This window comes from Choloepus didactylus, chromosome 22 (assembly GCF_015220235.1).
Source record: "Choloepus didactylus isolate mChoDid1 chromosome 22, mChoDid1.pri, whole genome shotgun sequence".
NCBI classification, from domain to species: Eukaryota; Metazoa; Chordata; class Mammalia; order Pilosa; family Megalonychidae; genus Choloepus; species Choloepus didactylus.
Window position 1 is genome coordinate 36,267,223 of NC_051328.1, and position 132,256 is coordinate 36,399,478.

At 39.5% G+C, this 132,256-nt stretch overlaps 4 protein-coding genes across 14 annotated transcripts; 2 read left to right on the forward strand and 2 right to left on the reverse strand.

Annotated features, from left to right (window-relative positions):
* Positions 1 to 10,565: 10,565 nt before the first annotated feature.
* CMC2 (C-X9-C motif containing 2) lies at positions 10,566 to 42,175 on the reverse strand. 3 transcript variants are annotated; one of them, XM_037816407.1, is made up of 6 exons: positions 42,030 to 42,175; positions 41,523 to 41,589; positions 38,335 to 38,431; positions 31,997 to 32,109; positions 17,773 to 17,844; positions 10,566 to 10,945 (listed from the first exon to the last, which is right to left on the reverse strand). In XM_037816407.1, the coding sequence occupies exons 3-6, from the start codon at positions 38,426 to 38,428 to the stop codon at positions 10,859 to 10,861; spliced, it is 366 nt and encodes a 121-aa protein (XP_037672335.1). In that variant the 5' UTR covers positions 38,429 to 38,431; positions 41,523 to 41,589; positions 42,030 to 42,175; the 3' UTR covers positions 10,566 to 10,858. The 3 variants fall into 3 exon arrangements, with proteins under 3 accessions (XP_037672335.1, XP_037672337.1, XP_037672336.1); XM_037816409.1 differs by lacking the exon at positions 38,335 to 38,431; XM_037816408.1 differs by lacking the exons at positions 38,335 to 38,431; positions 41,523 to 41,589.
* Positions 42,176 to 42,309: 134 nt separating this feature from the next.
* Positions 42,310 to 74,001, forward strand: CENPN (centromere protein N). 2 transcript variants are annotated; one of them, XM_037816030.1, is made up of 11 exons: positions 42,310 to 42,561; positions 46,640 to 46,820; positions 53,799 to 53,844; positions 59,398 to 59,457; positions 59,613 to 59,689; positions 66,755 to 66,931; positions 68,520 to 68,621; positions 69,917 to 69,980; positions 70,783 to 70,895; positions 72,907 to 73,033; positions 73,272 to 74,001. In XM_037816030.1, exons 2-11 carry the CDS (start codon positions 46,650 to 46,652, stop codon positions 73,352 to 73,354), a joined length of 1,020 nt encoding a protein of 339 aa, XP_037671958.1. In that variant the 5' UTR covers positions 42,310 to 42,561; positions 46,640 to 46,649; the 3' UTR covers positions 73,355 to 74,001. The 2 variants fall into 2 exon arrangements, with proteins under 2 accessions (XP_037671958.1, XP_037671959.1); XM_037816031.1 differs by lacking the exon at positions 42,310 to 42,561 and adding an exon at positions 43,189 to 43,344.
* A 2,641-nt stretch (positions 74,002 to 76,642) lies between these two features.
* ATMIN (ATM interactor) lies at positions 76,643 to 91,499 on the forward strand. 3 transcript variants are annotated; one of them, XM_037816002.1, is made up of 4 exons: positions 76,643 to 77,003; positions 86,027 to 86,152; positions 86,916 to 87,115; positions 87,780 to 91,499. In XM_037816002.1, exons 1-4 carry the CDS (start codon positions 76,668 to 76,670, stop codon positions 89,590 to 89,592), a joined length of 2,475 nt encoding a protein of 824 aa, XP_037671930.1. In that variant the 5' UTR covers positions 76,643 to 76,667; the 3' UTR covers positions 89,593 to 91,499. The 3 variants fall into 3 exon arrangements, with proteins under 3 accessions (XP_037671930.1, XP_037671931.1, XP_037671932.1); XM_037816003.1 differs by lacking the exon at positions 76,643 to 77,003 and having other exon boundaries at positions 86,030 to 86,152; positions 86,897 to 87,115; XM_037816004.1 differs by lacking the exons at positions 76,643 to 77,003; positions 86,027 to 86,152 and adding an exon at positions 86,667 to 86,807.
* On the reverse strand, positions 81,867 to 119,204 carry C22H16orf46 (chromosome 22 C16orf46 homolog). 6 transcript variants are annotated; one of them, XM_037816007.1, is made up of 5 exons: positions 119,050 to 119,204; positions 109,945 to 110,013; positions 103,333 to 103,580; positions 98,798 to 99,769; positions 81,867 to 82,371 (listed from the first exon to the last, which is right to left on the reverse strand). In XM_037816007.1, exons 3-5 carry the CDS (start codon positions 103,540 to 103,542, stop codon positions 82,348 to 82,350), a joined length of 1,206 nt encoding a protein of 401 aa, XP_037671935.1. In that variant the 5' UTR covers positions 103,543 to 103,580; positions 109,945 to 110,013; positions 119,050 to 119,204; the 3' UTR covers positions 81,867 to 82,347. The 6 variants fall into 6 exon arrangements, with proteins under 6 accessions (XP_037671935.1, XP_037671934.1, XP_037671936.1 ...); XM_037816006.1 differs by lacking the exon at positions 81,867 to 82,371 and adding an exon at positions 92,243 to 93,398; XM_037816008.1 differs by lacking the exon at positions 81,867 to 82,371 and having other exon boundaries at positions 98,584 to 99,769; positions 103,333 to 103,399.
* Between the last annotated feature and the right edge of the window lie 13,052 nt (positions 119,205 to 132,256).

Genomic DNA, 132,256 nt, shown 5'->3' on the forward strand with positions numbered 1-132,256 from the left:
TTGGGAGCATAGGTTATCAGGGGAAGGCTTATGGTATAGGATCCTAGTTAGTAAGCTCTTACAGCAGCACATCCATTCACGAGTTGTAACGGTTATCTAAATTCTGAGATGCTGAGCTGGTCAGTCCCTGGAACTTCAGGTATCTATGTGAAAACTGAGACCCAGAGGCAGAGCTCCATAGCTCTCAATATCAGTATTACCTCTTACAGCAAATGTTTTAAAAAGCTGAAAAAGAGATCAGACTTCAATTAGAGATACGAATTAAACGGGTTTGGTTGGGAATAAGGTAAATCAATCTGAAGTTTAAAGGATGATATTGACTGTGTTTTAAAAATTCAATTTCTGTGTGAGGCCAAAGGAAGAGATGTTTATTTGGTGCAAAATTTATATTTTCTGTAGCACACTAAATAATTTAACTTGTATGGTCAACTTATTGAAACACCATAATTATACGGAACCTTGAATGGATGATAGATCTGGTTGTTTTGAACAGGTTAGCGTGAAGCTCTGATACATGCCAGAATAATTTGAGTAGAGAATAAAAAGTATTTGCAAAGCACCCTTGAGGGACTGGAGAAAAATGTAGAAATATTAAATTTCCCCACCTGTGGAATTCCTGATATTCTTGCAAGAATTGGGGACTACTGTTTAGTGGACTGAGCCCTTGATCTTGGGGCTTACCCTTAGGATGCTTGTTACTACAAAGGGGAGGTAAGCCTACTTATAATTGTGCCTAAGACTCACCCCCAGAGAACCTCTCTTGTAGCTCAAATGTGTCCTCTTTCTCTAAGCCAACTCGGCAGGTAAACTCATTGCCCTCCCCCCTATGTGGGATATGACTCCCAGGAGTATAAATCGCCCTGGCACCATGGGATATGACTCCTGGGGATGAGCCAGAACCAAGCATCATGGGATTGAGAAAGCCTTCTTGACCAAAGCAGGGAAGAGAAATGAAAGCAAATAAAGTTTCAGTGGCTGAGAGATTACAAATTGAGTTGAGTGGTCATCATGGAATTTATTCTTATGAATTATATAGATAACCCTTTTTACTTTTTAGTATACTAGAAAAGCTAGAAGGAAATACCTGAAACTGTTGAATTGCAACCCAGTAGCCTTGATTCTTGAAGATGATCATATAACTTACACAGTGTGATCGTGTGATTGTGAAAACTTTGTGGCTCACACTCCCAGATGAGTAGAAAAATGAGGACAAAAAGTAAATGAATATTGGGGGGAGAAGTGGTATAGGATGTTTTGGGTGTTCTTTTTTACTTTTTATTCCTATTTTTATATTCATTTTTTTTGAGTAATGAAAATGTTCAGAAGATTGTTTGTGGTAATGAATGCACAGCTGTATGGCGATACTGTGAAAAATTGATTGTGAACTTCGGATGATTGTATGGTATGTGAATATATCTCAATAAAATTGCATTTACAGAAAAAAAGTAATGGAGGGGGTGGTGGTTTAGGGTTCCTTTTTTTGTCTTTACTTCTTTTCTGGAGTAATGAAAATGTTCTAAAAATTGAAAAAAAATTAATTGTGGTGAGGGATGTACAGCTGTATGATGGTACCATGGGCAATTGATTGTACACTCTGGATCTTTGGATAATTGTATGGTATGTGAACAATCTCAATAAAAAATAATAAAAAAAAAAAACTGATGCTCCAGGGTTCCCTTCCACTGCTAGGAGTGGAATCAAAACTGAGCAGGTTAGGGACAACAGAGGCAAGGAAAAGAGAAGGTCCAGAAAAAAGTCAGAGGAGAACAAAGCCAAGAGTCCCAGAAAAGAAGCTGCTATATTTTTTAGTTCCACCCAAAAGCAATAGAAGAGGGAGCTCTGTAAAGTTAAAAAATTTACCTGAATCAAGGCTACAAGTTCAGAAACTACAAAAAGCACAGACAAACTGTTAACAACATGCAAGAACCCAGGGAATACTGTTCCCATGAGAACTTCCTGAGGAATCTGCTGGAGAACAAACTTCAGACAACAGAAATGACTAGAGATACTGACATAAGACTATTGGTGAGCATTCTATACAAACTCACTTATAGTTTATATAATGAAGGGAGAGTGTAGTATGTAATGGCAGAAAGGTATTTATTACAGGGTATTAAATAACTTACATAATTATTGGAAGTGATGAAGAAACTGCAGGAACAATTCCCAAAGCAGTTCCTGACACAACCAGGAAGCTGTCTGGAAAAAAAAGAAAAATAAAAAGAAAGAGAGAGAAAACCGCAGCTATAGTTGCAGGCCTTATAACTCCCACCATTTCTACTATGATCTAAATCAGCAAAATGGATGCCTCAAATCCTGCCTCCTCCCCTGCTTAAGTCGATTCCAAATTTAAATCTCACTGATTTATGGATACTAAATCATATCTGGAAGCCTAGCTGTAAGAGAATCTGTAAACATGTAATTTTTAATTTCCTATCTTCAGCAGCACAGGGAGATTTACTGGAAGGAAGTCTATTCACAATATCTGTCCCCCAAAAAACTACCTTAATAAGATACAAGATACCCTCCAAACACCTATCACAGACGTGTACTTAACAGTGAAATGCTGGGATTCCTTTCAAGGTCAGTAACAAGAGAAGTCTGATGCTTCTCTGAAATGTTGTACTGGATGCCCTAACCAAGTGCGATTACAAAAAATAGATTAAAAAGATAAAAAAGGAAGGATAAGCATTGGAGAGGAAGAAGCAATACTGTTACTATTCACAGATGGTATAGTTTTCTACAGAGAAAAATCTAAGAGAATATATAGACTACTAGAATTAAGAAAGTTCAGCCAGCTTTCTGAATATAAAGACCAACAAACAAAAATCAATAGCATTCTTATTTACCGGTTATAAGAAATTAGAACATATAGTTTTTAGACATCACTTCAGAATAAATCTAGCCAAAGATCCAGACACAAATGTCTACTAGGAGACATTTGTAAGAATGCTCATCGAAGCACCATTTATAATAGCAAAAATTGAACAGCTAAATAACCTTCACCAGAAAAATGCATAAACAGTGGCTCAGTCATACAGTGGAATACTATATAGTTGTTAAAATGAATGAACAAAGCTTAATGAATCAATGTATTCTGTGGAAAAGTAAGCTTCAGAAGGCTATGTATACCATGTTGCCTTCTAAGCAAAATGTTTACACATGCAAAATAATAAATCATTTATGGATACTGACATATAAGTATAAAATCATGCATGGGAATGAAGTACATCAAAGTCAGGGTAGTAGTTACCTCTGACGAAGGAGGTGAACAAGATAGGGGTGACATACACAGGAGGCTTTACCCATATTTGGAATTTTTTTTTTGAAAATATGAAACAAATATGGCAAGATATTATTAACAAAGCTAGACAGTAGGTGTGGGTCAGAAGAGACACCTAAAGAGATGTCAACCCACTGCAATACAGATATTGGGGTCGCCAAGAGAAGCCAGACTCACACAGGCTCTCATGGAAAGATGTATTACTCACACAGAGAAGAGACGGAGCAAAGTCGACTTCACTGGTGGGCATTGGTTCTCCATAGCCAGCAATCTCAATCTGTGGCCGTGGCAGGGAGATATCCTATGCCCAGCACCCCTCTCATGTGTCTGTTTCATGGTGGAAGATCCCCACTCCCTCCCCACCAGGGACAGACATACCACCGGTCTGTGAGCTGGATGCCATAAAACATGCCCACCAGATCAAGAGTGTCTCCAGTGAATATTTACATGTGCTCGGGACAGCAGGGGAAGGAATGTTCTGGCAGCCCCCTGATGTATTAGGGCAGTGTGTTTTATCCTGCCAGGCAGACATACCTGGTCCCAAGCACAGGATGGATTAGGGGTCCCAGGGAAAGGGAGACAGCCATGCTAGGACTGTCCTCTACCACAGTGGGTATCTCCTTCAGTGGGAGAGGCAGGCATAACTTTGGATTCAGGCAGGATTTGGGCATACATAGATCCCTGGCTATAACATCACTTAAAGGGTCCCAATTTTGATCTCAAGGTATAGTGGAAAGGCAGCTCACTTGGGACTTGACAGAGATCAATAACATAACTTATTTGGTTCAGCCTGAGCTCACTCTTTGGGAAACTCTCTGTACCTCAAGCTAGAAACTCTATGGAGAGTAACCTGATCTTAAACTCCTTTTATGAAAGATCAGAAAAAGCTCAACTTTCTATCCTCTTAAGTAAAATTGTGTAGTGCTTCTTGCAATAGAACACTAATAAATTTGTTGTGACCAAAGCACCAAGGTTCACCGCGTTTTCTTGGGAAAACCTTGGCCTGAGCTCTTCAACTTCAAGAAATGGTCCTTTATGACCCAAAAGCACTGGAAGCCCACAGCAAGTGAAGTAAATCATTTACTTTGCTCTGCAGCTTGCATCCTAGTATCTTCCCATTGCCCTCAGAAGGAGACAAACTCCTTAACAGGACATAACTGGTCCTTCCTGACATGAATCCTCATCTCCCAGGTTTACCTCACCTACATGGACACCCGCTGCCTATTGTTGCTTTTCCTAAAAATGCTATTTGGATCTGGGAGGTTCTGTAAACTCAGTATTAGTGCTAGCCATGTTCTGTACATTTTACACACTAGCAAGAACACAATGTTGGGCCTTTCAATCACTGGAACAAAATCCTTTAAATCGACAGTTGCAGAATTGTGGAGTGTTTTTTACATTGATCTTTTGCTAATGCAATTAGCAATGTTTTGCATGTATGACTTAAAACCTTGAATCATTAAAAAAAAGTTCCCTCACTCCCACCACATTCACCCCAACTTCAGCTCTTTGTATAAGCTGTTTTACTGCCTGGAAGGCTCTCCCACACTTCCCTGACCCACTCATCTTTCAGGTCTCAGCTTAAAATTTTCATTCCTCACAGGACATTCCCTGACCACCCCTCCTCACCCGTCAGAGTGCTTACCCCACTTCATTTGAACTGCTACTTGATTTGCCTGTTTTCTTGCTGATGAACGGTCATCTGCAGAGGGCAGACTAGATCCATCTTCTTTATCATGCCACCAGTGCCTAGCATAGTGCTAGGTGCACTGTGGGGCCTAAATAAAAGCAGAAACCACTGGGACCACCATTCCCTCCCCATCCCAACCTCTCTCCAGCCTCAGCCTTTTATAGCAAGTGGCAATTAAAAAAAAAAAAAAGACTTATAAATCCTCAGGAACAATGTGTGCTTGCTTGGGAGAAGAGAAAATTGAGATCTCACTCTGATCTACAGTGGACTCCACAGTCCACAAATAGGCAAGACTGGAGATGTGACCTAAACCAGAAGTTGGTGTGACAACAGAAAGAAAAGCAGCCACTGGGACTGGCTTACTCTATGACAAGGCAGTGTACAGGGAGCCAGAGGAAAAGCCCAGGGTGGTATGAGTTTCTAGGGACCTGTAGCAACTGGGTTCCTTCTGCTCCATACCAAATCCCTCACCTCTGGACACCCCACCCCACACATGGGACCCTGCCCAACTGGGACCACCCCAAGAGGTTTAGTACATTCTACCAAAGTACAGAGGGAAGTGTTTCCAATACTACAATTTGGATGCATTTATTAAAAATAAACTATTGATTGGGTCCTTACTTTGTACAGTTAATTTGCTGAGAGCTTTATGTACATTACCTCAATCAATCCTCACAGTAACCTTATGTCATAAATACTGATTTTAATCCCCCATTTTACAGATTTGAAATTTAAGGATTAAAGATTTTTGACTAAACTTGGTTTGAATTGACTATATGCCATTCTTCACCCAGCAGCCAGAGCTTTATAAAATGTAAATAATAAGAACCTATCCTGCTTTGAAAATTTCTATTCCCTATGTCTTCCCATTACCCTAAAAATAAAATCCATGTTCCCTGTAGAGGCTTCCAAGCCCACCATGACCTGACCCTCACCCACCTTTCTCCCGTAGTCTCATTTTTCCTTTCCTCTTGCTCACTGTGCTCCAGCAGTTTTTTGTTTTGTTTTGTTTTTCTCAAACTCCCTTCCTCCTTAGGGCTTTTGTATGTCTGCCTTCTGCCTGGGACACTCTTTGCTCTAAGTTTTGCATAGCTGGTTGGCTCCTGACATTCAGACCTCAACTAAATTCCATTTCCTTTCCAAACCTTCCCTTTCTACATAGTATTGCCTCACCCCTGCCATTCCCTATTACATTTTCTTCATAGCACTTGGTCATTCTGAAATTATTTCATTTGTTACTTGTCTTTCTCTCCACACTAGACTATAAGTCTCATGAAAGCAGGAACTGTTAACATCTGTACCTTCAGTGTTGAAAAAGTTGAGTAAGTGTGCAGCAAAAATGTATGGATTAGATGAAAGGGTATTGATAATTATTGAAAGTTGGAAAAAGACAAAATTGTGGGGATAGGAAGTCAACTGGAGTAGAGGGATGAGGGAGATAAGGTTGGAAAGGTAAACAAACTCATATTGCCAGGGCCTTGAGTGTGTACTTATGTCAGAGATGAGGAACAGCTGGAACATTCAAAAGGTAAGACTTTAAAAGCAGTGTGTGGAGACGGAACGGGTGTTTCTCTGGCAGCACTGTGAGGACTGAGTGGAGGGAGGCCAGACTAGAGACAGAGGGCGGTACTGGGCAGGCCTTGGCGACTTTAGATTTAACCTCGATACTCTTGCGGGGTATGATCCACTCATTAGTAAAGGTGGCTCTCTACAGCCATGAGTGAGAGATGTGAGGACAGGAAGCTGAAACCTTGATGGGATGGTACGTTAAAGAAACACGCAAAACAGAAAACAGACTGAATTGTCCTCAGTCACAGAATATTTTATTGCAAAATAAAATAAAATAAAATTAGCCTCTACTGATTATTTAGTGTTTAGGCCTGACGTTTTAAGGATTCAAAGGTAAACACCACAGTAAACTAGTCCAATAACTTCATTTAAAAAACTGAAGTCCAGAGAGGCTGAGCACCCTGTCAGAAGTCAGACAGCCGGGTAACATCTTACAAAATAGCTTGTGCTGATTTTTGAAGGTCCACAGTCTCTGAGTTGGCTACCAGAGTGATGTGACTGTGGGGAAGGCGGCTGAGGGCCAGAGGCATCTGAGCTGCTGAACTCTGCTCCTGGGGCTCAAATCCAACCATCACAGCAGAGGCAGGTCTCACTTCCTTTCTAAATCCACTTGGGTTATGGTTATTTGCTCTTCTGCAAAGTGACACATCCCAGTGGTTCTGAACTACAGCTGCTCTGTCACAGAAGTCACAATAGTCTTGCTTTAGTATACACCTCAGGTTACAGGTTTTTTCAACTGACAACACACTGAAGGTGGAAAAGGTGCCTATCAGTGGGCAGTCAATTGCCTTGATGATCTTTCATGGCTCCGCCACATGGCAATGGTGTGCAGCGGTGGGCTGGAGTCATCTGGTACCGGTTCAGAAGCATCTACTGTACACATCTTTTCCAAACTCCATCTTCTGTGACACCAAGTTGATTGTGTGAAATCAGCCAGGGCAGGAGTATTTACATCACGGAAAATGACAAATGCTACATATCACAGCCCCCTTTCCCCCAAAAGCCAGTTATTAAATATTAACAGGCATATCACTAGTTATGGTGACTGTGTCTGTGTGTCTGAGATTTTGGCCCTCAGAGAGCAGAAACAGAACCTATGCTCTAAATTCTTTGTAGAAGGAACAGCAGTGCATCCTGTACAAATAGTATTCACTGCTCTCTATGAAAGGAATATTTCACATTTTCTATAGTGCTTCAAGTTTTCAGAGTATCTGATTTTTCTGGAAATCATTGTCAGTGTAGGCCCTGAATCTCATCTATTTTTACATCCCCAAAGACTTCACTCTCTATAAATTAATCCCTCCTTCTTTTCTGGCATTCTTTTCAGCATATACCCAATCTGAAGTATCACCCACTGTGCTGGTTTGAATCTATTATGTACTCCAGAAAAGCCATATTCTTTTACTCCAATCTTGTGGGGGCAGACCTGTTGTGGGTGGGACCTTTTGATTCGGTTGCTTCCATGGAGATGTGACCCACCCAATTCAAGGTGGGTCTTAATCCTTTACTAGAGTTCTTGAAGGGAGCTCATGGAGAGAGAGAGAGCTCAGAGAAGCTAAAATATGTAATCCAGAGTTTTCCCCCAGGAGAAGCTAAGATAGAAGTCCCAAGACATTCTGGAGAAAGCCACAGAAACCAGAAGCTAAACCTGGGAGAGGACCAACAGACTCCGGCATGTGCCTTCCCATGTGACAGAGGAACCCCAGGTGCCATCAGCCTTTCTTCAGAGAAGGTATCGTCCTATTGATGCCTTAAGTGGGACATTTTCACGGCCTTAGAACTGTAAATTTGTGTACTAATAAACCCCCATTGTAAAAGCCAATCCATTTCTGATATACTGCATTCTGGCAGCTTTAGCAAACCAAAACACCCACATTTTTCTTTTGATGTGTATGAAGACCCTCTCCTGACCTTCAGAGCCAAGTTTTTTCAAATTTGCTTATACCCTCCATCTCCACATCAGCTTCTACTCACTCCTTACCACACCACTAAAGTGGATCTAAGGTCACAGTTGGCAGAGGAACCAAATCAACTGGCACTTCAATCCTTACTCTGATCCAATGACACTCCCTCTTCTGTAACCCCCTTGGCAATCTGTGACACCATTCTCCATGATTTGCCTGCTTCTTCTCCCATTTATTGGGTTCCTCCTCCTGTCCTTAAATATATTTATGTTAAACACATAGAAGACACCCCCCAAATGTCAATTTAAGATACTTTCGGGGAGTCAAGTATTACCAGGGTGTAAACAAGGATATCAACCTTTGGACTTACACGTTGTTTCAATGTTCCATAAAAATGTACAAATGTATTACTTACATAATTAAAAGAAAAATTAAGTGATCCCCTAAGTATCATTTTTTTCTTTAAAACAACCCCCCCCACACACATACAAAATCACAACCCTCATAGTCTACTACGGACATTGGCCCAAAGGTCCTTAACTGCCCCTGGCAGCTGACATCTCCCAGTACTGACTTAGTCCATGCAACTCCAACAAGCTCCAGATCTGAACACCCAGCAGCCTTTCAGCCACCTCCACCAAAATCTCCCACACACACCTCAAATTCATAACATCACCCCACTCCAACCCTGTACTCCCATCCTCTAGAGACAGAGCACCATCAGCATATAGGCACAAACCAAACACTGAACACATACCTGACTTTTCCTTAAACCCTAACCCTGGTCAGTCATGTTGCTTCTATGTCCAGTTTCCCTCAAGTCTAGTCTCTCCTCTTGATCTCCAAAGGCACTTCTTTCATCCAGGCCCTCACTTCTCACCTAAGTTGTAGCAAAAATCTAATTGCTCTCCCTGAGTCTAATCTCTCTTCCCCTCCAACTTATCCCCCAAACTATAACCATAAAAATCTTACTAAAATAAAAACTGAAACCAAGCACTCTTCCAATTAACCCTCCATTCCCAAATTCTAATCAAAATATTAAAATCTGCAACCAGTCATCCCAGCATTTAAGATAAAATTCCATCAGAATTCAAAGCCATTTGTGATCTTCCTCCACCATCAGTTCCCTTATTCCAGTCATCCTAAATGATCCGAAGTTCCCCAGAATATATCCTGTTTTCATTCAGTGTATCAAAGGTTACTTTTTCTAAACAGCTTTCTTGGAATGGCTCCTTCTCCCTGAAGGCTGGGCATGGATGCCCCTTCTGTTTTCTTTCCATGACACCAACCTAACCATGGCATTTACCACCCTACTATAAGATAGTCAACTGGTCAGTTTACTACACACTTCCAAAGGCAAAATGCCTCATTTCTGTACCTGTGCTATCTGACGTTCAGGGAGACTGAATAAATAAATAATACAATCTCAGTCTTGGCCTCAGAATAAATCTGCTTCTTTCCCCATCCCTTCACAGAATGTCTATTATCCTCTGTAACCACCTTGCTAGGTGACTGTCTAGCCTCTTGAACACCTCCTGTGATGGGGAAATTATTTATTAAACACCAGCACTAACAAGCCCTCATGCTAGGCATTATACACAAAATTCCACTGGATGGAGCTCCCAATCTATTCCTTGACACCTTATCGGACAAGAAGACCAAGCCCCTGCTGTGGTGGGAAGTTGCTGATTCCAAATTAGCACAGGTCTCAGAAACAACCAGCAGATGGAATGTGTGCTAGAAATGAGTTTGAGAAGATGAGCCCTTACCCAGGCAGAAAAGAGACAAGCTGGCCTACGTTTAATATTCCAGAGTTAACTGACACTGATGTGAGCATATTCAACCAAACGGGGAAGAAAAGTCTGTTAAAATTAAAATCTCAAGCAAAGATAAATTTTATCAATGTTGATAAAAAATATTTAACCCTTTAAAAAATAGCTCTTTAAAAAAAAAAAAAATCTGAACATTTTCCCATGGTTAACATGGATGTGATTTCCTCACAACTCCTTTTGCCCTAGCATTTGCCTTCAATTGTTAAGCTTCAGAATCATCACGTTGTTGAAACGGGATGCCTAATGGTACCCCAATTCCAGAAGAGTCTAGGAGAAAGGAAGAAATATGATTAAAAAATATTATTTTATTAAGGGAGATAAGTTATTTAGAGGTGAACTGGCTGAAAGCAAAGGGAAGGAACATGTTAGAAGTCGGGTCTGTTAGCAGGAGAAATACTATTACAACCAAAGGCTCCTCCCAACAAGTATTCAGATTCCAGGATCCCCTTACTATTCCGTGGTTCGAAAATGGGTCAGATTTTCTAGTCATAGAGCCATGGAGACCTAACAGGATTCTTTTGGCTATCAACCAAGAGTCTTTAGGTCTTCTCTCAGTCAAGGCATCCAAGGAAAACGTAATTTACTTTTCAGATTCCTCTGGAGGATTAAAAAGTCTCTTCTGCATCGCATTGCCAAGCTCCCTGCTCTTGGTTCTCTTTGCCACGTACTGGAAAATAAAAGGGAGAAGAGGGGGAGAGAAGAGACAGCAGATTATGTCACTATTTACATGTTAAGTTAAACATTGAGAAATATTTGCAAAACAAAATGTTTTTACTGCCAAAGTTCAGACTTTTTCTATTTCAAATGAATCTGAGATTAGAAACAGTGACCTTAGAGGATAAGTATCATAATTTCATTTAATACACAATAGCAACTATGTCCTAACAGGTGCCTAAATACTTTCTGAATTAATTTCTTCCTAAAATATGAATTCAATGAATATTCAGCATGAACTAGTTTTGTTTCTGTTGCCCAGCTCACAATCTAGCAATCTAACCTCTGCTGAACACTTCTAGTTAGAGGGGCTCACTACTTTTAGAGGAAATCTGTTTTATTATTGGGCAGTTTTACCTGTTCCAAAGTTCATGTTGTCTTCCTGTAAATTCTCCAATTGCCTTCTATTTCTTCTGGCTTGCTACAGTCTTCCAAATATCTGATTATAGCTAACCCACTCAATACCTAGGCTTATTCTTCAGGCTGAACATCCCCAGTTTCTACAACTGTCCCAAAGAAAATGGCTTCTGCCTTCTAATATCTTATGTATAAAATGCCTTTTATTTTAGAAAACACTTTGATAAAAATTATCACAACCAGAATTAAATATAGTGCTCCAGACATAGTCTGACAAATGTGGACTACCATAAGCCTACAAGTTCTTGTGACTTAAGACACATTAAATTTCTACAAATATTACCAAATAGAACAATTGGCTCTTAGTAAACATATTATCCTATAGGCACTTATGGTCAACTGAACTTCTTGGCGGTTTTCTAATCATGAACAATCATCAAACTTGATTCTCCAAAATCCTGTTTCTGTCATCAATTAGATCTAAATGCAGTTATCACCTTGGAGCTTAGCCCTTAGAAAAAGTACTCAGACTTTCCCAAAAAACAAAAACAAAGGGGTGACGGCGGCATAGAGAGGAGTGGAAGCTAAGTAGTCCCCCTGGAACAACTACAAAAAAACAGAAACAACTAGTAAATAATCCAGAATAACTGCGGGGGGACAAATGAGACCATCCACTCATCATACACCAACCTGAATTGGGAGGAATGCCTGAGAACACAGCATAAAAGTGAGACCCCCTCCCCCATAGCCCAAGCTGCAAAGCCTCGTGGTGCCAGAGAGAAGCTCTCTCCCATCAAGCGAATATAGCTCAGCTGAGCTCCAACTGGGGTTTTAAGCAGCGAGTGTGAACTGCTCACTACAGGTACGCATCCCCAAAAAACAGACAGAGGCTTTGGGTGACAACTGACCTGGGAGAGCCGGAGGGTCGCCTTGGACTGGGTCTGAAGGGGACTATCTGTTTCTTTTTTGGCTTAGTGGAGAAAGCCCCAGTCATTTTCAGTTTCCAGGGCTGTGACTCAGAGAAGGGTGGAGATAGCACAAGCAGAGAGACCACTGAAATGCTAATAACCTCCACCTGAGGGGTCTGTCTTCTCTAGGAGGAAAGGGGTGGGGCCCTTTCCATTCAGAACCAGACCCCAGGGCCTGGGGGAACACAGCCATACCTCCTCACACCAGTCAAGAATCATAGGCTAACAAGCGTCACCTGCTGGGCAGAAAAGCACAGTGACCCGAGGCATCAAAGGGTGGAGCAATTTTCTAAGACACACCTGCAGGGAAACCAGATACTGAATATTTCTTCCCTCTGGGACCTGAGCCTGTTTTGCTCTGGGAAAACCTGATTTGGATAACCAAGGAAACCATGCCTAGACAACAGAAAATTACAACCTACACTAAGAAAAACAAAGTTTATGGCCCAGTCAAAGGAAAAAACGTACACTTCAACTGAGATACAGGAATTTAAACAACTAATGCTAAATCAATTCAAAAAGTTTAGAGAAGATATTGCAAAAGAGATAGAGGCTGTAAAGGAAGCACTGGGCATGTATACGGCAGAAATCAAAAGTTCAAAAAAACAACTAGTAGAATCTATGGAAATGAAAGGCACAACACAAGAGATGAAAGACACAATGGAAACATACAATAGCAGATCTCAAGAGGCAGAAGAAAACACTCAGGAACTGGAGAACAAAACACCTGAAAGCCTACAGGCAAAGGAGCAGATGGAGAAAAGAATGAAAAAATATGAGCAACGTCTCCGGGAACTCAAGGATGAAACAAAGTACAATAATGTACGTATCATTGGTGTCCCAGAAGGAGAAGAGAAGGGAAAGGGGGCAGAAGCAATAATAGAGGAAATAATTAATGAAAATTTCCCATCTCTTATGAAAGACATAAAATTACAGATCCAAGAAGCACAGCATACTCCAAACAGAAGAGATATGAATAGGCCTACGCCAAGACACTTAATAATCAGATTATCAAATGTCAAAGACAAAGAGAGAATCCTGAAAGCAGCAAGAGAAAAGCGATCCATTACATACAAAGGAAGCTTAATAAGACTATGTGTGGATCTCTCAGCAGAAACCATGGAGGCAAGGAAGTGGTGTGATATATTTAAGATACTGAAAGAGAAAAACTGCCAACCAAGAATCCTGTATCCAGCAAAGCTGTCCTTCAAATATGAGGGAGAGCTCAAAATATTTTCTGACAAACAGACAATGAGAGACTTTGTGAACAAGACACCTGTCCTACAGGAAATACTAAAGGGAGCACTACAGGGTGATAGAAGACAGGAGTGCATGGTTTGGAACACAGTTTTGGGAGATGGTAGCACAACAATGTAAGTACACTGAACAAAGGTAACTATGAATACGGTTGAGAGAGGAAGGTGGGGAGCATGTGAGACACCACAAGAAAGGAGGAAAGATAACGACTGGGACTGCGTAACTTGGTGAAATCTAGAGTATTCAACAACTGTGATAAAATGTACAAATATGTTCTTTCACGAGGGAGAACGAGCAAATGTCAACCTTGCAAGGTGTTAAAAATGGGGAGGCATTGGGGGAGGGATGCAATCAGCATAAAGTAGAGACTGTAACTAATAGAATCATTGTATTATGCTTCCTTTAATGTAACAAAGGTGATATACCAAGGTGAATGCAGATAAGAGGGGGGGATAGGGGAGGCATGTTAGACACTTGACATTGGTGGTATTGTCTGATTCTTTATTCTACTTTGATTTAAGGTTCTTTTTCCTTTTGCTGCTTCCTAGCTGTCATTTTTTTTTCCTCTTTCTTTTGCCTCTCTACCTTCTTTGACTCTCCCTCCTGCCTTGTGGAAGAAATGTAGATGCTCTTATATAGATAGTGGTGAAGGTGGTGAACACATAAATGTATGACCATGCAGAAAACCATCGATTATTTACTTGGGATGGAATGTATGGTGAGTGAACAAAACCATATTAAAAAAAAATGGGTTGATGACAAAACCTCAAGGGCAATATACTGAGTGAAATAAGCCAGACACATTAGGACAATTATTGCAGGGTCTCACTGATAGGAACTAATTATAATATGTAAACTCATAGACATGAAATATAAGGTACCAAGATACAGGACGAGGCTTAAGAATGGGGAGTGGTTGCTTAGTATGAGCAGAATGTTCAATTAGGATGAACTTAAATGTTTGGAAATGAACAGGGGTGTTGGTAGCAAGATGTGAGAATAACTAACAGCGCCGAATGGTGTGTGAATGAAGTGGGAAGGGGAAGCTCAGAGTCACATATGTCACCAGAAGGAAAGCTGGAGGTCAAAAGATGGGAATGTATAAAACTGAATCCTATGGTGGGCAATGTCCATGATCAACTGTACAAATACTAGAAATCACTTCCATGAACCAGAACAAATGTATGACAATACAATTAGAAGTTAATAATAGAGGGGCATATAGGGAAGAACTATATACCTATTACAAACTATATACTACAGTTAGTAGTATTTCAACATTTTTTCATAAACAGTAACAAATGTACTATATCAATACTACGAGTCAACAATTGAGGGGGGTTGGTTAGGGATAGGGGAGGATTAGAGTTTCCTTTTCTTTTTTTCTTTTTTCATCTTTCACTTTATTTCTTGTCTGAAGTAATGAAAAGTTTCTAAAAATTGAACAAAAATTAAGTGTGATGGATGCACAGCTGTATGAGGGTACCCAGGGGCAAGTGATTGTACACTTTGGATCTTTGGATAATTGTATGGTATCTGAACAATCTCAATAAAAATGAAAACAAAAACAAAAACAAAAACAAATCAAAACAAAAACAAAAACAAAAAAGGCCCACAGTGTTATTAACCTATGTTTCAAACAGAAAAACTTGGATATAAATATTTATATATATATATATTTGTAACACATACACCAATACAGACATATTTTGAAGATGAATGAAGGGTCTGGTCCCCGGACAAATGGGAAAAAAAGTAAAACTCAAAAAAAACTTGAGTATATTGGAATAGTCAGACATCAAAATCTTTTAGGAGCCAGAGATATATGGTCAAAGAGGCCACAGATATGAAAAATCAGTGACAGAACTAATGAAGGACTTGATCTAATTTCCACCTACCCTTTCTTCCCCGTGACAAAATAATTGTGGAAATTCATGACTGAGTTACTTTATTCTTCTGGGCCAGCATCATCAAATATAAAGAGTTGGGCTACATAATCATCAATCAGTTTTCTAGGTCTAAAGTTCTGACTCTAGAATCCTAAGATATTTTCTCCTGAATGGTAATTTTCAAACTTTTCTTCTCCCTCATAAAGGGCCACTCCTAATTACAGACAAAGCAATAGATCCTTCAATCGAAATCATTCCTTTCATCAGCCAGACATTATCTTTTAAGATTGTATTACTTTAAAAACAGTCTTATTTTCAAAAACTACTATTCTAGAAAATGGAGAGATATCCCCTGTGGGGAAAATGTTTGGTACATATCCTTAATTACATATACGGGACTGCCCCCCAACAATCAGATTGGGAAATAAGTCTTCAAAAGGTAATACTTTGTAGCAGGCCAGTTATAGGGCAAATTAAAATATAGTCTATATTGAAATGCATGTTAAGATATCTCCACAGGGTAGTTGAGATTACCGCTGAAAAAAAGGCAGGGGATGGGGGGGGTGAATATGAGGTTATTTACAAAACTCCATCAAACAATGTAGATAGAATGGGAGGTCAATTAACCAAAAACAAAGCGAAACAAAACAGAAAAGCAATTAAGAAGAACAAAAGGGGATGCTGCAAAAGGAATAATATTACTTCCATAAAAATAATAAAAGCAGTAACATAGCAGCAAAAAGAGGCTGAGAAAGAATTGGTCAGACCTTTTTCCTAGCTAAAAGCTTCAAGGAATGAAGTAAAAACACTCAAATGACACATGAAGGAAATGGTAGGGGGAGGGCATTAGAAGCAATAAATGGTAAACTAGAAAACATTAAAATCAGAGAGGAAATAAATGAGTACAGGTTCAGAAAATTAGAGGATAAAAGAACAGATGGAAAAACATCTATAAATTAGGTAATGAAGCAACAACAACAAACAACAACACAAAGGACTTAGAAAATAAGTCAAAGAGAAAATGCGAAATTTATATAACAAACTTTGACAGAGTAAGAAAACATCACAACATTCCACCAAATAGTCACCAACAGAGCCGAGAACCACCTGGGAAGAAGATTGCATTTGAAGATCTAACTCACCAAACCAATAGCAAAATTATTGAACTATAAGTAAAAAAAAAAAAGGGGGGGGGGAGATCTAAACATAGGCAAAAGCTGTCTTATACAAGTGATTGCATGTGAAAAATAAACATTCATACTGAATAAAATAGTATGGGTTTATTTTTCCATAAGTTTATTAAAACAGGGACACAATCCTAAGTTTAGTTTCCATATAAAGTAGCCCTTACAAAAAAAAGGAAAAAGTGTTTTCAAAAATAATTTTCAAACACTTATACATGTACACATATGTGCACAAAATGAAAGTTATGGCCCTTAACTGAGAATTCCAGAAAGTGCTTCAACCAGTAAAGACAGGTAGCACACTGAAAACGGGATTTCAGGAAGCAAAAATAAAAAGCCCTAGAGTGAAAAATACATAAAATGAAGAAAGACAGATGCTCGATAGCGTCAAATACTGTACCTAATACCTTTCAATATGAGGCTAATAAGGGGGAAAACAACAACAACAGTTCAAAAACAGAAAATGAGGCTAGGAAGGTTGATTCTTAGCAGTTACATATTTAAAAGGGTTCTTGAAACTCTAACGTACAAAATAAAAATGGAATGAAATTTCTTTTCAAAGGTTTAAGATGTACTCTGCTTGGTTAGCAGTACTTGGAGAAAGACAATGGTCTAGGAATGTTTAGCCATTTGTCCACCTCCTAAAACTGGGTTTAGATGATAATTTTCCCATACAAGTAAAAATAGATCCCTGGGGCTTGTACCTGCCATAATTACAAAGAAATTCAAAATTTTAAAGTTGGAAAGAGTCTAAGTTTAACCTCCTCATTTTACATAAAAGGAAATTACAGCCCGCAGAGTTTTAGTTAGTGCCCATAGCTAATAGTTGGTTGACAACAGTATTTCTGCTGAAAAGATTCAATTTCCCAAACCTTAAAACTCGTCTAGATGAATTGCAAGTTGTTTACATCTGTGTGCATGGCCAAAAAACACCAATGCTCTAAAACTATCACCGAAGAGGTTGACATTTCTCCACCTGGTTTTAGGGGGGATCATACATATAAAGTCAATCTTCTCTGTTATATTAAAATTTGGAAAAAATGTAATGATGACAGCAATATATAATATTGTTCAAAAATATTGTCCTATTGTTCAACCATTTCCATTCTTTGACATTTTTCTTACCTCATTCTTTAAGCATTTTCTCATCTCCCGATCAAGATCATTGCAATGACCAAAAAATTTCAGAATGTTGTGCTAAAAGGAAGAAAAGGGGTAAAATATTTCATCCTATAGCAATCTAAGGTCTCCGCCACATGGAATTTAAACACTTATTCCTACAGAGATGGGTTTAATGTGTTACCATATTAAGAAGCAAATAATAGTTAAATCTCATGTATAAAATTTACAAATAAACAGGCTTACCCTGGTCCTTCCTACAAAGGAAGAAAATAAATGAAAATAAAAGCTCTTTGGGGTCTTCAATAATTTTTAAGAGTGTAAAGGAATCATGAGACCCAAAAATGTAAGAACAACTGCCATAAAGTAGAAAACGTTTTGTTAGTGGAAATACATGCTGCTTCTGGAGTTCAGAGAGACTACACCTAGAGAATCAAGGGCAGGAAAGGAGAAAAGGGAGAGTAAACAACAAATTAAGCTAGTAAAACTGAGTATGAATAAAACCTGGTGTAGCAAACAGGAAGTGGAGATAGTGAGGAGAGTTCTAAGTTAAACAAAGGAAAAAGTTAAGTGCAAAGTCTTAGGAGAGAGAAATATCAAGCTCCAGAAACTAAAATGGTTCACTATAACTGCAGAAAAGAATATGCAGGGATGGGGTAGGGGGACTGGTGAAGCTAAAGAGAAGTCCTTGAAATACAAGTTAAGAAATTTAGATTTTATTCTACAGGTAAAGAAATCACTGAAAAGGAATAATAAACTGATTTTGGAAAGATCAATCTAGATAAAGTGTGGAAAGTAGCTCAGGAGAGAGGAAAAGACTAGTCAGTAGACCAGTCAGAAGCCAGTTACAGAGGTCCCAGTAAGAAAATGTTAGAATGGACTATGTTGGTGGCACTAGGAAAGGAGAACAATGATTCAAGAGATATTCAGCAGCAAATGGGCTGTACTTGGTGAGTGCTGAGATGTGGGAGGTGAGGGAGATGGAGGGATTAAGGATGACTGATTTCTGGCTCAGACAAATAAATATTCACTAAGGAGAAGGTTTTAAAAAGAGTTAAGATAAATTTATGTCTGCACGTTATATTTATCTGTGAAACAGTTAAATCCAGTATACAGATAAACAGATCTGGCTCTCAGGGAAGAAATATGAGCCAGAGGTAGAGATTTGAGAGCTACTGAAACCATGGGAATAAACAGATCTTCCCAGTAAATAGGTGTAAGGCCTAGAGCAGAGAAAGGGGAAGTAGGCTAAGGAGACTGGCCAAACTGGCCAAGGAGACTGGAGGTAGCCAAAGAAATATAGAAAAACCAGGGGAGAGAAAGGTATGGTAGGTAGAAGTCTGTGGAAGAGAGTGTTTTAGAAAGGACTCAAATGTTGCCTAGGAGACAAGTGAGGAAATAACTGAAAATGCCCCCCCCAAATTTAACAGTGCAGTCATTAGTGACCTTGGCAGTTTCAGGACCCAGTTGAGGGAGGCGGGCAAAGAGAAAGAGAAGAGAAAGTGAATAATCCTGCAAATCTTTGAATAGTTAGCTCTGAAAGGGAAGCCAGACATAGGATGCCAGAAGTCTGGGTTTATGGAACGGGATTTTATGTTTTCATTTTCTCAAGATGGAAAGATGCAGGCATTTTTAAATGTTAATAGGAAGAAAACAAAAGAGGGAAAATCTGAAGAAAGATAAAACTATGCTGGATAAACCCAAGTGTTAAAGAGCTTATATCTCTGGGTGGTAGAACAAAAGTTAATTTTTATTTTCTTTGCACTATCCCAGGTTTTTAACACTGTCTAAAATGACATGTACTACTTACGTTTTTCTTTTATAAATTAGAAAAAATATGTTAAGGACTTCCAGGAAACTTTGAGGAAAACAGCTGTTCTAAATTCTTTATTTTAACTGTAGATTTATCTTGCTGACAAATGTAGGCAAAATAGGTCAGTAGATCAGAAGCAGCTAGTAGATACTGAGAGCCATGGAAGTTACATTTGACTGCAGAAAACACGGAAGAACTATAAAACACAGAAAGACTGATAAAAGCACAGCAAGTTAGGGCCATATGGAGATAAAACAGCCATGCATACTTCATGAGGGTTAGAGAGCACTGCGGCATTCCAGCAGAAAAAGGCATTCAGAATGACGGCTTAATCGACAAAAAGAGACTGAAAGACAGAATTACACAAAGTAGAAGGTGGTTTAGGTAGTTTCATCCATTTGTTTTATTGACTAAAAAACTAAGATCTTGAGTATATATGTACTTAGTATGCTTAGAGAATGCTGGAAAATAGGTAGAAAGGTTGAGCTTTATCAAAATACAATTTCACAAGAGTACATATGGCATGTTTCCATTTATATCAAGTACAAAACCAGGCAAAACTAATCTGTTGTGAGGAGTTATAATAGTGGTTGATTGCCCTTGGCAGGGATCATAACTGGCATCCTGGTGATGTGGTTGCTTGACCAGAGAAGCTGCTTAAATGGGTATGTGAGGTTTGTGAGAGCTCACTGAGCTTTACATTTATAATATGAACACTTATCCATATATGTATCCTACTCCAATAAAATCTTTAAAAAGAAAATCAAAGGCCATATCCTCTGTGCAAATTTTTAATTAACGTTTTTATAATTTTAACACTTAAAAAGCACAAGTGTTTGGAAGATCATTTAGGTAAAATATTTCCTGTTGATACAAGATAAATGAGATGCCAATGAACAATTTTCTGACGTGATACATTAGAAACACTTTTTAAAAACTTCTGGCAATTTCAGACTTACAGAAGAGTTGCAACAATAACACAACAAATTCCCATATATTCTTCACCCAGATTTCCCAAATGTTAACATTTTACCACATTTGCTTTATCATTCTTCTGTTCACATATATACATACTTCCCCCCTCAATTTATTAAGTTGCACACATGAAACCTCTTTACCTCTACACAAGTGTGTTTCCTAAAAAAGCAATACCTTAACCACAGTACAATTATCAACATCAGGAACTTAACATTAATACCATACTAGTATCTAATTTACAGACCTTATTCAAATTTCACAAATTGACCTAATATTGTACTTCATGCAAAGGGGAAATAAGCTGCCTTTTTTCCTGGTCCAGGATCACACATCGCATTTAGTTGTCATATCTTTTTAGTTTCCTTTGATTTAAAACAATTAATCAATCTCATTGTCTTTCATTACCTTGACATTTTTAAATATGGGCCAATTATTTTATAGAATGCTCTTCATTTGGATTCTCACAAGTAGATTCAGGTTATACATTTTTGGCAGGAATACCAAAGAATTGATGTTGTGTTCTTCTCTCATGTAACTATTCTGTTACTCCTCAAACTTTCACCCACGGGTTTCTGGATATGTTGATGATTTTTGACTGAATCAGTTACTAAGATGGTTGCCAAATAGTGCTTTTCTAATTCTATCATTCCTTTTATATTTATTAGTTGGCATTCTAATATAAGGAAAACTTCCCTTTTTCATCCATTTATTATGTTTTGTTATTTATATGAATTTATGTACAATTGGTTATACTATATTTTCTATATAATTTTTGGCCAGTGAGAGTCCCTGCAAAGCTGGTTCCTTCCTTTTAACAGTCCCTGTTATTCTTTGGTAACTTCCTTACTTTCTGGTACAAGATGCTGCTGGTTCAAATTGTTCTTTCCAAGTCCTAGACCTAAATCACCCATTTCCCCAAGGATTCCTGTTTCCTTTTAGTGGAGACTGGTATTTAGAAACTGAAATCTGGGACTGCATATGCTCACTGCATCTGGAATACACACTCATGCATGTACCTGTATCTATTCTATGCCTAATATACATTAAAAGCCTTGAAGTTTACACTGCCACCAATTCCAGTTCAACAACAAAGAACTTATTCCAGCCTTTTCTCTTTCCATATTTATAACAGTGAGAAACTGGTCTCTTATGTACTTACTCTACTTACTCACTTACTCCTGGAATACAAAGAAGCCACTTTCAGAATTGCTAATCCACACCAATGCAACAACCAAAGTTATTGGCAAGACTTCTTTTTCTATTTAACCTGTGTTCAAGTTACTTGGGCTAGTTCCCTCCCCCGCCTTTAGTGTTATATGACTCATCTGAAATACAGCAAGTTAAGTTCATCTGGTTTCGTTTGTATTTCATTTGAGTTCTCTCTCCATCCCTGCTTACTTTTTTGAGCATATGAAAGATTAATAAGGTACCAAAAGCAAGGACTATACAAAAGATATAATCAAAGAAGTGTCACTCTTCCATTTCTCTACCCTGCTCCCACCCACTACTTGAAGGTAATGAATATTATTTCTGATTTATCTTGTGTTTCTTTTTGCACAAATGAGCAGATACATGTACAATTTAATTAGCCCCTCCCCTCCACTGCCCTTTTTATAGAAATGGTAGGATAATGCTGACACGCTTTGACTTTGATATTTTCACTTTATCCTGGAAGTCATTCCATGTCAGTTAGTAGATATCCTTTTCTCTTTTTTTAAATAGCTATACATAGGAGCAAACTGAAAGAGCTCCCAATGGCCAATGTGAGCAATAAAATAAAGAAGTATTATTGGACTATAAACCCAAAGTGTAAAATAAGTCCATACTAAGGTAAACAAATAAATGGGGAAGAAACAAATCCCCCGTGCAGAAGAATTTCAAATAATTTATGTAGATACCTCACTTCAAGGAGGGAGAGCAGCTAAGCCTTCTTATAACTATGCCTAAGAGTAACCCCCAGAGAACCTCTTTTGTTACTCAGACGTGGCCTTTTCCAGCCAACTCTGCAAATAAACTCACTACCCTCCCTTCTACATGGGACATCACTCCCAGGGGTGTAAGTCTCCCTGGCAACGTGGGACATGACTCTGAGGGAAGAGACTGGCCCTGGCATCAAGGGATTGAGAAAATCTTCTTAGACCAAAAGGGGAAAAGAAACGTAACAAAATAAAGTTTCAGAGGCTAAGAGATTTCAAATAGAGTTGAGAAGTCTTCCTGGAGGTTATTCTTATGCATTATACAGATATTCCTTTTTAGTTTCCAGTGTATTAGAATAGCTAGAAGGTAATACCTGAATTTGCTGAACTATAATCCAGTAAACTTGATTTTTAATGATGACTGTTTAACTATACAGGTTTGATCATAGGACCGTATGATTGTGAAAACCTTGTGACTGACACACTCTTCATGCATTGTATGGCAGATGAGTAATAAAATAAAGACAAAAAATATATAAATAATAGCAGGGGAAAAGGGGTATGGGATGTTTTGGGTGTTCTTTTTTACTTTTATTTTTTTCTTTATTTTGGAGTAATAAAAATATTCTAAAATTGATTGTGGCAATAAATGCACAACTATACGATGATACTGTGAGCCACTGATTATACACTTCGGATGGATTATATGATGTATGAATATATCTCAATAAAACTGCATTTTAAAAAAGGGAGAAAGAGCATAATTCCCGACTCCTTAAGTGTGGACTGTGTGTAGTGACTTTTTCCAAAGGGTTCATTATGAAAAGGAGGAAAAAGATAAACTTTATAATGGAGGAATCTGACAAACACTACCACAACCAGGTGATCAAGGTCAACAGCAACAGTGATAAGTTATGCTGATGTATGCACCCTTGATAGGCTGTGATGAAAATGGCACTTTACCCCTATAATCTTCCTCCCCAGTCTAACCATTAGAAAAACATTAGACAAATTCCAATATAGGGGAATTCTAAAAAATACCTGATCAGCATGCCTCAAAACTGTCCCAGTCAACAGAAACAAGCAGAGTCTGAGAAACTATCATAGCCAAGAGGAATCTAAAGAGACATGACAACTAAATACAATGTGGTATTCTAGATGGGATCCTGAAACAGCAAAAGGACATTAGGTAAAGACCGAACGTGAATAAATCTGATTAAAGTATGGACTATAGTTAATGGTAATGTTGTAGTGTTCCTTCTTTAATTGTAACTAATGTACAATTATATATAAGAACTCTCTACACTATCTTCTCAATTTTTCTGCAAATCTAAAACTATTCTAAAATATAAAAATTTTTAAAAAGACAGTGATGTACAGTACTCAATTCTCCATTTCAACCATTCTCCTATGCATGAGCATTTAAGTTGTTTCCAATATTTTGCATTTGTAAACAATGGTGCAATGAATAACTTTAAGCTTATGAATTTCATGTTGTTGGATGTATACTTTTAAGATAAACTCCTAGAAGTGGGACTTCTGGGTCAAAAAGTAAGCACACATGCATTTTTATTAGACTGTCAAACACCCTCCATAAAGGCTGTGTCAATTGGCAGTTCAACCAGAAATGTGAATGTTCCTTCTCCCACATCCTTACCAACAGAATGTATTGTCATGCTGTTTAATTTCTGCCAACCGAGAAATAAGAAATGGCATCTCTGTGTAGTTTTAATTTGCTTTTTTCTAACTATGATTGAGATTAAACATCTTTTCATATCTTTTATCTTTTCTGTGACTTTTCTGTTCATGTTTTTGCTGATTTTTCTATAGGATTTTTGGCCTCTTTCCCCCCTCAATTTTTAAGAGTCCTGCATATATTAGGGTTATTATCCCATTACCTCATTATATGTTACCAATACTGTCTCTGAGCTTGTGATTGACCTTTTGACCTTGCATCTGTTTTTTTGTTTGTTTGTTTTTAAACATAGTCAAATTTATCAACCTTTTATGTTATTGTCATTGTAATGCTGAAACCTAGTTAGGCATATGTGGGTTATAAAGGAATTTATCCATGTCTTCTTAGTATGTATATGGTTTCGTTTTTGACAGATCTCTGAGCCATTAGAAATTGATTAATATGTATGGTCTAAGGTATAGATCTAATTTTGTATTTTTCCTAATGGCTATATAATTGTCCTAGGGCCATTTATTTAAAAATCCTTCTTAAAAATTTCTGCTTCCGGCCATGAAAGAAAAATTGACAAAGAACCAGCTCTTCCACTGCAAACAACTAAAAAAGTAGACAAAATATATGAAACACTATTTTCAAACATTGGGACAACAGTCCTATGTTCACCCCAGCTTTCTACCTACAGGGAATTTCAAAACCATGGACCAGGGAAATGTAACCCAAGAAGAGAAAGACGGTTTCACTGAGTTGGAGAGGCAGATATCAGCATCTGAGGAGGTTGATACAGCTGGAATTTGTGAGATAAGAGTAGAGAGGAGAAAGATAGGCAGTGAAAGAACTCCAGAAATCTACACAGGGGTTGCCTTCAGTCACTGACTTAGTATTCATCTGCATGTATGTGGGCTGAAACTTCACAAAGCCAGGCAAAGAACAGTAACAGCAGGTATTCACTGAAAAATTCAGAGCTCACACAGGACTGGGAGTCAATGTGTAGAGATCTCAATGATCACTCAAGTCAATCAGTGGAAACCAAAAAACCATGTTTTAGTAGTTGGGCTAAACTAATCCTCTAGGATTTTAGACTACTCCAGACATGCCATAATACTTTTACAATGCCCTAAAGAGGATTATTTCCATAAATAACTGAACTGCCAATACAAAAGATAACAAAATCTAAATCATTAATAAAGTCCAGCATCAAGTCAAAAACTACTAAACAAGCTCTATTTGCAAAACCAACAAGTTGACTCTAAAATTAAAATGGAAATAAAAATGACTTAAAATATCCAAAACAATTTTGGAAAAGGACAAAGATGGAAGAGTTGCACTATTTGATTTTAAGACTTACTACAAGGCTACAATAATCAAGATAGTGTGGTACTAGTGTTCAGGAAAGGACCAAAATCAATGGAATGGACTAGAGAGTCCAGAAACAGACCCACTCACATGTCAATTGATTTTTGACAAAGGGCCAAGAAATTCAGTGAAGAAAGGACAGTCGTCTCAAAAAAATGATGCTCGAACAACTGGACACCCACAGGGACAGAAAATGAACCTTGACCCAACCTCATACCATACACAAAACTTTATGTGAAATGAATCAGAGACCTAAATGTAAAAGCTAAAACTATAAAACTTCTAGAAGCAAACAGGAGAAAATCTTTGCGACCAAGGAATACACAAAGGACACAAAAATATACAAACCATGAAAGAAAAAAAGATTAATGAATTATACTCCATCAAGCTGCTCTTTGTTACAATCTTAAGAAAAAGGATGCCAAAGACCGGGAGAAAATATCCACAATACATATTTATTAGACAAAGGACCTGTATACATAATGAAATAAAAAATTCTTACAACTCAATAATCAGAAAACGAACAACCCAATTTTAAAATATAGGCAAATGGCCTATAAGTACATGAAAAGCTCAAAATCATTAACCATCAGGAAAATACAATTTAAAACCACAAAGAGATACTACTACACACCCATAGAATGACTGAAGTTAAAAAGACTTACAATATCAAGTGTTGGTAAGGATGGGTAGCTGGTGGTAGTATAAAATATTACAGAATGGAAAAGTTTGGCAGTTTCTTATAAAGTGAAACATACATTTACCATATGACCCAGTCATTTTATTTCTAGGTATTTACCCAACAGAAATAAAAGGATGTCCATACAAGGTCTTGCACATGAATGTTCATAGCAGCTTTACTCAAAATTGCAAGCAACCTAAATGGCCATTAATAGAAGAAAACAGAAAAATAATAATCACACACATACACACACACTGATATATCCATACAATAGAATACGACTCAAATAAAAAAGAATGAACTGACATATACAATAGCATGTATGAACCTCAAAAACTTATGCTGAACAAGGTGTACAACACAGATTTCATTTATAAGAAATGTTAAAATAGACAAAACTAATCTATAATGACAAAAAGTAGTTCAATGGTTAAATGGAGCCAGAGTAGAAGGTTGGGGATGACTGCAATGGAGCACAAAATAACTTTTTCATATAATGGGTATGTTTTATATTTTGAATGTGATGGTGGCTATGTGAGTGCTTACATTTATCAAAACTCATCAAACTGTACAATTAAAACAGATGCATTTTCAGGTTATCAGAAGATAGAAAGAGGACACATATGGAGCAATTAATGCTTAAGGAGTACAGAATATTCAATAAGGTTAATTGCAAAGGTTAAGAATTAGATAGCACAATACTCTAAGTGTAATTAACAAAACTTATTGTATATTTGAAAAAGGAAGGCTAGAGTTGTGTACATCACCAGAAGGAAAGCTAGAGGATAAAAACTCGGACTGTATACATAGAAAAACCTAGAGTGGACAATGATGGTGGTTAATTGTACAAATATAAGAAAATTTTTACGTGAATGAGAACAAATATGTCACTACTACAAAGTGTGAAAAATGGGATGATGTTCAGGTTTGCTAATGCTGACATTATGCAAAATACCAGATACGGATTGTCTTTTATAAAGGGGATTTATTAGGTTACAAATTTACAGTTCTATGGCCATAAAAGTATCCAAACTAAGGCATCAACAAGAGGATACCTTTGCCAATGGCATGTGGAACACCTCTGTTAGCTGGGAAGGCACACGGCTGGTATCTGCTGATCCTTTGCTCCTGGGTTCTGATTTCAAAATGGCTTTCTCCCAGGACATTTCTCTCTAAGTGTCTAGGGGTGTTCTCTTAGTTCCTCCCAGGCAAACTCTGGGCTAGCATCTCCAAATGTCTCCAAACATCTATCTTCTTTCAACGGCCATCTCCAAAATGTCTCTCTCAGCTTCTCTTGGTGAGTTTTTTCCCATCTGTTCTCTGTGTGAGCTCTCTTTAAAGGGCTCCAGTGATCTAATTAAGATCCACCCTGAATGGGTGGGGTCCACAACTCCATGGAAATATTTTAATCAAATGCTTCCACCCTAATCAACAGACTAATCAGTCTGCCCGCACAAGACTGCATTAAATAATATGGCTTTTGGGGGAACATCATATATTCAATCCAGCACAGATGATATATGGGAAAAATGCAATTAATGCAAAATAAGGTCTATAGTTAACAATAACACTGTAATTTTTTCATTAATTGTAACAAAGGCAATATACCAAAGCTAAATGTAACTAAGAGGGGGATAAAAGGGAGGGGTATATGGGATTATTTTTTCCTTCATTCTCTTCAGAAGAAATGGGGATGTTCTCATATAGATTGTGGTGGTAAAGGCATAACTATGTGATTATACCAGAAGCCACTGATTATACACTTAGGATTGATTGTATGGTGTGAATAAAACTGCTCAAAAAAAAAAAAATAAATAGAAAACTACAAGTGCTGGAGGAGATGTGGAGAAAGAGGTATACCTATTCACTGTTGGTAGGGAGGTACAATTGTGTAGCCTCTCTGGAGGGCAATGTGGCAGCTCCTCAGGAAGCTAAGTATAGAACTGCCCTGTTATCTAGAAATCACGTTACTAGGTATGTACTCAGAGGAACTGAAGGCAGGGATATGAATAGACATTTGTACACCTATATATATGGCAACATTATTCACAACTGCCAATGGATGGAGGTGCCAAGGGTCCAGGGACTGATGAGCAGAAGGGAAGACTGTGGTGTATATATGCAATGGAATATTGTGTGGCTGCAGAAAGGAATGAAGTTGTGATGCATGAAACGAGTGAATGAACCTTCAGGACATTGTTGAGTGAAATAAGCCAGAAACAAAAGATATTGTATGGTCTCACTAATATGAATTAACTCTAATGAGCAAACTCTTAAAGTTGGGCAGGGATTGGGCAACTGATGCTTAAGGAGCACAGAATGCTCAATAAAGTTGATTGTAAAGGTTCAAAAATGGATAGCACAGTACTATTGTGAGGATAGCACAATATTCTAAGTGTAATTAACAAAGCTGAGTGTGAGTATAGTTGAAAGAGGAAGGCTAGAGTCGTGTATGTCAGCAGAAGGAAAGCTAGTGGATAAAAACTGGGACTGGATAACTAAGCAAAACCTAAAATAGACAATGATGGTGGCTAACTGTATAAATATAAGAAAACTAGAACAAACGTATGTCACTATTACAAGTTGTTGATAATAGAGTGGTACATGGTAAAAAAAAATACAATGGAAACTAAGGTCTATAGTTAACAGTAACATTGTAATATTCTTGTATTAATGGTAACAAAGGCACTATACCAAAGCTAAATGTCAATAATAGGGGGACATAAAGGGCATCAGACTTTTTCTCTGGAAGAAATGAGAATGTTCTCGTGTTAAATGTAGTGGTGAATACAGAACTACGTGATTATACTAAGACCCATTGATTGTACACTTAAGATGGATTGTATGGTGCGTGAATAAAACTGTTAAAAAAAAACCATATTGAAGCTGGTATAAGAACCAGTTAAAAAAATTTGAAAATTTGATATTATCTGTAGAATATATGTTTTAACATACCCTGTCAGGGGATATTAAAAACCTATGCATTGTGAGGTGTTGGACTTCCTCACCTGGATTGTTGCTGATGTTCTCACAAACATCGGGGACTGAAGGCTTGATGTACTGGGCCCTCTGTCTTGGGGCTGGCCCCTATGAAGCATACTGCTGCAAGGAGAAGCTAAACCCGCTTATAATTGTGCCTAAGAGTCTCCCCTTGAGTGCCTCTTTGTTGCTCAGTCATGGCCCTCTCTCTCTAACTAAGCCACCTTGGCGGGTGATCTCGCTGCCCTCCCCACTACGTGGGACCTGACTCCCAGGGATGTAAATCTCCCTGGCAACACAGGATATGACTCCTGGGGATGAATCTGGACCCTGCATTGTGGGATTGAGAACATCTTCTTGACCAAAAGGGAGATGCGAAATGAAACGAAATAAAGTTTCAGTGGCTGAGAGATTTCAAATGGAGTCAAGAGGTCTCTCTGGTGGACATTCTTACGCACTATATAGATAACATTTTTTAGGTTTTAATGTATTGGAATAGCTAGAAGTAAATACCTGAAACTACCAAACTCCAACCCAGTAGCCTTGACTCTTGAAGACGATTGTATAACAATACAGCTTACAAGAGGTGACGGTGTGATTGTGAAAACCCTGTGGATCGCACTCTCTTTAGCCAGTGTACGGATGGATGAGTAGAAAAATGGGGACAAAAACTAAATGAAAAATAGGGTGGGATGGGGGGGTGGTGATTTGGGTGTTCTTTTTTTTTATTTTTATTTTTTATTCTGATTCTGATTCTTTCTGATGTAAGGAAAATGTTCAAAAACAGATTGGGGTGATGAATGCACAACTATAAGATGGTACTGGGAACAGCTGATTGTACACCATGGATGACAGTATGGTATCTGAATATATCTCAATAAAACTGAAGTTAAAAAAAAAAACAAAAAAAACCTATGCATTGTAAATATAGTATACAGGAAAATTCACATCTCTACACATCGGGTTTGTAAAGTTAGTCTCAGGTGTTTATACATTTGCAGAATTTTTATTTGTTATCCTTAATTATATGGTTAATGAGTTTTAATTTTATGTTATACTGCTTATTACCACAAGAAGCCACAGAAAGTATTTGCATCAACGGTATCCAAGACCTTACCAACTTTCATTTGAAGAACTCATCAGTGTTGCCACAAATTGAAAAAGTCTGGAAGAAATAATCTCTACCCTGCCCAGATAGCTCCTTTGCCTGCCTAGCTGCAGGAAAGAACTTAAAAACTTCCTCTGAATGCTCACAGAAGAAATCTTTATGTCAACTATAGTCTTTTTTTTTTCCTTATTGACAACTCTTAGTTAAGAGCATACACTTTGGGAATAATCAAAAGTAATAAGAGGGGAAAAAAAAAGGGTTCATTTTAATGTATGTGAATTAAACCTCAATAAAGTTAATTTTTTTAAAAGTCCATCTTTAGTTCCAGTGAGTTGAAATGCCACCTTTATTGTAAGAAATCATTTTGAAAGGGGGAAAATGTCAAATTTGACTCCAATTTAAAAACGGACCAAAAGGCAATATGCAAATATAATCATGTAACAATACTTACTTAAAAGGATTGAAAATCTCTGCCTTAATTTAATTGGCCTATGAAATAAATATGAAGAGCCAATACCCTTATTTATGTCTAGAATTATGAAAAATATGACACACATCTAAAGGGTTGCAGTGGCAAAAATCCTCAAACACTAAACTGTAATGTTATTCCAGACAGTCTCCTTCTCCTCACTGTGCTTTTTTCTGCAGCAGAGCCTCTCTACTTTTGCTTCTGCCTGTAACTGACCATAAATGAAACTGATATAAAGTCAATGCAAGTAATCTGTTCCTATTCTTAAAAAAGTAAACATTTTACATCTTTCCTTTTAAAAATCCAAAGTTGTGTTTTACTTATGTAGTGTGATTCATTTTCAGTTGTGTCAGTAAGTGGGGGGAATGTGAGAATAGTTCCAAATTTTTTACCTAAATGTATGGTGAATATAGTTTGCATAAAGTATATTAACATCAACAACATTTTTTGATCCAGTAAAAATATCTGACTTCACTGATCATAATTATTACTTACTACCTTACTTTTGGTCTTTAAACTTTATTCATTTAAATGATGCTTGCTATTATTATAAATTTGATGTTTGTAGTTTATGAATATCATGAGAAAAATAAATGCATCATGCGAACTTAAAGAAAAATACAAAAGTGTCTTAAAACAACTCTGTCATGCATCAAAATACATGAAAAAAGCACTAGATAGTCTACATCTATAAAGCTATCAGCCTGGTTTAATACATTTCAAGCATGGACTTCTTTTCTATTTTGGCTTTAACCATGGAATTTTTTTCTATTCCACTAACAATTAAGTAAAGCTGTCAAAGTAAGCCAAATATAAATTAGATCTTGTTAACATCTAATTTTAAAATGTTTCAATTTCCTTTAAACAAAGAATGGTAGCCATCAAGAAGCAGAAAATCCTACAATAATTTCATTATGTTCAGAAGAGTCAGAATTGAACACTGTTTTAGCCCCCTATAATTAGTAAGAGGAAAGCATTTTATAGTAAGAACATGGATTCCAAATATAACATACAATTTTAAGGAGTTCCCTTACAAACTGTCATGCTTGAGTTTTACTACTCAACAAAGAAGGTAGTTTCTGAAAAAAATCACAAATATCAACTGCTAATCTTTAATAAGTTCTCAAATCCATATTGACTAACACATTATCATTCCTTCCATTAATGGAGATAACATTGTATATTAGTGTTGTACCTAAGTTTCATCTTTGCTTTATGGTCATTTTTTTGAACTCTTACATTTTTGTGACATTCCTTTAGCAAGTTAATCAAGATGTTGCATTCTTCAGTGTGCAAGTGTGGAGATAAGTCGGGATGCATCTTTAGAAGGTGATGAATCACAGCAGAACAACCTGTGGATACAAGAGTGTCTTAAATATACATAAATATATTTGTTAATGTGACCTAAAACTATTTTCAGTAAGAACCTGCTGTGACTTTTATCAGACAAGAATGTTGACCATTAATTAGCTGTGTGACCTCAGGCAAGATATTAAACTTGAGCTTCAGCCTCCTTATCCAATGATTTAACAAATTCAGCAAGCTATCAGGCATGTTTAGAGAAACTGCAAGTTCAGAAATAGAAGAGAAGGAATCCTCAAGAACCCAACCCTGGAAGTAAGTGCTCAAACGGAAAAAGCTTACCTATGTTAGCACACCTAACTTCAAATATATTCTCCACATTCCTGAAGATCATTACAACTCACTTCATTCAGAGGAAATTCTACCAATTAAAGGGAATTGGCTTATTGATCCTTTTAATAATGTATATTCATCTGAGAGAACATAAAGGGCCATTAGTCAGTCTCACATTAGTGTGACTTTAGACTGTTTTCTTTGTAACATGTAGCTGAGAAAGCCTAAACTAAACAATGAAGTGAAACAAGAAGCGAAAAATTTCTTCTGAAAGTTTAAATGGACATTTGCAAACTGGTGTTCATGGAGGCAGCAATCATGATTTGCCATGGGTGGAGGTGACCTAAGGGTATGTAGACTGAGGAACAGAATGGTGAACTGTGGTGTATGCATACAATGGAATATTGAGCAACTACGAGAAGGAGTGAAGCTGTGAGACACACAACGAGGTGAATGGATCCTGTACACAGCATTTGAGTGAAGTATGCCAGAAATAAAGGCAGGCACTATAATGCATCACCAATATGGACTAACTACAACAAAGTGTAAACTCAGAATTGAATCTTAGAATATAGCCTAACGTGGACTTGATTATTATAATGGTCCCTAGATTGTAAGCTCTTACAGAAGTCAACTCTATTCCTGAATTGTAATGCCTATCTCTAAACTCTGAGATGCTGATCCCTTAGTGTATGACCTGATTGGTCTCTGGGACAATGCGTATCTCCAAGACACCTGAAACTCGGAGCTAGAGCTCAGCAGATACGAATGTCAGTATTAGTGCATACAGCAACTGTTTAAAAAAAGCTGAAAAAGAGCCCAGACTTCAATTAGTGATATGAATGAAGCAGATCTGGTTAAGACTAGGGCAAACTGGGCCAAAGGGTAAAGGTCGAAACTGACTGTGTTTTAAAACTTCAACTTCCATGTGAGACCAAGGGAAGAAATGTCTATTTGGTGCAGGATCTATATTTTCTAAACAGTATAACTCTACAGTTGGTTTGTTCAAACACCACGATTGCATGGAGCTTTGAATAGGAAGTGAGATATGGTGGGTTAGTATAGGTTAGAGTGAAATAGTGACACATCCCAAAGTAATTTGGGCAGAGAATAAAAAAACATTTACAGCTCTCCCCCCACCGAGGAGCTGGGGGAAGGTACAGAAGTGTTGGACTTCCTCACCTGGACTGGTGTTGATGTTGTCACAAACATTGGGACTGGCGGTTGATCTGTCGAGCCCTCGATCATGGGACTTGCCCTTGTGGGGCTCATTACTGCAAAGGAGAGGCTAAACTTGCATATAATTGTGCCTAAGAGTCTCCCCCTGAGTACCTCTTTGTTGCTCAGATGTGGCCCTCTCTCTCTCACTGAGCCACCTCGGCAGGTGAACTCACTGCCCTCCCCACTAAGTGGGACCCGACTCCCAGGAGTGTATATCTCCCTGGAAATGCAGGATATGACTCCCGGGGAAGAATCTGGACCCAGCATCATGGGATTGAGAATATCTTCTTGACCAAAAGGGGGATGGAAAATGAGACGAAATACTTTCAGTGGCTGAGAGATTCCAAGTGGAGTCAAGAGGTCACTCTGGTGGACATTCTTATGCACTATATAAATAACACCTCTTAGGTTTTAATGTATTGGAAAAGCTAGAAGTAAATACCTGAAACTACCAAACTCCAACCCAGTAGTCTGGACTCCTGTAGATTACAAGGGGTAACGGTGTGATTGTGAAGGCCTTGTGGATCACACTCCCTTTGTCTAGTGTGTGGATGAATGGGTAGAAAAGTGGGGACAAAAACTAAATGACAACAAATGGGATGGGATGGGGGGGATGATTTGGGTGTTCTTTTTTCACTTTTATTTTTTATTCTTGTTCTGGTTCTTTCTGATGTAAGGAAAATGTTCAGAGATAGATTATGGTGATGAACGCATAACTATGTTATCATACTGTGGACAGTGGACTGTAAGATTGTATGGTGTGTGAATGTATTTCAATAAAGCTGAATTTAATAAAAAAAACAAAACAAAACAAAAAAAACCTAAATGACAAATAGGGTGGAATGGGAGGATAATCTGGGTGTTCTTTTTTTTACTTTTATTTTTTTATTCTTATTCTGATTCTTTCTGATGTAAGGAAAATGTTCAGAAATAGACTGTGGTGATGAATGCATAACTATATGATCATACTGTGAACAGTTGATTGTATACCATGGATGATTGTATGGTATGTGAATATATTTCAGTAAAACTGAATTAAAAAAAAAAAAAATTTCTTCTGAAAGTTTAAATTAAGCAGCTAACTCCATAAAGCAAAATTATTACACTGAAAACAGAAACCCTGAAATTAAGTTTAATTGGTTCATTCACAAAAGTAGAAAATTAGCAGCCAAGGTCAAATGAAACGTTTGCTATAATTATGCAGCACTATTCACCTATTATTTTTTTCTTTACCTAGTCTTTTAATTCACAAAAGATTATCAAAAGAAAGAACTAACTAATTGCTTTAATCTTTTAGAAGTTCCAAGAAAGAAAACATGGGAGAAAATCCTGACTCAAGTTGGGCAAAGAGTTCTTAGCTATAATATCAAAAGCACAGTCCAAAAAAGAAAAGTTGACAAAAAATGCATAAAAACTCATCAAAATGTAAAACCTTTGCACTTCAAAAACACCATTAAATTGCTAAATGGATACAGATGAGTTGATGAAAAAGTTTTGGAAATAGTAATGATGGTTGCACAACACTGTAAATACAATTAATGCCACTGAATTGTACACTTAAAAATAGTTAAAATGGCAAATTTTAGGTTACATACATTTTACCAAAATAAATTATTTTAAAAGTTAAATAAATGAAAAGACAAGTCACAGACTGAAGAAAAATCTGCAAATTATGTGATAAAAGACTTGTATCCAAAATATAAAAGAATACTTACAAAGCAATAGGACAAATGACCCAACTTTTAGAAACAGGCAAAAAAAAAAAAAAGGCCAAGGATTTGAATAGATGTCTCAGCAAAGATGATGTAGGAATGGTTAATTAGTTACATGAAAAAATGCTCAACACCATTAGATGTGAGGAAAATGCAAATTAAAACCACACCCACCAGAATAGCTATAATCAAAAAGTCAAACAATACCAAGTGTTGGTTAGGATGTGGAGAAAATGGACCTCACACATTGCTATTGGGAATGCAAAACACTACAGACTCTTTAGAAAACAATTTGACATTTTTAAAAAGGTTAAACATAAGCCCATAATTGCATTCCTAGCAATCTACTCAAGACAAACGAAATCATATGTCTGGACAAAGACATGTATGTTCCCAGCAGCATTATTCATAACAGCCCCAAACAGGAAACAACCTAATGTCCAAGCAAGTAAATGGGTAAACAAAATTAGTGTTTATCAGTTAAACAGAATCATCCAGTTATCTCGGACTCTACCACCTTACTTCTTTATGTTCCTTAACCCTGTGTCTGAGAGTAAGTACTAAAACAATCTCCAACATGGATGAACCTCAAAAGCTAAATCAAAGAGACCAGATAAAGAGTGCATACTATGATTCCATTATGAAATGTCTAGAAAAAAGGGCAAATTTATAAAAATGAAAAGCAGATTGCCTAAGGCTGAGGGTGAGAGTGGGGATTAAGTTATAAAGAGGCACAAAGGACCCTTTTTGGTGATAGAAATGTTTTATAACTGGGATGTGGTAATGGCTGTACAACTATATAAATTTACTATATTCACTTACAATGGTGAATTTTATGGTATGTAAATCAAACCTCAAGAAAGCTGTTAAAAAGTTGCTAGAAATTCAAACTGTCCATCCACCTCCTATTCCCAACAAATAAAATCCTAAAAATGACAAACATATAATTCCAGAGGTTATAGTATCACTACTTTTCAGATTTCAACTTATAAAAATACCAGGCCACTGTTCCATTCAGTAACTACTCAACAAATGCATGTGCACACATACACACACGCACAACTGCCAAAGATGGCAAATCAGGCCATTGTACCCAGCTAAGTATACGAATACTTGAAATGGAAACTGGAAATGCTGCCATTTTTGTTTGCCTGCCACCAATTACAAAGTCTTTAATGATAATTTATTTGCCTCTGAAAAACAAAGTTTCATACAGCTCAGAAATTAAAGGCATCTAATATTGTACCAATGTTACACACCTCTATGCATGCAAAGTATTAGTTATCTGGTTTCTGCCTCATTAAATTATTCTGAAGGAAAACGTACACTGTTTTAGTCACCTAAAAAATGTCTTTAACATTTAATCTTACAAATGTATTTGACAAACTATTTTTGCACATTTCTATTAGCCAGACCTCGAGTTTATGTTTTTACAGTTCAGAAACAAGTTTATGATGTATTAAAATGATCTCTTTAATTGGCAAAGTAAATACTTGAGAAGACACATACTTTGGCTGCTGAAATACACATATATATGTATACTGTATATAAGTACAAAGACATATTATGATATATATTTTCCCTAATCCATAACAAAAGTCTACTTCAAATATGTAGGCTCAATCAGGGTTCCAACCCTAGCTGAGCTCTTTTGACTCTGTCAAAGAATACGATGGTTTACTTGTTTCCTTTTCCTATTCTTCTTGGTGTAAGCTTTTACCTAAATCTCTAAACACCTTATCCCTTATCTAATAAATTCCTTACTTTACCCATCATTCCCCTCTTCCCTCCCCCATATCTTTTTGGCTAGATATTTTCTTCTTCCCCTTTCCCTCTACCCACACTTTGACCTGTACTTCCTTCCACCCATCTTGTGTCATCTGGCTATGACTAACTGTTGGTACACACATAGATGTACAGCTGTACTCTTGGGTGTAATATACAAAGCATGGCAATAAAACAATGGCACTGTTCTCTCAGAACACATTTAAATGAGTGCTGACATCTTCCAGTAATCAACTTTAAAAAGCCTATTCTAATGACACTATCATAACTCGAAGTATCTGTTATGAACTGAAGAAAAGCTAAATATAAAGTCTAAATATATATTACATATTCTTATTTTTAAGATTTCTTTAAAGCCATAAAAAATGTTTATATTATTAGTTTAGAAAATTATTTGTTGAACACTTATCATTTGCTAGGCACAAGTCTTATAATCCTTCCAACACCTCTGTGAGGTAGGTACACTTTTAAACTAGCCTGAACCGCTAGAAACTGCCTTTCTATAGATCAAAAATGCAATACCCATATTTTGCATAGGGAAACTAAGCTCTGGTTCCAGTAAGTGGCAGAGCTTCTACCCAACATCTTACCATTACAGAGTTTTCCCATGTTCAAAATAGAAAAGACCAGCCTTCACAGCTGTTTGTGAGTGAAATAAATTCAGAAAAAAAGAAAACATTTCCCAAAGAGCCCTAGTTGGCTACAAGTTCAATAGGTGCTAATTCTGGGGCCTAGGTTCCAGAGAAATCAATGTAGTATTATGTTGTATTTCTAGAAATAGAGGGTCTACCTAGATCAAGATAACGAACAATTCCATTGTTCTCATCACTGATCAGGCACATCCAGAATATCGACCATTTGAATATTCCTGGGGGCAGTGCTCAGGATGGAGATGGTTTTAAGAGGAAACCACTGATGAAGTTGGGAATATTTACCACCTAAGAGAGGTCTACAATAGATAAAAATACAGAAAAGAAATAGCCTGGTTAAAGATTTGAAGGGAGAAGACAAGTGGGTTTAAAGGCAAAAGGACTCAGCTATTTACAAGTTATATCACTTTGGTTACTTAATCTGAGACTGAAGTCTCCTATTCTGTAAAATGGAATTGGCTCTTGACCTATCTCTCACATTTGTCATAGGGTTTAAATAACATACATCAGAATTTCTGAAAAAGTAAATAGTGTGACACATGTCACTTGATGAGAGACAATGAACTGAATTTACTCTGTGATGTTTCCAAAGACAGGACTGGAAACCGAAGGGTAGAAGTTACAGTCATCTTCATGGAGCTGTCCAACAATGAAACAGGCTGCTGCATTACCTGTCACAATGTGCCAAAAAGAGATAGGCTTAAGGATGTCATAGAGGATATTCTTGCATTGCATTCTTAAATTTCTTCCTAAATCTAAGTATACAATTAAATGACTTTAAGCCATTTCCAAAATAAAATTCTCACCCAAAGAATAAACACTTGGAGAGGCTAGGCCTCCCTATGGTTGTGCCTAAGAGCCTCCTCCCGAATGCCTCTTTGTTGCTCAGATGTGGCCCTGTCTCTCTAGCTAAGCCAACTTGAAAGGTGAAATCACTGCCCTCCCCCCTACATGGGATCAGACACCCAGGGGAGTGAATCTCCCTGGCAACGTGGAATACGACTCCCGGGGAGGAATGTAGACCTGGCATCGTGGGTCGGAGAACATCTTCTTGACCAAAAGGGGGATGTGAAAGGAAATGAAATAAGCTTCAGTGGCAGAGAGATTCCAAAAGGAGCCGAGAGGTCACTCTGGTGGGCACTCTTACGCACACTTTAGACAACCCTTTTTAGGTTCTAAAGAATTGGGGTAGCTGGTGGTGGATACCTGAAACTATCAAACTACAACCCAGAACCCATGAATCTCGAAGACAGTTGTATAAAAATGTAGCTTATGAGGGGTGACAATGGGATTGGGAAAGCCATAAGGACCACACTCCACTTTGTCTAGTTTAGGGATGGATGAGTAGAAAAATAGGGGAAGGAAACAGACAGACAAAGGTACCCAGTGTTCTTTTTTACTTCAATTGCTCTTTTTCACTCTAATTATTATTCTTGTTATTTTTGTGTGTGTGCTAATGAAGGTGTCAGGGATTGATTTGGGTGATGAATGTACCACTATGTAATGGTACTGTAAACAATCGAAAGTACGATTTGTTTTGTATGACTGCGTGGTATGTGAATATATCTCAATAAAATGAAGATTAAAAAAAAAAAAAAGAACAAATACACCTGTAAAAGAAATGCCACTTTGATATGAGACTAGAAACTATTTTTGTTTTGTGGCTTTCTACATTTCCATCATTATTATTACTATTAACATTCTGCTTGGTCGATAGGACATGTTTGGTAATTGTTCAGTTGGGGAACAAGCCCCTAGGTGAGATATTTGTACTACAACCAGGTTTATTTAATGATTGTGGAAATGTTCCTGTAAATATGTATGGGGATATCTCTGTTCTTAAGAGAAATACTACAAGAATAATTAAAGAAACTGACATATTTTATACATAAAAAAAAAAAAAGAATAAACACTTGCTACCACTAAGAATCCTTAAAACAGTTTCAAAAGGGTAGTGCCAAAGAAATTACAAACAAAAGTGAAGAGAACACCAAACAAAAGTGAAGCAAACACTTATTTGCTATCAAGACCTATGCCTGGATGTTTGAAGTGAGAGAGAGATAAATTCCATTTAAACTGCTATTATTTAAACACAGTACTTCAGTACCACCTTTACACTGCATTTTGAAAACATTAGAAGGGTAAATTTGTCAAAATTACAACACCTCTCTCCCTGATAGTCCCCACTCACTTTCTCAAGGATGTACACTCATTTCAATGACTCCAAAACAGTCCACTGAAACACTTAAAAAATTTTCAGCTGTGACAATTAATTAATGACAATTAATGTTCTGATATCTAACAGGTTGCCTCAAAGCAATTTCAAGTTTTACTCTGGTAGGCTGGGAGGGTAGAAGTAGAGGGGTACTCTTACTGAAGATACAAAAATTATAGTCTTATTTTATTCAAGACTTCACTTTACTCTAAGATTCAGGTAAAATTTTCCTAATGAGTATTCTAGGATAGACAGCAGATTTCAACCACTAGGGGGCATAATTTTAGAAAATAAAGAAAGCAAGAATAAGAAATACATTAACTCTAGTAAAGAAAAAGGGTAAGCATTCTGATGTCACAGTTGAGCAGATGTATAATCAAAAGGGGGAAAACACTGGTACAAAGAGTTAAAAAAAAAGGGGGGGGCGTGTATTTTAAGGCCATTTGGTTTTTCTTTAAAAAGGTTTTGCTATTGTGTGGCTGCACCAGAAAGAACTTTCCACTAAAGGTGCAATTTCTAATGTTATTTTTAAACAAGCAAAAAACAAGGCCAGTAAGATATACCTTGTTCAAAGTCTGAAGAATCTGCTCCCCAGGGAAAACTGTAAACTAATGCTTAATGCTATTTAAAACATATTTTTTAAAAGCCTACATTTCAGAAAGCATCGCTATTAAATTACTATTGTCCAGTCTTTTCAAACTATGAAATGTTATTAGAGGTAGCAGGCATAGCAGGAGTCTACCTACCCTACCCACTTTTACTTATCACAGCCTCAAAGTGACCAAATGTAAACAGATGCTTCTGAGTAAGTGATTAGTGCTACAGACCATGCCACATCAGTGAGAGCAACCCAACCCCAACGTTGCCCAGAGGGACCTCAGAGACTCTAAATTCCACCAAATAAGTCTCAAGGAGTGGAACCCTGTGGTATCTTTCCAAGAACATTTATCCGCAGTTACTAGATACAGAGTACTCTGCCAAGTCATATGAATTTCAAAGAAAAAAATTAGTCCCTATATCTCAAAGGAGTAGTGAAGGAGTATTCTTGTAAATGCACAGTAAATTCCCAATGTTTGCTGAATGTTGAATTTATGATTAAAAGAAATTGAGAATTGGTACAGCTTACAATTGGTACACAGTAAAATAAGAATAGAGATATGGCCAATTTTAAATCCACTAAATAAGTAAAAAATCCTGAATTTACATGAAAGGAGATATAAAGGATGTCACAACAGAATTCCTTTGCCAGTGTAAGCTTCTTTTATCCATTTAAAGTGAAAGTTTCCAAAACTTCTATTTGCTTAAGACTCTTCATAGAACACCTATTGTGAAAATACAAGCACAATAATCTTGAAACCCAATAAAGGGGTTTTCAATGTCTACTTTTCTTGAAAAGTGTACTGTTGGAAAAGTTACTGGCTGTCACGTAGCAAAATGGATTAGTGACAACTGTCACTGCACTGAGAGAAGGTACCCATTTTCTACATGCAAATTCTAAATTCCTAAATAACGGTAATTGGCAACAATATGATTTACTGGGCGCTCACCGTGTCAAACAGTGTGAAGGGCTTCGTTCTCACAGCCGATGAGAAGGGTTATCGGCTTCACCTTATTCTAAAATTGAAGTAAAATTTTCCTAATGAACATTGTAGGAATACCGAGGCGGGGCGGGGGTGGGGGGCGCCCAAGGTCACACAGCCAGGGAGTCGCGGGGCAGAACCCAACCGCGAGTGAGAGGTCTGGCTCGGAAGCCTGCTCTAGACCACCTGTGGGCAGCCACCCTCGCAGAATCCCTAGGCTCGCCCCCCAAAGCCAGGCGCAGTGGCTCGGGGTGAAACGCACCTTCCCCCGCGACCCCAGAGGCCGGTCTCCCCGGCCCGAACTCGGCAGGGCGGGCGGGAAGTCCGAGCAGAAGGAGACACGGCGGGGCGCGCGCGAGCAGGGGACATGAGGAGGGACAAGTGGGGTACCCTGTGGCCTCCCGGGCGCCCACAGCCAGGGCAAGGCCAAGGAAAAGGCCGCTCCTCAGAAAGGCCTGGATTCCTGAAACTCACCCGACTCGCGGCCACACTGGGAGGGCTGAAGCGCTATTCACTCGCGAAGACTCCGGACTCCAAGGCCAGCTGTCCTGGCAACCCAGCGCCAGGTCCGCTTCTCGCCGGGGGACGACTCGCGCGCCCTCCACAGCCAGCCGGGACGGCCCCGCCCTCTCCTGCGCGGCCACTCCGGCGCATGCGCCACCCCACCCCGGACCGGCCCATTTTCGGGTGCTGAGGGGGATCAAGGAAGCGAGTCCACGGAGGCACGGCAGTGCCAAAACCACAAAGCGAACCAGAAAACCAAATTTTGTGACTACGATTAAGCTCACCTACACTATCTTCTCTCCTAAGAAGAGTGGCGCCGGGGATCGGCGCGTTTCGCTCCTTTCGTTACCCTCCCCGCCGTCCCCTGTACGGAGGGTACAGTCTAAAGTTTGAGCACCGGTGGGCGGAGCTCTGGAGGCAGCGGGAACTGCCATTGGTGGCTTTGAAAGCGCAGCGAGCGGCAACAGCTGCTGAGGTGTGAGGCGGCTGGAGATGTGGGCCGGTAAGAGAGCCCCTGGCGGCTGGGATCGGGCCGCGGAGGGTGGTGGGAGCCTCAAGGAAGCAGGTCCCAGGCTTTAGGGGCGTCTTTTTCTTGACTACCGCAGGCTCCAACAGTACGGGGTGGGCTCTTGGTTTCGGGCTGGGAGTGGGGGACTACAGAGGAGGGTAAGTTGCGAGAGGACGGTACCGCCCGGCCGTGACGTCACATCCGCCCGGGGCGGGGCCTCTCCTGGGGCGCGAGTTAGCGTTAGAGCCGTCCTGAGTTGTCACGTGGGCGGCTGCCCACCCTCCTTACCTTCTTAGGTTCCTTTGCTTAGAATTGGGAGTTTTGTTTTGATTTTTGGTTTGCCTTGGCCTCCGTCCTTTTTCGCCCATGCTGCCTCTCGAATTACCCTCATGCTCCTTTGGCAGCTCTTCAGCGGTGTTGGGACTAACGCAACATTATTTAAAAGGGGTCTCTTATCCCGCGTTCATTCCGTGCATGGATATTGAGCCTCATCTACATACTAGGCACAGTGCTAAGCGCTAAGTAAAAAATAAAAAAGATATTCATCGGGAGTCAGAAAAGTCTTTTCAGGATTTTCCTACTTTATTGGTGAGATTGAGTGGGCTCTTTCTCCCAGAACTCTTTAGAATGGCGTTCTGCAAACTTTATTCAGTTTTAAGAATCATCTGAAAAAATGCAAAATCTCAAGGCCGACTGCTCCACCCCCTCAATTTAAGTTGATGGAGCCCGGAATCTTCATTTTAAGCAACTCCCTTTACCCCTGAAGTGTTCTCAATGGTATGTTGATTTGATACTGCACTGGCTGTTGAACTCTAATCCTTCCCAGGTTGCTTATCTCCTCCGGCATATTGCTTAGGGATATTATCTAGTCATTCATTCCACAAGTATTGATCAAGTACATATTAGACGGTAGATTGACTAGAATACTGTTCTCGATTTTTGGGCTATAGCTGTAAAATAAAACTAACATAAAACTCTCCTACCCTTGTAGAGCTCAATAAAATATTGTAGAGACAATAAAAAAAAAAAGATAATTACTTTAACAAAAGTAAGAAGTGGACAGTGGGGAAATAACTTGAGATTGGGTGGTCAGAAAAAGCCTCTCTGAGATCTAAGCTGAGATCTGAATTACAAGAAGAAGCCACCCATATGAATAATTTTAGGCAGGAATAACAACAGGTATGCTCATTCTTTGCTGGAGGGATCATTTTGCATTAAAGAAACTAAAAGTCACTGTAGCTGGAGCTCAGAAAGCCAAGGATAGAACAGTAGGTGATGGGGAGGGAGGCAAGGACCAGACCAAGGCAGGACCTTGAAGACCATGGTAAGGAATTTAGTCTTGACCTTAAGGCAGGATGGGCCTGTGTCCAGAAAAGGAAGCAAATCAGATTCCTTTTTCATGATCCTGATTCTGTTCCCATTTTTTATTTCAGTTGTGTTTCTCTTTCTAAATGATTCCTAATCATTCCTCTTTATCTTTGTTTTACCTGTCATCTTCAGTATCTTTTAAAAACAGTCAACTACCTGTATCTTCCCAGAAGTAGGCAGTTATGATAAATTATATGCAGTATTCAAAAAATATTTAAGGTAGATATAAGTCACAGCCATGATTCTTATAGGAGAATACTCCTCTGTGTGTCATTGTAAATCTTAGGGTTTTAGTGAAAGCAGGTAGAATTGACAGACTTATACCAATATCTATGTGCCTGGAAGATAGGCTGTTACGGGAAATTAAAGTTTGTAGACATCCAGCTTAATCTTTGTTTAGAAATCATGCTTGCTTTTTATGTTATATATTTTTAAATGTACCCAATTGAGGTAGCAGAGTTTGAGCTCAGTGGTCACACATGATGCACAGCTTCTGTCCTGAGGAAAATAATAAAAGGGCTCAGAATCCCCCTTCCCTGTGCATCATCTTTAATACAGCTGCTAGATATGCTAATGAAGATTATTTTCCTTGCCTGTTATGGGGTGAGTCACAACAGATTTGGGGCTCAAGATCTTTTGGACAGTTGAAGAATCTCACCTCCAGGCATGGGGCAGGAAAAGTGCAGGTAATGGCTCTATGTTATTGGTGACTCTTTAAAGAATCAAGAGACTACAGTCCTCTTTTATCTCCAGCTCTTGCTGTGTCGTCTGGACCCATAAATCCAGCTGTTTATTCAGTAGCTCCACTTGAGTCTAATGGTTTTCTTAAAATTTACAGGTTTCAGATAGAATTCTTGTGCTTTCCTCTGCCCCACCCATGTTCTTCTCCATCTCAGGTAACAGCAACTCCATCCTTTGAGTTGCTTGGAAAAAAACCTGGTATCGTCTTTGATTCTTTTCTTTCATTCACACTCCACATATAATCCATCAGGAAATCCTGTGGGCTCTCTCTCAAAAATATATCTAAATGGTGGTGGATGGTAGCACAATATTGTGAACGTAATTAATAACACTGAATTGTATATTTGAAAGTGGTTAAAATAGGAAATTTTATGTTGTACACATGTTACCACAATAAAAATTAAAACAAAACAAAACCCACCCACCCATAGACCTGTACAATGCAAAAAGTAATCCCTAATGAAATAAGCTTCAGTGACAGAGAGATTCCAAAAGGAGCCGAGAGGTCACTCTGGTGGGCACTCTTACGCACACTTTAGACAACCCTTTTTAGGTTCTAAAGAATTGGGATAGCTGGTGGTGGATACCTGAAACTATCAAACTACAACCCAGAACCCATGAATCTCGAAGACAATTGTATAAAAATGTAGCTTATGAGGGGTGACAATGGGATTGGGAAAGCCATAAGGACCACACTCCACTTTGTCTAGTTTATGGATGGATGAGTAGAAAAATAGGGGAAGGAAACAAACAAACAAACAGACAAAGGTACCCAGTGTTCTTTTTTACTTCAATTGCTCTTTTTCACTTTAATTATTATTCTTGTTATTTTTGTGTGTGTGCTAATGAAGGTGTCAGGGATTGATTTAAGTGATGAATGTACAACTATGTAATGGTACTGTGAACAATCGAAAGTACGATTTGTTTTGTATGACTGCGTGGTATGTGAATATATCTCAATAAAATGAAGAGTTTAAAAAAAAAAAAAAAGTAACCCTCTAAAATATAAAGTATTTTATATAAATCCAGAATCTGTCCACTTTCCCACTCCTCCGTCTTGGCCCAACATCATCTCTTACCTGCATTGTCGCAGCAGCCTCCTAATTGGTCTCCTGCTTTCACCCTAGTCTCTGGACTACATTCTCAGCACAGTAGCCAGATTGATCCTGGTAGAAAACTTAAATGAGAACATAGCCTGCCTCTGCTCAACACCTTCCAGCGGCCCCATTTCTGTGAAAGCACAAGCCATAAACCTAACAGTGGCCCACAATGCCCTCCATGGTCTCTGATCTCCACTCCTCACTGTTCTCGAAGGCCCCAGGCAGTGTTGCCTGGAAAGCTCTTCCACCAAATAGCCACGTGGTTTGCACCCTGTCCTCCAAAGATTAGCTCAAATGTCACCTTCTCTAGTTCTGCTCTGCTCACCCCCCACCTCTGCCTCACTTCCAGTCTGCCTAACACCACTCCATTTTTTCCACTGCACTCACCACTTTTCTTCCTCTCCCCCCATTAAATGGATGCTCCATATTTGCAGGAATTTTTCTCTGTTGTGTTCGTGGATGTATCAATCCCCAGTGCCTAGAAAAGTGTCTGGCACACACAGGTGCTCAGTACTTTGTTAGAGGAATCAGTGAATGAATGAATGAATGAATGAATATTTATATATCATTGCCATCAAAGGATCAAAAATTTCTAGTCAGGAAACTATTTTTTTAAATGGCTTTAACTTACAAAGAATGTTTATAAATCAATTTTGAAAAATCTATCACATTTAAATATACAGGTTAAGGAGAAAATAATTAAGTCCTTATATTGAAACCATTTGCCGTGTGACTGTAAAAAGGTAAAAATGTGGGTGTTCGACCTACAAGTTAAAATCCCAGCTAAAAATATGGTGCTGGAAAATTAACAATTAAGTTAAACTTTTGTATTTGGTTAATACTTTGTGCTGTTGTTGTTACAGTGCCAAAGAGATGGATGAGACTGTTGCCGAGTTTATCAAGAGGACCATCTTGAAAATCCCCATGACTGAAATGATGACAATCCTAAAAGCCTGGGATTTTTTGTCTGAAAATCAACTGCAGACCATAAACTTCCGACAGAGAAAGGAGCCTCTTGTTCAGGACTTGATTCTGCTTTGTGAGGTAACAGGATTCAAAGTGATTAACCTTGAACAGCATACTACCCCTCTGTTCTTTTTCTTTCTTCCTTTCCTTAATCCAAAAGGGATTTAAGGCAGCTCCTAACTGTGAGGCAGTGAAGGCTATGTACTGCTGTAGTGGAGAGGAAGCTATTTTTTAAATGGCTTTAACTTACAAACAATGTTTATAAATCAATAAAGAAAAAAGTGAATACAATGAAAGGGGGTAAAAAAACAGACAATGCAAGTTCAATAATGAGCAGTACTTTTTTTTAACCTATCAGATTGTCATAGACGAAAAGAAAATGATACTCAGATGTGTTGGCAAAGTTAGGAATAGATGCTCTCTTCCACATGTTTTTATTTATTTATTTGCTTTTTGGTAGAACATAATTTCAGACTCTGAGAAGTTGCACTTATTAGTACAAAGAATTCCAGTATACCCTTTCTTCATTCACATTTAAATATGTGTGTGTGTATATATACATACTTTTCTACCCACTAATTTCACTTCTGGAAATTTATACTAAGAAAATACTAGAAAATAAAGAGGCATATATAAATAATATAACTTATGAATATTCATATAGCATTTGCCTATATATATAGGTATAGCTGTAGTGTTGTTTAAAAGGCAAAAAATTCTAAATAACTGTAAGTAGGAGACTGGATAAATAATAATACATCCACCTAACAGTATCCTTCAGCCACTGAAAAGAATAAACTAGAGCTTTGTTTACAACATGAAAAGAAACTATATAATATGCATACAAGTAAATGTATATGTCTGGAGCAGTTCTCAACTGGGACAATTTTGTCCCCCAGGGGACATTTGGCCATGTCTGGAGATGTTTTTGTTGTTAAAACTGGGGGAGAATAAGCCAGACCCAAAAAGACAAACATTGTATGATCTCATATGAAATACCCAGAAGAAGCAAATATTCAAGGGACAGATAGTGGATTATAGGTTACAAAAAAAAAAAAAAAAATTGGGGGGAGGTGGGTATTAATTAATGGGTACAGAGTTTGTCTTTGAGGTAATGAAAAAATTGGGGTAATGGATATTGGTTGATAATGCTACAATATTGTGAATGTAATTAATACACCTGAATTGTACACTTGAACATGGTTAAAATGGGAAATTCTGAGCTGTACATATGTTACTGCAATAAAAAGTTAAGGAAAAAAAAAGTACTGTATGTGTGTGGCTACATCCTAATCCTCCCCCCCGCCTCCAAAATGAAAAAATAAATTGGGGAAGGGATGCTACTGGCATCTAATGGGTTGGTGCTAGGGATGCTGCTAAACATCCTACAATGCACAGGACAACTGCCACCACAAAGAAGTACCCAACCCCAAATGTCAATAATGCCAAGGCTGAGACTCCCTGACAGAGGGAATCTGGAAGGAGCCATACCAGACTGCTAACTGTGCTTGGCTTAGGGAGCATGACAGTGGGGAAGAGAAGAATTTTCACGTTATACTGTACACACTTCTGTATCTTAATTTTAAAAACACTCTTTACTAAGTATAAATTTTTTAAAGAAAAGTATACAGATATGTATTCTTGCAAACTGAACACACCCATGAAACCAACACCAAGATGTAGAACTAGGGTACCATTAGCATCACTTGCTATGTCTAGCCCTTCATCCCTGTGGATACTAAGTACCCTGACTTCTAACAGCCTGAATTAGTTTTGCCTGCTTTTATACCTTATGTAAATTGCATCCTACCTCATGTACTCTTTTGTGTCAGCTTCTTTCATTCAACTTTACCTTTGTGAGATTTGACAACATTTTGCCTGTAGTTGGACGTTGTTCGTTCTCATTGCTGAATTCCATCATGTGAATATACAATGCATTTATCCATTCTAATGTTGGTGGCCATTTTAGTAGTTTCAAGTGTTTAGCTATTACAAATAATGTTACTTTGAACCTTATGTTCAGTAACTTTTGATGGCTAGCTATGCTTCTATCTGTTGGTGTATACTAAGAGTGGAATTGCTAGTTTGTAGGGTGTGCCTATGTTCAGCTTTGGTAGGTAACAGCAAAGAATTTTCTAAAAGGGTTTTGCCAGTTTACACTCATCAGCAGTGTGGAATGGAAAGCTGGATCAAAGGGTATGAATATATTCAGCTTTAGTAGATAACACCAAACAGTTTTCACAAGTATTGGTACCACTTTGTACCCCCACCAGCAGTGTATAAAGTTCAGCTCCACATCCTTGTCATAGTTGGTATTTTTCATCTTTCTCTTTTTAGCCCTCTGGTAGGGATGTAGAGGTTTCTTATTGTAGTTTTAATTTGCATTTCCCTGATGACTAATGAAGAGCCTTTTCACACATGTATTACTCATTTGGATATTCTCTGAAATCTGTTTAATCTTTTGCCCATTTTTCTATTGGTTTATCTTTTTCTGAGTGAGTTGTCTGAGTTCTTCATAGATTCTGAATAAGTGAGATAAACGTATAGTGAATATTTTCTCCCAATCTGTGTTTGTTTCTTAACTCTCCTAATGGTATCTTTTCATGAACAGAGGTGTATATGAATTTTTTATATTACATTTATTATAATTCAACATTTTCTTTTAAAATATGGCACATTAAACAAGTATTTTTCTCCACACTCTGCCAAAGCCCAATAAAATGGCAAGGAATTTTCAAAACATAGAAATTTTCAAAGACCAGAGGGAAAAGGAGATCGCAGCAGATAAGAGATGTCAACAAAATTTAGGAACCTGGAAAGCAGATAAACCTATGGTAACTGAATGAGTAGAGCAGAGAAAGTAGATACCTATCTGTTGTCAATTCTACACACTTCCAGAAAAGTGAAGAGAAGGGAATACTTGGCAACTCATTCTATGAGGCCAGCAGTCCCCAGACACCAAAACCAGAGAAAGATAATACAAAAACAAACAAACCAACCTACGAATCAGTATTGCTTATGAAGATTGATGTATAATTTCTCACCAAAATTCAGCAAATTAAATCCAACAATATATTAACAGAATAATACATCATAACCAAGTGGAGTTCATCTGAGGAATGTAGGGTTGGTAGGACAGTTGAAAAACCCATCAATATAATTCCCCAAATTAACAAATTTTGAAAAGTGTATATGATCATTACTATAGACCCAGAAAAAAGATTTGATGAAATCCAACATCCCCATTCTTTTTGAAAAGTTAGCAAAGTAGGAATAGAAGGAAACATCCTCGAACTGATAAAGGGCATCTGCAAAAAGCCTGCCTAGTGGTGAAAGACTGAATGCTTTTCTTCTAAGGTCAGGGACAAGGTAAGAATATCTGTCTAACTGCTTCTATTCAACATTGTACCAGAAGTTCTTGCCAGTGCACTCAGGCAAGATAAAGAAATAAAAGCCATCTAGATCAGAAAGGAAGAAATAAAACTTTTATTTCTTTCATAAAAGCCTTTATTCCTAGATAACATAATTGTCCATGTAGAAAATCTGATGGAATTTACCCCCCCCCAAAAAAGCTACTATAACTAATAAGGTGAGTTTAACAAGGTTGTAGAATTCAAGATCAATATATAAAACTCAATTGTATTTCTATATACAAGCAACAAATAGTCAGAAATTGAAATTTTAAAAAAATTTACAACATCAAAAAGTAGGAAATGTGATAAATCTGACAAATGATGTGTAAGACCTGTACACTGAACCCATAAAACTACACTAAGAGATTGGCCCTAGCATAATGGGATTGAGATAGCCTTCTTGAACCAAAAGGGGAAAGAGAAAGGAAACAAAGTTTCAGTGGCTGAGAGATCTCAAATAGAGTCAAGAGGTCATTCTGGAGGTTATTCTTATGCATTATATAGATATCCCTTTTTAGTTTTTAGTGTACTGGAAAAGCTAGAAGGAAATACCTGAAACTGTTGAACTGCAACCCAGTAGCCTTGATTCTTGAAGATGATCGTATAACTAAATAGCTTACACTGTGTGACCCTGTGATGGTGAAAACTTTATGGCTCCCACTCCCTTTATACAGTATATGGACAGATAAATAGAAAAATGAGGACAAAAAGTAAATGAATGATAGGGAGAGATGGGGGTATGGGATGTTTTGGGTGTTCTTTTTTACTTTAACTTTTATTCTTATTCTTTTGTGTGTGTAGTAATGAAAATGTTCAAAAATTGTGGTGATGAATGCACAAATATATAATGGTACTGTGAACAACTGATTGTACACACTGTGGATGACTGTATGGTATGTGAATATATCTCAATAAAAATGAATTAAAAAACAAAAAGCTCTATTGAGAAATTATAGAAAACTAAATAAATGGAGAGATACATTGTGTTCATGGGTCAGAAGGCTCAATATTGTTAAGTCTCCCCCAGATTGATCTGTGGATTCAGTGCAATTCCAATCAAAACCACAGCAGGATTTTTTGTAGAAATTAACAAGATAATTCTGGGATTCATATATAAATGCAAAGGACCGAGAATAGGTAAAACAAGTTGAAAAACATCATAGCTGGAGAATTAAGTGAGCTCTCCAATTATCCTGAAGTCAAGATGAAATTATAAAGCTAGAGTAATCAAGACTGTGTGACATTAGCATAAAAACAGACAAAGCAACAGAATAGAGTCTAGAAATAGACACATACTTATGATTAACTAGTTTTTTACAAAGTTACCAGGAGTAATTCAGTGGAGAAAGGATAGCCATTTCAACAAATTGTGTTGCACCAATTGGATGCATACCCTTATGCCAAACAAACAAAAATAAGGAAATTCCATCCATTCCTCCCACCATATACAAAAATCAACTCAAAATGTATCCAAGATTCAAATGGAATACCTAAAGCTGTAAAACATGCAGAAGAAAACAAAGTAGAAAATCTTTGTGACCTTGGGCTAAGCAAAGATTCCTTAACAACACCAAAAACATCATCCATAAAAGAAGAAAAAGTTGATAGATTGGACTTGATCAAAATTAATAACTTCTCTCAAAAGACACTGTTTAGAGAACAAAAAGACAAGCCACAGACTGGTAGAAACTATTTCCAAATCATTTCTCTGATGAAGGATTTGTATCTAGAGTAACAAAGAACTCTCATGCTCAATAATAAGAAAACAACCCAATAAAAAAAAGTGGGCAAAAGCTTTGAACACATTTTTTCAAATAAGGTACATGGAGGGCAAATAAGCACATGAAAAAAGATGCTCAGATCATTAGTCATTAGGAAAATGCAAATTAAAACTACAATAAAACACTCCAACACACTTATTAGAATGGCTAAAATGCCGAAGTCTGGGATGTGGAGGAACTGGAACTCACATATTCACTGCTGGTGGGAATGTAAAATGATAGCACCACTTTGGAAATCAGCTTGGCAGTTTCTTTAAGCAGTAAATTTATAGTTAACATATGACTCTGCCATTCCACTCCTAGATGTATACCCAAGAGAAATGAAAAATGCCCACATAAAGATGTGAACAGGAATGTCCAAAGCCACATTATTCGTAATAGCCAAAAGCTGGAAACAACCCAAATGTCCATCAACTGATAAATGGATAAACAGATTATGATGTAGCTATACAATGGAATACTGTTTACCAATAAAAGGGAATGAACTTGATAGATGCAAAAACATGGATGAATATCAAAATAATTATGCAGAATAAAATAAGCTAAGCAAAAAATGGTACAGTTATCCCTTCCACATTGCAATTTTCCCCATCGTGGTTTTGATATATCGGAGGTCAGCATAAGAAATTAAATCAGAATTTGGGGGAGTTTTGCGGAAGCCACCGACAACATGTGGAGGCCAGTAGACGACACTGAAAAAGTTTAGAAACTCAGAAAGGCAGTGGGATACCATTATTTGGTGTAGTCTGGCCTTTCCTGATGCTGTGTGAAGACTCTCCCAGGTGCACCTTCCCCTGTCCCCCAAACACACCCCCAGTCCTCTCCTCCTCTGGGACCCCACTGCTCTCCTCTGAAGGAATGGAGAAGGCCCTCAGGAGCGACCTGGCCAGCGGTATTACCTTGGTGGCCTTGGTGCCTTCCAGGTCTTTCTGCCTTCTAGCAGCTGCTGCTGGAGGTGGACCCAGTGGCGGCTGGGAGTGCTGCCCCCTGGCAACCATTGGTGACAGTGTTTTTCAGGCATCGCTTAGAAATGGCCGGACACTGTTTCCAGTCCATCCTAGCAACAAGGCTTTACTTTACCAAAAAAAGTCTTGATTTTCCTGTTCATGTGCTGCCTCTTGAAAGTGAAGGAACACAAGTCCTTAACCCAAAATGTACAATAAGGTACTGTAAATACCCCATAAAAGAAAAAGAAAAAATTCAGACTTCTCTGGTATGAAGGGAGGGCCAAAAAAATTTTACACGGATTTTCCATATCACAAGGGCACAGCACCCCTAACCCCCATGATGTGGAAGGGACAACTGTATATTCTTATGATAACAGTCATATCAAACTCTAGAAAATGCAAACAAATCTACAGTGACAGCAGATCAGTGGTTTCCTAAGACGAGAGGGTGGAAGGAAGAGGCATTCGAGGGAAGGATTAGAAAGGGACACAAGGAAATTTGGGGGATTGATGGATACATTCGTTGCCTTGACTGTGGTGATGGTTTCACAGGTTATAGTCAAATGCTGAAACTTCCCAAACTGCACACTTTAGATATGTGCAATTTATGGTATGTCAATTCTACTTCAATTAAAATTTAAAAAAAAAACAAAAAACTAAAAAACAAAGAAAAACCAGAAGTTAAGGTGATAAATGTGGAGTAAATTGGGAGAAGAGTTGTGAGCACCTGTATTCAGACATGAATCAGAAGGTACATTTGTTGGTTAACAGGGGAAAGTGCATTGGAGAGAGGGTCAGTGTCAGTACAGAATTGAGAGGATGCTTATAGTCTGTTCTAAATCCTAAGTTGTGCTTCAAATAGGATAGAATCAAACCTATCACCATATGTACAAAATAATTTATCCTCTCTTTCAGGAGAAGCATGCAACTGTCAATGATGCAGCCCTTTTAGACATCATTTGTAAGTTTTGGTGATTTTACACTTAACCAATCTGTTTCATCAGAGTCAATTTTGTATGGAATACGTAAGGCTCAAATTCTAGAGTCAAGGAGACTTGGTCTCAAATCCCAGCTCTGTCACTCCCCAGCCTTGAGTTCTTTGTCAAGTAACTCTACCTTTCTAAGCCTCTTTCCTAAGTGAAGTGGAGATCCTAATAGTCCCTACTTGGCAGAATTGCTGGGAGGGTTAAATGAGATAGTGCTTGAAAAGCTCCTAGCACAGTAACTTGCATGTAATATGCACATAATAAAAATTTGTTGGGTTTTATTGTTAATTGCAATTACAGAGTTTGAAAATATATTTCTGAGAATTTGTTCTTATTGCAGGGTAGCTTATCACTTCTCCTCCCTTCTGTTTCTTTGCTTTTTTTCCTTTATGTCCTAGTTCTCTCTGTATTTTTTCTGGATATCTGTCTTTTCTTGAGGAGACAACCTGGTGTAGGGGCTAAGAACCCAGGCCCCAGGGCCACATTTCTTGGGTTCACATCTTGGCTTCCTCATTGCCTCTCCCTGAGTTCTGGTGAAGGTGGTAACATCTCTCTGTGCCTTGGTATTATCATTTGGCAAATGTGGATAATAATGATAATACCTCATATGGTTATGGTGAGGATTAAATTGGAGTACAGGAACCGTGAGAGTACAGGAGTCCTTAGAACAGGGCCTCGTATTTACTAAACAATATAAATTAAAAGTTATCATATTAACTGCTTTGTATGGCCTGGAAGTGTAAAAAAAATCATCTTTATTAATACTTTGTTCCAACTAAGACATAGCTAAATTTCTTTAGAGCCTATGCTTCTGGCTTAGTTTGTCTAATTTTCAGTGATCAGGTCAAATTTAGATCATGAAGGGTGGCTCTACACAGTTACCATTTCTCATGCATTCATTTTATGGGCATTAAGCCCCTACATGTGCCAGACAGTATGCTAGGCACTGGTAAACAAACAGAGATGGCTTCGAAACCACTCCGAGAGACCCCAGTCTAATCAAAGAGACAGGTTAATTAATCATACAAATGCATTCTTGCGCATTGTAAAAAGAGCTATGAAGGACAAACATAGAGCGGGGTCTATGAGAACATAGTGGGACCTGCTTTACTCTGGGGTTAGGAAAGACTTCCTTGAGGAAATGTACTTGAGCTGACATTTGATGGATGAGTTGGCATTGACTAGGCAAAAAGGAGAAGGGAGGTTAAGGAGCATGAGGGGCAAAGGGCATAGCAGTCTGAAGTCTCTGATGGGACAGAGTATGGCCAGGAGCTGAGAGAAGGCTAGGCGATGGAAGTTTCGTGATGGAGGAAGAAGGCCCAGTGACATGAGGTGCAAGGGCTGGGGGTGAGGGGAGCCATCATACAGAGACTTGAAGGATTTCAATCTTTATTCTAAGACTAGTGCAGTCTTGGAAAGATAATGAGCAGGAAAGAAACATAATTAGGTTTCTGTTTCTTGAAAGATCACTGATTACAGTGCAGAGACCAGAGAGAGAGAAGTGGGTGGGGTCACGAAATATAACTACTAATTGACAGGACTTCACACGGTGCGGTCATGGGGGTGAGTGAGTGGGACACAGCACAGGTAACTCCAAGCACCTGGCACGTGCAACTAGAAGAAAGTGGAACCACTTGCTGAGACCTGGAACACTGGAGGTCAACCAAGTTTGTCACAAAGATCATCGATTACTCTAGGGCATGTTCAACTTGAAGTAATAAATGTCTCCACTTATATTAAGTCCTTGCCATTTATTTCATAAACTTTTGGAAAATGAGGTTTAATAGAATAACAATAAAAATTTTTAAATCCTATTATTATTGTACTACCCTTTTTCAGAGATTAATTAGCAGACATCTGAACTCTTTGAAACAACTAAGGAAGAAGCTACCAGCAAAAAACAAAAAAGAAAACCGTTGAATGCAATCTCTTGGGCAGACATCAACACTGCCTGTTTATACCTGCTTTAAGCAAAACCAGTTAATTAATTAAGAATTGTCATACCCATTGCCATAAATGTGGGAAAGGGGAAAAGCAAAAAAGAAAAAGGAAAAGAATTACTTAGCCTAAGGAAAGATAGAAAAAGTAATAAATAACAAAAATGGCAAGTTGGTACCCTTGAGAGTTGGGAACAACAGCCCCTCTTTGTGGGGTGTACGGTACCATGTTCCTAGGTCCAAAGGAGTCAGTGCAGAAACACAGTTATAAGCCAGGACGGCCGGAATAGCTCACTTCCAAAGTCCCTTTATACTACAAGATACTCTTGAGTTCTAACTCCTGAAGGATGTCTTCTATATCATATATTTATTCATTCATTCATTGAATATGTACCAAGTGCTTGCTTTATGCTAGGTAGTCTCTGAGAATATGACAGTGAACTAGACAAGGTCCTTAAATTGCCATGAGATTCTAGTTGGAAAAACAAGCAACAAACAAATGAACACATAAATATAACGTAGTGATAAGTGTTCTGAAGAAAACTAAAGCAGAGTAGAGGGGGTTATTTTGGGTAGGGTCATCAGAATAGGCCACTCTTGAGTAGGTGGCATTTTAATAGAGACCAGAGTGAGGTGAGGGAATTGGGTGTGCAACTAGCTAGCAGAAGAGTGTTCCAGGGAAAGGGAGCAGCCAGTCCAAACTGCTGAAGTGGAGATGAACTTGGAGTGTTCAGGGAAGAGCCAGTGTGGCCTGAGTGGAGTAGGCAGAAGGAGAGGGTACGCAGACACAGAGGCACACTGTTGAGGGCCCCCTGCAAGAAGGACTTGCCACTGTCAGCTGTTGGCACCTTCAATGCCCACCTCAGTTTTCCAGCCGAAGTCAATGCCTTCTTAGGCAGCCCCCCCACCCAACAACTGAGCAAGGCAGTGGTCACATTGCAGGGGCCGCTGTTCTCAGGCGGGCCCCAGCCAGGTACTGCACGAGGCCTGTGTATGGACTTAGCCCATTTGTGCCCAACCTGGGGCCCCCCTAACGGGAAGTCTTGGCCTCAGAGCTCCCTGTTGGGCTGCCAAGGTCAGGTCTGCACTACAGGCCGACGGCTCCCCTACCCAATCCTGCCTCTGCCTATTTTCCTTTCCCAGGGACACTCCCCCATGCACCTTTTGCATTTCTGTCTCAGCAGCTGCTTCACCGAGAACCCAACCTAGGACAGAGAGGCAGGGGCTAAACCATGTTGGGCCTTGACGGGCATGGCAAGGAGTTGGGTTTGTGCTCTGTGTGGAATGAAAAGCCACTGGAGTTTTGAGTGGGGGAATGATATGATCTATCTCTTTCATATTCTAAAACTTACTCTGCTTGCTGTGTGATGAAGAGACCCTAGGGAGAGTGAAAATGTGAGCTGCCAGGCCACTTTGGCGTGCCATGGTATTTGGCAAGAGAGCAGGGTGGCTTGGCTTCAGGCAGTAGAAGTGTAGGTTAGATTTTGCAGGGAGATCCAAAAGGACTTTTTGACAGATTAGATGTAGGATATGAGGGCAGCAGGAGTCTTTGGCCTGAGCAGGTGATGAATTGCAGTGCTGTTTACTGAGAAGGTGTACACTGGGATGAGGGCAAGACAGAGTGGGAAAGGGGAGTGTATTAATTAGGGTTTTCTAGAGAAACAGAATCAACAAGAGATATCTAAATATAAGATTTTATAAAAGTGTCTCATGCAACTGGGTATGCATGTGTCCAAATTCTGTAGGGCAGGCAGCAAACCGGCAACTCCAATGAAGATGTTCGATGAACTCCTCAGGCAGCAAAGTGGCAACTCCAATGAAAGTGTATGATGAACTCCTTGGGAAATGCTTTGCTGGCTAGCTGAAGAAGTGACCATCCTCTGTCTCGCTCACAAATCTTCAACTGATTGGATTAAATCCAGCTGACTGCATTCTCTCATTGTGAAAGACATACCCTTTGTTGATATAATCAGTCACAGCTGTAGCCAATTGACTGCTGATTTAATAAACCAGCCTTCTGGTTTATTAACCAGCCACAAATGTCCTTGCAGTAACGATTAGGCCAGTGCTTGCTTGACCAGACACCTGGGTACCATCACCTGGCCAAGTTGACACATGAACCTAACTATCACAGGGAGTTAGTAGTCAAGATGCATTTCAAGCATGTTCAGTGCCTCTTGGACACTGTTATGGTGAGCAGACAGTTGAACATACAAGTCTGGGGTTCTGGGGTACAGGCAGGGTTGGAGGAATATGTTAGGGGGTCCTTGGTGGACAGTTGGATTTAAAGCCCTAGGACCTGATGAGCCAATGTAGGGAGTGAGAATAAATGGAGCAGAGGGCTGAGAACTGAGTCCTGGACACGCCTACATTTAGAAGTTGTAGAAAATCAGGAGAGAAGAATGGAAATGGCAAATAATATAGGAGGAAAACCAGGAGAAAAAAACAGCATTGGACCTCAAGGTCAAGTGAAAAAAGTATTTCAAGGCAGAGGTAGAGATCAGCAGGGGCCTTGCTGCTCCCCAACTTCCTGGCAATCTCAAACTTACATGCCCTGCCCTAGCTGTCCCTCTGCCTGGGACCCTCTTCCCCCAGGTATCCATTTGGCTCACTCCTCGCCTCCTTCAGTCCTTTGCTCAAATATCCCTTCTCAATGAGTCTACCGCAACCTGGCCATGCCCTCACACTCCCAGTTCCCCTAACCTTGCTCTACATTTTCCATAGTGCCCATTGCCTTCTTCCACACTATCAAACTTTCAAATGAATGGTATTTATTTATTGTTTGTTATTTTCTGCTGCCTGCTAGAGTATAACTTCTGAGAACAGAGATCTTTGCTTCTTTTAATCACTGATGTTTCCCAAGTGGCTAGGACGATGCTGGCATATATATAGTATCTAATAAGTATTTGTTCAATGAATGAATGAGTGAACTCTGTGAAAAGCTGCTGCTGAGAGGTCAGGAAGAAGGATGGAGAACTGGCAATGTCGAGATCATTGGTGACCTTGACAAAAGCAATTCTAATGACATTAGAGTGGGTGGAAAGAGACTGGGAGGGGAGGAACTAGCAACGATGAGTTAGTAACTCTCCATGAAGTAGAGTGGCAGCTGGAGGGGACACAGTTCACGCCTGAGAGTGATGGCTGCACCTTCAAGGAAAAGTTCAGTTACATTCCCTATACGCAGGAAAGTAGGGCTCTGCTTATTTCCGTGTGTTTATTGGAGGCCCGCTATGTTCAAGGCCATGTGCTAGATGCTGAGGAAAGCACATTATTCTGTCATGCTGGATAAATGTGGTATTCTTTTAGAGCAGACCTGCGTGGAAACAGAATGGTCTGACTAAACTAAAAATAAATGCTGAAACTGTAATTTATTAGTGAGGTTGGTTGCATTAAGAAATTCTTTATGATTTATTTCTCTGAAATAAATTTAATCCATGTAAAATTTATATTTTGAATAAAAATTTGCATAACCTGATTTGTGAATTACTAAGATTTTCTCCATTATTAGTTTCACATTATTGAAATTATTTCACCTTTCGTCAAAGTTCTATGATATAATATTAAGTAATAAGCTGTTCCTCCCTCTCTCAGATACTCAGGCTCACCGGCACCAGAAAATTTGGGATGTGTTTCACATGAGTAAAGGACAAGGTAATATTTTCCATTTTAAACTGAACATTTGCAGTGGTGTGATTTGATCATTATTGCTCTTTGAGGTTACACAAAATGCTAAACTTCAGGGTTCTTTGCAAATGTATTTATTAAAGATGCTGTACCTCCCTTGATTTTTCTTTTCATCTTGATAGGTGAAGACATTGACCTTTTTGATATGAAACAATTTAAAAGTTCATTTAAGAAGATTCTTCAGAGAGCATTAAAAAACGTAAGAATAAAATTCATCTGAATTTCTATTAAATTTAATTGCATACCTGTGCACTTAAAAATTATCTTCTTTTTTAATTTGTCAGAAATTCAATTAGTAATATTCCATACTATTCTACTCCATATCAGAGATAGACCGTATGATTGTGAAAACTTTCCTCCCGCTCACCTCTCAATTCAGGGATGCTTCTTTCTCAAGAGCAGTGCTGTCCAGTAGGCTGGCCAGTAGCCATGTGTGGCTCTCCAGCACTTGAAATGTGGCTAGTGTGACTGAGGAACTGAATTTTTAATTTTGTATAACTTTTTTTTTAGAGCAGTCATGGGTTTACAGAAAAATCATACATAAAATATAGGGTTCTCATTACCACCCTATTGTTGACACCTGACATTAGTGTGGTATGTTGGCTGCAACTGATGAAAGCACATTTTTATAACTGTACTGTTAACTTTAGTCCATTATTAAATGTTATAAACTTAAATAGCCACACGAGGCTAGCAGCCACCCTATCAGCCGGGGAGCCACAAGCATCCTCCGAGTCTTCTGCTTCCACTCCTTTTCCTCAGCATCCCCCTGTCATGTTTCCCTCGGTGGAGGCTTTCTTTCTAACAGCCTCCCCAACTTCATCCTCTCCACCTTGGTCTGCCTTCACCTTCCTTGCACATGAAGACAAGCTAAAAGCATCTTTGTCACATCCACCGTGCTACGGCTGTCCTCTCTAGAATCACTGTCCCGTCTCTGTTCATACAAAAACTCCTCGACCTGTCTTTCCATCTCTTTATCTCAACCTTTTTCTGTAACTTCTGCCAAACCTGCTATTTATTCTCGTCTCCTTTCTTATACTGACCCTTCTATGTGTGCTTTTTGGAATCCATCTCCTACATCCTCGTAGGACCTGCTTTGTCTCTATTCTCTTTCATATTCCTAATCTCTTTTTCTACTGCTATCACAGTAAACATGCAGTAAATTAAACAAAAAGTCTCAATTAAAGCATATCCATCCCATGCTCATCCTTAAGCCCTGTTCTTTTTACCACAGGGCTCTTAGGGGAAATACTTATTTCTTGCTCCTGATGTTTCCTCTTGTGGAGGAAGTCCCAATGACATAACATCTGGCCCCTCTTCGCCCACCCCCCTTTACCTGTTTCAGGTGGGAGCACTGACTTAGCCTGATTGAGAGCAGCTGCCTGCAGGGAGGCTCTGCCCCTCAAGGGAGGCTGCCAGAGGCAGTTTGGCAGTAACTGATGGGTCTCTGCCTGACTCTGGGTTTCATCTTAGGGGGCCATTTGCCTGGAGCTATAAGCCATAGTCACCAGTTCCTTGGTAATATAAGTTATATGTTGGCCTCTGTCTGCCAGCTCTTTTGCCTTATTTCTCCATTGGTTCAGAAGGACAGGGAAGACCTCCACCCAAAATCTTTAGAAGGGGTTGTACATCTTTGCTGGCTTCATGTTTAAAACCCTTGCATTCTAGCTATTGCCCTCACCACAGCATCATCTGAGAACTTCTTAGAAATGCAAATTCCCAGGCCTGTCCCAGACCTAATGAATCAGACATTCTAGGAGTGGACCCTGCAGTCTGGCTTTACAAGCCCTCCAGGTGATGCTGCTGCACCATCAAGTTTGAGAACCACTGTTCAAGGGACCAGTGGTATTTTTTTCTCACAAAATCCCATGGGCTTTTCTTTCAACAGCAATGCCAATTGCAAATACCTGTATATGCCAGGTCCTATTCTAAGCACGTTACGACTACCAACTCATTGCTTCCTCAGAATGAAGCTCATTAGGTCACAGCTGGTAAACAGCAGAGCCAGGCTTTAAACCCAGGCAGGGGGGCTCCAGAGGCCATCTACACATCTCAACTCTTGGCCATGTGCCAAAATGCTGGGGATTAGAAGATGCACAATGTTCACTTCTTGTGTTCAAGAAGGTTACACAACTGGCAGTTGATGGCTCCCTCATTCCTGATTCTTTGTCCTCTCCTCATTGTCGTCTGCCCATGCTAAACTGCTCCTTTATTGTCTCCATGACTAACTCTGCCCTTTGCTGGAGCATCCCACAAGGTTCTGCACTCAGCTTTCCTCCTTTAATGAGGATAAGCTATAGGAATTTGCTTTGGTGGAAGGAAGAAGGGAGGTGGGGATATAGCTTAGTTTACCATTTCTTTTTCAAAGGGCTAACACCATTTGTTGGCAAATTCAGCTCTGTCCACTGGCATACCATCCTTGGATTCTTCAGAATCTGGGTTTACTGCTGGAGCCTGCATTCCACTCGTTGATCTGTTTCTTCTCATGCCCTCTGTGATGCACGGCCTGCCCCTTCGATCTCATCTGTACTCTACACTCCAGCCAAACTACACTCAACTTCCTTGAGGTCTCAAACTTGCTTTGCTCTTGTAATCTAGGCCATTTCCTCTCCTTGGAACAAACTCTACCAGCCCTGGCTTCTGCACAGCTCATTCCTACCTGTTCTTTGGACCTCTGCTGAAATTGTACGTCCTCAGAGAGTCCTTCCTGGACCCTTTTTTGAGCTCCTATCTCTCTCTCCTCCTGTAACAGTACTTATCACATTTTCTGCTTTCACTGTCCATCTTCCTCCCCAGTCTGTAAGCTCCCTGAAGGCAGAATCCAGCCATAATGCTCCCCACTGACATAGAGGCTATGTCCAACAATCTACCAGGGACAAAATGAGTTTGGTACATTCTTTGCAAATTCCTGATTCCTTTCATCAGTGTAGTTTTAAAAATAATCGTAATGCCCATTAAGGGAAGTTGACCCCATCCCCACCCCCACCCCCCCAGTTACTCTTCTTTATCAAAAATGCCCTGACTATTCTTCTGATGAATCTTAGGATCTTTTTATCAGGTTTATAAAACAAATCAAAAAGTCTTCAGCATTTTGAATGGAGACCCATTTAATCTATAAATTAATTCAATTGCAAGCCAAAAGAAGATAGGTCTCTCCTTTTTTGTTTCCTCTTTTGTGAATAAGCATTTTTCTTCCTTATTCCTAAGCAGTTATATTGGATCATATTATTTGGAAAATATTCTTACTATGAAATTATCATGAACTTTTCAGGAATTAAAGAGAGTCCCATCTTAATTTTGAGCATGATTTTTTTTTATAAATAATGAGTTTCACTGGCACCAAATCCCTGGCCAGCACTCCACAGCTGTTGTGGATATATGGTCTGGACCCTTCTGGAATCGGCCATTTTGTGAAGCTGAACATGACTGGCAAACTCAGCTTGAGGAAACGCTTACAGCAACGATCCCATTCTACTTCACCCAAAACAAGAACACCTCCTGGAGATCTTTCTTGGCTCTATTTGAAAGTTTATCTGTGTCCTTCCCTTTCAGTGTCCTTTCCTCGCTTGATGGTATCTCCCGCCACTTTTGTAGGCACCAGGAACTTCCTGTTCTCTGAACTTGCCTCCTTCCCCCACCATTGAAGGAGAAAATGAGTGAAAATCTTATATTTATTCATTTCCTCCTACTTTAATGACCAAGTATTTCAGTTATTACATACTTTTTTTATTACTGCCATTTATCAAAAGTATTTGCCTCTTGAGTGAATTCCAGCCAAGCTAATGGGGGAGGTTAGGGGGAACAAAGGAACGTCTTTATTGTTCATGTCCGTCCTGCTGAATGGCTGGCAGAGTGATGTGCTGTGTACCTTGCAGTTTTTAGATGATAGGGATCGAAAGGCACAGCTCCTATGTCCTCTCTGTCTTCCCTGCCCCCTACTCAGAGCTGGCCCACCTTTCTGAGCCCCTTTCCTCTCCTTGTCCAGGACTCCTGGCTCAGGTTCACTTGCCTGCACGTAACTTAACTAGCAACTTGCTAACCTCCACTTTCCCAAAGCCTGATGACTGTGATTCTTGCCAAGTACAGCTTCTTAGTGCTCAGGAGTGAAGAGTAACTTACCTGTTGCTCTACAACAGTTGTGTTAACCTTTTTTTGTGCCAACCACCCCTTTATCAGTCTAGTGACACTTATGGGCCACTTTTCAGAATAGTGTTTTTAAATGATATAAAATAAAATACATAGAATTACCAGGAAACCAAGTATTTTAAAATATTATAATCTAAATTTGTGCTATAGTAATGCACGTGCTTCTTTATTAACAAAATAATTATTTAACAAGATCTAAAATCAGTTAGTTTCAAAGTGATGGGTATAAACAATACTTTGAAACTTGTGCAACAATTGTAATATGATAAAATATCTGGGATTTCTATTGATGATAAACTCATAGGTCCAACAAGTTTGACTGTTTTGTTGCTTGAGAGAAGCAAAATTTCAGTTAGAAATTAGTGCAAATAAAGATGTAATTTTTTTTTCCCATCCAAGTCCATAGATGCCCTGAATTCCAACTGTGGACCTCAGGTTAAAGACTCTTGCCCTTGAACCAACTGGGCAGAGAGGCTGGTGTGAGAGGGCACAGGGAGCCTAACTGGGGAGTGATGAACAGAGCCTGGTTTAGGGGATACAGTCCAGGGTCTTTGAGACAGAGAGGGAGTGTTTATGTTTGTGTGTGAAAGAGAGAGAGAGACAAAAAGAGAGAGGAAAAGGAGTAACTGCACATCTTACCAGGTCTTAGAAAACTATACAGAGGTCTTGGAAAACTTACAAGTAAGATGAGACAAACTAAAAAATGTTTTCATTGTAAAAGGGTAGCACATTTTATCCTCCTTTCTTATGCCTGTATACCATGTAGTATAATATATTAATTTATATTAATATATTAAGTGTGTTAAATATATTAATATAGTTAAATATGTGGGGGTTCTGTTTGTCACAGGTTTCATATGATTCTCATACTACATTATTTTCTAATCTGTTCAGTGGCTTGTGGGTCATGGCCATTTACTGAGTTTATGGCTGTTAGCAGCTTTTCTGACCAGCAGTGTGCTCTCATGTTAGCCCGACCACTTAGGACTCTTGGCTGGATTAGTCACCTAGTAAAGCTTCAGCAATATTAATCTGTGCTAAGCTCCGTGGAAAATGCTCATCCCGGGTCATTGCAGGGTGGTATTTATTGAGATAGTTTCTTAGGAAAATAAAGGTCTCTATTTGGGCCCTATCTTGTCAGGTATCCGTGTAATTCCTTTAGTACAAGAATGTGAGATGGAGCACTGGAAAGGCTCAGGATTTTACTGTAACTTGTGGACAACCCTTTCTCTTACTCCATTGATTTTTTTTTTATTATTAAATTCAGTTTTATTGAGATACATGCATTCACACACCACACAATCATCCATGGTATACAATGAACTGTCCACAGTATGATAACATAGTTATGCGTTCATCACCAAAGTCTATCTCTGAACATTTTCCTTACATCAGAAAGAACCAGAACAAGAATAAAAAATAAAAGCGAAAAAAGAACACCCAAATTATCCCCCCCATTTATCCCCATTTTTCTTCTCATCCATACACTAGATAAACGGGGTGTGATCCATAAGGTCTTCACAATCACACTGTCACCCCTTGTAATCTACATTATTATATAATTGTCTTCAGGAGTCCAGACTGCTGGGTTGGAGTTTGGTAGTTTCAGGTATTTACTTCTAGCTATTCCAATACATTAAAACCTAAGAGATGTTATCTATATAGTGCATAAGAATGTACACCAGAGTGACCTCTCGACTCCATTTGAAATCTCTCAGCCACTGAAACTTTTTCATCCCCTTTTCGTCAAGAAGATACTCTCAGTCCCACAATGCCGGGTCCAGATTCATCCCCGGGAGTCATATTCTGCGTTGCCAGGGAGATTTACAACCCTGGGAGTCGGGTCCCACGTATGGGGGAGGGCAGCGTTACTCCACTGATTTTTAAACTTTTTTGGATCACAAGCCCTTATGAAAATTCTGATAAGAGACATGGCACCTCTCTCCAGAAAAAGTGTGCACGTAGACATGTACACCCAACTTTGTTTCCAATTCAAGGAGACCACAGACCTCTTTAAGCCACCCCATCACCCCTCACTTAAGTACCCTTATTCTAGGGTAAAGAGACCACCTGAGTATTTTGAGTGCTATCATTTTCTCCTAGTGAAAATGTGCCCTCCATATGCTGCATTCAGTCTCGATTTTACAGGCGTTTTTGGAGCCACAGAGGCCCAATGAGCACCTGTCAGAGGCCAAGCGCTGTGTTGCTCAGAGGAAAGTCAGACAACTCCATACCCCACACTGGGAAGGATTCCAAGTCCGGCACAACACGGGAATTTGGGAAAGCAGCTGGATAAAGAGTGGCAAGGTCAAAGTAACTGCCTTCTTTGCTAATGCTGCAGCCACTATAACCACCTGCTTTTCATAGAGGAAGACACCAGAGGGAGGCAGTAAGAGGTGCAGGCAGGCAGAGGGTGCCTGTCTCCAGTGCCTCCTTCCTCCAAGGGGGAAGTGAATCACGAGTGAGCTGATGATCCACAAGCAGGCTGTTAAAGTTCAGACCAATTGGCAATTAAATTTAAACATGTACAAAGGCCATTATTTTACCCATAAGATGGAAACCAAGTATTTTCTGTATTTTAACCGTAGAATATCCGTTTAGAGTAATTTTTATATCTGAGCTAAATGCATGAAAGCATTAGGATTAGTACACTTTTAAGCCCAATTACCTACATAGAAATCTTACTACGAAGCTTTATAGTGCAACTAGGTCTGTCCTAGATGCTGAAAAGACTTCATTATAAAATAGGTATCTTCTTCATAAGGCTGCCTTAGTGCATAAAGTCTTATAGAAGGAGGAACATAGTTTTTCAGGACAAGCCCAGGAAATTATTGAAAATCCCGATTGTAGCTTTAAACAAACAAACAAAAAAAAGTTCTTCCAAAAGACTTTGCAAGGCATGAATTATAGTGGCTGCAGCATTAGCAAAGAAGGCAGTTACTTTGCAAAATATTTTCCCAAAGATCCTCAAAGCACTGTAATGGAAAAATAGGAGAAAAGACTGCCAGATCGCAACCTGAGTGCAAGATTTCAGTGACGTCTTTCACCCCTAAAACCACCTGTCTTTAGTGCCACAACGAGATTTTAATTAGGAAACTTAAATCTTTTTTTTTAAAAGGTGATGGTCAGCTTCAGAGATGCTGAGGAGAATGCAGTGTGGATTCGAATTGCCTGGGGAACCCATTACACAAAACCAAACCAGTACAAAGCGACTTACGTGGTGTATTACCCCCAGACTCCATATGCCTTCACTTCTTTCTCCAGGATAAAGAACAATATACCCCTGCTGGGCCAGGTATGGAACAAAGTTTATAAGCTCTAACATTATTTTATCATCCTGATTTCAAAAGTCTATGTAGATTTAAACTGCTCAAGAAACATTTGCTATAGAATACCACATATAATTCTTGATCACCTAAAATAAGGAGTGGAAAATGTTTTTCTGCAACTGCGAATATGGCATTTAAGACATTGATTTGGAGCTGTTCTTTTTTGTCTTTTAATCTAGACTGCATTAATCCATGCTTAATGTAAAAAACTCAACCCATGCCAAGCTCTCTAAAGATAAAAAAAATTGTCTTTAAGAACTTTCCCCAGTCCCACTCCCCGCAAATAACTACTGTTAACAATTTTGCTTTTACCTTTTGGAAGATGTTCTATTACAGAAACTGGGCAGTACATGTTTTCTGTCATTTGCTTTTTAAACCTAACAGCCTTTCCATGTGGTTACATATGAATACACCTCACTGCTTTTTTATGACAGCAAAATTTGCCTGTTCATGAACATTGTTTTCCTTTCTAACCGTTCCCCCACGTTCCATACATGAAAAAAACTCTTTAACTTAAGATGTAGCCTCTGTTCAGAGCCTGCTTCTCTTTGTGCTTTTGGCCTCACAGGCTTCCTGATTTCTTTCTGCAAAATAAGCCATCCCTACATTGGCCTGGCAGCTGCTGCAGCTTCCACAATTTTTCTCAACCTTTACAGCCATAGCAACACCCCAAGTCGGTTCCTGAGCTGCCCTTCAGTTGGCTGCAGGACAGCAGCTCTGCCCTCCAGTGCACACATTTGGTAGAGCCAGGTGGAGCACCAAGCATTCGAGTGTCATGGGCTGAACCACCTATAGGGTCCCAGGGTTCCTGCACTCTTGGTAGTTAACCTCCTTGGTCATTTGCCAAAATGGCAGAAAGATTTCTACTGCAGCTCACTTCTATTTCCCTGTCACACTTAACTCTACCTCTTTACATTTGGGGCCTCCTCCTCCATGATAGATAGTGGTCATTCATCCACTTACAGCCAGATAAACCGGGCCACAGCAGGTTTAAACACTACCCCAGAGGCTAATGTTCATTTCCATTGAGTATCTTAAAGGAAACTCCATTGAGTATCTAGTTTTCACATAAATATCTAATTCTATTAATTCTGCTTCTGTCTGCTAACTTGTTTCTCCAGACGATGGAAGGCTTTTACAAATTGCATTTAATATACATTTTTTTTCTGTCAATATTTGTCCTAAAGCATACATATTTGCATTTTTGTGTGGTAGTATTGTGTATTAGAAGATTGGTATTCTAAAACAGTTAGCATTTTAAGTACCATTGTTTATTGCCAAGTCTGTGGGTGATTTATTGTAATTCCTAACTTTAAATAGGATCACTTTTCGAAAACTTGCACAAAAATTTTACATTTATGGCATTCTTAATGCCAGTAGCCATGGTTTTTGTTATTTAAACTGAGTAACAGGTCGTGAGAATAAATTTTTCTGGATTTCTTTTTCACTCTTGAGTGTAAGCCGTGCACTTATTGCAGCTTCTACATTTGTTTTCACAAATACTGTAAACCTGGGGACAGAAATCCTAATAGTGTTGATGATTTTCGTTTCAAGGCATTGACAATTGCTAGCAAACACCATCAGATTGTGAAAATGGACCTCAGAAGCCGATATCTGGACTCTCTCAAGGCTATTGTTTTTAAACAGTATAATCAGGTGAGCTGATCAGTCTCTTGAAAGCTGTCCTCCTTTTGGTTTCACAGGAGTTAGGAGCCACTGAGCAGGGGGAAACATCCATCTCCAACAAGGGAAGATCACATTAGATATTAATTAAGTAGAGAAAGCTTTTGGTTGGTTAACAGAAAAGGAAACAAAATAATTCCTCACCATCATCTGTTTATATAATTTTAATGTGTTTTATACTCTTCACTTGCCATTGGAATATATATTATAGATCTCAGTTTCCCAATCAGCTATTCCAGTTAGAATTTATTTTCTCTTCAGAGTAAGGTAATGCTGTCTTTTGAAGCTAATTGTATCATTTTATTATACAAGATAGAAACAATTAATTTTTATCCCATCAGTCAAGCAGGTGATACACGGGTTGGAATTAAAGGAGAATGTACTGGTTTATTACATCCCACAATTTATTTATTTATTTGCTAAAATTATTTAAATGCAGTTTCCCACTGACGACGAACAGATCTGTCCTTGATTCATGGACTCAGGGCTTTTTTTTCCTTCCTGCACAGCGAATGTGTACTTATGTGTTCAGGCTCCTGGAGGTGGATTACTAATGCTCTGTGTATATCTCTGAGTCCTTGAATATGTCATACCTAGGTATTTCCGCCTGTTCTAAGTGGAAAGAAGTAACAGCTGTCTGCAAGCCACTCTTTACGGGGAAAAAAAAAATCTCACATTAAGAAGTTAGATACTGACTTTCTTCCATGACCAGCCCCTTCCACTCACCACCCTCCCACCAAACTGATATAAACTGATCTGCTATAATGTGACAGTTAGATTCCTGGGAAGATTCTCATTGTCAAGAACAATGGCTTCATTGAGGGAAGGTGGGGAAAAGGGAGTGAGATGCAGACTTGCAGTACATAGGAAAGTTACTTTATTCCTAAAGTAATTTCAGTAAGTTTGTTAGGGTTATAAAGACATAGCTTTGAATCTGGAACATCACATGGCAAATCCAGCCTTTGATTCCTCTAGCTTTTGTTCTTACCACCTATTCTTCCTAGAGCTCCATTTTTATGATAAACAAGTGCAGAGGAAGCGTCTCAAACCAAACAACTCTGCACTCACCCCAGCAGTCACACTGTCCGCTTCCTGCTCTAGGAGAAATGCTCAACTCAATCATGATGTGGCCACAAATGTCTTTTTGTTGGAAAAAAATAAAGATAAGATTTGGCATACTTCTATGTACTAAAGCCAATTAAGACCTATACTTTGAAATGTTAACATTAGGAAAACATTCACTTTATTCATTTATTTTTGTCTTCTAGGCCTTTGAAACTTACAACTCTGCCACACCTCTACAGGAAAGAAGCCTTGGGCTAGATATAAATAGTATGTGTGTTTTAAGATAAAACTGGAATATGGAAGTGCTTCATTCCTATTTAGATTTCTGTCACTCAGTAAAACATATGTATTTGGATCCTGATCCAAAACTATTTGACTGCTTTTAGATAATTTGAAAGTTGAATTTTGGTTGAAGTAGGCATCTAATAAGAACAAAAACAGATAATAGCTAATAGTTGTTGAGCATTGTTTTTGTGCCAAGCACCCCACTAAGATGATTATATGTATCATTCCCTTAATATTCACAACAGCCCCATTAACATATTCTATTCATCAGAAAAGTGGGTTTCAGAGAGATTTGGAACTTGCTAGGCAAAGTCACACACAGCTAGAATTGGCAACGCAGGAAAGGAAACCTGCATCTGCCTGGGTCTGGGTCCCGGAGTCTTAATGCTGCATAAACTGCTTTCTGAACAATCAGAACTGTGACCGGATCACTACTTAACGATGACATGTTTGCTAAAGTAAACGAGAAAGTTGAGAAACGTACAGCAGAAACTTACTAAAATGAAAGCTTTTCTTTCTCCTAGCAACAATTTGGCAGTGAAAGGAAATGGTGCAGTCATTGTGAACTAAACATTTTTTTTTTACTTTCCAATGGCGTGGGACCATTCTTGATAATCATGTTAAGTGAAGAAAGCAGAATACAAAATTGTTTGTTAATCAAAAGAAACAGTAAACATTATTTTTAAATTGTACAAGTAAGTTGAGGGTTAAGAATAAAAGGTGGATACTTTAAGAATGAACTATATTCCTAACAGCTGTTTGATTTGAAATCTTCCATCTATAGTGGATTCAAGGATCATTCACGAGAACAAAATAGAAAAAGAAAGAGTTCAAAGAGTGACCCAAGAAACTTTTGGAAACTATCCTCAGCCAAGACTAGAATTTGCACAATATAAGGTAGGACACTGCTGTAAACATTAGCTACAAGTTATCAATTTTTTAAAAAAGACAAAATCTTTAATGGAAAAGAATTCTAAGAAACTGTTCTCTTTATCACTTTAATTTTGTTTAAGAGATTTATGAGTTAAACAGACTTCTTGATTATACTTATAAGATCTCCCAGTAGCAGAGGAGACATTTTGAAATTTTGAATTTGCCTTTTACTGCACTTTTCATATTTGGCTATGTATAACAGGCTGTGATCTGTATTTTAGAGGAAAAATAAATTGTTCAACTCTTATCCATAAGTTATAGTTTTCTAATCTATCTGTACTTACAACAGTACTTGGCACATAATAGGTGCTCATAGGTACTTGCTAAATAAAAGAGTGACTAAATAAGTCATTGCCTAGCCCCGTTGTCATCACATGGAGAAAAACCTGCTACCCAGACAGTACTGCAAACTTAGCTCCTTTCAGAAGTGTGCCAGCTGAGAGGCTACAGGTGTTTAATGCAAGCCCATGGCCACCATGAGAATCACTTAGGCTTTCTATCATCACCCTAATCCAATTCCAGAGTCCTTGCCCTGGAATTTTCTCCTTGCCCCAAGCCCTATAACAAGGTTCTTTCTGCTCAGCCTCTCTACAGCCACACTCTAAATCTGCTATTGAGCTCCTCTTTTACGCCCAATGCCTTTTTAGTTTGATATGTTTTCAGTGAAAGAAAATGACTGACAACTTTAAAATTGGTTTTCCTTAATAGTAGGTTTTAACCCAGAGAGTTCATAATCTGGGACAGTGGTTCTCAAAGTGTGGACCAGCAATATCACATCACCTGGGAATCTGAACCATGTGCATATTATTGGCCCCATCCTAGCCCTTCTGAATCAGGAACTCTGGAGGGGGAGCCCAGCCATCTGGCTTTAATAAGCCTTTCAGCCGATTCTGCACACTATGTTGGAGAAACCCTGGTGTGGGATATAAATTTGATTTGCAAAACTGTCCTTTACATGCAACTTAGAACAGCTCTATTCCATAAGTCAAGGTACACATTTATTCAGACCTGCTATTAATTTTTCCTTAAGTTTTCAATCTTTAAAAATAGCAAAATTTAGATAACTTGGGAGAATATTACAGTGAACATCCATTTACCCTTCACTTCAATTCGCTAATTAACATTTTGCCGCATTTGCTTTCTTTCTTTCTCTCTCTTTACTCTGAACAATTTGAGTTAGTTGAAGAGATTATTCACTCCCAAAATATTTCAGCATACTGATTCTAAATTTTAAGGAGCATTTATAAGAAAAATTGAAACTTAGAATCTACGAGACAAGTACCTATTAAAGAAGCAGTACTTGGATACCTGATAATAATTAAGGAATTGTTATTAATTCCTTACATGTAATAATGGTATTAGAGTGAAGCTTGTAAAAGGAGTCCTTTTCTAGAGAGACATACTAAAATCTTCACAGATAGAGTGCTGTGCTGTCTTGGATTTGCTTCAAAATAATCCAGTGGGGGATGGACAGTAGGAAATGGGAGGTGGGGTAATCAGAGAAACAAGCTTGGCCACGAGTTGATCATTATTTCAGTTGGGTGCGCAAAGGGATCCATTTATACTGTGTTCCTTACTTTTGTGTGTGCTAAAAATCTCCAAATTAAGAAGGTAAAAAAAAAAAATAGCAGTAGGGGCTCAAAAGACATGACATTTTTACATTGAAATGATGATTACAAAAGATAGTGCTAATTTTCCATTAGGAATGCAAATCGTAAAGAGCATCTGAGGGCAGAACTGACATTCAGCGTCTTCTGTGTGTCAGGTACTGGGCCTGTTTGCATTTTATGCACGATGTCATTTAACTATTGATTGTTCTCTACATTTGCAGATAGCAAATGTAATGGTACCTGCCCCCATTAGTACTTACATTTCTTGCAAGAATTTATGAGAAGCATATGATTTTGTTTATATTTATTTTGTTATATTCCAACTGACATATTTAAAAGTTGTTTATAAATATATTTGTTGACAGCTTGAAACAAAGTTCAAAAGTGACTTAAACAGGGGCATCTTGGCTGAAAGGGAAGAACCCCTTCGGTGCCTAATAAAGTTCTCTAGTCCACATCTTTTGGAAGCATTGAAATCCTTAGCTCCAGCGGGTGAGTAGTCAGCTTATTTTCTAAGCTAGAAAAATCAGCAGCCTACTTCTGTTAGAGCCTCTCTTTGCTGACTGATTACCTCCAGTCTGATGTCCCATGATGCACTGTTTTGCACATTCTGCTTCTGCACTTAATGGGGGGGGGGGGTCCATGAAATACCCTCTCATCTTGGCCATTTTAAAACTGATTCACATCTTTGCCTCTGTAATTATTTCAACTTTCTTTTTCTTTATTTCAGGTATTGCAGATGCACCACTTTCTCCGTTGCTCACCTGCATACCCAACAAGGGAATGAATTATTTTAAAATTAGAGATAAATAACATTTATGCAGATTTGTAAGCACAGCAGCTCCCTGACTATATTGCAGATGCATTTAAACTAATGGCTAGCTGGGTTACTTCTGCCTATAAACTTACATTTTAGAAATTAATCCTTTGTATTGAAAATTTAGAAATGCTAATATAATTGTTGGGACTGATTCTTTCCTCCTCCACTGCGTGCCTCCTCCCCACCTCAGTATCTTGCAAAGTATAGCAAATGTGGGCATTTGTGATGGACAGGGTAAATATATGGCTCCAGGCTTGACCTTTGATGCCCGAATGCTCCAAAATCATGTGTTTGGCACAGTGGTTGAGACTGTAGGGCATCAGCCCTAGTGCCCTTTTCTGCTTCCGCTCTCCTCAGTCCTGGGGTGGTCTGGTTCAATTGCTGATTTCCAGGGATTTTCTCTGGAGTCTTGGATCACAGAAAGAAGCACTAAGAAACCATACCTAACTCAATCAAAATCGGTCCATTCAGAGGGTAGAGTTGGATCCATTAAATTATTATTGCAGGAGGTCACACATCAGTTGATTCCGTTATGTAAAAATAATGGTTTCATTGTAAATATACTTTTCATCATGTTTTATCACAAATATAGCATTCAAACTGACCAATATTATACTGATTTGTGAATAAAGATATTTAAAAACTGGTACATTGGTTACTTTTTGTGAAAATCCCTCAGTGATCATCACTAAATAGCAAGTCCTTTTATAATTATAACATTTTTAAAAATCTAATCCCTCTCTTACTCCAGAAAGGGTTTGAGGTTATAAAAACACACAGTACAATTTTGATAAAATTAAAAGGTGAGGAAATCTGGGCAAATGGGAGGACAAAAAAAAAGGGGGGGTGGGGGCACAAAATGAAGCTAGGGATAAGATTACTATGCAAGAACATACCAGTACATATCCAGTTGCCAGAAGAAGATTAAAAATTGAGCTTGGAGTTTGCCAGTGGCCAAAGCAGAGAAGAAAACAGCAATTTAAAAAATCCATAGAACCTGTAAGATATAAACAAGCACATCACCTAGGCCAGTCATTGAAACATGCTAGCACTGTACTCTGCCTTAAAACCTCCCTACCCCATTTCCAGCTAGCATGTCTGGGTTCCATGATCCAAGCTTTATTCTAACCCAGTCTTATTTACAAATGCTTTGGGCATAAGGAGAACCAGAGAAGTGGCTGAATCCTGCACCCACTGAGGAAAACAACTCAAGGTATAAAGGCCCATTCTGTATTTTTCTATTTACAATCAGACAAAAAAGGTTAATGCTTTTTAATGTAATGATATTGCCTACAGATTGTAAGTTATCTAATATGAAAATTATATTTTTAAATGTAAGTAGCACATGTAATAATAGATACTTCCATTATCTCAGAGTGAGGCACCGAATCTGTAGGGCTTAACAGTGCTTATTCCATTGTAGATCGTAGACACCAGTTTACTTCGGGCATCTTTCCCTATGTGTGCACACAGTAGATACTTCTCAGTGCTGCATGCCTTTGCTGCATCTGCACAGAGGCCCTGCAGTTCCCAGGATGGTTTCCTACAGGCTCACAGCCCTCCCTGTGGAACTGGAGGTCTGAACAAGAGACATTCGTCATATTATCCAGTTTACATTGCAACTACTTGAGGTTGCACCCTGTGGCCCTCCTAGACAGGCTTCTCAAGGAAATGAGAGTACTGGTTGAGGACTCAGTGAATTCCTATTATGTTCTTGATGGTCCTTGGGAACAGATGTAGCAGTAATTGCAGGACCAAAGATCTCTAGATTCAAAAGAAAATTTTACTGCACCTTAGGTAAGGTCTGCAAAAATGAATAATAGTTCACATTTATTGAGTACTTACTATGCAGCAGGCACTGTGCTAGGTTTTGGATGCACTATCTCATTTATTTTCATAACAATCCTATAGTGCAGCAGCATTATTAGTCTCATTTTACTGAAGTGAAAACCAAAGTTAGGTTAGTAAGTGGCTGAGCTGGGATTAACCCCAAGCCCACGGATGCCAGCCTGCCCACAGATGTGTTGTTTCGCCCCCCCAGAAATGCCATGTGTTAATCCTGTAATCTGTGTCCATTACAAGGCAAAAGGGACTTTACATATGGAGAGATTATTCTGGATTATCCAGGTGGGCCCAATATAACCAAAAGGGTCCCTAAAGGTAGAAGAGAGTTAGAGGGAGATGTGACTACTAAAGAATTCAGAGCAATGAGATAGGAGAGAGACTTGACTGGCCATTCCTGACTTTGAAGATGAAGGAATGCAGGAGGCCTCTAGTAGCTGGAAATGGCAAGGAAACAAGTTCTCCCCTGTTGCCTCCTTGGTACTAGCCTAGTAAGACCCATTTCAAACTCCTGTAAGATAAGTTTGTGGTGTTTTAAGTCTCCAAATTTGTGTAATTTATTATTGCAGCAACAGAAAACATACAGTTGCTAATATATAAAAGTTAGGAGTTTTCATGTAAATATCTTGAAAGCTAAATCTAGCAATACCAAAGATGAGTAGCAGCTGCCCCCTTCAAGGAAAGGATGAATTTTCACCTTCACTGCAGACCTTCCCCTCCGTTTGTCTACACCTGGCCTCCGGGCCCATTTATAACCTATTTAGCCCCTCTAGTATTCTGGACTGGGAACCTTGCACTGAGCTACACTGTCTCCCAAAAGTAACAGAATTTCTGCAATTAGACAAGTACATCCAGCCTCCTTAAAAAGATAGCCCTGTCGTTTATAACAATCCTTTCATTTGTATAGTGTAGCCCAGGGCAAGTTACTTAATTTCTCTAAGCCTAAATCTTCTTTGGAAAATGTGTTTCTGTGTGTGTGTGTGTGACTTAACAGTACATGCCCCCTAGGACTGTTTTGAAGACAAACTGTGACGTACTAAGTGAAAAGTGTGTATACGGGAAGCCCTCAATCCTTCATCGCGGTGATCAGTACAACCTGCGTTGAGCTCTTGGGTTGTTTCTAATCTTTGGGAAGCAGAGTTTTAATTGAACGCATTGCTTTTTCTTCCATACAAACCACTGCCCGAGGCCAAGTTCGTAGGAAGACGGAGGATAGACCGGCGGGATCAACACGTTTTACCTGTCCCCACGTACCTCGGTGAAGCTCTACAATCCACGCGCCCGACCCAGGCGACGGCCCCGCAGAGACGCGCCCTTCACCACCGACAGGGGGCGCCGCGAGCCGGGGCCTGGGCGCTGGCGGGCTCGCCGGATGCTAATGAGCCGGCGGCCCCACCCCCTGCAGGAAGTGGCTGCGGTGGAGGGCGGGGCCTGCGAGCTCGGTCTTGCCGCCGTGTGGGAGCCATGGCGGCCTCTGAGGCGGCGGCGGCGGGGCCCGCGGCTCTGGGCTCGGGCACCTTGGGCGCCCCGGCCGTCCCGGCGGCCGCGAGGGGAGCCGCCGCCGCCTCGGGTCCGTGGGGTCCCCCGGGACGGCTGAGGGGCAGCCGACCGCGGCCCGCAGCGGCGAGGCAGCAGCCCGCATCTCCAGCGCTGCCTGCCCGGGAGCTGATCCAGCCGTCGGTGAGCGAGCTGTCCCGGGCCGTGCGCACCAACATCTTGTGCACCGTGCGCGGCTGCGGCAAGATCCTGCCCAACAGCCCCGCGCTCAACATGCACCTGGTCAAGAGCCACCGCCTGCAGGTGAGCCCCGGCCCGCCGCGCCGTGGGGCCGCCGGGGGTCGCGGCCCGGCCCGGGGAACCTGCCTTGCAACAAAGCGCCCGGCGCCCGCAGCAGGCGCGGAAACGGGGCGCAGAGTCCGGGATTCCAAGGGGGCTCTGGGAGCACGTCCACAATGTGTGGATTGCAGTTGCTTGTGTTCAGTCTCTTCCTGCTTAGAATTTGATACCTGAAGCAGGCCAAACAAATAAGGGCATCCTACACATTATATAAAATGGAGCGGGGAGATAAGAGCTAGTATATATGAGTACACAGTAAAAGGGAAATATTGGGTCATGCCACTCAAGTGTCAGGCTCAGACAAGTCATTACTGACCGGCCTCTTTATTTCGTGCCAGACACTGGCCCAGGCATTTTACAAATCCTCTCTTATCGTCGCTCACAGCAACTTTGTGAGGGATACGTTATCCCCATTATACTGACGGGAGACCGGTTACACAACCCTGGCAGTGCTGGGACTTAAACCTGGGTTTCCGGTTCTGGACCCGGTGTGCTCTCCACCGCCCCCACAGAACCGCCTTTAGGCTCGTGGGTCCTGCCGGGTTGTTAGAAGGCAGCTGCAGATGGGGCTTGAAGCACCCTTCATTACAAGTTCCACGGTGTTAGTAAGAGCAGCTTTGCTCAGGAATTAGACCTAAGGGAAATTTCGTGGGTGGATCCCCTTTAAAAGCCGGCCACAGGACAGTATGACATTAATCCGAACGACCCCTACACATTATGTAAAATGGAGCGTTGATTTTCAACCTCTGGTTCACATCTGTGGAAAGCTTATTAAAAATACAGATGTCCAGCCCCACCCAAGACCTATTAAATCATAATTTCTCAGTCATTATAGTAGGAAGTTTCCTCCCACCACTTCTTAGTGTCTTTCTATGCCAGCAGTGACATATGAGAGCATAAGTCACTGAAAGCCATTTTGTGAATTTGTACCTTTTGATGGTCTGAGTTTGTTCAAGAGCGGATTTAGAATACCCAGGGTACTGCAAGTTCTTTCAGTCCTTCAGGTAAATTTTCCTTAGGAACTTTCTTAGAATCAGTCTTCTGATAAGAATTTAACAGAAAGTTTGAGGTTATATTCTCTAGTAGAGCAGTGAATATGTTGCAAACAAAGGGTGACCTGCTCTGCCCACCAGTGAACAGAGACGCAGCCGCCTTCTTGGGAAGATCAAGGAGCCGGATGTACATGGAGGTGTGCCCGGGAAGCCCGGCAGGTGGGGCCGCGGCTTTCTGCAGAATAGTGTGGGTTTCCTTCAGCACAGAGTCCCACAAGTGCAATAACTCTGGGAATGGTCTTCAATCTATATTAAAGTCGTCTCTCTCATACTAAATTTTTACTAAATTGTTCCGTCTCTTAACCATATCCTAATTTGGGTGGATGACCTGTATTTTAAGAATTCTGCAGCCTAAGCCCCTGGTTCTCTTAGTGCATACACAAACTCGTCACTGAAAGAGACCCATGGCAGACGTTCCACCTCTGAGCACAATGGAACCGCCAGTCTGAGCAGGACTTTCCTTGGTATTGGCCTGGACATCACTCTACCAAGCAGGTCTCAGCAGTTTCTATTGTTCTTTTCTCTGGGATTGCTGTTTGGCACTCTGTATTGCTCAAGGCTCATTAAGGCTCTGTTAGCATAAAGATACCATTTACTGTCAGGAAAATAGATTGATAGTATACAATAGACTTTTCTAGTTATGGTTTGTGGGGTTTTTTTGGTTTTTTTGTTGTTTTTTTTTACTTTTTATTTGAAATAGTTTTAAACTTACAGGACAGTTGCAAAAATAATACAAACTCCATACAAAGAATGACGTACCTCCAACCCCATCCCCCAGATACCCAGTTCCACCAATTTTAACATTTTGCCATATCATTCTTTCTTTCTATTTTCTGAACATTGGCCAGCAGGTTGTACATATCATAATCTCTGAATACCTAATACTTCCATGTATATTTCCTTTAGACAAGAATATTCACTTATGTAATCATCTTAAGTGCAGCTATGGTTCAAGAAATTTAACATTAATACAAAGCTTACATTTTGTATTCCATTTTTTTCTTATTTCCCAATAATATCCTTTGGACTTTTTCTTGTCGATTCTTAAGAGTCCATCCAGTATCATGTATTGCACTGAAATGTCATTATCTCTTTAGCTTCTCTTTCTTTGTTTTTAAATTGTGGAAACATATAAACAACATAAATCTTCCCATCCCAACCCCTCCCAGTCATACCAGTCAGTGAGATTAATCACATGCACAATGTTGCAATACCCTCACCACCATCCATCACTAGAACTTTCCCTTCACTCCAAACAGAAACCCTACACACACTTCTCATTAACTCCCCACTGCCCCTTCTCCCCACCCCTGGTAACCTCCATGCTACTTTCTGTCTCTAAGAGTTTCCATATTCTCTGATATTTTCTTTGTGGTTACCATGGGGCTTACATTTAGCATCCTAAATCTATAACAATCTCATTTACTTTGATATCAACTTAACAACTTCAATGGCATACATAAACAATGTTCCTCTACCCCTCTGTCCCCCCACCTTTATGTAGTTCTTGTCACAAAGTACATATACATTATGAGTCCAAAACCATTGATTATTACATTTTATATGTTTGCCTTTCAGAAACTGTAGGAAGTAAAAAGTAGAGTTACAAATAAAAAATGGAATAGTACTGGGTATTTACTGGAGAGCTTTATTTCTTCATGTGACTTCAGTCAATTGTCTAGTGTCCTTTCCTTTCAACCTGCAGAACTCCCTTGTTCCAACTCACCTCAGCCCCAAGACCAAAAAGCATGCCAGGCACAGTGTTAGACATGAGTTTAATTAGATCTTACGAACAAGAGATAGTTCCATGGTGGCGGCCAGCCAGGCAAGACGGAAGTTAGGGCTCCACAAAGAGCAGGAGGTGCTAGGAGGTGGTTTCTAAGGGTTAGGACAAAGACATTCCATAGGGTATGAAAACAGAGTTTCACCAGGGTCTTGTGATACAGGGGTGTGAAGATTTGTTATCAACAGTCATCAGGGGTGGGAGTTTCATTGCTTTGTTTACGGTACCATTTGTACATTCTCCCTCCCCACCACCCCCTACCCCCGGGTCTGGTGACCTCTAACGTCTGTCCCAGTCAAGTAGGTGGCTGTGTGCAATAACTCACTTTCACTAGGGAGCGGAGGGGTCCAGGGCCCTGGGTCCCCACATCCCTTTAGCATTTTTGTAGGACTGGTCTACTAGTGACAAAGTAGCTCTGCTTTTGTTTATCTAGGAATGTCTTAATCCCTCCCTCTTTTTTTTTTTAAATTAAATTCAGTTTTATTGAAATATATTCACATACTATACAGTCATCCATGGTGTGCAGTCAGCTAGTCACAGTACCATCATATGGTTATGCATTCATCACCCCAATCTATTTTTTAACATTTTCCTTACATCAGAAAGAATCAGAATAAGAATAAAAAATAAAAGTAAAGAAAACCCAAATCACCCCCTCATCCCACCTTATTTTTCATTTAGTTTTTGTTCCCATTTTTCTACTCATCCATCCATATACTAGATAAAGGGAGTGCAATCCACAAAGTTTTCACAATCACACTGTCACCCCTTGTAAGCTACATTGTTATACAATGGTCTTCAAGAGTCCAGGCTACTGGGTTGGAGTTTGATAGTTTCAGGTATTTACTTCTAGCTATTCCAATACATTAAAACCTAAAAAGTGTTACCTATATAGTGCATAAGAATGTCCACCAGAATGACCTTTCGACTCCATTTGAAATCTCTCAGCCACTGAAACTATTTCATTTTATTTTGCACCCCTATTTTGGTCAAGAAGATGTTCTCAATCCCACGTTGCCAGATCCAGATTCATCCCCAGGAGTCATATCCTGCGTTGCCAGGGAGATTTACACCCCTGGGAGTCAGGTCCCACATAGAGGGGATGGCAGTGAGTTCACCTGCCAAGGTGGCTTAGCTAGAGAGAGAGGGCCACATCTTAGAGCAACAAAGAGATACTCAGGGGGAGACTCTTAGGCACAATTATTTGCAGATTTAGCCTCTCCTTTGCAGTAAGGAGCTTCATAAGGGCAAGTCCCATGATAGAGGGCTCAGCACCAGTCCTCAATGTTTGTGAGAACATCAGCATCAGTCCAGGTGAGGAAGCCCAACCCTTCCACATTTTCCCCCAGCTCCTCCGGGGGCCCTGCATATATATTTTTATTCTCTGCCCAAATTACTTTGGGATGAGTCACTATTTCACTCTAACCTGTACAAACCTACCATATCTCACTTCCTAGTCAAAGTTTCATGTAATTGTGGTGTTTGAACAAACTGACTGTAGAAGTTACACTGTTTAGAAAATATAGATCCTGCACCAAATAAACATCTCTTCTCTTGGTCTCACATGGAAGTTGAAGTTTGAACACAGTCAGTTTTAACCTTCACCCTTTGCCCGATTTGCCCTAGTCTTAGTCAGATCTGCTTCATTCATATCTCTAATTGAAGTCTGGGCTCTATTTCAGCTTTTTTTATTATTATTATTATCTGTCAAGCTGTAGCTCTGAATTTCAGGTGTCACACAGATACCCAGTGTTCCAGAGACCAATCAGGTTATACACAAAGGGATCAGCATCTCAGAGTTTGGAGATAGCCATTACAATTCAGGAATAGATTTGACTGCTGTAAGAGCAGTAGGGACAATCTAGGGACCATTACAACAATAGTTCCCCCTCTTTTTTTTGAAAGACAGTTTCACTGGATATAAAATTCTTGGATGACAGTTTTTTGCTTTCAGTACTTTAAATATGTCTCCCCACTGCCTTCTTGCCTCCATGGTTTCCAATGAGAAACTGACACTTAATCTTATTGAGGCTCCTTTATATGTGATATGTTGCTTCTCTCTTGTGGCTTTCAGAATTCTCTATCTTTGGTATTTGACAGTCTGATTATAACATGGCGCAATGTGGGTCTTTTGGAGTTCATCCTGTTCGGAGTTCATTGAGCATCTTGGATGTGTATGTTCATGTTTTTCGTTGAATTTGGGAATTTTTTGGCCATTATTTATTTGAATATTCTATTTGCCTCTGTCTTCTCCTTCCAGGACTCAAGCAATGTGTATATTGCTGTGCTTGCTCGTATCCCAACATTTCCTCAGGCTCTGTTTGCTTTTCTTTTTTCTTTCTTCTTTCTGTTCCTCAGCCTGGACGATTGCAATTGTCTTAACTTCCAAGTTCACTGATTCTTTTTTCTGCCAGCTCCAATCTGCTGTTGAACCTGATACTGGACAAAGGCGGTGGATTCTTTGCCAAGGTGCTCAAATGACCAATTCCTGGGACACCTGGGTTTCAAAGAGAGAAAGAGTTTATTGCTAAGCACAAAGTAGGAGATCAGATGGCCTATCAGCCCCAAAATCTGCCTCTCTGAACTGCAGTAATTGATAGTTTTATAGTATCAAAATATGGGCAGGTTTTAGGATAATGAGCCCAGTGGCTGCAGATGATATAATTAGAGGTGATCTAATTATTGAGCAGCACAGATTGATTGCATGCTTAGTCACAGAACATACGTAAGAAAATGGCAGCCTTAATATGATGATGGGCATAATTTTTAATATTTAATGAGGTATAGGTCACTTGTAGGTTATAGTCTGAGCTACTGCCCATGTCAGGTGGTCCCGTTTTTGGTTAGATCCAGTTTTGGTTATCAAGATAACTTTGGAATTGGGGTGGGTTAGTTCTGGGCTGACCCAGACCCTTTAATAGTAAGCATTAGAGGCTGTCTTTAGTGATCATAAGACTAAAGAAACCAGATAAAATGGGTACAAGTAGAGGTCAGTCACAAGGTTTTCACAATCACGAGGGCACAAGATAAAGGCTATACAATCATTATCAGAGATCAAGGCAGCTGGATTACAATGCAAAGATATCAGATGTTTCTCTCTGTCTGCTCTAATATACCAGAAAGTAAAAAGGAATATCTACATAATGATTCAGTAATCATAATCATAACTTAAATCTGAACTTTGTGGTTACAAATCCCTCTAGAGAATGTTGCATTTCTGTTTGGTTCCTTTTCATAATTTCCATCTTTCTATTGATATTCTCTTTGTGGTTTCTCACTCTGCCATCTTAATCGGGCTGCTAATTATGTTTTTAAAATATGTAAAGTTCAGGAATTCAAAAGATACCAATATGTAAAGTATAATAGGCCTAAGAAGGAAGAATACATTTGCGGCAAATACAAATTTTAACAGTCAAATCTTTACTTAAATTATAGCATTTCAGAGTATCAGTATGTTCCCTTATATCCTGTATGAAACCATTTTTTCAGTTCTAGTCAGATTCATTATTCAGATTTCTCTTAACTGAAGCCAGCAAAGTACATCCAAGATTCCTTTCTGAACTGAGAACGGTGAATGAAAAGACGGACTCTTCTGTTTCCTTCCTAAGTCACTGGCCAATCTTTTTTAGCAAGAATTAAGGAAACCTCACCCGGAGCTACCACTGTTTCTTTCTTGTCAAACAATCTCACTTTCTTGCAATTGTTCTTCCTTTCTAAACACAGTGCTCAGCAGCCCCGGAGCATCTGCTGTCCTGATGGGAGTTCCGTTTTCTCTGTTGAAGGTGACCCGTGTGACAGAATAGCCACAGCCATATGGCAGTGCCCCAGTGTGGCAGATGTGAACCTCAGTCTGGTTGTGAGGAGGTTCTTCAAACCTTTTTCTTGACCCTTGATGTTCTCAAACTATAGGAAAGAGGGAGGAAGAAGAGAAGGGAGTGGTGACGGGGAAGCTCCGTTTGGTGTTGAGAGCATCTGTGTATGGACAAGATCTACCAAGTGTGTACATCTCTTTTCTGACCCAAAGCTACTTTGATTATATCTGCTTAGCAGATTTTCTTAAATATTCAGCAGAAATTTTGCTTTCCATTGCTTTGGTCACAGCTATTTGCATAATTCCAGTTCCTTTCCTTGTTCTTATGTTTTCTATATTACCATGATCTTTTATCCCCTTCCCTATTAGTTGCTATATTGTTCTTATTTTATTCTAATCTTTCTTCATAAGATACCCCCTCACCCATTCCTGCCAACCAAGCAATCCCTTCTTCATATAAATGATGAACAAACCCTTCCAAAGGATGATGGGGAAGAATAGGAAATTGAATTATAGATGTTGAGTATATGCTGCTTTTTTTGTTTATGTGAGTTCTTAATATTTATGTCCATATTCCATATCCTGTAATATTCCAATCCCCCGTTCCAGTTTGCTCATGTTGCTATTATGCAAAATACCAGAAATTGATTGGCTTTTATAAAAGGGGTTTATTTGGTTATAAAGTTACAGTCTTAAGGCCATAAAGTGTCCAAGGTAAGGCATCTAACAACAGGGTACCTTCACTGGAGGATGGCCATTGGCATCCGGAAAACCTCTGTTAGCTTGGAAGGCATGTAGCTAGTGTCTGCTTGGTCCCAGGTTGCGTTTCAAAATGGCATTCTCCAAAATGTTGCTCTTGGGGCATTTTGTCCTCTCTTAGCTGCAGCTGCTCTTCAAAGTGTCACTCTCAGTTGCTCTCCAAAATGTCATTCTTAGCTGCTCTGAGCTCCTTCTGTTTGTCAGCTCATTTATATGGCTCCAGTGATTTAATTCAGACCCGCTGTCAGATCTCCATGGAAACAATCAAAGGATTCCAATCTAATCAACACTAATATGTCTGCCTCCACAAGATTGCATCAAAGGTAATGGCATTTTGGGGGCCATAATACATCCAAACCGGCACACCCCACTTCGTTCAGGCCCACCTGGGAGGGTCCAGGCAAGAATTGTCCCTGAGGTCACCAGGGGTGTTACACCTCCTCTACCTGGGCACATCAGGGGCAATGAGACAACTAAATTAACTCATCAAGGGTTTTTAAACTCCCAGCTGAAAGTGACATACGTAATAACAAAGGGTTATTAGGATTAAATGAGTTAATATCTGTAACAGTGCCTGGCGAAATAGGAAATACTATTATTAGTATTAACCACTAAATATTGTTGAATTTCTTTTATTTTTCTGTTAGAGGGGTTATGCATTTACAGAAGTCATGCATAAAATACAGGAGTCCCATGAAACACCCTATTATTAACAACTTGCTTCAGTGTGGCACATTTGTTACAACTAATGAAAGCACATTTTATAATTGTACTAGTAACTATAGTCCATAGTTTAACTAAAGGTTCACTGTGTTCTGCAACTCCATGGATATTTTTTTAATTGTTATTCTGGTAACATGTTTACAACCTTAAATTTCTGTTTTGAACCACGTTCAAATATATAATTCAGTCCTATTGATTATGCTCACAACGTTGTGCTACCATCACCATCATCTTAAATTCCAAAATAGCATGGTGCCTGTGTTCAGAAGACTATATGAACATTGTGTGAACTGGCTTCAGCTACTTTGGGGGGGCTGTGATAAAGAGAGAAAGTCCCCGTACACAACGTTTTTTCTTAGGAAGGCCTTAGAATCATAGTCAAAGGAGGTTTTCTGGGGCTTGGAGTAAGACACTTGAGTGGGGAGATACCAGGGAGCGGAACGCCTACAGGTGATCCTGAGCCTGGGTAACCGTAACAATGATGCCACGTGCAAACAGAGAAGCTGACTTCAGGGGCTGAGATTTATGTTTAGGGGGAGGCATGTTAAAGGAATAGATAGAAGTATGATTTTAAATACCAGTTCTTTTTTCTTTCTTTAATTTTTTAACAGCTTTATCAAGCTATAATTAACATACCATAAAACTCACGGTGATCAGTGAATAATCGTGCGGGTTTTTTGTTTTTCTTTTTGTATTTTAGTAAATTTGCAGTTGTACAACTGTCACCACAGTTCACTTTAAAACATTTTCATCACCCTAAAATCCTTTGTGCCATTTTTTGTCATTCCTTCTTATTACCCTCAGTCTGTTCTATTGAGTTTTTTTAAAGTAATTATTTAAAGTAATTTTTCTTTTGCAGGACGGCATAGTAAATCCAACAATAAGGAAAGATTTGAAAACTGTACCGAAATTCTACTGTTGTCCAATTGAAGGATGCCCCAGAGGCCCTGACAGACCATTTTCTCAATTCTCTCTTGTAAAACAGGTATTTCACTTGTCTTACGTATACTTCTCTGAGGATGAAACACAGATGGTATGAACCTAGTGGGCATTCAGTGACTTTCCAAACATAACTAGAGGCGCCAGCAGAAAGCAGCTGGTGAGAACAGAGGCCCGAGTGTCCCCCAGTTGGGGAAAGAGTGAGTATGAGTGCAGTGTGAGTGGAAGGAAACGAGGTTTGATTGGGAGGGGAAGGTGTCCAGAAGTGGGTTCTGAGACAAAGAGAAGTCGACCCGTTTGAAAAAGAGTGAGAAAAGGTGTTTGGGGATCTGCTGTGGGAATGCGTGTGCCTCCGAGGGCATGTGGGCAGAAGGTGCGAGGGAAACAGACCTCCGAGGGAGAAGGAGACTGGGGGGCCTTTCCGAAGCAGATGCCTGGAGAAGAGGAGGGCCTGGGCCTGGGGAATGGGCTGATTTTGGCCTCTGAAAGGTTGCCCCAAGGATTGGCTGGACGGGCGTGTTGGGAGGAGCATTGCAAAGACATCTTTTCTGCCCACAGCACTGCTCTGTAGACTGACGCCTAACTGCTGGATATTGTGGATTGTTTCCAAAACCATCTCCTCTCATGTAACAAAGCAAAAGGGATGACATGAAGAAGTCTCCAATAAACTGCCACTTGTCCTCTTTAAGTTCTTTGATTTGGTCTGCTTTATTTTATACATCTAAAATCATTGTTGATTTGGGTATATCATTTTTTAAGTATTTTCAGCAGTTGCTGTTTTTCATTTTAGTCTCTTATGATCTTCCCAGCACTTTATGAAAATGCATGCTGAAAAGAAGCATAAATGTAGTAAGTGCAGCAATTCTTACGGTACTGAATGGGACTTGAAAAGACATGCAGAGGATTGTGGCAAGACCTTCCAGTGCACATGTGGCTGTCCTTATGCCAGCAGAACTGCCTTGCAGTCACACATCTACCGAACTGGCCATGAGATCCCTGCTGAGCACAGGTACAGGGGAAAGAAAGGGTGCCCAGAAGTCAGTAGCTAAGGGAAGAGCTTCATACGAAGCTTCCTGGAGAGCCATTAGTGTTGGAGAAATAAGGAGTGGTGGAAACAATATGTAACATGGAAGAAGGGGGCTTCTGGAAGTGGCAGCAGTGCTGGCGAAGTAGCGACATGTGGGCCTGTAACTGAAATACCAGTTGTTCTTCCATATTCTTTCTGCCAGCCCCTTTGAGGTTCCTTCGTGATTCCCATTTGAAAAGCTCAACTTACACAGCATTTTCTATCAGAGGGATATTAGATTGTGGACGAGTACGTTTTACTATGAAACTACTTTGCTTTAAAGGTCAAATTTATATTTGGTGTAATCACTTCTTACTTTAAAAATGATGAAAGTTATATAATCTGTTAGCTTTCTTAGGCTTACAGATCTGAGTTGAATTCTAGAACTTAGAGCTTAAAAAAAATGTATGTATGCGCCCTCGTTCCCTGTTTGCGTGTTTCTGAAGCTCACCTACCATAATAGGCCCAGTTCTCAGAATTGCAGAAGAAGGGATCTGTCTTTTGGGGGTTGAATTTGGTCTCTGCTGTAGTTGTAAAAAACAGAGTAAGTTGAAGAAAGCTGCATTTTAAGGTGGTTTTTTTCCTTTTACCCTGTCATTGTTTTCAGGGATCCACCTAGTAAGAAAAGGAAAATGGAGAACTCCACAAACAACCAGAAGTTGTCAAAAAAGACCATTGAATCATTGATCAATAAACCAACTTCTAGACCAGACACTCAAGAATTAGAAACTTCGGAAATAAAGGTAGTGGCTTCCTTTGAAGACTCTTGCAGCTCTAATGCCAGAAAACAGACTCTTAAAACACCTCCAAGATACCCTCAGAAGTTGCTTTTACCAAAGCCCAAAGTGGCTTTGGTTAAATTGCCTGTGATGCAGTTTTCTCCCGTGCCTGTCTTTGTGCCCACTACAGCCGACTCTTCGGCCCAGCCTGTGGTAGTGGGTGTGGATCACCAGGGCTCTGCCATGGGCGCCGTTCACTTACTCCCCTTGTCCATTGGAACCCTGATCCTCGGCCTAGATTCAGAGGCTTGCTCTCTTAAGGAGAGCCTGCCTCTCCCCAAAATTGTGAATCCCATTGCTGTCGAGCCAGTCAGTACAGGTGTTCAGGTGAACTTGGGTAAAAGTCCACCTCCTTCTTTACAACAACTAGGGAACACATGTCAGAAGCACAGCATTTCCTCCATCAACGTGCAGACAGATCTGTCTTACAGCTCACCAGGCTTCCTGCCTTCTGCCCAGTGGGCTTCCCCAGACTCCTCCGTATCGTCTTGTTCTCAAACTGATTTGACATTTGGTTCTCAAGTTTCACTGCCCATTAGTGTTCATACTCAGACATTGTTACCTAGTTCTAAAGTAACTTCATCTATAGCTGCTCAGACCGATGCTTTTTTAGATGATTGTTTCCAGTCAGGTGGGATCTCCAGAGAAACGCAAACCAGTGGAGTGCAAAGTTCCACAGATGACGGGGTACACATGGACCAAGCAATAATGTGTGGGGACATTTTTGAGAATGTCCATTCATCCTACAGGGTTTCTACAGACAGTATTATAAGCAACAGTTTGGTAGCAGATACTATAACTCATGGATTGTTATCTCAGAATGACCCTAAGACTTTAAATCAAGATATTGAGAAATCTGCATCAATTATAAACTTCAATGAGCAGAATAGTATTCTTCCTTCACAAAACATGACAGATAATCAGACCCAAACCATAGATTTATTAAGTGATTTAGAAAACATCTTGTCAAGTAACCTGCCAGGTCAGACGTTGGATAATCGCAGTCTTCTGTCTGACACAAACACTGAACCCGACACACAGCTCTCATCTGGCCCGACACAAAATCCCGGAATAGATTTTGATATTGAAGAGTTCTTTTCAGCCTCAAATATCCAAACTCAAACGGAAGAGAGTGAACTCAGCAATATGAACACTGAACCAGTCTTGGAATCCCTGGACATCGAGACCCAAACTGACTTTTTACTTGCAGACACCTCTGCTCAGTCCTACAGTTGTAGGGGAAATGCCAACTTCTTAGGCCTTGAAATGTTTGATACACAGACACAGACAGACTTAAACTTCTTTTTAGACAGCAGCCCTCATCTGCCTCTGGGCAGTATTCTGAAACACTCCAGCTTCTCCATGAGCACTGATTCATCTGACACAGAAACCCAAACAGAAGGGACTTCCACCAAAAACCTACCTGCTCTAGAAAGCAAAGTTCAGTTGAACAGTACAGAAACACAAACCATGAATTCCTGTTTTGAAACCCTGGGGAGTTTGTTTTTCACCAGCAATGAAACTCAAACAGCCATGGATGACTTCCTGCTAGCCGATTTGGCCTGGAACACCATGGAGTCTCAGTTCAGTTCTGTGGAAACCCAGACATGTGCAGAACTACAGACGGTCTCCAACTTCTAAAAGAGACGTCCCCGTATGGGGACAGCATTTACAGTTTTTTTCTGGATTTAGAAAATAGGGAATGGGGACAACAGTATTAACTATTGAATGTAGTTTATGCAGTTGCTTAGATTCTTTGCCTTTTGTACTTGTAAACATGAATTTGTGTATAAATATGAGTGTATTATAAAGTGTATGATGCTGATCTAAAAATGATTGTTTTTGTGTTGCATACCATTGCCCCTTCAAAACTTGTCTTTCCTTCTAAAAAAAATAGATGTACTTCACACCTTTAAAAACAATATTAGCCATTTAGCTGATGCCAAGCTTGGCGGGTACTACAGTAGAAACTTTTCAAATCTTTAAATGTTTTATGTTGGAGTGTAACATACTTAAATTGCACATAAGATATATTTTTAAGAGTGCTTGTTAGAAATTCCTGTTTCCCGACAGTAGCCTGTGAAGTGGATGTAAACCGTAACGCTTAACATGGTTTGAGACCCATGCTGCCTACAGCTTCATCTGCTTTGCCATCCTACTCTTCTGACTTGAAGACACAAAGGAAAACTGTAATTGTCTCTCACTTTTGGAATAGTTTTCATGTAGTCAACTTCTCTACATGAGCTGCTATTGATACCAATGTAAGTGTACAGTATTTTAATCACAAGAGGCTCATGGCTGAAAAATTATTGTGTAAAGGAATAGCAAGGGCTTACATGTAAACAGTGATCCTCCCAATTGAAATAACAGTAAGCCACCCCCAGCATGGAAACATTGGGGTGTACCCTACCAACATCCTACTGTCTACAGTAGTAGCAGCTTCCTAAAGTGCACCCACAGCCTGGATCTGCGCTTTTATCACGCTGTTATGTTTAAAAAAAAAAAAAGTGGGAAGAGAACAGGACACTTCCCCCTAAATTTCTATGTGTGGCACTTCTATCTATAAGCTTAATAGGCCAAAAATGCAGTCTTTGATTATTTTAAAGTGACCCACCTTCCTTCATCCACCACTCATCTCTTTTCCTTGAATGGCTTCTCAAAGACATCAGTCTGGCAAGGGTATTATTTGTGCATTGAGGGTAGCAATTACAGAATAGAACCACCTAAAATACGGTAGTCTGCATTTTGCTTTATTTATTTTTAAGAAAGTTATACAAAACAGTCTTCTTCAAAAAGAATAAAGGCGGCAAAGACCTATTGTTTCAATTATCAAGAATATTTTTTTGTTTGGAGATGGAGCAAGGTCAAGTATGCTTTCAGGGTTTTCTTTATCTAGGAGTTCCTGCTTAATTGTTGGCCAACTTTCAGAAAAGTAAGAATCAGTGCAGTTTGTTAAGTGTTCTAAGTTTACAAAGAAATGCTCTGTCCCTTCTTTTCCAGGTGCTTGTGCTACTGAAGGCTAAATCCTCAGAAGAAAATCTAGTAAGGGGACTAAATTCCTTAAAGTAAATTGATGGTGTTACTACTAATTCATATTCCATATATCAGATACAGAGCAAGTGTTGGTAATGGGTAACATATATCCTGGGCAGATGAACTGAATTTGGTAGACAAAAGAGTTTGCTTTGATCACAGTTGCCTATGAATGTGGGTTTCAAAACAAAGCCTTAACTTAGAATTTCATTATGATTTAGAATCATTGCTGCCTTAATGTTTAAACATCTATTTAAGACCTCTTAATAAAGAAGAAATGCATGTTTGTTTATGGCTTTTTGTAAATATAAATGCATTGATCTATGGCTTAAACAACAACAAAAAACACTTTATTTCCTTGACAGTGTTTGTTAATCTAGCCAATAGAATTATTTGCAGAAAAATGGTGCATGTAATAGAACTGTACAAGAACTGCTCTCCCTCAAAAGCTTAGTTACCTGAATTGTTCTAAAAGTAATTGTAAAAACTGAAATTCAGTGATTAAAAACAAGAAAGAATTCTGCCGGTTTGTGGGTTTTTTTGTGAATTCTTCAGTCTACTTATAATGTGACTTTTGTTGCCTTAACTTTTAAAAAACTCATCGTTTCTGGAAGTCACAATGAAATGTTGTGCCTGGTCATTGTTTAACCTTTGTTCATGAAAATATGCTAATAATGTTCTTAATAGAAAATGAAAAGACCCTCCATTACCAAAGTTCTATTTTGATTTTGATAAGAAATACAAGCCTTAGGATTTAATTTTTTGGAAAATTTATTCAAAGGAAACTACTCCAATGCATGCATTTGCCATATGTGGCCATGTTATGATGAGGAGCCTTTTATCTTTGTAAATAATGATGTAGTTCTGGCTTAAGAGGGTTAGAATATATGGGTACTTCTTGGTTCAGTCACTGATTTGCAGGAAGCCAAATCAGTATGTTTCTTATATCCTTGAGATAAAGGAAAAATAAAAGTAGGAAAATTATATAGACTTATCTGAAAGATGCTGAGTAAGGTCTGAAGCTAGTTTTTATCTGAAGAAAATAAACATCAATCTAGGAGATGTTTCATTGATAGTAGCAAATGACAAGGTGATGGTGTCACTTAGCACTCAATTTTAGAATGTTTACCTTATTCCATTCCAAATCTAATACTGACTCCATGGATCCTTTGCTATATGATATATTTAAAGCAGTGCTTCTCAAACTTGTCCTCTGAAGGCTCTCAAAGAAAAAGAATGAACATGTTAACACTGAAGAATTTAGGGATAAAGAATCAAGCCTTATAGTTTTATTTTCCTTCTATCTCAAAATTATCTGTATGTGTTTTCACCTGGAAGTGTTTTAAAGCACCACTGATTAGATTTGACATTCTAAGAGAGGACAGCATGTTAACTTGGCTACATATACCCCTGGCGCGCTTACATACTCCCAACATCCAAAAGGCTCTCATAGTTAAATGACATGAATTTTAATCTAGTTTCTTCAGAAAGATGTTGGCTAGTAAATGTTCGTAAGGCCAAGAAGATGAATAGATACCCACTGTTTTGCATTAATGTCAAAGGACTTTCCGTTGTTCAAAATGTATTTATTAGCAGACACACTGATACATTAGTTTGCATATCAAGAGAGGCAGGCTAAAGAACAAGTGGGGATGATTCCCAGGTTGTCTCTTCTCAGACATTAACAAATGTGGGCACCACATTTAAAAATGTGCCTGCTTGAAAAGAGCAAATGTCCAAAACACATGAATGAATAAAAGCAGCACTGTCTATAAATGAACTGGAAAAATATCAATATTCAGCTCTTTCAACAAACCAGACAAAACTAAATACAAGTTTTATATTGTCTAACTAAAAAATGACAAAATTAAACACTTCTGTAACTTTGTTCCAAATCCACAAATTATAAAATAGTGAAGCTTGGCCTATGAGAAACTTACTACCTCTGACCGCCCATTAACTTCTGGTGTTTTATACGCTGAAGCAAGTTAATATTACAGGACATAAGGCTGCAAAACAAAACAAAATAACAATAACTTTTCCTTTATCATTGAAATATAGTCAAATATTTCTGAAAATGAGAAAAACTTTTTTGAAATAAATTTTCTCCTTGATGACTTTGTTACTCTCAAACGTACCTATGTTTATCTCAACATGGACAAATACTTTTTGTTTTTGGCCTAAAAGAGTGAGTGAGCTGATTAGCATGGTGTGTGTAAACAAGGCCTTGTTCCAAGCTCACCATCTTCTTACTGCTTCTGCTTGCAGCTTTCTACTCTTTGCTTTCTGCTGATCCACAGCTTTTTCCATGTCCCGGGTGAAATATTTGGTTTTATGATTGCATCTCAAACTTGTTGCTGCTTAGGACTGAATTGAAAGTGATCCCTCTCCTACTTTATCTTCTTTTTCCTGCGCTGCAATGAGAAATTTAGTGACTTCAGAAAATGTAGAACCCACGCTGCAATAAAAATTTGGCAGACGTCAGTGCGTTAGCTTATCACAAAAGGATATTTACCAGTTAAAACTGTCCCCAGTAGTTTTTCCCTATTTAAAAAGTGAGCCTACAGAATTAAGATTTTATACTACACTTTTAAGAAGGCATCCAAACTTTGGCAAGCTATCTGTTAGGGATTATAGTCATTATCTTATTTCAGTTCATGGACATACTTGTACCATTTTAAGATAAGCAGGGAAGAAAGGTTTGCAGTTTGAGGTAAATGGGAAAAGCCACGTTCATGTGCCCATGAAGTACAGGACCTGCCAGTGGTTACTAAGATGTGTCAAACAAAGTGTTGGCTGCCTCTTAATATTTACACCTGTTTATCACAAGCAGTGAATGTGAAAGCAAGATTATTGCTTAAAGCAGAGAATTCTGAATAATGGCCTCAAATGTAAATAAGGAGACACTGATTTAACATCCAGAATTATCTTGAAACCCTTGCCAAAACAAAAGTGCACATTTTCCTTATGGAGGAGTAAAAGAATGCCAATAGTTCCTCCTGGCTCTGCCTAAACGGGCCCTACGGTTATTGTGAAAGAGACTGTCTCAGAGGAAAGCAAGCTTGTGGTTGCGTCTTCCCAAGGGCGGACCGAGGTAGTTGCCATCGGCAGGATCTGAAGGACCACAGCAAAACTGAGGGCACTGTAGGGTGTTAGAACCAGAGCACCCTTGCCTTCTAGAACAAGGACAGAATTGTCCTCATTTCCTTCAAGCCTGGACCAAGGCTTCTGACTGCCCTTTAAGTAGAGCTGTCAGAGAAGCTGCAAACAGAGGCATTTGATTTTAGAATGCCTAATTCCCTAGAGCAGCGGTTCTCAACCGGGCAATTTTGCCCCTATGGGGTGTTGCAATGTCTGGAGACACTTTGGTTGTGATAATTAGAGTTAGAGGGGAGGAGTGCTTTCTAATATCTAATTAGGGGCAGAGGTCAGGGATCCTGCTACACATCCTACAATACACAGGACAGTCCCCACAGCAAAGAATGATCCAGCCCAAAATGCCAGTATGCCCAGGATGAAAAGCCCTGCCTGAGGGGTAGGCCATTCGGTGAGGTGGAACTTTAAACACTGTTGTAAATGCAATATCAAGCTGGGCCATTCCATCCTTTAAGAAGCATATGTTTTATTTAGAAAGTATTTGGTGGTGGAGAAAGTTGACTCCTCATAAGTTCTATTTAAAATCATTTTTGAAAAATCTCCAGGGATTTTGTCAGATGGCAATGTTGGAAACATACAAACCAAAATTGACTTAGTTTTTTGCTAATTTCATCTGATTCCAAAAGAAAGAACCGTTCACCATTTGAGACTCTAATAACAATGTTTGCATGCAAGTTAAATGTGCTAAACTGACAGAATTAACCTTAGGTATTGAGTCCCTCATCTGATAGGGCAGGGCAGCAGAACTTAGTCGCAAAGCTGGGGTATGAGAAAACCAAGGCTCCCCATGCCAAGTTCTGAGCCTCAAGGAAAAGGGAGGATGGTTCAAGTTTTACTTCTTGCACTGGATACTGACGTTACGCTAAGACTGTGTTCAAAAAGATTATACAGTAGCTTTGGTCTGGAAGATAAGACTTGAAAAGTAAGGTTTTCTTCTATAACAAACACCTCAGGATGACACAAAATCAGTACAAGAGGCATGCTAGCAGACAGTAGAGCACAGGTGCTTTGAGTGGTGCAGTGGAAATTCCAAAAATCAAGATGAGAACAGGGGCCAGGAATGAAGATGGCCTGTGGATTGACCATGAGGTCTCAAACCAGGAGCCTTAGTCAACAAGCGATAGCTGAGCTGAGAGCTGGTCAAGAATGAAGCCCCATCAAACTTCCAAACGACAACTTGGGAGGCCCATAGGATTTCCATACAATTTTGAATAGCCTCTCATTCAATACAGGGAAATTATCCAGATATTTACATTTGCACTGATCAACACATTAGGGAAAACCACAAATCTCTGTTGGCACTGAACATGCATTACCTCATCTTCTTGACCACAATCCTGTGTCTGAAAATTGTTCCCATCTTACAGGAAGGAAGAACATTCTTGAGCCTTCCTTCCTGCCTTATGGGATATTTTCCAGCCGGTCCTCCAATGCCCCACCTGTGACATTGTGAGCCTTCAGAAGTCCAAGCCACAGACCTCACGCTGGCCAGGCCAAATTTAATTGCTCTGTTGATCTATTTCTCCTTGGGTCAAAGGAGGAAAATGATCTCTGATCCTCATGCCTATGCCCAGAAGGAGCTTTGAACTCTGAGAAAGAATGGGACCTGCTAAATTCAAGAGGAATTATTGTATCGTGTGACTGCCTATCAGAACTATGGGCAGAGTTTAGCCTGGTAATCCAAAACAGCACTGAACCTGTTCCTGGCTCTAGCAGTCCTGGTTTAACTGGCAGACAACCAGAGTGTCTCCTGCGCTCGCTGGCTAGGATGGCCCTGTCTCCGTGTCCTCCGTTTCTTTCTTCTCTGGTTTGCTTCTCAGTAGCCCCTAAACTCCAGCACTGAGGTTGCATTGGGGCCCAAGCCCAAGCACCTCGAAATACCCTAGCTGCCAGGCCTCCAGCCTTGCAATTCTGCCCACTGGTCCAGCAGGGGTTGCCCCATTTAGACGAGCTGGGGCTGCTATGATCACTGAAGCTCCTAAGAGATCGGAAAAAAATTGGATTTTGGATTCAAATTATTTTTTAGCATGGTCTTTAAAAACAGGTAAATTTCACACTAGGGAGCACAGTCCAGAATAAAATAAATAAAGCTAAAAATCAGGGAAAGTCTTCCAGAATAGCCAAAGTCCTGTGAACTTGTCCATATGTAGCCAGGCCTTATTCTGATTTAAAGCCTTCCCCTTCAAAAGTAACACAGCTCAGCTTGCTCTATGGTCGACATTCTGTCTGCCAGGGAGGTTTCCAGCCTCCCCAGCCCCTCCCTGGCCTCACCCAGACCCTCCGTGGCAGCCCCAAGCTTGGGCCCAGCCTCCCCCAGGAAGTGGCTCAGGCCGCGTGGGAGCCCTGGGTCATGCCACTTGCTGCCAGAGTGCTGCTTGGTGATTTTTAAGGCTTCAAAACAAACAGGAGTTTGGAAACTTCTACTAAGATATCCAAAAATAACAGGAGGAATGAAATACGTGTAGAAAGGAGCAGGTAGAATCACCTTAGGAAGGAAGAGACTGTTGCCACTTACATTGTTAATTTCACTCAAATATGTTAACAAGCTCAAATCCTTAAAACATCAGGATTTCCCCTAAAAGCTTTGTTAATGACTCAGAATCCTAATGGGAAGCTGCATTCTATTAAACATTTAGCCTTTATCTATACTTAAAGAGCAAAGGACCAGTTGGGAAACCCTGATGTAACCTGAATGAATATTGGGACAAGTCCTTGAGTGCCTTTATCCACAGAGAAATGAACTAAACCCAGGCTCACGAAAACAAGATTCCACAGGGACGTTATCAGGTACGTGCATAACTACCTAAGCATAACTACCTAAGTTATAACATGCATAACTACCTAAGAGTGCAGAACACGCTTTTCTACTCACAGAGGAGTTGTCTAGTCAATATTTTGTTGGCCAAATTAATTATTTACCCAAAAAGAAAGATACTATATATACATCTTTAGCAAATTTGGATCTTTCCTTTGTTCAGGCTGGCCCTCTAATTCTAAATTATTATAGGTTCACCCCAAAATCTATAGAACTTAACCACTCTTATCTGAACAAAAGATTTTTTTCTTTAAAAAAACACAACATTCTGTTGTATCTTAGACCACACTGCATGAAGATCTTTGATGGTAAGTGCACCTGGCTGAGCGGCTGGGGCTCGGGCCCTCCCTCGGGTGCCTCCCTGCACACACTGCTGACTGACATTTTGGGTTATTCATTATTCTGCTGCTTAAGAAAGGGGGCTCGAAAACCACTGACTCGGGGGCAGCTGCCAGGGCAGGAAGATCCTCCAACAGCCAAGGGGCCAACGTTAATTGGGCCTAAATCAGGCTCCCTCCTGGTCTCAGAATCCAGCTGGTTTCCTCGTTCAGGGAAGAAGGAAAAACCTAAAAATCACTTCTAGACTGTTAAGAAGCGCTGCCCTCAGCAGGCAGAAGGCACCCTCCAGTGACAGCTGTGCACAGTCGTCCGGCACTCCTGGCAGACAGACAGAACAAAACACCCACCTCAGACAGACCCCGCAGCGCAAGACCCATTATGGAAAGCAGTCGTGTACAAATAGTCATACATTCTGTCAAGTATGGAGTACAAGTGCAGCCCACCATAAACAGATCCAAACTGTGTAATTACAAAGCTGCTACACGGTTATCGCATCACAAAATGGTTTGTCAGAACATTTCTCTACATAGCCAGGTCACCTAGCATTTGTAATACAACTCATTTACAAATGTTTGATTTACATACAACTTAAGGAATTAAAATGAGTAGGAAGGTGGGGAGAAGGGGGAGGAAAATCGGGGGGGGCACAGCCCATCCCCTAAGTGTCTGTCTGAAGTGGCAGTTCCCAAATACTAGACACAAAGTGAAGGCCATGCAGGTGACAATAATCACAGTGACTTTTTTTTCTCCCCAAATACTGAATATTCTTAACCTACTTCCCGGGCTGAATTTTGCAGAACTGTGGCTAAAACTTCCCACACACAGAGGACTAGCCTGAAGCGGCAATAAAGGGACGTGACACCTCTCTATTCACTTGGGCATAGACTGGCGTTTTCTATTAAAGCAACGTGGCACATCTTCACTGCAGGGGGAAACGTTGCCACAGGCAGATATTTGCTTGGTTCAAAGGATCAGGAAGCAACTTGGTCTAAACCAGCCCTGCGTACTGAGTTGAAAGCACTGGGGTCGGGCAGAAGCTCTGTAGGATTCACTGCCGCCACTGAGCTCCCACGGCAGTGGGGAGAGGAGGGCAGTCGGAGGCCGGGGCTGGCCTGACCAGTGTGCACTGTGTAAAGAGCTGGGAAGCAGAACAGGTACCACGTGGAGATAGTTTTACAACACATCCAGTGAGGTTCGAGTATACGTGTGGCTCTACTACAAAAAAAAAGTCAGAGAGAGAGAGGGAGGGAGAAAAGGAGGGAGGGAGGAAGGAAGACAGGAGAGGAGGAGATGGAAGGGGAGAGGAGAGGAGGGGAGAGGGAGAGAAGGGAGGAGAAACTGAAAGAGGGGTAAAGGAGAAGAAAGAGAGAAAATGATGAGGGGGGAGAGAAGAGCGTGCAGAGAAAGGATGAATGAATTTCAAACAATGCTGGTTTCCAGGGAATTCTATTGTGCCACTCAGCGGGGTCTGCGCGCGGAGACGGGGATAACGACTCTGCTCACTGTGAGGGATGGCAAGAGAGGTCTTGGGAACACTTTGGTCTCCAGCATTTGGGGCCTGTTTTCCTGCTTGGCCTCCATGAAAAGGCGCTTTGGGATGTTCAAGGGAGGTCTCGGCTCCTTGGCTTTGAATGTGGCTTTGTAGTCTTGCACTCCCTGTTTCTGCAAAAGCCGCAGGGTGGCGAGGTGGCGCACGCTGTTGGGGTTGGGAGGGCACAGCAGGTTCTTCTCAGGCAGGAAGGACCAGTGCGGGCAGCACCACTCGGGAGGGGCCAGCAGGGGCGTCCGGGCCACGTGGGCAGGGAAAGGAGGCGTCTCGTTGAACTTAAGGTGCTTGGCCAGCTCAGTGGGTCTCTTTTCACCTCTCCCGTCAACTGTTCTCCATCCAAATGTACAAGCCACACACTCATCCTTCTCCACACTCAGCACCTTCTCTTCGGGCTGCAAGAAAAAGTTCTTACTCTTCTTACCCAGAGCATCTGAGCCGTTGGGGGGCGAAGCCTTCAGGGGAGGCAGCACTAAGAGGGCCTTGGAAGTCAGTGGGTCAGAGATGGGGAAACCTCTGTTGTTGCCGCCTCCAGACAGACGCTCATGACTTCTGGGGTCCTTGCCTTTCTCAGGAGTCGCCCAGTCTTCTGCGCACCAAATAAACTCCCTTATTTGCAGGCTTTTTTTCTCCCTGTGACTGGAGGGAAGGCAGATTTTGCTGCTCTCCCTGGAGGCTGTCTTGGGGCCCTGGGGGGGGCCCCGAGGCTGCGAGGGGCTGCTGCGATCCTTCCCAGGGGCCACCACAGCCAGAGCCCCGGCCTCCACCTCCAATTTCCCAGGCTCCGTCTGAGGCCTGGCCTCGGGGCTTCCTTGGGAGAGGCTGACGCAGAGTAAGCAGCTGCTGGCACTTTCTCCCACCCTCGCCTTTTTGAGTTTCTTCCTTGGCCAGATGCAAGCCATTGGAGAAGTCCTTCCCCAGCCTCGGACCTGCAAGTAAAGCAGCCTGTTACTCTCCACCCTGCTTCCCAAACTCTAAGTCTTCCCAGTGTGGGCCACATTTCCACTTGGGCAGTCTTATTTTAACTGATATTTTTCTTAAAATTGATTCACACACCCCTACACACTTTTTTTTTTTAACTTCGAATACCCACTTTAGCCTCATACTAAGCAATAATATTTGTGAATGGCCAGCTTGATGCTCTGACAGTACTTTTTTCAGATACACATTAAAATAAATTCAGAACTCTCAAAATAAGGTAAGAACAGTTTGTAAAAGCCTTGTACCCCAGTCTCCATTTTCCACACTTGGGGAGGCACTGTTGGGAGGGGCTGGAGGGAGCACAGAGGAGCAGAGGCAGTTCTGAGATGCACAGGAGTCCTGCAGCCCCCAGGTCCCCTGGACCACCTGGCCATGGGGGCCACCGTTAAAATAGGGCTGCCGGAGAAAAATATGCAACAATATGGGGGGCATACTTGTACTAAAAAAGTTATGTTGTTTATTTGAAATTCAAATTTAACATGGTGTCCTGTATGTTCATTTGCTAAATCCTACATTAAAAAACAAAACTGGTAAACATACCATGGAATATTTTTCAGCCGTATAAAGGAATGAAGTCCTTATACATGTAACAACACGGGTGAACCTTGAAGACATCATGTTGAATGAAATAAGTCAGACACAAAAGGACAAATACTGTATGATCTCACTGTTTTGAAACAATTAGAATAACCAAACTCATAGGGTCAGAATCTAGAATATAGGTTACTGGAGGACAGGGTGGGGATAAGGAATAGGAAGTTAAGGTTTAAAATGTTACAGGGTTCCTATTTGGAATGATGGAAATGTTTTGATAACAGATGGTGGTGATGGTAGCACAACACTGTGAACACTGAAATATATATCTGAATATTATTAAAGGGGGAAATGTTAGATTATATAGATAGTAACCAAACAAAAATTTAAGAAGAAAAATCCATGGAACTACACTAGACTGTGAACCCTAAGTTAAACTATGGACTCTAATAGTACAATTATAAAAATGTGCTATCATACATTGTAAAAAATGTTCCACACCAACACAATGTGTTGGTGGTGGGGTGGTACATGGCAACCCCGTATTTTATTCATGATTGTTCTGTAAATCCACAACTTCTCTAATAAAAAAAATTTTTTTTAATATAAAAAAAAAAATTGGCTTCAACTGTTGCTATACCCCAGGCCCTCGGCTGAGGATCTACAAGCATTGGTTCATTTAATCCTCACAGTGGCACTACAGTTTGGGTATCCTGATGCTCAATTTACAGAGGAGGAAACTGAGGCTCAGAAGTTACGCGAGTCAAGGACGACAAGTTCTGGCACATTCAGGGTTGGTGCATCCCGAAGCAGAGGACAAGGAGAGGCTGTGACGGGCAGCAGTGGACCCCAGGCCTGACGGCAGGGCCAGCGGCCTGCACAAGCACATCCCTTTACTATCCTGCCTCCTCGCCTCCAATTAAAAATGCTTAAGAGTTAGGAAGCATCACTTTAAAAAGTCTAGCATGTGCTTGGCCCAGAATGAGGCATTCATGTCCTCCCCACTGCACCTGCTGGGGTAGGTGCTCCTACATCCCTAAGTTTCGTGAAGAAGCTGAAGGTAAGGGGAGTGAACGCTCTGAGGTTAGCTGCTGGAAGGGGCAGAGCTGGATTCGGATCAGGTTCTTTCTTATCCCAAAGTCCTTATTCTTTCCAAAGCCTCACTGATGCTTTGGACACCCCAATATGGAATACATTTTTTTTGCATGGTTAAGTCCTGATACTTGGATGTCAATTACATACGGGGGCTGCAAATTACCTGTCCTGCCCACGGAGTCAAGCCCAGGACGTCTTCCCCTTTCCCCAGCTTTTTCCTCCCTCTGCTTTTGGTCTCGGAATCATCTCCTTTCACGAGGTGCCTAAGCTGGTGACAGGGTCTTCAAGAGCATCATGCTGTCTTGCTTTAAACCTCACTGCTCTGGGAGCCCTGTGCTACCAGGGCACAAGGAAAACCCCAGGTAGCTTGTCAGCAATTTCAGAAAATCCAGCTGTCTGGCCCATTGGCTAACACATCGTCGCCGGGCTAACTGGCCTCTCCAGATAAATAAAATTTATCAGTGGCTTCAGCCAGAGGGCAGCAGTTCCCCTAGTTCCCTTTCTCAGCCAGACAAAAGGGTCTGTCTCAAAACTGTGCTTGTACAGTAAACTACTGTTTTTACTTATTTGCATGCTTGGGGTTGGGAAGCGATCTCTGTGTTTCTGAATCTACTGAGCAGGCCCTCCTGATGAGCCTGCCTCCTTGTTGCCTCCAATGCTTTCCACTTCCTGACCATAAGACTCCCCTGTTTAAAAATTCAGATTCCAAGATTCACCCATGACCCACTGAGTCAGTACTCAGGGGAGGGGCCGGGAAAGCAGGTTTTTGAAAAGCACCCCAGGCCCACTGGCATGAAGCTGGCACAGAGGATCTGTATCGCCTGGCGGGGGACCCACGTACTGCAGTGGGTGTCGGTCAGGCCTGGCTCCCTTGGCCCTTCGAGAGGTAACCTCTAAACGCTTGAAATGTCCTGAGTGATAGAAGGGTCTCTGTTATTCATGGAGGGCCCCTCAGACCATACCTGATAGTTTATGCTAACAAGGTGGCACATGGTGGGCTCCTCCAATATCAGCCACATCTCTGGGGCTGGCGGGCTGGGGGCTAAGTTCAACACATGAGTAATACACCATGAAGTCCCAATAAAAACTCTGCATGCCAAAGTTCCAGTGAGCTTCCCATGTGCATGCTGTCACATAGATGTCACAAGGATGACATGTCCTGAGGACAACAGATTTACATCTGTATCTTCCCAGACCTCGCCCTAAGTGTCTTCTCCTTCGGCTGATTTTCTGTATCCATTCCCTGTAATAAACTGTAATGACGAGTATAGTAGCTTTCAGTAAGTTCTTGTGTACTTCTAGTGAATTAGTAAAACCAAAGGTGGTTTTAGGAACCCCCCAAACTTGCAGTAGGTGGCTGAAGTGAGGTGGTCTTGTGTCGTCTTCCCTCTAACTCTGTGGTTGAACCCTAACCCCCTGCAGTTGGGGTCAGAAGTCTTGGGCAGATATGGCAGTCTGGAGGACTTGCCTTTCCTCACAGTTTGGCTAATTCCAGATATTCTGGAGTCCAGAAGAACTGGATTCAAGCCCTGCCTCAGCCATTTACTGGCCATGTGGTCTTTGGCATGTGATTTCACCTTTTGGCTACCACGGCTTCCTCAAGAGAAAAGTGAGGCTTTTAGTAATACCTACCACCCAGGGCTGCTGAGAGGTTGAACACTTAATGTATGTGGAGACTTTTGCACTGTGCTTTCACATATTAAGTGCTTAATAAAAGGTACTGCTATCATCATCGTCATTAGTATTTCACCTCTGTCCCAAGGGTTTCTATATTGCATTGATTCCACATTTCTTGGTAACAATAACTCTATTTTTGAAAAAAAAAAAAAAGACACATCAAAAACACTGGTGTTCAAGAGATTTAACTTAAGAAGATACTCACTGCTTCTTCCCATCCAGTTCCAATAACAAATTCGTTGGTTCTTTCATCTTGTTCGAGCGTGATGTCACTGATATTAAGAAGACAACAAACATGATTCTTTTCACTTCTTTCATCTGGACAAGTATAGGTGAGCTCGGTTTCTTCTGTGTTTTGAATTTCATTATTTTCAGTATTTTCTAAATCAGTCTCACATTTCTGACAGAGATCCATTACTGTGATTATTTCCTATAGATTTTAACATCTTCTGCCTGTGGTTTGAAATGTGGATCGAACTTAGTTTTTAATTCTAACTGTTTAAAACAGCAATTTAATAACTCAGGAGAGATATCTTTAAGGCACATTTAGGAATAGACTGGGAACAAATAGTACAAAACCATCATTGCCAACTATTGGTATTATAAAAGGCTTGGCTCATTTTAATTAAAAACTAATGGATTTAATTAAAAACCAAAGTTGTGGGAGAAGTTAAGAGAATAGAAAGACTTTGGCACAGGCATCATACCTTGTGATGAGGCAGACAGTGCATAGGAATGGAATTTGAAGCATCCCCACCCTAATAGTAATGTGATATAATAATGTGATAATATCAAAAGAGCTGTAGTGGATATATGTGATTTTTGTACCCCTTCCATTTCTGAACAATACTTGATATTGGTTTAGGGATCCCTGAACTTCCAAGGAAGCTGGTGAAGCATGTGGTATAAGCTAAATTAATTGATGCATTCCCCTTCCACGCCTTTTCCTCTATGTCCCCACACCACTTCCCAAAATAAGTACTGGTGAACACACATACACACAAAAGCAAGACGCAAAAAAGAAAAATAACAAGTGTTGGTGAGGATGTGGAATAACTGGAACTCTTATACATCTCTGGAGGGAATGGAAAATGGAAAACAGTTCATCAGTTCCTCAAAAAGTTAAACACGGAGATAGCAAATGACCCAGCAATTCTGCTCCTAGGTATATACCCAAGAGAAACAAAAATATATGTCCACACAAAAACTTGTATGTGAATTTTTGGCTGTTTTTCTTAATAGTAGCCAAAAATGAAAAGAAACCAAATATCCATAAACTGAAGAATGGATAAACAAAATGTGGTATCTTCATGCAACAGAATATTCTTCAGCCATAAAAAGGAATAGTGTTCTGATACGTGCTACAACATGGATGAATGTTGAAAACATCGTGCTCAGTGAAAGGAGGCACAAAAGGCCTTGTATTGTATGATCCCATTTATATGAAATGTCCATAGAAGAAAATTAGGCAAATCCATAGAGGCAGAAAGTAGATTAATGGTTGCCAGGGGCTGAGGGTAAGGGAGACTCAGGAGGTACAGGGTTTCTTTTTGGGGAAATGAAAATGATCTAGAATAAGAGAGTGGTGATGGTTGCATGACATTGTGAATATAGTAAAAACCATTGACCGGCACATTTTTAAATGGTTAAAATGGTAAATTTTATGTTACGTGAATTTCATTTCAATAAAAAAAATTTTAAACAATTGGCTAACAAGTTGGCTTGTGACCTAAGCTGGCTCAATCAAAATGCATCACAGAACTGTTGGGGGACCAATGAGACAAAGATATTCTTTTGGTTCTGCTAGTCACCGAAGAAGAAATATGTAGCCCTAGGAGATGTTTAATATTATTTCTGGACCATAAGGGGGAGCCAGCCTGATGTTGAGGCCAAAAATGCAAAAGGCAGAGTAAAGAAATGGGAAGAAATCAGGTAACCTTTGGCTTCTGGTAAAGGAGAAGAACCTCATATTGGACTAACCTTCCAAGAGATGACAACTATTATCATGGAATAATATATAGAAAATAATTTCCCAAAGGCACTGGAGAGCGACCAAAAGCAAGCAGACCCTGGACAGGATTCTACTCCTTGGAAAAAAATAGTGGGACAGGTGAGTTTCCTGTTTTCTGCAGGGGGCAGAGTTCAGGACAGCCACAACAGATGGAAAGTGTAGTAGGGAAAATTCTGGAAAGGAGTGATCCAGAAGAGGGGATGGGTATCCCAAAATTCTGTAGATAAATTCTTCTCAAATCCTTGGCTGGTTCCTACGCATGGATTAGATTCTAAGCAGCCCAGAAACAGCTAAAAGAATGAAACACAAGTTTCTGCTGCTGGCTGCTGAAGCAGAAACAGGATGCAATTTGAGCACTGCCAAAATAACTGCCTGCTTAAAAAACAAAAAATAAAACAAAAACATAGCATTCTTTAGAGGAACATAATAGGATCCAGAGTTTCTGCAATGTAGCATTCACAATGTCCATGATTCAATCCAAAACTATTAGATATATATAAGAAACAAGAAAAATGTAACTCACAATGAGATGACTGAGATGTTGGAATAGCAGACAGAATTTTTAAAAAGCTATTATAACTATGTTCAAGGACATAAAGGAAAACATGTTCATAATGTACATAGCTGTAATACATGTGATAACTATATCACAAAGAACAGACAGTGGGATGGGCGATGTGGTTACAAGGCTTTCACATTTTACATGAAGCGGTACTACACTAATTCTAAGTTCATCATGTAAAATTGAGGATGTATATTGTAAACCATAGAGTAGTGATTCTCAATTGGGGATGATTTTAGCCCCTAGGGGTTAGAGTTTATGCAGACGGTTAGAAAACAGAGTGTCCAGGTAAGCCAACAGAGCTCAGAGCACAGAGCAACACGTGGAGAAATTTTTGTCATAACTGGGAGATGGGGGGGGGGGGTGCTACTGACATCTAGTGGGTAAAGGCCAAGGGTGCTGATAAACATCCTATAATGCACAGACAGCCTCCAACAATGAGGAATTATCTGACCTAAAATATCAATAGCGTTAAGGTTGAAAACCCTGCTCTAGAGCAACAACTAAAAAATCATGTAACAACAAAAAGCCAAACAAAAATGGGCAAACGACTCGAATAGACATTTCGCCAAAGAAGATACACAAATGGCCAATAAGCACATGGAAATATACTCAACATCATTAGCCATTAGGGAAATGCAAATCAAAACTACAATGAGATACCACCTTACACACACTAGAATGGCTATTATTTTTTTAAATGGAAATAATAAGTGCTGGCAAGGATGGAGAGAAAATAAGAACCCTCATACATCATTGGTGGGAATGTAAAATGGTGCAGCTGCTATGGAAAACAATTTGGAGGTTCCTCAAAAAGTTAAACATAGAACTACCATATGACCTAGCAATCTCACTTCCAGTTATATACTCAAAAGAACTGAAACAGGAATTTGGACAGATAGTTGTAAACCAATGTTCAGAGCAGCATTATTCACAATAACCAAGAGGCAGAAGTAAGCCAAATGTCCATTAGCAGTTAAAAGATAAACAAACTATGGTATATACATACAATGGGATATTATTCAACCCTAAAAAGGAATGAAGTCTGATACATTCCACTAAATGGAAGAACGATGAAGACATCATGTTGAGTAAAATAAGCCAGACACAAAGGAACAGGTATTTTATGATTCCACTTCTATGAAATAGCTAAAATATGCAAACTTATTAAGAGAAAGTAGAGTACAGGTTACCAAGGGCAGAGGGGAAGAGGGAATGGGAAGTTAATGCATAACAGGTGTACGGTTTCTGTTTAGGGTGAGGGAAAGTTATGGTAATAGATGGTGGTGAGGGTAGCACAACAATGTGATTAATCCCACCGAATGGTATGCTTGGGAGTGGTGAAGATGGGAACATTTGTGTTATACATATGTTTCCACAAAATTTTTTTTAATAACAATTAAAGAGACAATGACAATTAAATGCAATACAGGATCCTGGACTAGATCTAATAATGGAGGCAAAAAAGGCCCAAAAGGACAGTATTGAGACATAAGAAAAACTGGAAGATAGACTGCAAGCTTTATATTAATGTTAAAGTTCTTGAATTTAATAACTGTACTTAAGCTGGTTACATAAGCGAATTTTCTTGGTCTTAGAAAATGTACATAAGTGTTCAAGAAGCATGACATATACAACCTATTCTCAGATGTTTAGAAAACTGATAGACAAACAGAAAGATAGATAGATGGATGGTGTCGTAGACTGACGTGTATATTCCAATTTGGACACGTCCTTGTTCTTGGTCCACATTCTGGTGGGTGTAAACCTATTCGTAAGTAAGATCTATTCAAAATGTTACTTCAGCTAAGGTTTGGCCCAACTGAGACAGGGTGGACTTTAATCCAGATTACTGGAGTCCTTTATAAGCTGAGTGAAAGTCAAATGGAGAAAAGTCACAGGGAGCAGCCAGAAGCTGAAAGTCAGTGAAACCAAGAGGAGAAAGGAGAAGACATCTCTATGCATACTGCCATGTGACAGAAAAGCCAGAGAACCCCACAGATCGCCAGCCGGCCGGAAGATACTGACCCCAGGAGGAAGCAAGCCTCCTCGCCTCTGAAAGTGTAAGCCAATAAATCCCTGTTGCTAAGCCAACCCATTGTATGGTATTTGTTTCAGCAACTAGAAAACTAAAACAGATGGATATGTAGATAGAATGATACAGCAGATGTGGCAAACTGTTAAATTTGGTGGATTTGGGCACATAAGAGGGGGGTATGTTGGAGTTCTCTGTACAGGTTTTGTGTTACTTTTACAACTGTCCTTTAAATTGGTTTTTAAAATATTATATAATCTATTATTTTTTCAATGCAATTTTATTGAGATATACACTGTAAAAACTATCCGAAGTATACAATTAATGACTCTCAGTATCATCACACGTTTGTGCATATAGCACCATAATCAATTTTAGAACATTTTCATTACTCTAAAAAAGAAATAAAAATTTTAAAAAAACAAACACCCATACCCCATATCCCCTCATTTGTCCTTTAAGTTTGAAGTTTTTTTAATTCAAGAAAATAATTTTTAATAAAAACAAATAAATAAGTGGAGGGACAAAAACAAAGATATAGGAAGGAGTGCAGGAAAGAGATAGGAAAGAAGACAGGAAAGCAAAAACAGAAGAACGAAAAACAGAGGGAACAAAAAAAGAGTAAAATGACAGACCTAAATCTGACCATGTCAAACTAAATTAAATATAAATGGACTAGAATTTGAAATTAAAAGTTAATAAAGGTTTTCAGAATGGATGAGAAAACTAGAACCAAACATATGCTGTCTACCAGAGATGTACTTTAAATATAAAGACAAAGGTTGAAATAAAGAGATGGAAAGAAATCACATATTTGGTAATTGCTGGATTATGCCTTGCCTGAGATCTACCTCTAGACTCTTCAGCTGTATGCTCTCTATTGTTTAAGTCAGTCTGAGTTGGTATTTGCTACTTAAGACATAACTAGTTCTAATTTAATATGAATACCAAAAAAGACTTCTAAGAGGTCAGTATTCATGTAGATAATCAGGAAAGCAGGGAGAATCCAAGTAGGTCAACATGGCCTATAACTCCGCTTTCTCCTGCACAGGAAGGCTGCCAAGTTGTTAATGGTGCTTAGTATATATGCCACTGCTAAGACTTCTTTTGTGTTGGTCAAGCTAAGAGGGGATAAGAGAGGGCTAGCAGCAAAGTGTAAAGACTCCCAGGGAGAAGCAAGGAGATGTAAACGTAAGATCACTAGGGACTTGGCCAGGAGTGGAATGACAGAGGGTAAGAAAAATAATAAGATGAGAAAATATTCTGGGCTAAGGCCGTGCTTTCCTATGGATAAAATGAAGTCAGCAGGAGGTGCCTAAAAGCAGTATGTAGCACTAAAAGGCTTTGAAATATTTGTTGAAAGAACAAGACACAATTTCAAGGCCCTGAACTTATTCACTTAGCTAGAGTGTTTAGGGAATAAGGTGAGAAATAGGAAGGAAATTCCAGATTGCCACATTACATCAATCAATCTCTCTCAGCCTTAGTTTCCTTACCTGCAAAATGGGAATTATACTACTTTTCAGAGTTCTGAGGATAAGAGTTAATACATATAAAATACCAAGTACCTGGCTCATAGGCTCATAGTAAGGAATCAATAAATAGATGGTGGTTGTGGTAGTGAGGATGATGATATTGTGTCCTTAATTGATGTTTTTTGGGGTTTAAAAATGGACCTGGCATTTGTCATCTAGTCAAAGTGTACCTTTGTAATCCTCATCAGGATGGTACAGTGTTTGGAAGCACAGACTCTGGTGCCAGATAGCTAGGGTTTCACTCCTGTCTCTATTTACTAGCTCTGCAGCCTTGGGTGAGCTTCTTACTTCTCTGGGTCTGTTGGTTCATCTAAAAAAGGGCATGATGATAGTAGCTTCTCACCAACAAGGATTCCCCCTGGGAACCATGTAAGCAGATTGGGGGAGACTGACCTCTAACACCTAAGCTGTGACCACCAACCAACACTCGTTTGAGTACTGATGAGCATCCAGTGCCTTCTTGAGGAATTTCTTCTTCTGATGAGATGGAGGCCACTGGGGACACACACCTTGCGCTTTCTCACCCAAACATGACCCTTGCCAGAAAATTGCTTATTTCATTTTCTCTTGATATAGAGATCAATACTTCTCATACCAGTATCTGTTTAATGATTATTTTGGCTTTCTCACACAGGCTTCAAGTGGCACTTTGATGATAATGAAGTCCCGCTTACCCATGAAAGGTTCAAATATCTTCAGACACTCTAGTCTTTTCACATCTGATGTAAAAGGAATGAAGATATCTGAAAGGAAATAAAATTATTTAACAAATGATTGAATGCTATAAGCACTACTCAGTTTACAAACAGAAGCATGATTAAAGGATCAGACAGATTGTGCAAATTAGTATGAGTCTTTTATATTTTGAAATTTCACTTCAGATATTGTTTGGCCAAAGAAGCTCCTATAAGCACACTCAGACATTTTTCTCTTGTGAATTACAAACATGTTTGTCCCATGGACCCCGTGACCTAACAAAGATACAGTTCAAAAGCAAAAAAGCAGAGAATCGGGGAGAGGAGGGGCAAGATGGTGGCATAGAGAGGAGTAGAATTTAGTCAGTCCCCTGGAACAACTAGTAAATAATCTGGAATAACTGCTGGGGACAACTGTGACTGTCCACACATCATACACTACCCTGGATTTGGAGGAATGCCTGAGATTGTAGCATACAATCTGTAAGTAAAACCTGTGGACTTGTGCTGAGAGCCCCCTCCCCCCATGGCAGGCTTTGCTGCAAAACCTCCCTGTGGTAGAGAGCCACTCTCTCCAAGCGAGGGAATATAGCTCAGCTGAGCTCCAACTGGGATTTTAATTTAAAAATGTGGACTGCTGAATACAAGCTACAAACCCCCAACAAGCAGACAGAGGCTTTTAGTTACAACCGACCTTAAAACACCAGAAGACTCATCTGTACTGGTAGGGGGACCCCAGAACACCAGGTGTTACCTCTGGCTGACGAGTGAAACTGGGGGGCTGTATACTGGCTTCAGCAGGAGACTTTCTGACCCCTTTTCTCTCTCTCTACCTGAGGGGCTCAGAAGAGAGAGCTGCAGCCATTTTTAGTTCCCAGAGCTCTGACCCAGACAGGGGTGGAGATAACAGAGTCAGAGAGACTTTTCAAATGCAGATGATAAGGGGTTGTGCCGTTTTGAATGTATTATGTCCCCCAGAAAAAGCCATATTCTTTGATGCAATATTGTGGGGCAGACATTTTAGTGCTGATTAGACTGGAATTCTTTGAGTGTTTCCATGGAGATGTGCCCCACCCAACTGTAGGTGATAACTCTGATGAGATAATTTCCATGGAGGTATGGCCCTGCCCATTCAGCATGGGCCTTGATTACCGGAGCAGTATATAAGCTCAGACAGAAGGAGTGAGCTTGCTACAGCCAAGAGGGACACTCTGAAGAAAGCACAGGAGCTGCAGATGAGAGACATTTTGAAGATGGCCGTTGGAAGCAGACTCTTCTTGCTCTGGAGAAGCTAAGAGAGGACAAATACCCCAAGTGCAACTAAGAGTGACATTTTTGAGGAACTGCAGCCTAGAGAGGAACATCCTGGGAGAAAACCATTTTGAAACCAGAACTTTGGAGCAGACGCCAGCCACGTGCCTTCCCAGCTAACAGAGGTTTTCTGGACACCACTGGCCATCCTCCAGTGAAGATACCTGATTGCTGATATGTTACCTTGGACACTTTATGGCCTTAAGACTGTAACTGTGTAACCAAATAAACCCCCTTTTATAAAAGCCAATCCATCTCTGGTGTTTTGCCTTCCAGCAGCATTAGCAAACTAAAACAGGGGTGTATCTTCCCTAAGAGTAAGAAGGTGGGGACCAGCCTTCTCTTCAGAACCAGACCCCAGAGCCTGGGGGAAAACAGCCAAAACACAAACTAAGGAGGCCACACCTCCTTACACCAGTTGGGAGCAACAGGTTAGGAAAAGCACAGCAACTAGAAACTTCACAGGAAAGTCTGTCATTCCTCTAAGATACACCCTGAATATAATCCCATTCTAAAACCTGAACACGTTCTGGTCTGGGAAAATCTGACTGGGGTAACCAAGGAAACCAGATGCATAGACAACGGAAAACTACAATCTATACTAGGAAAAAAAGATATGGCCCAGTTAAGGAACGAACTTATACCTAAATCAAGATACAGTTAAAATATTGTTTCACTTTAATGAAACAATCTATTAAAGATTTTCAAAGAGATATGCTAAATCAAATCAAAAACCAAATCAACGAGTTCAGGGAAGATATGGCAAAAGAGATGAAGGATATAAAGGAAACACTGGGTGAACATAAGGTAGAAATCAAAAGTTTGAAAAAACAGAAAATGTTCAGAAATAGATTGTGGTGATGAATGCATAACTATATGATCGTACTGTGAACAGTTGATTGTATACCATAGATGTTTGTATGGTATGTGAATATATTTCAATAAAACTGAATTAAAAAAATAATAATAATAGCCATACTGGCCTAGTGGGAAAAAAAAAAAGTTTGAAAAAACAACTGGCAGAATCTATGGAAATGAAAGGCGCAACACAAGAGATGAAAGACACAATGGAAACATACAACAGCAGATCTCAAGAGGCAGAAGAAAACACTCAGGAACTGGAGAACAAGACACATGAAATCCTACACACAAAAGAAGAGATGGGGAAAAGAATGGAAAAATATGAGCAATGTCTCAGGGAACTGAATGACAACATGAAACACGTGACTGTATGTGTCATGGGTGTCCCAGAAGGAGAAGAGAAGGGGAAAGGGGCAGAAGCAACAATAGAGGAAATAATGAAAATTTCCCATCTCTTATGAAAGACATAAAATTACAGATCCAAGAAGTGCAGCATATCCCAAACAGAACAGATCTGAATAGACCTATGCCAAGACACTTAATAATCAGATTATCAAACATCAAAGACAAAGAGAGAATCCTGAAAGCAGCAAGAGAAAAGCCATCCATCACATACAAAGGAAGCTTGGTAAGACTATGTGTAGATTTCTCAGGAGAAACCATGGAAGCAAGAAGGAAGTGGCATGATATATTTAAGATACTGAAAGAAAAAAACCACCAACCAAGATTCCTATATCTGACAAAACAGTCCTTCAAATATGAGGGAGAGTTTAAATATTCTCTGACAAACAATGAGAGAATTTGTGAACAAGATACCTGTGCTAGAGGAAATACTAAAGGGAGCACTACAGACAGATAGGAAAAGACAGGAGTGAGAGGTTTGGAACACAATTTTGGGTGATGGTAGCACAGCAATGTAAGTATACTGAACAAAGATGACTGTGAGTACAGTTGAAAGAGGAAGGTTAGAAGCATGTGGGACACCAGAAGGAAAGACGAAAGACAAAGACTGTGACTGTATAACTCAGTGAAACCTAGAGTACTCAACAATTGTGATAAAATGTACAAATAAGTTTTTACATGAGGCAGAACAAATGAATGTCAACCTTGAAAGGTGTTAAAAATAGGGTGGTATTGGGGAAAAAATACAGTCAATGCAAACTAGAGACTATAGTTAACAGAAACGTTGTATTATGCTTCCATTAATGTAACAAAGGCAATATACCAAAGCTAAATTCCTGTAAGAGGGGGACATAACAGAGGGATATGGGACTCTTGGCATTGGTAATGTTGTCTGACTCTTTTATTCTACTTTAGTTTAATTCTATCTTTCCTTTCATTGCTTTTTAGCTGTCATTTTTCTTTCTTTTTCTTTTTCTTTTGTCTCTCTACCTTCGTGGCTGTTCCTCCTTCTTTGTGGAATAAATGGAGATGTCCTTATATAGATAGTGATGATGGCGGTGAATACATAAATATGTAACTATACAGGGAACCATCAATTGTTTACTTAGGACAGAAAGTATGGTGGGTGAACAAAAAAGGGTTGATGAAGACATCTTGAGGGCACTACTTTGAGCGAAATAAGTTGGACACATAAGGACAAATATTGCGTGGTCTCACTGATATGAACATATAGACGTAATATAAGTTAACAGAATATGGAATGAGGCTAAAGAATGGGGAGCGGTTGCTTACTATGAGTAGAATGTTCAACTAGGTTGAACCTAAGTGTTTGGAAATGGACAGAGGTGACGGGATCACGTTATTCTGAGAATAACTAACAGTGCTGAATGGTGTGTGAATGTGGTGGAAAGGGGAAGCTTAGAGTCATGTATGTTACCAGAAGGAAAGTTGGAGGTTAAAAAATAGGAATGTATGAAACAGTGAACCTTGTGGTGGACAATGTCCATGATTAACTGCACAAATATTAGAAATCTATTACATGAACTAGAACAAATGTATGACACTATAACTAGAAACTAATAATTTAGGTGTATACCGGGAGAAAATGTACCTATTGCAAACTATGTACTACAGTTAACAGTATTTTAACATTCTTTCATCAACAGTAACAAACGTACTATACCAATACTATGAGTCAATAATGGAGGAGTGGTGGTTAGGGATAGGGGAGGAACTGAGTTTTCTTTTCTATCTTTATTTCTTTTCTGGAGTAATGAAAATGTTCTAAAAATTGGGAAACAAAATTAATTGTGGTGATGGATGCACAGCTGTATGATGGTACCATGGGCAATTCATTGTGCACTTTGGATCTTTGGATAATTGTACGGTATGTGAACAATCTCAATAAAATTTTTTAAGAAGCAGAGAATCAAAAGTAAAACCATTTATTTAAATAAATTTCAATTTGAAATTAATACAGCAAAGAAATAGATATTGTTTATATACTGTTTAGCTAGAATGTTCAAATCAATAAGAAAAATGCATTGTTCCTTAATTACCTTCACTCACAGGGAACTCACTACTTAGAGAGCCTATTTCAATGGCTAAGTCCTCTAATTTACTGGCTCTCAAACTTGGCTATACCTTGGAATCTGGGGAGCTTTATAAAAGATACCGATGCACAGACCCCACTCAGAGAGATTCTGATATAATTGGTCTGGAGCACAGCCTAGACATCAGAATTTTTATACCTGATCTTAGCCAAAAGGCTGAGAAGCGATGCCATCAGGCTTTTAAAAGCACCCTGGGTAGAGGACAGCATTTTGAGTGAAATAAGCCAGAAACAAAAAGACAAGCATAATAACGCCTCACTAATACAGACTAACTATAATGTGCAAACTCTTGAGAACTGAGTCTTAGAGCACAGGTTATCAGGCGAAGGCTTATAGTAAAGGTTCCTAGATTGTAAGATCTTATAGCAGTTATGTCTATTCATGAGTTGTAACAGTTATTTCTAAATTCTGAGATGCTGAGCTGTTTGTGTATAACCTGGTGGTACCCACCACTTGTTTGGAGCTACACCCTCCAGAGCAAGGCTTTGTCATAGGAAAGGCAGGATGGAATTCAGTATGTTTATGATATCCCTGAAAATGGAGAGGCATTTCATGAGGTTAGGGTTCGCATCAATGTATCACTACACAAGGATGAAGAATTGATCCAGAGCAACAGAGACTGCCCATTTCCTCATCCACACAACAGTCCTATCAAACAGTTTCAAGTAGTCTTCTCTCTACCAGGCTAATCATCTCGAGCTCCTTCAATTATTTTTCATATATCACATGTATATGTGAAATCTAAGAGGAAGATTATGTATTTTTTTCTTTTACATATATATATATATATATGAAGAGTATAACACAACTCATGGTGGGGGGGGGGGGGTGAACATTAGAGACCAAAAGAGGTGTTACTGGGTAAGCCCCTATTTTGGAGTCAGGAGAAACTGGATCCAGCGAGGACACAAGAAGAGGTTCCAGTCATATATTGCAAAGTACCAAGAGGACCTAGGTATCAATAATAATTTAATAATAAAACTTATCGTTGCATTGCTCTTACTATGTGTCAGGCATTGTTATAAGCACTTTACATATTGTTACAAACACTACATCCTTATAAGCACTGTATTCAATTAAGGGGGGGTTGTGGGGCTCCATCCTGACTCGTTACGACCAAAACTATGTGCAGTGTTATTTGTCAGATGATCAGATTTGCATACTAGATTGCAAGGTGTTCCTTTGGAACACTGGTGCTCCTCAAGCTGGACCAAGAAGTTTCACTACTAAAATAGAATACTGGTGATCCTTTACTAATTAGGAAAAAAAAAATTCAGTTAATGGATGGAATAGCCTTAATTTTAAGTTTTCATCTTACAACTAGCATGTACTAGCCTGTAACAAATACAAAAGAAGCAAATATCAACTAAAACAGTGCAGATGTGTTTTCTTACAAATTTTTTGCATTTACTTTTAAGTTGGAATGCAGAAATCTGCATTTATATAATACTCATATTTTCTGATAGTAAAATTATGCCTAACTCACACATTTGAAGTAAATCAATAGCTCATGCTATTCTACATCTCATGACTTCAAGGAAGCTTTGCAACCCAATTCAGTTTGAAAATCACTGGGATAAAGTCACTACTAATGTTTTCCAAGAAAGTTACATCAAGTCAACACCAAGATCACAGTGAAAATGTTGCCAGGAAAAAGGAAAATGCATTTTCCAATGCAACTAGAAAACTGGATTTGGAGTAAAAAGCAGGAAGGTGCACAGAAGTAGGTCAGAAAGTATTAAACAAATGACTACATAAGCTAATCGCCATGACTAGAACCAAAATCTACAAAGAAGAAATTGTTGACTGAGCTCCAAGCTCCTAAAAGCACGTTTAGATAAACAAGAATAAATCCAAAGAAAAACTCATCAAAGAACTTAAGATATCTGGAAAAGAAGTAAAACCAATGAGCATCTAAGAAACAATAGCCTATGGAAACTCACTATGATCCAGAAAATGCTATCTTTCAAGAAGCATTAAAAGATGGGAATAGAAAGGAAATGATCAACTCCCAAAATTGTAAAATAGTTTATTTTACCAACTAAACATAAGCTAATATGATTTGTTTCAAAGTAATCCTGAGGACGGGGCAGTGGGTACAGAGGGAATGATGAAATAAAAGCAGCCATGAGTTGTGTCTGTTGATGATGGATATAAGGGCATTGAGATTTATTATACTACTCTCTCTTATTTTTATATGTGTGAAATTTTCCATAATAAAATGTTTTTAAAAGCCATTTTTAAAAAGCCTTTTAAAAATGATTTATTTTCAGTTACATTTAAGAAATATGTTATGCAGGGAGGCAGACCACCTGAATGTGTTGTAGCAAACAAAATTTTAAAATGTTATTAGACTTGAATTCATCCAGTTGTTGGTTGAATGAGAATGAGTGGGTAGAAGCATAACAAAATTACTGTTAGTGTTTCTTTCCTTAAGGAGAAAGATATGAATCCCCATCTTATTTCAGGGAAGCCTTTGAGGCTATGAAGGACATAAGTCTAAATTAAGTGTATGCATGTTTCATTATATTGCTGTTAAGACTACTGTGGTGGCAATTTAATTTTTAAAAACAATAAAATGGAGGCATAAATACTATTTTGCCTAAACGAATTTTTACCCAATGATGACACATTTAGGACAATGCAGAGTTTTCCATGTGTATGTTTACAAAACTTTCAACAGTAAAATTAGATTTACATTTTTTTGAAGATTAAAGCCAGCAGTTTAAGGTTACAGATATTTCTTCAGTGGCACGCTCAGACTGTAAAATAGTCTGAAGGGACAGATCGGTGCAAAGACTATCAGAAACAGTACATATATCCATTTTGTCATGTAAAAACCACTTGTTCAAAATTGTTGTGAGAGTAATTAGATACTGAAATATAAATGGAAAAATGCTTGAACATAGTTTTAAAAACTGAATCTATTTATTATATGTGGTATACAGAACTGTTTTGTTTTGTTGTAACAAACATACTTCAAGAGTATCTTCCATACATCTTTTTGAAAAGCAAAAAAAAAAAAAAAAGGTCATTATGTAATGAGAAATGGAAGGTGGGATATTGGTGGAGGTGAGGTTCATGAGAAGTTTGGTCTTAAGCAAATTGAAATAAATGATTAAAGAATGGATAACATAGTTTTTGTAATTTTAAGGTGGAGTAAAGACCTTGTACAAGGACTTCCTGAAAAATAATGGAGGAAAAACAAAAGTATAAAGTGTTTGTGACATATGCAGGCTGTAGTCCCTCAAAACTCCTTACCACTGTGCCCCAATTCCTCAGTGGCTTTCCACCATGGCCCCACTCCTACCCCATCTCCTAGAAGCTGCAGGTTTAGAGGAATCTTTCACCTATTGTCAGGATTTCAGCCAGGCGAAGATGGATTTCTGGCATTCTGAATTCTGAGTAGACTTTCCTGTGGACCCTCAACAGTGCGTTTTGAATGAACATATAAATGAAGAGGAACACTGTTAGCAAAGTAGAAGTTAAGTTCTTAAGTACAGGGCTAAGCTTCAGGAATATGTAACTAGTTGATAAGTCTGGGCATCCAGATTCTAGGGAACGGTTTCTGCAGCAAAATGCCTTGGGGACTCCAACAGAACTTGCAGTTTTGGAATACACAACTCAGGGAATTGAACCTTTGCCTCAAAGTCAAGCAAATGCACCACCAACTTACACAATTTGTTCATATTCTCAAGAGTAGTATCTCCTTATGTTAATTATTTGTGCCTTAAACTTATTTGCACCCACAGGGCACACTGGCCTTGATTAACTATTCATAGAATAATTCCTAAAGTGCATTTCTCCTCCAATCCCAGAACCCAACTCTTACCCTAGCTGGACTCACATTCATTCATTCAATAAGAGCCTATCAGATACCTAGCACTGGGGACAAAATGATAAACTAATACCTGTCTTCCTAGCCCTCACACTGCAAACACGACACGAAAGTACCAGTCATCACATGCAAAAATTTCACCTGCCCCTCCCGACAACGCGGCCCTTCACGCCTGGCCTTCTCAACTTCCTCCATGGCCACGCCCTTTCTTCCAGTGGCCCCGCCCGATCCCAAAGCCCCTCCCTCTTCGCTAACAGATCTTCCGCTTCCCTCACAGGCCCAGCCCCTTCCCCACAGGCTCCTCACTTCCCTCCACCAAGCTCCTCCCCTACAACCCAAATCCTCCTATCTTCCTCATCTAGCTCTCCCCAGTCTTGCTGCAATTGTTACCATTCCACATAGATGTCTTCAGCTTTCAATGGCTGTCTTTCAGCAAACGTCGCTCCCCTCGAGAGCCCCGCCCACTCAACGGCTCCTCCCACCGCCCCACCCACTTCGCTCCGCTCCTCCCCCATGGTCACGCCCACTCATTCCATCCAGGCCAGCACTGTATCTCACCCATTCAGATGGCCGCTTCTTTTTAAACTGTGCAGGTCCTGCGCTCTGTAACCCCTTGAGTGGTCTGGGGCCTTGCCCCGGGGGCGGGGAAGCCGCCGCGGCCGCTCACACCCTCATACGGGGCCGAGCGGGATGGAAAGCCCCAGGCTAGCTAGTCCCGGCCTAGAGCACCGCGCATTCCGCCGCCCGCCCAGCCGTTGCCCTAGGTTACGGACGCTCTGGAGGCGTGGCCCGGAGGCGTCCCGCCTGTGTTCGCAGCGGAAGTGATGCGGAGGGCCCGCCTCGCGCCACAAAGCTGCGCGGGGAAGGCGAGGTTCGCGGGTGGAGGTTGGCGCGTGCTCCCAGCAGGCTTTGCGCGACTGCGCGCTTTCCACAGGTTTTCCGAGGAGGCGGAGGGTGTCCGCTGCGACGGCCTGGGGAAGCCGGATCCACGCTCGTTTCGCGAGGTACGGGATAACCGCTACCGGGCAAGTGGACGACCAGGCTGTTTGCCGATAACCGCTGCGCGACCCTGGGGTTGAGAGCGAGGGAGCTGGAACGGAAGACTCCGCACAGCTACAGCTGCTCGGGCAGGGCTTCGCGGCCTCGCCAGTGTTGACCTTTTGGGCCCGATAATTCTATTGTCGGGGGTTGCCCTGTGCTTTGATGTTTAGGAATGTCCCTGGTCTCTGCGCACTAAATTCTAGTAGCAGCCTCCAGTTGTGACAACCAAAATTGTCTCCCGGCATGGCCAAATGTCCCCAACTGTGCTAGGGTGATGAAGGCCAAAAACTTCGTAGTACGGTCTCTTTAACTTCTTAAGCACCGACTTAACCGACTGGCAGAGTGCTAATTTGAACCCCCTGGCAGTACCAATCCACGATCCTTGACTTTCTGTACTGTGGTACTACAACCCTAGGCCAGAGGCATTGGCATTTTATTATTATTATTATTATTATTATTATTATTGGAGATGATGTGGGTTTACACAACAACTAGGCATAAAATATAGGCTTGCCACATACCACCTAGTATTAACTCCTTGATTGGTGTGGTATTTATTAAAACTGATGAAAGTACAGTTTTTGTAATTGTACTATTAACTATAATCACTGGTTTGACTTAGGGTTCACTGTGTTGTACAGCCCTGTTTTGTTTTGTTTTGTTTTAAATTTTTATTCTAGTGACAGATGCACCCTAAAATTTCTCTTTAAATTTTTAAATTAATTTATTTTTAATTTTTATTCTAAAAACATGTATACAACCTAAAATTTCTCCTTTAATCCGCATTCAAATCCATAATTCAGTGCTGTTATGTACATACCCACTGTAATGCTACCATCATGACTGTGCATTACCAAAATTTTTTATCCTCCCAAATAGAAACTCTATTGTTCTATTTTACATTTCAAGCCTTTACTCCCTATTCCCTACCTCTCCTACTTCTCTGGTAACCTGTATTACAGATTCTGACTATAAGTTTGCTTATTCTAAGTTCATATCAGTGATATCATATAATGTTTGTCCTTTTGTGTCTGGCTTATTTCACTCAACATGATGTCTTCAAGGTTCATCCAGGTGATACCATTCGTCAAAACTTCACTCCTTTTATGGCTGAATGATATTCCATTGTGCGTATATACCATATTTTGTTTATCTGTTCATCAGTCAGTGGACGCTTGGGTTGCTTCCATTTTTTGGCAATTGTGCATAATGCCACTGTAAACATTGGTGTGAAAGTTTCTGTTGGAGTCCCTGCTTTCAATTCTTCTGTGTATATAAATGGAAGTGGGATTGCTGGGTCATATGATAAGTCTATATTTAGGTCTCTGAAACGTGCCAAACTGTCTTCCAAAGCTGCAGGGGTTTACAATCTCACCAGCAATGAGTGTTCTGATTCCTCCACATCCTCTCCAACACTTGTGATTTTCCTTTTTTTTTTTTTTAATGGTTATTCATTCTAGAGGGTGAGAAAGGGTATCTCATTGTGTTTTTGATTTGCATTTCCCTAATAGCTAATGATGTTGAGCATCTTTCCATATTTTTTAGCCTTTTTTTTATCTTCTGTGGAGAGATAGCTATTCAAATCTTTTGCCTGTTTTTTAATTGGGTTGTTTAGTCCTTTTGTTGAGTTTAAGTATTTCTTTATATATTTATGATATTAAGCCTGTTTGGGATATATGGTTTCCACATATTTTCTCCCATTATGTGGGTTCTCATTTCATTTCATGATAAAGTTCCTTGAGGCACAAAAGTTTTTAATTTTGAAAAGGTTCTATTTTTTTTCTTTTATTGTTTATGCTCTGGATGTTAAGTTAAAGAAACCATTATCTAACACAAGGTCTTGAAGATGCTTCCCTACATTTTCTTCTAGTTTTATAGTTCTGGCTCTTATATTTCGGTCTTTGATCTATTTTGAACTGATTTTTGTTACATGCTGTGAGGTAGGAGTCAGGTTTCATTTTTCAAATGGAGATCCAGCTTTCCTAGCACCATTTGTTGAAGAGAATACTCTTTTCCAATTCAATCGTCCTTGCCCCATTTCAAAAACTGGTTGGCCATAAATATGAGGGTTGACTTCTGACTTCTCAGTTTGATTTCATTGGTCTATATATCTGTTTTTGTGCCAGTAACATGCTGTTTTGATTATTGTAGCTTGGTACTAAGTTTTGAGAATTGTGCATCCTCCAGCTTCATCTTTCTTTTTCAAGATGACTTAAGACTATTTGGGGCCCCCTACCCTTCCAATAGAAGTTTGATGACTGGCTTTTCCATCTCTGCAAAGAAAGTTGTTGGAATTTTTGTTGGGATTGCGTTCAGTCTGAAAGTTGCTTTGGGTATAGTTGACATTTTAACATTATTCTTCCAGTCAATGAATATGGAATGTCCTTCCGTTTATTTAGGTCTTCCTTGATTTCTTTTAACAATGTTTTGTAGTTTTCTGTGTAAAAGTCCTTTACCTCCTTGGTTAAATGTATTCATTCTCTTAGTTGCTACAGTAAACAGTTTTTCTCTTAATTTCTTCTTCCAAATGTTGATTACTACTGTATAGAAATACTACTGATGTTTCTGTGTTGACCTTTGCTGAATTCATTTATTAGCTCTAGGAGTTTTGTTGTGGATTTTTCAGGATTTTCTGTATATAGGATTATATCATCTGCAAATAGCAAAAGTTTTACTTCTTCCTTTCCAATTTGAATTCCTTTTATTTCCTTTTCTTGTCTAATTTCTCTGGCTAGAACTTCCAGGACAATGTTAAATAACAGTGGTGACAGGAGGTGGGGTCAGGTGGTGGCATAGAGAGCTGTGGAATTTAGTCCTCTAGACCAGCTAGTGAATAGTCAGGAACAATGAGTAAATAGTCTGGAACAACTCTAGGGGGACATCCATGACTGGACACACATCTTACACCAGCCTGGAACGGGTAGGACTGCTGAGATTACAGCACAGAACTGTAAGTAAAGCTCCCCAAACTGCAGAGCTGGTGCCCCACCCCACTGGCACAACAGGTAAGTTTTAACATTTCCCTGTGGAAAAAAGCAGGCTACCTAGAGTGAGGGAAAGTAACTCAAACAAGCTCCAATTGAGGTTTTAGTGAACAAATTTGGACTACTGAATACAAGCTAAAGCACAGATAAACTTGGAGCAAGCAGGAAAGGAACACTGAGGTCTGTCACAGCAGAGAGGAGGCGGGACTGAAGAAATAAATAAAAACAGAGGGTTTTGGAGATGGCTGAGCTCAGAATACTGGAAAACGGCTGTGTTCCAAGAAAACGGGCACAGGTAATCAGGTGCCAACACCGGTTGACCAGTGAAACCGAGGAGCTAGGGACTGGCTCTGAAAAGGGGCTTTCTCTCCCCCCCCCCATTCCAAGTAGCTCATTAGAGAAAGCCTCAGGCATTTTAAATTGTCAGTGTTTACCCAGGCAAGGGTGGAGTTAAGACAGTCAGAGTCAAAGGAGGAATTCAAGTGTAGAAGAATATATCTGCCCTAAGAAAAGGGGGCCAGGGCCCAGCTCAAGTGGCTGCCCTCCCTCAGAGAACTCAGACCCCATGGCCTGGGGGTGGGGGGACAAGAAACAACTGAAGCTTGGCTTCTGACACCCTCAGCCCCTGGCTAGGACAGGATCTACTGAGAATTAGGCGAACTGCACCTCCTTACACCAATGAGTAGCTGCAGGCTGACAAGCACCACCTGCTGGACAGCATACGGAAAGCACAGAGTCTACAGGCCTCACAGGAAAGTCTTACAACCTGCTGGGTTTCATCCTCAGGGAAATGTGATACTGATTTCAGCTTCCTCTTGAGACCTGAGCTTGTCTGGTCTGGGGAAATCTGATTGGGGTACTCAAGGAAACAACATGCCTAAACAACTAAAAATTACAAAGATATGATCCAGTCAAAGGAAAAAACTTACACTTCAGATGAGATACAGGAGTTGAACTAATTAAAGATCTTCAAACAAATATGCTAAATCACCTCAAAAATCAAATCAATGAGTTAAGGGAAGATATGGCAAAAGAGATGAAGGATATAAAAAAGACATTGGGAGAACACAGGGAAGAACTTGAAAGTCTGGAAAAACAATTGGCAGAACTTACGGGAATGAAAGGCATAATACAAGAGATGAAAAACACAATAGAGACATACAACAGGACATTTGAGGAGGCAAAAGGAAAGATTCATGAACTGGAGGACAAGACATCTGAAATTCTAAATACAAAAGAACAGATAGGGAAAAGAATGGAAAAATATGAGCAGCATCTCAGGGAACTGAATCCTAACATGAAGCGCATGAATATACATGTCATGGGTATCCCAGAAGGAGAAGAGAAGGGAAAGGGTGCAGAAACAGTAATGGAGGAAATAATCACTGATAATTTCCCATCTCTTATGAAAGACATAAAATTACGAATCCAAGAGGCACAGCATATACTCCAAACAGAATAGATGGAATAGACCTATGCCAAGATACTTAATAATCAGGTTATCAAATGTCAAAGACAAAGAGAGAATTCTGAAAGCAGCAAGATAAAAGCGATCCATCACATACAAGGAATAATAGATAAGAGTATGTGTGGATTTCTCAGTAGAAACTATGGAGGCCAGAAGGCAGTGGTATGATATATTTAAGATACTGAAAGAGAAAAACTGCCTACTAAGAATTCTGTATCTGGCAAAACTGTCCTTCAAAAGTGAGGGAGAGTTTAAAATATTCTCAGACACACTGAGAGTTTGCTCTACAGGAAATACTAAAGGGAGCTCTGCAGGCATATAGGAAAAGACAGGAGAGGTTTGGAGCACAATATTGGGTGATGGTAGCACAATAATGTAAGTACACTGAACAAAGATGACTGTGAGTACAGTTGAAAGAGGAAGGTTAGGGGCATGTAGGACACTGGAAGTCAAGATAGAAGCCAAAGACTTGGACTGTATAACTTAGTGAAACCTAGAGTGGTCAATGATTGTGAGTAATTTACAAATATAAGAATGTTTTTACATGAGGGAGAACAAAGGAATGTCCACCTTGCAATGTGTTAAAAATGGATTGGAATTTGGGAATACAATCAGTGCAAACTAGAGTCTATAGTTAACATTAATTGTAACAAAGGCAATATACCAAAACTAAATGTCTAGGAAAGGGGGATATAAGGGAGGGGTGTGGGATTCTTAGTGTTGGTGGTGTTGTCTGACATTTTTATTGTATTTTTTTGTTGTTGATTTTTAGTTCTCATTTTTTTCTTTTCTTTTTTCACCTCTTCCTCTTTCTTTGTGGAAAAAAGATATAGATGGTGTTAGCAAATGCATAGCTATGTGATCATACAGGGAACCATTGATTGTTTACTTAGGATGGAATGTATGGTATGTGAATAAAACCGTCTAAAAAATAAGCAGAGACACAGGTGCCGGAGAAAATGTCAAGAAAGGGATGTACCTAATCACTGTTGGTGGGGAAGTAGAATGGAGGGCAGTGTGGTTGTTCTACAGGAAGCTAGGCATGGGGTTGCCATATGGTCCTGCAATCCTGTTATTGGGTATATATTTGGAAGAACTTAAAAGAGGGACACGAATGGATATTTGCACATTGGGGTTTATGGTGGCAGTATTCATGATTTGCAGTGGATGGAGGTGGCCTAAGGGCACACTGAGTGATAAATGGAATGGTGAACCTTTAAAGGTTCCTAGGCTGTAAGCTCTTACAGTAGTTACATCTGTTCCTGAGTTGTAATCGCTATTTCTGAATTCTGAGATACTGAGCTCTTTGTGTATAAACTGGCTGTTCCCTGGAACTTTGGGTATCTGTGTGACACTTGAGACTCAGAACCAGAGTCTGGCAGCTATGAATATCAGCAATACCTCATATGGGAAATGTTAAAGGGTCTGAAAAAAAAAATCAAACTTCAATTAGACATATGTACAAAATGGACTTGGTTAGGATTTAGGTAAATCAGATGAAAGGGTAAAGTGTAATATTGACAGTGTTTTTAAAATTTCAACTTCTTTATGAGACCAAACATGTTTATTAGGTGCAAAATCTATATTTTTTGTAACACTATATAATTTAACTTGTATTGTCAATTTATTCAAACAACATAATTACATGGAATGTTGAATAGGGAGTGAAATCTGGTTGGTTTGTACAGGCTAGTGTGAAGCCCCAATACTTCCCAAAGTAATTTGGGCAGAGAATAAAAATGTATTTGCAAAGCCTTCTTGAGGGACCAGGGGAAAATATGGGATTAAATCACCTGACTTGGGGAATTAATGATATTCTCAAAGCATTGGGGACTACCAATTTGGAAGACTGAGCACTCGATCTTGGGGCTTGCCCTTATGAAATCTGTTGCTGCAAAGGAGAGGCTAAGCCTACTTAAATTGGTGCCTGAAAGTCACCCCCAGAGAACCTCTTGTTGCTCAGATGTGGCCTCTCTGTCTAGCTAAGCCAACTCTGCAGATAAACTCACTGCATTCTCCATTATTGGGACATGACTCCTAGGGGTGTAGGTCTCCCTGGTAATGTGGGATATGACTCACAGGGATGAGCTTGGCCTTGGCATCCTGGTATTGAGAAAGTCTTCTTGAAATAAAAGAGGAAAGAAAAAGGAAACAAAGTTTCAATGGCTGAGAGATCTCAAATAGAGTCAAGAGATCATTCTGGAGGTTTTTCTTATGCATTACATAGATATCCTTTTTTAGTTTTTAGTGTATTGGAATGAGAAGGAAATACCTGAAACTGTTGAACTGCAACTCAGTAGCCTTAATTCTTGAAGACGTTACAGCTTACAATGTGTGACTGTGATAACTTGTGGCTCTCACTCCCTTTAGCTAGTGTATGGATAGATGAATAGAAAAATGAGGACAAAAAGTAAATGAATAATAGGGAGGGGTGGGGGGTATGGGATGTTTTGGGTAGTTTTTATTACTTTAACTTTTATTCTTTTTCATGTGTGGTTATGAAAATGTTCCAAAATTGATTGTGGTGACAAATGCACTATATAGTGGTACTGTGAACAACTGACTGTGCACTGTGAATGATTGTATGGTATGTGAATGTATCTTAATAAAATAGAATTTAAAAAAAAGCAACAGTGGTGACAGTGGGCATCCATGTTTTGTTCCAGAGAAAAAGCCTTCATTCTTTCCCCATTAAGTATGATGTTTACTGTGGATATTTCATATATGCCCTTTATCATATTGGGAAAGTTCCTTCCAGTTCTAGTTTTCTAGAAGGGGTGCGAGATTGTCAGGTGCCCTTTCTGTATCAATTGTGATTATTGTGGGGTTTTTTCCTTTCATTCTGCTAATGTGCTGTATTATATTAATTGATTTTCTTATATTGAGCCACCCTTGCATAACTAGGATAAATCCCACTTGATCATAGATTTAGTTTGCTAATATTTTGTTGAGAATTTATACTAATATTCATAAGATATTAGTCTGTAATATTGTTTTCTTGTGGTATCTTTATCTGGCTTTTGTATGAGGGCAGTGTTGGCCTCATAGAATGAATTAGATAGTATTCCCTCCTTTTCAATTTTTTGGAAGAATTTGAGCAGGACTCGTGCTAATTCTTCTTGGAATGTTTGGCAAAATTCCCCCTGTGAAGCCATATGGTCCTGGGCTTTTGTTTGCTGGGAGATTTTTGATTACTGATTCCATCTCTTTATTAGTTACTGGTTTGTTGAGATCTTCTATTTCTTCTTTAGTCAGTGTAGGTATTTTGTGTTTCTAGGAATTTGTCCATTTCATTTGGTTATCTAATTTGCTGTACCCTTCCTCATAATTTTATTGAGATATATTCATATACATACAGTCATCCAAAATATACAATCAGTTGTTCACAGTATCATCATATAGTTGTGTATTCACCACCACCATCAACTTTTGTACATTTTCATTACTCCAAAAAATAAAAATAAGAACAAAAATAAAAGTAGAAAAGAACACCCAAAATATCCTATACCCTACTCTCCCCCATTATTCATTTACTTTGTGTCCCTAGTTTTCTAATCATCTGTCCATACACTGGATAAAGGGAGTGTGAGCCACCAAGTTTTCACAATCACACAGTCACACCTTATAAGCTATATAGTTATACAACAGTTTTCAAGAATCAATGATACTGGATTGCAGTTCAACAGTTCCATCCTTTCAGTTTCATCCTACTTGGGCATTTGAATTTGAAGCAGGTCCCTTATAGACAGCATATAGTTGGGTCATGCTTTTCTATCCTTTTTCCCAATTTCTACTCTGACTGGAGAGCTTAAGTCATTTACGCTGAAAGTCGCTACTGATAAGGCAGGAGTTTTAGTCTCAACTCCATCATAGTAGCCTCTTACAGTCCTTTTTATTTCAGTGGAGATGGTAGTAATGGCCCCCTTTTCATTTCTGATTTTGTTCATTTGTGTCCTCTTTTCTAAATCAGTCTAGTTAAAGGCTTGTCAATTTTATTGATCTTTTCAAAGAATTCGCTTTTGGTTTTGTTGATTCTATTTTTTTTTTTTTTTTTTTTTTTTTTTTTTGTACTCTAGTTTCGTTTATCTCCACAATGTTATTTCTTTCCTTCTGCTCTTCTTTTTGTAGTTCTGGTTTTTCGGTTTGGTCTGTGATTTGAAATCTTTATTTTTTAATATAAGTATTTAGATCTATAAATTTCCTTCTCAGCATTGCCTTCGCTGCATCCCATAAGTTTTGGTACATTGTATTTTCATTTTCATTCTCCTCCATATACTTCTAATTTCACTTGTGATTTCCTGTTTAAACCATTAGTGTTTAAGAGTACATTGTTTAATTTCCAATTATTTGTGAATTTTCCATTTCTCCCTATGTTGTTGATGTCTGGCTTCATTCCATTGTTGTCAGAGAAAGATACCTTCTATGATTTCAGTATTTTTGAATTTATTGAGACTTGTTTCATGACCTAAGTTGTGCTCTATCATGGAGAATGATTCATATGCACTTGAGAAGAACATGTATTCTTTCTTTTTGTTGGGTGAAGTGTTGCATACTTCTGTTAGGTCTAGTTCATTTAGCCTATGGGTACTAGACCTATTTCTTTATTGATCTTCTGCCTAGATGTTCTATCCACTATTGAAAGTGCTCTGTTAGCCTCCTACTATTAATGTAGAACTATTTCTCCCTTCAAATCAGTTTTTGCTTCATATATTTTGGGGTTCTGCTGTTAGGTGCATATATATTTATAACTGTTACATCTTGTTGGATTGACCTTTTGTAGTACATAATGACCATCTTTGTCCCTCATAACTGTTTTTTCTTGGAGACTATTTTATCTAATATTAGTATTGCTACCCCAGCTCTTTTGGTTACTACTTACATGGTTTTTTCCATCCTTTCAGTTTCATCCTACTTGGGCATTTGAATTTGAGGCAGGTCCCTTATAGACAGCATATAGTTGGGTCATGCTTTTATATCCTTTTTCCCAATTTCTACTCTGACTGGAGAGCTTAAGTCATTTACGTTGAAAGTCACTACTAATAAGGCAGGAGTTTCTTCTGTAATTATTCAGCTATTTAGTCTTTGTTAATCTTACACCATTCTTCTGGTGGTGCCTACTTTATATATTTAATTTTTTAATTTTACCATATTGAGGCACTTCTAATTTCTACCTGGTATATATTTTATATATTTTCCTTGTGGTTACCATAGGGGGTTAAAATGTAAGATCCTAAATATATAACCATCATATTTGATTTGATACCAACTTAATGTCAATAGCATGCAGTTTTTATACCTCTCCACCTCCCATCTTTTTTTGTACTTGTTACAAATTGTATCTTTGTACTTTGTATGTGCTAAAACCAGACTTATCCTTATTTTTTATGCATTTGCATTTTAGCACTTGTAGGAAGTAACCAGTGGAATTACAAAGAAATACAATACAATATTACTGGCATTTGTAATTACCCAAATGGTTACCTTTACAAGAGGTTTTTATTTCTTTATGCTGCCTTTTGAACCATTGTCTAGTGTCCTTTCCTTTCAGTCTGAACAACCCCCTAATAGCACTGTTTGTAAGGCAGGTCTAGTGGTGATGAACTCTCTCAGCTTTTGTTTACCTGCAAATCTTTTGTCTGTCTTTCATTTTTGAAAGAAAGTCTCACCATATATAAAATTCTTGGTTATCAGTCGTTTTCCTTCAGCATTTTAAGTATTTCAACCCATTGCTGCCTTGCTTCCCATGGTTTCTGATGAGAAATCGGTACTTAATGTAATTGGGACTCCATTGTATATAACACATTGTGGATTTTTTGTTTTTGTTTTTTAATCCAGTTTTATTGAGATATATTCACATACCATACAATCCATCCAAAGTGTACAATTAATGGCCTTTAGTATATTCACAGAGTTGTGCATTCATCACAATAGTCAATTTTAGAACATTTTCATGACTCCAAAAAGAAAAACACCATACCCCTTGGCAGTCACCTCTCAATTCCTCTATCCTTCCCCACCCTACATAACCATTAATCTGTTTCTTTCTCTATAGATAAGTTTATATTTACAACTTATATAAATTGAATCATACCATATGTAGTACTTTGTTTCTGGTTTCTTTCACTTAGTGTAATTTTTTAAATTATTATTTTTTAATTAGAAAAGTTGCATGTTTACAGAAAAGTCATGTAAAAGAAACAGTATTCCCATATACCCCACTATTGTTGACACTATTATTGTGGCACCTTTGTTACAAATGATGGAAAATATTAAAATTGTACTATTAACTATAGCCCATAGTTTGTATAACACCTTGAATTAGTGTTGCACATTTGTTGTAATTAATGAACAACATTCTTATACTTAACCTAGTCCATCAGCCACAATAGGGCTCACTGTATTATATACAGTCCCATGTTTTATCTTCTAACGTTCATTCTAATAAATACTTGACCCAAAACTTTCCCTTTCAACCACATTCACATAAATAATTCAGCACTGTTAATTACACTTTCAATAATGTGCTACCATCACCACCTTCCACTTCTAAACATTTATCATCAACCTATATAGAAATTCTGTACACATTAAGCATCCACTCCCATTCTCTACACTCATTCTATCCCATGGTACCTATATTCTAGATTCCAACTCTATATAATTATGTCATATCGGTGAGATCATACAACATCCTTTTTTGTCTGATGTATTTCACTCAGCATAACATTCTCCACATGCATCCCTGTTGTTGATGTATCAGGACTTCATACCTTTTTATAGGTGAATGATTTTCCATCATATGTATATACCGCATTTTGTTTACCCATTCATCAGTTGATGGATATTTGTGTTGCTTTCATCTTTTGGCAGTTATGAATAATGTTGCTGTGAACATCACTATGCAAATATCTGGTTGGGTCCCTGCTTTCAATTCTTTTGGGCGTATACCTAGTAGCAGGGATGCCAGGTCATAGGATGGAGTTCTGTATTTAGCTTCCTGAAGGACTGGGAAACTTGTTTTCCATAGCAGCAGCACCATTTTATATTCCCACCAGCAATGAATGCGTGTTCCTGTTTCTCCATATCCTCTCCAACACTTGTTGTTTTGTTTTTTCAGTAGTATCCATTCTACTTGGTGTGAAATGTTTTCTCATTGTGTGGTCTTCATTTGCATTTCCCTAATGCTAGTGATAGTGATAATGAGCTTCTTTTCATATGCTTTTTAGCCATTTGTATATCCTTTTTGGAGAAATGTCTATTCATGTCTTTATCCCCATGATCAATTTTAGAACATTTTCATTATTCCAGAAAAGAAAAATAAAAAAGAAAATGTAAATTTTCCCATACTTCTTACTCCCCCTGCCATTACTAACCCATAGTATTTGTATAGTACATTTGTTACTGTTGACGAAAGAGTATTAAAATATTATTGTTAACTATACTCCATAGTTTGCAATAGGTACATTTCTTCCCATATATACCATATATACCACTATTATTAACTACTTGAAATAGTGACTTAAATTTGTTCTAGTTCGTGAAAGAACTTTAATATTTGTACAGTTAATCACAGGTATTGTCCATCACAAGATTTAGTTATAGATTCCCATGTTTTAACCTCCAATTTTCCTTCTGGTGACATACATGACACTACTCCTTTCCACCATGTTCACACACCATCCAGCACCATTTCTTTATCTCTTTTCTCACAATTTCCTTCATCTCCTTGAATTGATTTAGGAGATTGGTTTGAACATCTTTGTTCCAACTTAAAGTCTCCTCTGAGGATTCATTACCTTGACTGAGTCATATCTTCCTGTTTCTTCGCATGGCTTGCAATTTTTGGCTTTTGTCTAGGCATCTGATTACCTAGAGTTAACTCTGAAGATCTGTTTCTCCTCTTGTCTAGGGTTTTATTCTTGATTGGCTTTGTGTTAAGGCTCTTCTTTGACGTTTGGTCTAACTTATTCTAGCCCTTTAGAATAGCCTTGTTGTTACAAACTCTTCAGATTTTCTCAGCTCTTCTTCACCTGATCTTGCTGTGGATACACTGGACAATTTTTTTCACTTCCTTGCTTTTCTTCCTTCTCCAGGAAACTTGATCTGTTCTGTTTGTTGTTGTGCACTTTTCTGCCCAGCTCCAATGATTTGTTTGAATTCTCTCCCTCAGTGACCCATTTTCCTTACACTTTTTAATTCTGGGACCTATCCTGTCTTACAGCAGTTCAGTTTTAAATCCCCTCCCCACCTTTCTTTTTCCCATGAAGTTTCC

Excerpts from the sequence above, each read along its gene's own strand:
- CMC2 (XM_037816407.1), bottom strand. The coding sequence starts at position 38,428 with ATGCAGCAGCCTGTTTCATTGTTGGACAGCTCCATGAAGATGACTGTA. Across the intron at positions 32,110-38,334 it reads GTCTTTGGAAACATCACAGA|GTTGTTCTGCTGTGATTCAT; the intron begins GTAAATTCAGTT and ends TTGTATCCACAG. Across the intron at positions 10,946-17,772 it reads GAAAATGCTTAAAGAATGAG|TACGTGGCAAAGAGAACCAA; the intron begins GTAAGAAAAATG and ends TTTATTTTCCAG.
- CENPN (XM_037816030.1), top strand. The coding sequence starts at position 46,650 with ATGGATGAGACTGTTGCCGAGTTTATCAAGAGGACCATCTTGAAAATC. Across the intron at positions 59,690-66,754 it reads TTCAGAGAGCATTAAAAAAC|GTGATGGTCAGCTTCAGAGA; the intron begins GTAAGAATAAAA and ends TTTTTTTAAAAG. Across the intron at positions 68,622-69,916 it reads TTTTTAAACAGTATAATCAG|GCCTTTGAAACTTACAACTC; the intron begins GTGAGCTGATCA and ends TTTGTCTTCTAG.
- C22H16orf46 (XM_037816005.1), bottom strand. The coding sequence starts at position 103,542 with ATGGATCTCTGTCAGAAATGTGAGACTGATTTAGAAAATACTGAAAAT. Across the intron at positions 99,770-103,332 it reads GAACTGGATGGGAAGAAGCA|GTCCGAGGCTGGGGAAGGAC; the intron begins GTGAGTATCTTC and ends CTTTACTTGCAG.
- ATMIN (XM_037816002.1), top strand. The coding sequence starts at position 76,668 with ATGGCGGCCTCTGAGGCGGCGGCGGCGGGGCCCGCGGCTCTGGGCTCG. Across the intron at positions 86,153-86,915 it reads AATTCTCTCTTGTAAAACAG|CACTTTATGAAAATGCATGC; the intron begins GTATTTCACTTG and ends TGATCTTCCCAG. Across the intron at positions 87,116-87,779 it reads GAGATCCCTGCTGAGCACAG|GGATCCACCTAGTAAGAAAA; the intron begins GTACAGGGGAAA and ends CATTGTTTTCAG.